Below are 144179 nucleotides of genomic sequence, written 5' to 3' on the forward strand. Positions count from 1 at the left end.
TTTATGTTAAGTCTTTACACCAGCATAAACAGCTCAAGATGATCACTCAGTCTTTTCAAAGAGAGAAACAACTCATGAGATGGAAGTATTATCAATAGGTTAATTTTTGGAAAAGTGCCACTCATCGAACCTCTGAGACCCAAAAACTAAAAAAACTCCCCTACAAATCAGACAAAAAATTCAACGAAATAATAAAAAGTAACTGCCCAGTGGAAAGAAAGATAATATATTATTATATCAGCATACTATTCAGTTACAATGAGAAATTCAAAGTTATGAAGCCAGTTGCAAAGATTTTGCAGAGAGTGGGTTAATTTTAAACACATGGGGAAAAAACAAACTTTGTCACAAAATATCCTGTGAGCTTGCAGCCTGGCACCAGCTCCTGCTGTGCACAGCAGGAATTTCCCCTGCAAACCAGAGCATGTACTCACAAGACACTAAGGAGGATCAGAATTTCTCCTGATCTCCCCTTGACAAATACGTATTACCTCTGGCTTTGTCAAGAGGATATAGATCCATCCTGAAATGGGATTGAAAAAAACATTTATAAGTAACAAGACAGACATGGATTCAGTATTAAAGATGCTAGTCCTGAGTTTTACTAGCAAAATAATTCACCCAAGCAATTTAAGTGAAGATAATCAAACATTCAAAGTTCCATAAAATCTGTTCTTCCTTCCTTTCTTCCTTCCTTGTGCAAAAGTTCTGCTGATACAGAGATTTTCTTTACAAATGTGGAAAAATGTACCATAGGTGTAATCACACCAGCAAAATACTTTTTTCCCCCCTTGAGAATCAGCAAAATCCATACTTGTATTTTCAGCTACTTCAGAGGGAGATAAAGCAATAGAGAATCCAAATCATGGCTAGAGTTGCAGTGAAAAAGTTGATAGATACTGCTGAAGGTAATTTTGTCAGGCAGTAAAACTCACAGGTCAGAATGAGAAATGTATGAAATGTATGTTTCTTCAGTGAGACCTGTGCTGCCAAAATCCCTCTAAGATCAGCTTTGGGGTCTTTGCAATCACTTATTCATGCTCAGAGTGGTGGTAGTGCTGTATTTCTTGCTGGTTCTAGATGTTTCTTTATATTATGTGCCTCTGTGATACTTTTTGGAGAAGTACAGAGAATTGGTTTGGGTTTGGCCAGAACTTTGGCTTTAAACTTCTTTCATACTGTTTTGCATGTACCTTCACAAAGAGGTAGATTTGGTGTGAAGTGTTTCTGTTCCTCCAGGTTTTCCTCTAGTATATCACAATGTAATGAAGACACTTCTGAGGTTGTAGTCAGAATCTCCTGCTAAAGCACCGTGTCCTGAAAGAAATCAGCAAAGAAAGGCTTACCTTGTCAGAAGAAGCTTCTCTGCTTTGGTTTATGTCACCTGTGCTGTCAATTATAGTGTCACTTCAGACAAGGCTCTCATGCACCTCAATATTCAGCAATGTATGTTGCTTGGACAGCAGTGTTGCTGTTTTTCTTTTCCACCTGCTACTATTGGACATCTGGATGCCAAATCTAAACCCACAGTAATAACTGAATGCCTTGGTGTCAATCTGTCTGTTCCTTTTTCAGGGATGTCCACCACAAGAAAGGTCTATCTTGGGACAACAGGGGAAGCAAATCCCCTTTTGTTTTCAAATTTTTGGCCTACTGTATTCTTTAGCATAATTGTGGGATCACCCAAAGACATGAATAAGTTTTACTTTTTCTTCTGAACTAAAAGCAGACCAATAACAAATCACCAAAGAGAATTGTGATGTATAGATCGTTGGACCTTTCAGTTCACCTACTGAAAAGATTGGGTCTGACATTAATTAATCAGGAGTGATTATTTCTGTTTAATATACCTCTACTTGAATATTTGTGTTTTTCTTTTTTTCTGTTCGAAACACTTGAAAAGAAAATTTGAAACTCCCATTGTTGGTTGCATGTGAGGCAAGATAATTGAACGGCTCATAAAAGAGCCACAAACCATGACCCTATATTCAGTTTGTCCCACTGGGTAAAGGTGCTCAGAGCTAACATTTTGATTCAGGCCCCATCTTTACTTTAAAGCTTCACTTGACTGCTTTAAACAGAAGACTGATTGCCTAGATGGATTTCCAGTGCTCCACAGCAGCAGTCTATTAACCTATTTAGATGGTATCTAAGGTAGTAATGAGATTAGAAAGGAGAAAGGAAACTGGGAGGGAGGGAAGTCAAGAAACTCAAAAGTGGGTTAAAATTTTGGTGCTTTTTATGAAAGCAACAGAAATAAGGGTCCTGCAAGTGAGTGTGTCCAAGCTGATATGAGGTAATCCTTCAAAGACAGTCATGTACAAGCTATAACCCTGAAAGAGGCTAATACCAAGATAACACTGAATTATTAGAAGATGTTATGCATTTCTCCCCAGTGGCATCTCCTCGAAGACTAACTGCAGCTCTTGGGAGCACTCTGTTTGCAATAAAACTAGTTTTTCTGAATTACAACTCTGTACTTTTCAAACTTTCACTAAGGACATTAAGTGCAAACTTGCTTCAGAAATTAAATTTTCATCAAACTCCCAATGTGACAGCCACTGGCCCAGGGCAGAGCCACCGTTCAGGACTTCAGACAATCAATTGCTACTTTCTCCAAGAGTAGGTTTTGTTTCAGAGGTATGCTGTCTTTGGATCCAGGCTTTACACCTTTAAAGCAGTAGTGAATTTTAATTAATTCCTAATTTATCTGTTGTCATCTTCACAACAGTAGGATCTGTTTCTCCCTCTCCTTGTATTGGACCTATCTTTGTGAGATCTAGATGTTGTTTGTAAGCAAATGAGATATTGTAAATCAGGTTTGAAAACTTGTAGTTGCTAATTTTCAAGGAATCCCTTCAAGTCAGCAGTTTGGGACCCTACTGGAAGCTGGGGATCAGAGGCTTTCCACAATAGGTCATTGTACCTATATTTTGCCACTGCTTTTCTTAAAACAAAGGCTAAACATTCTACAGCCCTGCAGCAGGAGGCAGTTTGTTCTTCATGGAAAACCACAGCCAATTAGCAGTTGTGAGCCCAAGCTATTGCCCATTAGAGCCATTCTTAGAGAAGATTGCATGTGTACACACATGGAAAATTCTTCTGATTCACTTGGGCTATACAAATCAGGGAATGGCCATACTGAGATAGAAATCAACCTTGTTTAAAAATCTGCCACGCAGCAAAAAGTCCAAGCAAGTGTTATGCTGTAAAAATATTTTTACAGAGGAGATGTTCTCAAAGATATCCTAAAAACAGAAAGTAGGTATCAACTGTGGACAAATGTGAAGTTTGAAGACTGGAAACAATCCAAGGAGTAACAGGGAAAACTTAAAACACTTTTTTTTTTTTTTTTTTTTTTTTTTTTTTAAGTATAAGCTTCTATTAAGGGGTAAATGATTTAAGGGAGGCCCTCGGACAGTATTATGAGCTTTGTTTATTTTGTCATGATTGAAGTACAGACTTTGAGACACCTAAAAGAGTAGGTTACACAATTACATTTGTAAATCCTCGCTGAATTGCCACATGCATGGCAGGAACTGTTTCTGACCATAGAAGGTATTATGTATACACATTAAAAGTAAGCATGGCATTCAAATTAAACTTCTTGATGAGGCCGGAGAAACAAAATTTTCAAGGTGTGAGAAATAGTCACCTCAGTTATCTGATGAAGAGTCATAAGGAAAGTAATCTAGCTGTCTAGGAAACAGAAGGATTTATCAAGTAGTTATCTGAAATATGTAAGTGGGTACTGCATTATTTAATTTGACATTTTAACATTTTAATCAGTCATTGAAACTAATATATTATAACCCTAGTTTCTTTCCAAAAGAAAATACCTTTCAGTTCTTGTGAGGAAAAAACACTGCTTAGGGAATTCCATTGCTTTCAAGGAAGATAATTCGGGAAATTAGAGAGATACTAACAGGCCTGTCAGATGTCCATGAAAAAAACTGTGGATATTTAAGGAAACAACTATGTTCTCTACACACTGCAGAAAACGACATCCTGTGTAAAAATCTTTATATGTCAATCTCCCCATCCCCCTTCCCTTTTTCCCCCCTCACAAAAGAGTGTGAAGATCCCCGGATAGTGACTGGAGGTATACTGACAATCCCCTTGGTTTCTCTGTTACACCTTCCACAGCAGTAGTGGCGGATCTCTGCAGGTACAGAAAAACACAGCATTAGAAGAAAAATCTCATTCAGTTTCTCAGGACTGTTAAAACATCCGGAAGAAGCTAACATCGCTAGATAGGTGCTACTAAAATTTTCTATTAAAAGAAGAAAAACCAACCCTGAAATCACACATTCAAGTCCAAAGAAATGTGGGAACTTTCTGTTCTGCTTCCATTCTGGAAAGCAGAGCACAACTAGCGTGGAAATAACCACAGATGTTTTCTGTTGGTAAGGCATTGGGAAAGTACAGTAATTTCACGAATACAAGCCGCACCAATTTGACCAAAATTTTGGTGGAAACCCGGAAGTGCGGCCAATATTCCGGGGCGGCTAATACATTAACAAAATTCTAAAAGCTGCCAACACGGAAGTGAGAGCCCGCGGCAGCCCCAAGCCAAGCTGGAGCCCGGCCGGCCCCGGCTGAGGTGGGAAAGCCTGGCAGAGGCGGGGCCAGCAGTGTGGGGGGCGGGCGGCAGAGCCTGAGCCAGCAGGGCGGGGCAGGGGGGCGGCAGAACCCGGGCCAGCAGGGCGGGGGAGCCCGGGAGAACTGGGGCTAGCAGTGCAGGGGAGCATGGCAGAAGCAGGAAGGCCGGCGGGTGGGGCTGCCTGGCAGCGGGGGAAGCCCAGCAGAATCGGGGCCAGCAGCGTGGGGGAGCCCGGCGGTGCGGGGGCCTGCAGTGCCGGCCAGGACGAGGAAACGCGGCGGCGGTGCAGACGGGAGGGGGCGGCCGGCGAGCCCGGCGGCGGCGGCGGCAGCCCTGCCGGCAGGGCTAGCAAACGCGGTGCGGGGTGGCCGGCGAGCCCAGTGGCGGCGGCGGCAGCCCACCGGCCGGGCGAGTGAACGCGGCGCGGGGCGGGCGGCGAGCCCGGTGGCGGCGGCGGCAGCCCGCCGGCCGGGCGAGCGAACGCGGCAGCGGGGCGGTGCTGATGGGAGAGGGAGGCCAGCGAGCCCGGCGGCGGCGGCAGCACCACCCGGCCAGCCCCGCCGAGCCGTGGCACTGAGCTGGGCCACCCGGCCCCGTCGGCAACCATGAGCGGGCCGAGCCTTCCTGGCCCCGCCCCGAGCCAGTAAATCCCGCTATGCCGCAATCCTGTTACTAATTGGCCAATTTGTGAAAGCTGCGCACGGATTCTCGCGACGAACGAAAGTGTGGCTAATATTCGGGGTGCGGCTTATCTATTGACAAAGACAGCAACATTGTCGAGGCACCGGAAGTGCGGCTTACAATCCGTGCGGCTTGTATTCGTGAAACTACTGTATTTTGAGAATCTCCTCTTCATCCTAACTTTACTTGAGAAGCTGAAATCAAAAGGAGGAATTCTTTCTGCAGTGAACATGCACATTTTCCCCTTCTGTTCAAAAACGTTTTTGAGCCATTGGAATGCATTTCTGGCGGGCACTTAGGAGCACAGGAAATTTGAAAGGAGCTGTGAATAGCTGTTAACAGTTGCATTCAGAAGAGAGAAGATAGTGGAAGATAGAAATGCTAGAGTAGCAGTTTGTTCCTTACCTAGTAGACAAAAGTCAGATTTTTGGGTTTCTATGTGGCTTTCTAAAATCATCTGTTCATAATCCTAGATTTTTCCCTATTTCGTTGTTATAGTAACACAGACCTTTGATTTAGCATTTTCCCCCTCAATTAATTAGACAGCTGTCCTGTAGTATGAGGTTTCCCCAAGATGCTTTTTTTGGCATGTTTGATGTCCTAGTAACAATGTTGATGTCAGCAGCCTTCTGCAACCTCGCAGCTTAGGATCCTGCTCAGTGAGAAAATGCACACTATATATCCGCTGTCTCAGCCCCTAAAGCTAATTTACTTGCCACAGTCATCCTGAAATACGTGCTATGCTATGCAGAGTCCTACAAACACACTTGTATGGAAAGGAAACATTTTCTTTTTCCATGGATAGCAGCACCACTGTCTCTGCTAAGCACAGAGAAAACAAAGTGCTTATTTTAAAAGGAACCTATAGGTGAACCAGTAGAAACAAAGACTTCTTTTGAAAATTTACATTATGTTTTTCATAATGTTTATACGTTTTCACTGCGACTATGTCAATCAGTCACAGCATCAGCTACAAAAGTGTTAAAACACTAAACCCCCCCAAAACCACAAACCAAACCAACTCCCCAAGGTACAAGTTTTTCATTTTTTAAGCAAAGTTTAACGACTTTGTTATAGATAATAACCGAATCAAGTCGAATTAAATAGCAAAACAGCAATTTTTATTTTTGTGACCGAAAATACGGTCCTGGGAAGCCACAAGCGAAAACACGACAGTGCTGAGCCCGGGGTCGACACTGGGTGGATACACACGCTGATCTGATCTCTACCACATCAGATCCCCCTGTGTTCACACCCTGCCATAGCAGAGAGTCCAGCTTTATACAGTTTTTCCTGGCCTGAGGCGAGAATTTCCTTTGTTTCTGCTGCAGATTCTCATATTTAGATTAAATCTTTTTTCTGGTGCTGCCCTGGACAAAGGTCCTTCCTGCGTGTTGATGAAGGCTGTGTTTGCTCTGCATTGATGTGTAATTTTCCTTGGGAGTGCTTACGGGAACCAGTGGAGGTGATCAGCTGTCTGATATGTGGTACTTAACAGGTCCTTTTCCAGTCCGTTGTGGAGATCGCCAGGCTAGGTCTTGTTGATATGCTAATTACGGCCCTTGTCTATTGCCCCGGGTGCTTGGTGTTTTAAGGTTCTTTTTACTTTATTTTATTTCATACAATCCTTTTATATAAACACGAATTATAACATATATCACAACTTCAACAACTTGCTTGTAAAGTTCTGTTAAAAACCGTGCTCCTCTCCTAAATCCTACCTTCACACATACATGTTCTTGTGTTTGATCACCTGAAAGTTATAAATAGTGAATTTCCTTCAACTGTATTGAAAAATGAAAGGAAAAAATATTTTAAAATAGAGAAATATTGGAAATGTCTCTTGTACAAGGATTACATTTCTTTTGGATATTTTTTATCCTGTCCTGGGCCACAGGCAGGATGATAAGATAACCTCTTGATGGCTTGCCTTCCCTTTTTTGTAGCTCTGTAATTGCTTGAAATTCTTGCAGCAGACACTGAGAAACAGGGTTGTCCTTCAGTATTGTATTTTCCCCAGGTTACTGCTTAACGCAGATTGAAGTGGGTGACAGGAGGAAATGGTTCTGTAACACCATGTTCAGTAAAAATTCACCTCTCTGCTGTGGTCAGGGAGCTGCATGAATTTATTGCCAGCAATGCTTTGGTGAGAATACAGGGAAAACTTGAGAGTCTTTTTCAAGTAAGAGTACACCTTAAAAAATGATTTTAAGTGAAGAAATGTTTCGTATCACCAAAGTTTTAAAATACGATAGTAAAAGGCTGTTTCCCTCACTCGTTAGTGGCTTTTGCCTATCAAGGCTCTTCTACTACAAAAATTTATCTTTTTCAGGCACAGCATGTATATTTAATTTCCCAAATTACTTTTCCCTTCTAAAAATATTTTATTCAAGTGGTTGGAAAATAGGTTGTTTGAAAACAGCAAGCTCTAGTTGGCTTCCAGCATGCAAAACTTTTAATAGCTTCAAGCAGAGGTTTGTGGACACATAGCAAGGTTACACGTTTGCAAATCTGGTAACTGGTAGTTCTCCTTTGTATTAAGTTTTCTAAAGTGAGAAAGCTTACTATCTGCAAAACTACTTTCCTACAAGAATGATCCCAGAAGATTTTGAGATATTGTGTTGTAATTATCTTAAGACAAATAATCTAAATTAATGGCCAGAAACATTAAGATAATTATGGAGGTCAATTAAAAAATTAGAAATTAGATAAAGATGGAGTGCTCAGTTTTTTTATTAACTAGTTGAAGAGTAAAGAAGTCTGTTCACAGTTAGCAAAAGACAAAAGAGGGGCAATTAGTGTGCATTATTCAGCCAAGAGTCCACCATTCCTATGGCAGAAAGTTGCTGCTGTGCATAATCTTTAATTATAGGGTGGTACAGGAACTTACTGTCTGTGAGACCAAGGAGAGGTAGCTAGTTCATACCTTTGAAAATATTTTTTCCAAAATGCAAAATTTGTGTCTTGGTGAGACTGTCCACTTCTGTGGATGACTTCTGCCATGCTCTTAATTTTAAAAACTGAGAAATAGACAATAACAGAAAAAAGAGAGGGGAAAATATTTTCAAATCTTCCTTGCACACTGAGTGGATAAGGCCTTACCAAACACCAGTCCCAGCTTCATTTTGTCACAGAACAGAAGCAGAACATGAATCCATGACACAAAAAGGAGCTCAGCAAAGGCAAGAAGGACAAGTCTAAGTTGCAGCATAGGTGAGAAAGGTGGACAAAATCCTCAAAAGTTGTATGTATGATAAAAAAATTAGCAAAAGTTCATGTAAACAAAATCTAATCCACTAGAAAACAGAGAAATCTTTCCTCTTCAGCTTCTAAAAATATAAGTCAAGAGCACTAACAGAGCTGTGAAGAGGATCTTGACCTTTCTAGCCTAGTAGGGAGGCTCTTTATTTGTCATCCTTCTGTATACTTTCAAAAGCAAGGAAGAAATAACAGCATATTCTGTTGTCAAGTCCCTCTAGCCGTTGCTTACCAACGCCTGTTTTCAAGAACAGCTCGCAGTGAGAACTCGAAGCAGCTTTCCAAGTTGTGTCCTGCAAGGTTTAAATGCTGCTACCTCTGCTTTCCTGCCTAGCAAGTTAGTCAATAAGCAATTGAAAGGCAATTATCACCTGTCTACATCCCACTCCCAGTATGGATATTTCCACCACAGCTCACCTGAGTGAACATATGTCACAGCAGATACAGGCTGCCAATGTTTCTGGCACATAATGCCCCAGTACTACACACATTTTGCACCAGGTGTCAGAGGCAGATGTGTTTTCACTGATAATCGTGGGACAAAGATATATTTATACCTACACAGACATAATTGCCCCAGGAACATTTTAGAAGCCAGCAGGTGGTGCATTGAGATTTTTGTGAATAAAAAAAACCATATCTGTAACACATTCAAGGAAATATATAATTAAAAACTGAAAACTGCAGCAATAAATTGAATGATTTATCATATTCAAAAGAGTCCTACTTATAGTAAGCCTAGGATGTCTAACAGCGTTGAGTCATGCAGTAGCAGACAACTTTAATCCGATTCCTTCCTTTCCAAACAGGAGCCCTGGCCAGTGCTTGAGCAGGAGCTGTAAGGAAGTGTTTAGCCTGTGCTTCATGAAATCACAGGATCTCTAGGTAGGCTTAAGGATCTATCAAGTCAATACAAAACAGAATACCTTGTATGCTAACCTTGCCTTGTATGCAGATGATGCCTGCCTCAAGGAAATTTGCACCTGTAAAGTTTAAATTTGAACAAATCATCAGGTGAATGTCAGGCAGGTGGCCAAGGCTCTTTAAGCCTAACACAAGTAATCGAAGATTTGTGGGCATTGTAAATTGCACATAAATTGCCATGTCAAAGGCCCCAGCCCTCTGGGAGAAATAGTTTGACGATATGGATTTATGCACTCATTTTGCAACACAAGGTCAAAACACAAGGTCAAGGCAGTAGAGAATAAAGGACTAGAAGCCATATCTCCATTACATTAAAGAAAAATCTCAAATGTGGTCTAATAAGCAGTCAATTCCACTACTGTTGAAATTAGTGGTGGGCTCTTGGGTCACTACTGCTTGTGCTTTGAGTACAATATCATCTGCAGCTACTTGGGATGGATCTAACAGGACTTGTGCAGTTTACTGAGTGCACAACACAATGGTTCTACTGCAGTCCCTGAAAAAAAAGCATCTTCTTTTTCTCATGTGCAAAGCTGGGAGAAAAATGTGTAATTATTTGCTAGGTAGCTTGGGGCAATGCCACATACAAGTATGTGTAATAACTAAATTTAACTCTGGGATACCAACATTCCTTGGATGCTTATGCATATAAGTGCACACACAGACACAGACCCACATACACATATGCACACATAGAGAAAGATTTATATATAAAAATACATATATACATATATGCATATAAAACAAAAAAATCTGTGGAAATGGAGGAGCAACGTGTCTTCCAAGCTGTACTAAGAACTATGTTAAAGTCATGGGCTCCCTTGCAATGCTTGCATAGTTTTTTCAATACTTTCTTTTTTTACTAGCTTTGGCTTCTTGATATTAAATTGAGCTGGCACTCTCGCAGGCCATTTTAAATTGATACTTGCAGAACAGCAAGGAGTGTGAAGCTGCCAATGAAGAGTCAATGAGGAGCCAGTGATAGCAGTTATCAGCTTCTCCACACAAATGTCCTGAGTTTTCCAGCTGTGTGAGCCTTTCCAAGTTTGATTAAAAAGGAATTAATTAAACACACACACACACACACACACATATATATATATATATATATATATATATATATATATATATATGTATGTATATGTGAACCGGTTTATGTGTGGTTGCAAGTTACAACCCTTCAGGCAGATTTACATTTGAATGTACCCTTTTTCCCAGGGGAGCTGTGATTTCAAGGAGCAGTGAAATTTTTTCATTGGACACGCTCATACAATTTTACAAGCGGTTTGCATCATTTCACTGTTGAGCCAGAGCTGGGAGAGGCCGTGCTTAACAGTGAAGCCAGTGAGTTGGTTATGACATTCTTCCTCTCATGCTGAAAATTCAGGAGGTTCCTGGTGTCTGAGTGAGGGAGAGTTTTCTTAACTCCCTTGGGATTAATTGCTATTGATGCTATGCAGATTAGATTTCTAGATTAGGGAGGGGGCGTCATGCCATTTAATATGGAATACATGAGCTTCTCCCATCCAGTGAGCTGCTCCTTGTCATTGGCAGGTCACCTTCTCACCCCTTCAGAGAGAAAACTCATTGAATAACAAAACAAAGTGTTGGTTCTTTGGTCTGTGACTTGGCTCATGTGATATCAGATTGGGAGTTTCTTGGTCAAAAGTAGGGGAAGTGGGAAAGGGATTTGGAAAAGAAGGAGTAGGAACTATGATTACAGTTGCTGTCAGTTTACCCTACTCATAAGACCCACTGAAATCAGCCCTGGAATAGAATTAGCTAAATATGTAAAGACAAAATTTGGAATAAAAAAACTCGGTAAATACACAACCTCTCCCATCTGCCATGTGATCAGAGTAGACAGTTCTTACAACCTCCATGTGAATGTGCTGGTACAAGAACTGGCCAGCAGGTCAACAGCATGTTTTTATTATGGATTGTATCTGTCAAGATGTATTGCCATTTTGCATCAGACTGGTTAGGCAACATAGGAGGGGTATGTGCTGAAGTAGTTGGAACTGCATATGTTAATTTATTAAACAATGTTTTTCTCTGCATGTTTTCTGTGTTCTTCAGGAAGAAAGGTGCCATGCATACATCAAACATGAGCAGTAACTTGCAGATCCTGCAAATCTATTTCTTCTTTCACCCATGTTTGTATTTGCAATTGCTGAGGTATAAATCAAAGCAAAAAAGCCTGTGTCAGTAAATGTACTGTGAGTTTTCCCCTCGTGTAGCTGAAAATACATTTAAATCCTCTGGGATGACATAGACATGGATTGTTAAATGATCCTGAGTTAGATACTGAAGTAACAGGACTCCAGAGGGAAAACTGAATATCCTGTCTTCCAAGAATGTCCCGAGCAATTATGACTTAAAACAAATGTTGCTATGACATTCTTTTCCACCTCCCATCCCAATGGCCCAACTGCTCTCCCCCTAATCCTCCCCCTCTCCCCTTATTTTAAACTGATTTCATATCCTGGTGAACTGAACATAAAAATTTGTTTTCACTGAAGAGGTAAATCACATGCTGTGATTTTTGAGGTTGTCCTCTATAGGGCCAGGACTTCTATTCTGGTGACCCTTTTGATGGATGCTGTCTGTATGGAACAGACACAAACAGGGAAATAGTAGCTCCTAAGGGATGCCTTGCATACACTGGTCAGAAATAATGTAGAGCAATGCAAAAGTCTAATGTATTAATTGACTGATTTTTAGTTGATGACCATTGCAGAGACAAGCACAGCACAGTAGGTACTTCTCACTGTATTGGAACTGTTTCAAGATACTATCATCCACACTTTAGCCAACCCTATCAATATTTATAGTCAACATTCACTATTAAAAAGATAAGATTTTAAATACCTATGTACAATCTCTTCACAGAAGACAAAAAGACCTTTGAGATCCCTGGAGCTTTTCTGAGGACCTTTAAGTCTCCTAGAATCTGCTCTGTAGCAGTACAGTCACTAGCTCTCTGATCATCAGTCCAAAAAACTTGTGCTCGGCTGTCTGAGAGGGAGACTTCAGTTTCCCAAGAGCTGAGCTAACTTGGCTTTGCCACAGTCCTGCTTGCCTAGAGCATGGCTGTGTGGGACTCCTCCCTTCTGCTACAGGTCTCCCCACTTGCTGAGGTCTGCCAGGTGTGGATTTCAGCCAGCAGAAATTAACTCTGCCAGAAGAGATGGGATGTTTTTCCTCTTATGCTTTAGCTCCCCAAACTTTCTGTATCTGGAACAATGCATGCACCAGTGCCAAAAAAAGAGAAGAGCAGATGGACTTATCCAAGGCAAAGAGAAAGCTAAAAGGAGGTCTAGTAGTTTTTTGGTCTGGCAGACTTTATCCCAGCTTCTTCTGCCTCCTGCTGGGGGCCTCGTATAGTCCTCCAAGAGATTAAAACCAATTCTAATCAGTCACAAAGTGTCTTTTCATCTTTTAAAAAGATATCATTTTGGTGCTCCTCCACTACATACTTATAATGCAGATCTCAAATATCTGAAATGCAATTTTGCAGTTAGCCTTATTAGATTGAATTTCAAACTATTTAAGCACAATACCTCGGAATCAATGGCAGTCAGAAAACAGCTTATCATCTCCCATTTTTTTTGGCATCCATTGCTTGTGGATACAAACAAAGTGGTGCTTAAATCCTTTTTTCTTCTTCAGTACAGAGAAACAGAGGTTTTAATTATTCTGTTTTTCACAGTGTGCATTTTACTCAGTTCATTTGGTCCTGGTATCCTGCATGTTTTGCAATTATTGCCGAAGCAAAAAATCTGACTGAGATATTCTTTATTCAGTTCCTGTGCTTTTGCAGGTCAAGGTTGTGCTAGCCTTCGCAAAACCAGCACAAACTGGCTGTGAGTAATTATGGCTAGAACATAGGGAGAGGGCTCCTCACCTCCAAACAAATGAGATTCAGGAGCCTCTTTTTCAATAGCACTGGAGGATTTTGATCAGCTGGTGAAAAACACTGTCTGACTGGTGCCTGCAGTAGTAAGAAACTTAGTTCAAAAGATCCTGAAGTTAAAAGGGTCTTCCCAAAAATTATTTTCACCACAGTGACTGTCTAGAAAATGCTGTTTCAGTAATACCTCTTCTTTTTAGGATATTTTGTTATACCCAGTGTAGTACTTAAGCATTTCATATGACTTTTGAATGTGTTAGAAACCTGTATCCTAGTATAAATGTGCATTTATCTGTTGTTGGAAATAGTTGAAAACATAACAAAACATTTCCATAAAAATTATCCACTGGGTCTCTGATTTTAACTATTATGAGAAATCATTACCAGTCCTACTGATGAGTTCATTGTACTAGGATCTGTTCCACCTCAGACATTCATCTATAAATCTGTAATACAATTATTCGAGCTGTGCTAAAGGTTAGGTTTATTAAAACTCCCTTTCCAAATCAAAATGATGGATTTGGGTCCTAATGGGATAGTTCATTTAAACAAATTAAACACCATTTAAACTGTTTTTAAAAAATCATTACATTCTACTTGGTTAATTATTTTAAAGTTATTGTTTAATCTGTATGAATTGCCCAGGCAGAATGAGGGTCCTTCATCCTTTCTTACAATTCATCTTCTGCTGTGATAAACTACTTAGTCTCCACTTATAATTACCTTGTGTAATTGCCACTGCCCCTTCTTGTAATATTTACTTGACAGACTGAAATCTAATATATATTTAATGATTGTAGCACCTTTAATATTTGCTGTTGTCAACAATACAAAGCTCAACTGCGTTAAGCTATGCTGGTAATGGATAATGCTGTCATTATTGTGCTGCTAGGAATGAATTGGTGTGATGTCTTTCTTCTGCAAAGGCTGGCAAGGTCTCCAAGTGTGCCTGCCATTTGAAGACTATGGCACACAAGACCTGATGGCGGGCCTGTGTGATCCCAGGAACAATTAACATACCTGTCTGGGCTGCTAGAACCAGTGTCAGTAGTCATCCCTGAACCAAAGCACCTGTCAAACCCGGACCTGGTTCTTCTGTAGGTGGCTGGTGAGAGTTCTGGAACAGGATGCCACATCCACCCTATGTACTATTCACAGAACTTCCCAGACCCTCAGGCTCTCAATGGCATGAGGATACATATCTTGTGGCTTTTGGCTGTGTGAAGATTTATGAGTTGTGGGGTCAGCAAACTTGAAGTCTTGTCCCTGTAGTATAGAGGTTCTTTTGTAAAGAGCCTGTACTCTGTTCCAGCTAAATATTTTATTCTGATAAGTAGCTCCATGAGTCATATGTAGAGGAGATGCCTGATTGTTTCTGGGCGAATTACCTTATCAATATTAATGTGCGCTAAGAATGTTCATAAAATTAAAACTTCCCCTTAACCACCTTCAATACTCCATTTTTTATCTTATTCTTTGTATTTATCTCCTTTTAAGTAAAAAACTTGTATTCTTTATAAATGAAAATCATTAACAACCCATCAGACTGGCACAATTAAGTTGTTTCTCTTCCTTTCAGGGCTCTTCCTGCAGTCTTTACAACTGCAGTGTTATAATGGTGTGTTTTGAGGCAGAACTTTCATTCAGTGCAATTTCTTTCAGCTCTTTTCACAGTATAGATAATGAAATAAATTACAGAGAGAAGCACTACAAAATTAACTTAACTCTGATGGCACAAGATCTGCAGTGACCACAAACTTTTTGTTACTACCCTAGACTGAGCTTTATTGCCCTAGTTTGAGCTAGCTTCTTATGTGTCACTTTGAAACTAGAAATTATCTTACTCATATGGGCTCCAAGCACAAGAAATTCACTTGAACTCTTTAAATACTTATTAGGTCAGTCCAGTGTGATCTAAATATAGTGTATATTCAGTAGCATGGCACTGAGTTGAGAAGTCCCTTAGAGATTTTTCCTGTGTTTATCTGAAAATTACTTCTCTGGAAAAACTTCATATTTACACTTCCTTTACTTGAAGTTTGCAGGTATGAACCAAAATTCCTTTTCCTCATGGCTCTGTCTTCCATTGTAAAGTTATGTCTTGGATTACAATACAGGGTGTGATACAAGGTATCTATTCTATCACCATCTGTTGAGGGTGGGGGCAGTGATGCTTATCTCCATGGGAAATGTTCTGCTAATGGGCCATCCATTGAAACCAGGCGGGGCATTGTTCTTTATCTTTTCACAACTCACCCTTCCTCCATGGAGGTATCTTCTGCTAATGGCCCATTGAGTCCCACTGATAAAATTACTTCATCCCATTGGAAGTTGCTCCAGTCAGGGGGAGGGGCCCAACATTTCTTACCAAAATAAAACAGAGGTTTTGGGGGACACCAAGGTAGCCCCCTTCTCCACTGGACTCCAGAGGGAAGCTGGATTTCTCCACATCACTGCTGGATGTCTGGAAGGAAACTGCACCTTCTACAGGAGCACTGCTTCAACTGAACCACATCTGTCACTACAAAAGGACTACAGCCACCATTTACAGTAATTTCACGATTAGAAGATGCACCATTTTTACTAAAATTTTGGTCTGAACTCGAAGTGCGGCTTATAATCAGGTGTGGCTTATATATGGACAAACAACAAAAAGTTACTGTTTTAGTTTGGAGGACAGGTGTCTGCTGAGAAAGGCAGGAGCTTCTCTTTGAAATGGAGAATGTAAACCCCCTCCCTCCAAATTATTATAATTTTGAAATCAAGGGGCTTTCAGGCAAAAATATGGGAATTAGGAATAACAGTTCTTTTCTAGGGAAATCAAAATAGAAATACAGTACTACAAAGAAACTCCAAACCCTGACAAAGTCAGAGTACAACCTGACACCCCGTCAGGCAGGGTGTTGGTAGCAGTCCCATTTAATGGTGGTTGCAGTCCTCTTGTAGTGACAGATGTGATTCAGTTGGAGCAGTGCTCCTGTAGAAGGTGCAGTTTCCCTCTGGAGGTCCAGTGGTGATGTGGAGAAAGCCAGTTTTCCTCTGGAGTCCAGTGGAGAAAGGGGCGACCTTAGTGTCCCAAAACCTCTGTTTTTTATTTTGGTAAGAAATGTTGGGCTCTTCCCCCTGGCTGGAGCATCTCCCAGTGGGATGCAGTAATTTTTTCAGTCCCACAATGGGACTCAATGGGACATTAGCAGAAAATGACTCCCTGGAGGAAGGATTGGTTTTGAAAAGATAAATAACAATGCCCCGCCTTGTTTCAATGGATGGCCCATTAGCAGAATATCTCCAATTGAGATAAGGATCACTGCCCTCACCCTCAACAGATGGTGATAGAATAGATATCTTTTATCACACCCTGTATTGTAACTTGCGGCTTATAATCAGGTGCGGCTTATGTATGGACAAAGAAGGAAAAGTTTCTGGTGCCCGGAAGTGCGGTTTATAATCAGTGTGGCTTATAATCCTGAAATTACTTTAATCAAACTGCTACCAAAGCCCTGCCTGATGGGGTGTCAGGTTGTACTCTGACTTTATCAGGGCTTGGGGTTTGTTTCTTTGTAGTATTGTATTTCTATTTTAATTTCCCTAGTGAAGAACTGTTATTCCTAATTCCCATATCTTTGCCTGAGAGCCGTTTGATTTCAAAATTATAATAATTTGGAGGGGGGCGTTTTACATTCTCCATTTCAAAGAGAGGCTTCTGCCTTTCTTAGCAGACACCTGTCTTCCAAACTAGGACAAGTTATGACAGGAATTTTGAAAAAGCTCAAAAATACTGTGCAGAAAGGGGTGAAATAGGTGGGTAGCAGCACATGAACGAGAAACAAGTTTTCAAAACTCTCAAGGCAAATTTTTTCTTTATGTCACCTGGGTTTCACCTTTATTGTAATTAACTCCCTTCTGGCTCATATGCCCTTCAAGAAGTGCCTCCTGAGTCAGCAAAACATTAAAACTACTTGGCACTTCTGCTGCCAACCCAAAACGCTATTGGCAAACATGCTTCAGAGACCCTTTATATTCTGCTTGTACCTCAAAACAGCTGGGGGAAGCAGGCAGTGGGCAATGTAAGGGCATTTGTTATCCTGGGAGGCAATCCTTGGTCATGAGTCAGAATCCCAAAATCTCTCTATCCCAGCCTTTTTCCCAGCCTCCTCTGATTAGCCATGTCTCAGAATGGTGACATGACATCAGAGTACACCTTCCCTGTAAAGACAGGAATGGACACCTGGAACTGCAGGTCAAATTTGTTTTCTGATGTCACAATTTTTCCTCGCTTGCTGGCATGACATCCTCATGAGTTCTCACTGATCTTTTGTTTCTTGCTATTAATGTTTAATTCTTTGGTTCCTCTTTTCCTATATTTAATCCAATTCAAGTTCATTCCCCACTGAAAAGGTCAGTCTTATTTTCTTTTTTTCTTTTTGTGTTGGCTTGTGACAGTTACATGAGATGGTGAAGGAATGCCTAAAAGGCATGTGGGCTACAAAACAAGAAAGGAAAAAAAGGGAAAAAGAGCAAAAAGAAAAAAGTAAATATGGTGTTGTTTATTGGTGAACCATTTAGTTTATTAGCAGCAGGTAATGAATTAAACCCAAAAACTTCTGGATTAGTAGACAGAGACAGCTTCTCCTCTCTGACTTTTTTATCTGTAGCTAGTGTGCCTACATCCAGGAAAATTACTGTCTGTAGCCTAGTAATAGACATGGGGACCCCTTTGAGCTGCATGCTGTGCGTGAATGGCTCTACGGTGGGACTGCTGGGATGCGGCAGTCATGCCAGAGGGTTACTCTGTGTTCTGGTAACATTCCTGCATGCACCTGCACTCTGTAAAATAGACTGCCAAAGCAGATCTATCTCTGAGGCTCCGTATGGCACACAGGAATAAAGAAAAAAGCAGGTATTTGTATTCATCTCTCCATAGCAGCAATATAGTTGAAGGCAGCATTCAATACTACAACTGCAAGGAAGTGGGTGTTCCTGTAATTTGGACAATAGATGGCACCTTTTGTTTCTTTCTTAAAAACACCATCTTCTGCTGCGGTTTCATAAAGCAGCAAGTCTGCAGGAGGAGGGTGACGATACTGTGTGTGCTGCTTCCCAGCCAGCTCAGAACAGGATCCTTTGTTTTCTTTGTTGTACCACAGCAGAAAGCAACAGGGCAAGAGCCATAAATCTGTGTTGATCCACGGTTTGCTGTGGCTTTCACAGGGTAGAAAGTTGCTTTATCCTGTCAAACAAATTATAGGAATAGGTTGCTGCACTGAGTTTGTGTGGCCAGGTTTTGGCAGTGGGGGGTGCTACACGGGTGGCTTCTGTGAGAAGCTGCTAAAAGCTTTCTCATGTCTGGCAGAGCCAAACCCTGGTAACCTCGAAGATGGACATGTCACTGGCTGAGGCTGGGCCAATCAGAAATGGTGGTAATGCCTCTGGGATAACAGATTTGAGATGAAAAAAGGTTATTGCACTGATGTAATTGTGGCAAGAGAAGAGCAGAGAGGAACAACTCTGCAGATATCAAGGTCAGTGGAGAAAAAGGGACAGGAGGTGCTCCTGGCAGGGGAGCTGAGATTCCCCTGCAGCCCCTGGTGCAGCAGCCCAGGGAGAGGCAGGTGTGCCCCTGAAGCCCGTGGAGGTCCATAGGGATGCAGAGATCCACCCATAGCCCATGGAGGAGCCCAGCGTCAGGACAGGTGGATGCCTGAGGCCCATGGAGGTGATGCCGTGGCAGGTCTGTCCTGGAGCAGACTCCTGGAAGGGACCTGCAGACTTACGGAAAGAGGAACCCAGACTGCAGCAGGTTTCCTAGTCGGAGTTGTAAACCCTGGAGGGACACACACCAGAGAAACCTCTCCTTGAAGGATTTAACCCATGGAAGAGTGACTCATGTTGGAGCAGTTTGTGGCCCATGGGATGGACTGAAATTGGAGAAGTTTGTGGAGAACTCTCTCCTGTGGTAGGGTCCCCACACAGGAACAGGGGAAGTGTGGAGTCCCAGCTCCCTCCACAGGGAAGGACAACTCTCCCTGAGCAGTGGGAGAAACAACTGTGATGAACTGACTGTAATCCCTGTTTTCATTTCCTTGTGCTGCAAGGGTGGAGGAGGTAGAGCTGGAAAGGAGGAGGGGTAAGGGAAAGGTGTTTTTAAGATTTATTTTACTTCTCATTATCTTGGCTCTGAATTTGTTACTAATAAGCTCACTTAATACACCCAGTTAATGCCTGTTTTGCCCATGACAGTATTGGTGAATGATCTCTCCCTGTCCTTACCTGAGCCCAGGAGTCTTTATTATATTTTCTCTCCCCTGTCCATTTGCAAAGGGGTGTGATACAGAAGCTTTGGTGTGAGCTTGGAATCCAGCCAGGATTAACCCGCTAGAGCTGCCTAGCTGCCTAGGGTGTTGCGTTTGGTAGCCCAGTGGCCTGTTTTCTCCTGAACTCCTGGAAGACAAAGATGACTATAAATGGAACTGAGTTTTCCTATATTTCCCCTCCTTCTTCCAGGTTTAATTGTCCCTGGAAAGCTGTAAGTTTTGTCCCTCAATAATGCCCTGTTACATCTTGATGAAGATATGCCCCTGCAAAAAGAGCTTATACTATATCAATGACTTGGTCTGGATGGAGGGATAGCTATGCTTGGCTCCCTTTAATGACACATCTAATGAGGCTGTCTCCTAAGGCTGGCTCCTACCAAAAAGCCTCCTGTTCTCAACAATTACTGGTCAATCAAATGTAACACACATCTAATTTCTGTTCATTCACACTAGAGGGCTCCTGGGGGGCTCTTGTGTCTTTAATTTGTTGCACAACTAAATGTAATGAGAGAGATCAATAGATGACATGCCCATTATTTAGTTCAGAAAATGTTTCTTAAATGAGGTGATTCAGTTCAAATCAGGTACAAGTGTAAGTAGCTCTAAAAGGAATCTGTGGTAGAGTAAAACTGTGCTTCCACTTACAAATGTGTGCATCATTCACAGAGGGCTGATCATCATACGCTAATTCTAATGTAAGTTCTGACAGGTTTTCGTCTTGGGAATCCTTGTAATCTTATTAACCTCCCTATCCTGAGAGGACCTCAATCAGTCCCAGCCTTGTTGAATACTCAAAGTGTATGGTGTCTTATACAAATCTGGATTTTAAGTGCTACATTTCTTCCTCACAGTGCCTGTGCAATTCTTCATAAACTCTTAAGACATTCATGGTTTGAATGTCCTTGCACATTTACTGGAGGTTGACTTACCTCTGGACAAACAGTCTTAATGAGCTGAAATTATTTTAAAGGCATTTAAGAAATTTTGGGGACAGATATACAGATGTCTTGTAGTTCTTTGAGAGCTGCTTATTCCCAGATCACCTGGGACTTGCAATTTTGAGGACTTCTGTATTAAGCCAACAGAGTCTCCAATGAAGACTCTAAAGAGCTGCGTTTGTTTTCAGAAGAGCTGTGCAATCTCAACAGAAAAAATACAAGATGATCTACAAGTCAAGCCTGCGGAAGCACCTGTGTGATGGCAGAGGCAAATCTGCACAAAAGAACTGACAGCACAGGTAGGACAGCACAGGTAGGACAGCACAATAGCGTGACTTAGAGCCCAGAATTATGAACAATGCCTGAGACTCAACTCATCATCCTAATGCTCCAGGCACATTTAAGAGCAGTCATCTCTGGGCTGCAGCTTTGTCAGGAGTTATAAATTGGATCTTTCTTTGGTGCATACTGAGATTGCATCAGAAAGGACTGACCCCTTAATACTGAAAGGTCACAGATACAAGAATCTGACCTGCTGAAGTGATTTCTAATGTGACTTGTGGATTCTGCAGTGTTATTACATTTACTCAGCAGCTCTGACAGCTCATGACTGAAAGCCATATGGATAATATGAAAACAAAGCAACAAGCAAAATGTTTTATTTTTGCTGAACAGTTTTGTTCAGTACATGATAAATTACTGTAGTAAGTTCTATTCTTTCTTCAGCCTGACTTTGTTCTAAGTCCTTGCATGGATTTTACTCTGTTGTGTATTTATGGGAGATATGTCCCTAAAAAAGCTGTTACTTATCAAGTGTTTCCTTCTAGTAGATATTTTAATTCCAGCTGTGGTAGAATCACTCTCTTGTCAGTCTTTTGGGTCTGAAGTGCTGTTGTGAAGGTGCCTTGTCTACACGAAATGCTGTTCCCAGTTCTACCCCATTCTAGATCTTGGTTGCAGCCTGTGTTACCCAGACCCTCACAATCAGAGTTTTCTACTGACCTTAATTTAATTGCATATTATTATCCTTAGAATGAACAATGAAATTAGATGAGAAAAACAAGCACAGATATGCTTATATGGCAATTATTTATAAGCAGATAATGTTCTAGTATCTTTGTTGCCTTTACTTTGTGAGATTTCTATAAAGAAGGGATTGAGTTAAGTAGAGAAGTTTTGCTACAGCTAATGCACAAGTGGAAAAAGATAATATCCCTTTCTTTGTTTGTTTATAGTCAATTCTCATTTACCTTAGTTGGATTATCAGAGTAGTGGATTTTGTCATGGGTAGAGGATCTGCTATCCTGGGATTCATAATCAGTGCTGTTTTGATTTCAGAGTGAATTCATCACTAGAAACATTACAGCTGCTGCCTCTGGAGCAGCTGGCTTCAGAATACAACAGCTTGGGCAGATTTGTAAGCTGATTCCAAGACTTGGATGTCAGGGGGTCCAGTGCTGGCTCCTTCTCTATTTCACAATAGCTCCAGTTTATGAGACTGATGAACTCCAGCAGCCAAAATGGACTAGGCCTCTTTATGAAATGACTGCTTTTGTACCACTTCCCAGGCAATGGCCCTCATCCAGGAGGATGATTCAGTAGACTGCAGTGTCATATGAGTACATAGATGCTGGTCAGCCTACTGGATCACCTGGATGAGGAGCAGCTCCTGTGGGAATGCTGAGGCAGGCACGTATTTGAGCCAAGATCAGTTTGGCACTGTCAGATGAATACTCCTGATGATGAACATTCCTGATGATGAACTGGGATGCAGGATGCAGTAGGCAAACACCTTTGAACAAACTAGCTTCTGTCACTCTAACATGCCTTAAATACATTCAAGCCTGCCAATGGGTTTTGTTGTTAGCAAGCAAGCCTTCTGTCTGTTCACTGGCCTGAGCAGTATGCTGTCTACTGCTCCCTTGATTGTGGTATTTTCATAGCATGCCAGCATTTATGTACTGACTTACGGTTTTCCTTTTCCTTAGTTTTTTTGTCAAGTACATTGAGATCCACAACTAAACAATATTACGTATTCTGTCTCTCATCATACTCTTTTTCTCCCTTCCCCTCCTTCTCTCTTCCCAGCCAGTCACTTTTTAACACTCCTCTAAATCTTTCATACCTTCCCTAAGTTGTTTTTCTATCCATAGTGCATTTTCTTTAATAAGATAGCCTCTTATTTTTTTTTAAATGTAAGTGATGCCTACTTCATCAGCTGATCTTTTTTCTCATTCCTTTTCCAGTAAACATCCCAAGCCTCTCCTTGTCATGGGTAAGCTATGATTGCAGTTGGAAGGTTAGCTGATCTATGAATCCTTGGCTAAGGCCAGGGAATTAACTGCAAGCTCAGCTTTCTGTTACTGGAACACATTTCAGTATTTTAACACTTAAAGAACACAAGACCTCTTACTTTCCTTTGCCAAAATCAGCACCTTTACAGCAAAGGATGGATCCTGAAAAAGTGAGGTGGAATTCACTATTGCCTTAATATAATTACTAATGAATTGTTATTTCATGTTGTCCTATTCTGAACAAAAATATAACAACATGTTTTCACAGGCAGCGTGCACAAAAGCAGAATTATGGACCATGCTTTTGAATATAAAAGGGTTGCACTTTCCCTGCTCCAAAGTATTGTCTCCCTCATTGTCTCCCTCACTAATTTTTTCAAAGTCTGATAATGTTCACGACTGCAGGAAATCCATATACCTATATGGCAAAAAACCATCCAAATTTTTGGGTAGTTGTAGCAGAAAATAAAAATGCATTAGAAAAATTGGATGTGGTGATCATTATTTATTACTGATGCTTATGGAGACTAAGATGACGGAATAGTGAGGATATGTGATGTGGGATCCTTCAGGCATGTCACCATACCTTGAAACACATTGCACTGAAAAAGGCCAAAGTGAATTCTGATACTACCTCCTTCAGTCAGACAAGACAAAATTGAATGTTTAAAGTCACAGCTCAGGACTTTCCCATTCCAATAAGGTGTGATTTCAGCAAGGACACTGAAAGCACAGCAATGTAAAACTAGTATCTGAAGCTTAAGCCAAGCCCAGCTGCAGTAATTAATGTTTATTGTTACTGACAGAGATGAGAAATAAGCAGAAATTGTTGAAAAACCATGTTTTTTAAAAAAACCTTAAAGATATGAAACAATTTTAATTGAAAAGCTGAATTTTAAAGGAAATTAAATTAAAAACAGTTTGTGAAAATATTGCTGGAGAAAAAATTTGTTTCTTGAAAATAGGCCTTCCTTCCTTCCTTCCTTCCTTCCTTCCTTCCTTCCTTCCTTCCTTCCTTCCTTCCTTCCTTCCTTCCTTCCTTCCTTCCTTCCTTCCTTCCTTCCTTCCTTCCTTCCTTCCTTCCTTCCTTCCTTCCTTCCTTCCTTCCTTCCTTCCTTCCTTCCTTCCTTCCTTCCTTCCTTCCTTCCTTCCTTCCTTCCTTCCTTCCTTCCTTCCTTCCTTCCTTCCTTCCTTCCTTCCTTCCTTCCTTCCTTCCTTCCTTCCTTCCTTCCTTCCTTCCTTCCTTCCTTCCTTCCTTCCTTCCTTCCTTCCTTCCTTCCTTCCTTCCTTCCTTCCTTCCTTCCTTCCTTCCTTCCTTCCTTCCTTCCTTCCTTCCTTCCTTCCTTCCTTCCTTCCCTCCTTCCCTCCCTCCCTCCCTCCCTCCCACTTGCACCCTTCCCTTGCACCCTTCCCTTGGACCCTTCCCTTTTGCCCACAGCCCTGGATCCCCCATCAGCCCCTTGATCTTATCAGCCCCTGCCTGGGCAATGCTGATTCTGCAGCAGGATTGTCTCTGGCTGCAAACAGCCCTGCCCTTCTGTTCCACCAACAAACAATAAGCAGGAATATTGCCGTCAGTGGCAAGCATTGTAAAAAAGGCAAGCCACCATCAGCAAGAAAAAGCAGAATTTGCTGTAAATCAACCAGTCATGCAAACTGCATGGTGATAGTCTGTGTACACATATGTGTATGTATTTCAGAATTGAATGGACGTGGGAAGGAAAAGGTAGCCTGTGCTAGAGGAGTTCATTTTTGTTTTGTTCTCCTTGCCCTTTTCCAACAAATATACATAAGCATGAGTAACATTAGCTCTGTCACACTTTCCTTGAAGCAAATGAGATGCTGTCCTAGCACTGTTGTTTCCATCCTGTGTTGAGTCATGCAGTGAAGACACTTTATCCTGCCTGTGTCGCTGCTGCAGGACCACAGATCATGTTATCACTTTACAAATATAGCATATTAGTATATCTGGAAGGCTAGTCACGCTGTGGGGTTCAAACAGATCTGGCTGGCCATGAGCTAGGCTATGCTATAAACAACCTCAGTGTCCCACATTGAATAACTGCAGAGCACGCTCAGGAGCTCTGGACACTTGTGTTCTTTAGCAGTAGGTAAGTGACAGATTTGCAGATTATTGTGTTTCTTCAGATGTGTGGGGTCAAGGTGGAAAATGGCAGGAAAAGTGAGAAGTACTTGTCACATTGCTGCTATTGTACTGGGGATCTTTAAAAACTAATGCACATGGGAAAAATAGGTGAAACAGAAAGCCTTTAGTTCAAGGCAGTATGTTTGGTGGATATCTTCAAAGACAGTGAGATTCACCCCATGCATAGTTCCTCTAAATTGATTTACACTTGTGACAAATCCAAACTTTATAATTTAGGAAACCTTTTAAGTTCCACTCTGTGACTCAGTTATAATAAACCATTGCTATTACATCTCAAGGACATATGCTGGTGTGAAAATGATTTTCAATAAAAAAAATGGTTTGAGAGGTCAGTAATTTATCTTTGTTGTCTGTCAAAATTTACAGTTGAATTTAAAATGAGTTATAGAACTTCAGTTACTGAAGGCTACTTACAGTTAATCTAACTGGCATAGGAAATACAGCCTGCTACATCTTTTGTGAACATAACCTGTCATTTAGAGTCAAATATTGTCATTATTGTTGTTGTTGCTACCACAAGTATTTATGTGCTATCATTGACTTGTTACTTTTTATAGGTTAAAAGGTACTGACCAGCTCTCTTCCTCTCAACAGCAGTTAACTGAGCACAGTTTCAAGTATGAGGGCTAGATGATAGTGCTTGTTAATCAGAGGTAGATCATATCAAAGAGTTTCATTCACTTTGCCCTCCTCAGAGAGAAGGTCAAAGTGGCGAACTATTCCAAAGGAAGGTGTCCAGATGTCAATGTCACCTGTGTTGCCTATCCATAGACATGGGAAAGTTTTGTGGGAAAGGCTAAAGACGCAGCTGTGGTGAGAGAACTGATAAAATACAGATGCCACCTCACGACTGTATGGTGGGGTGTGGGCCATTAGGGCTAAAATAACTTGACTACCGGAGTAGTTGAAAGCAGCATCATCTCTTGCATATCTAAATTAGCTACCATCTTAAATCACACAATTTAACATCTTTACAATTGGCTATGACTGTTTTACTCATTATACTACTAGTGATCTCACATCTAACACTGGAAATAGGACTGCTATAGGTCAGGAATAGGTTTTTGTTCTCCTTCTGCAGTAGAGGCAGGTGACAGGATTGAATTCTTTGATCAATACATATAAAATGGCCCCTGAGGAGCAAAAGAAAATGATAAATTTTGAGGGTCTTTAATTAGTGCCAGTTAGGACAGAGAATCTAAAATAACATTTGTGCTGTGGTCATTCACAGAGATAGCTTCAGTGGCTGTACCCTCTAAAGGTACATGAAAGATAAGCAATAGTAGCCTCAGTTTTCAGGAATTGTTCAGGAGCTTTAGGACAAACCAGAAGTCAATGAGACATGCTAAAAACCACAATGGACATGAAACAAGTTTGAGAAACCTGAGAGTGTAATGTTATGCTTAATTAAGATCATCTAATTGTATTTGAAAGCCTCAGTGTTTTGTTCAGTGACAATGAATGCAAATTTATTTGCCATAGGTCTGTGTATGAGAATTTAAGAGGGATCTCTAATCAGTTCTTAGAACATGCTTTTAGTTTCCCAGCACTCTGTTTTATGCTAAGACAATTGTTTACACCTGCTGACTACAGCTGCATTCGTGGATTCAACACCTTTACCAATACATAATACACTTCTGAGCTGTTTTTCCTTCGTTAAGAAACAATTTCAAAATACATGCCCATTTCAAATACATCATCCTCCTCTCAGTCTTAAAAGAATTAGACCTCTCCAGCAACACTCAGTGGAAAAAAAAAAAATGGATTTTTGTCAGAGACATCAGTCCAGTGTTTCATTAGCTTCACTGTCAGTGGAAGAATAATTAGTCAGCTCACTGAAGTGCTAGGGGAATACATCTGTAATAAATCCCCTTGCATATGTAACATCTATCATGCTTGATGGCAAACATATTAGTGTTACAAGAGTTGAGAAAGTATAAGGAATATTGTAATTCAGCTGCTAATTAATCCATAATTAAAGACCTAATTAATGAATAACCCTGTGAAAAACTGTCTAAAAATGAAGATGTGAAGACTGCAGTGATAAAGAGGACTCTTGTTTGTGAGACTGGTTAATTTACATTTAGAATAGGAACTGATTAATGAAAACTGTCAGTAAAGTATTAAGCTGCAGCAGTGGACAAAGAGAAATATGCATATAAAAATGTGTGGAAACCAAATTCACCCCTTGCATATCTGTTTTTAGTTTTATAGTGTTCACAGCTATTTTTACCTGAAAGATAATGAGTAGGTTAATAAAAAGATATATTTTCTCTTAGTTGTGTTGTCTAAACAATGCAAAAGTTATTTATTTGTGTATGAAAAAGGCTAACATCAGATTCTATTAAAAAATGTCTCTTTCATGAAATAGCTCAAGAAGAAAATGAAAAAAATACCTTAATTCATCAAAGCATTCATGATAAAGCTCTGTGATGCAGAAATACACTAATCTCTGAAATTAACTTCACTGAAAGTTGGACTAATTAATAGCTTGAAAGTGTCACTGTCTGTCTGTGTTTGTTTATGTAGGAGCCAGCTGGCTGAGACTGTACTCTTGAGAGAGCAGGAAGGAACGTTTCAAACTCCCAAAATATCTGGGCTCATGTCCAGGTGTCAGGACTGCCTCCTCCAGCCCTGGAGCAGCTTGTCTCCTTCCTCTTGTATTTATTCTGAGCTACATTTATTGGATCTTGGGGGATCCAGGCCTTCAGGGGGACCCCCACTGTGACCCATGGCATTGCACTGCTCAGGACCCAGCAGTCACACATGCATGCCTGCATAGGTTCTGTAACACAATCTATCTTGGATCCCAGACCTCAAACTCTCACTGTCAAATCTGCACTTTTAGTGAGACTAGTGACACATAAACCAACCAAATTAGCAGGAAGGATAATTCCCTGCTGATGTAGAACAATAAGAGGTTGTTGCTAGAAGAAAACCAGACAGGGAAGAGCAGCTTCCCTCTTTGCAGTCCTCTCCCACTCCTCAAGCGTCAGAGAAGCACTACCCCACTTACAAGCTGTGCTCAGTTAGCAAAATAGAGTTGTATGTGGTGAAAATTGCCACAATGTCTATTGCTCTTTCAATCACAGCATGTTTCTCTAATTTAATCTTTTCCTGATAACTTAAAAAATGTGTTTAGTTGTTATCCAAATGTCAGGTTTCCTCTGAATTATTTAAAGACTTGAGAGATAAATGACTTGATAATTCTGAAGCACAGTGTGAGTGAGCTTATTTCCTAAGAAATTATTTGCAGGATGGGTAGGAAATATTTCACTCACACTTCCCCCCATGCAATCCTGCCGGTAATATTCATTAGAGTGCAGCAGATCTCCCACAATGGTTATCTGAAAGAAAGAGTCCAAGTTTAGCAGATTGTTAAGCAAATTGAAGAGACCGAAACATTAATAATTTAATAACTCATGTAAAACAATGGAGGAAAGTATGCACAGTGCTGTTTTTTAGGGCAACCAGGTGCTACGTGAAATCAGGAGAGCTGTTAACAGAGGCTAATATCGGCTGTATCTGTAGTATCTAAACTAAGTTGGACTCTTTCAGACTCAAGAGAAGACACAGGTCTTGTTCTACAGAATACTGTGCACACACAAGCTGGCCAGCATTAGCACTGTGCCAGCTACATTCAGAGGACTTTAAACTCTGCCATAATAAAGCCAAAGTAATTTTGACTTATCACTGGCTGTATTCTACTCACTGCAGAGAAGACAGATAATGCTGGTAAACAGGGAGGAGCTGTAGAAGCTTTTAGTACAGTTAATCTTGGCAGAGCACAGAGCTATCATATCTAAGAATACCTCTCTTGTGCTCCACTACTTTTCTTTTCAAAGGAGAACTTGTCTGGTCTTTATATATATTTTTTCTTTGGTAGTTTGTCTTCTCAAGGTATCTATGCATTGATTGATATATCTCAGATGCTGAGATAACTGCTGAAAGGCCAGAAACTTTCAATGAAGTTGCTGATTTGAAAAGCACTTTTTCTCTGTGGAAGACTTTCCATCCAGAATTCAGCGCTGCTTTTATATATCCTTAAACTGTTTTTTGAAGATCTGGTAGTCTGTGGCACCTTGTGGTGCAAGTGCTGGTGACTGAAATGAAACTCCTTCAACATTAAACACCTGGAGCTGCCAAAAGGCATCCTAATTTTGAAACCTAGGTGCCTCCAGTGGTCCTCCATACTCAGGTTGGTGACACTTCCAGAGGTATTGGAATTCATCATTTTCCCCCTTTCTATTAAGCCAAGGGGGGAAAAAAAAAGAAAAAGAAAAAAAACAGTCATCAAACACCTGCTCAGGGTTCAGAGGTCAAGTGGAAACAAATACAAGTGGTCACGAGATCACTAGCTGCTATCAAAGATGGCTGTGGAAGGATCTGTGGTAGACCTTTAAAAAAGGGTTGGAGATTTCAGTAGCTGAAAGGAGCAGGGGTATTTTTAAGGCACAGCATACTAAACCGCTCCAGTTTTCATAAACAGTTGGCATCTGAAGTATGCATATATTTGTAAAAACAACATGAATAACAACAATAAAAAATAATAAAGATGACAAACTTTACAAGGTAGTTATCTTATTTTCCATCCTATATGTTTTCAATGTCTTGCTGAAGAGTTTCTGTTTTAGAGCTTCTGAGTACTCCTAGTATTTAAAAAAGAATGTCTGAAATAGATGTTGGACACCTGTTTTCCTACTTTTAGGTGAATTTACACAATAAAATTAAATAAATGATAATATAAATACTAAAATAAAAATAATTCATGCAGATATTTAAGCAGATGCTTTTACTAGCAATATATTTGGTATTAATATTATATTATTTAAATAAAAACATATGATGAGGATCATCCCTAAGATTATGGGGTTTTGCCAGCTAATCCTCCAAATGTCTAAGACTATCAATATTGCTATAGACATGAGCACTGTGTTTGATTTTAACAGACCTATTTATAGATATATTTAAATGAATAAAGTTTCTGCAAGATTAAGGAAAGGTGTTTTCTTCTTTGTAAGACCAGAAATTGCATACAAGTGCCTGTAAAGGCAGTTTTTCTGCTCTATATGTGTAGGAATAGCTCACAGGAATAGGGCACCCAAATCCAAATGCTGGCAACAAAAGAATGCTCTTATAGGGCATACAATTCCTTTCACCTGACCTGGCCCAGAGAAGTGGAAGATTATTAAATTCCCTTGATAAGAAGATGGGCCTCAGTGTTGAGAAGGGGCCTGCAATAGGAAGAGTCCAAGAGAGTTGCTTAGTAGGAGAGGGACTTGGTAATGTATTCTTAACAAAGCCACAGGATGCAGGAAAGATGAAATTGAGAATATTTTGCAGGCTATTGTAGCTTGAACTGAAAGTGCCATCGTTGGGGAGAGAAAGAATCTGTGGCTTATAATGTAGAAGAAAAATTCTAGTATACATGTTCCTGTGATTTCCTTACTGTTGAAAACAGGCACAAGGTTGACATAGCCTGCTGGTTCAGGAGGAGACTTTGTAAAGGCCATGGTGTTCAAAGTGACTTTTTATTCCCTCTCTTCCTAGAAAAACCGTAAAGAGCAGGAAGGAGTGAAGCCAAAGAAAATTTCTTTCCTTTCCCGCTAATACAAACTCTCATATTGGCTTGCAAAGTAATGCAATGCATATCTTAAAAAACCCACTATTTAAAAAATTAATTAATTAATTAATTAATTAATTATATTACCTAAAAAATGTTTCCTTAAATGTAATGTGTAGCTGCTTCTGAAGGGAAAATCTTAGAATAGCTAGAGGGAAAAAAAACAAAAACAGGGTACCCTGAATGGCCAGTTTTGTTTCTGAGCTAATCATTACAAAGAAGACAAGATCAGCTTGACTTCTCAGTATGCTGCCTTTTAAGGATATTAATTAAGGTCTGGCAGATAAGTTCTCGGGAGGTGAAAATAGCTAGGGATAAGATTATTTGCTTCTATAGGTACACACTAGAGAACTAGTTTCTCCATATATGATTATCTTGTGAATGACATTGCCTTCTTTTTGTGTTCCTGAATCCTTTTTCTCTGGGAAGCTCTGTACATTAATTATCATATATTACCGAATAGCCTTGTTTTGTCATGTATCTCACAAATAACTCAAAAGAATGATAAATTTTATAACCATACTTTATCTAAGAAAGGTGTGCTGATGATCTACAGCATAATTTAGATGACTTTAAGCGGTAAACTCAGTGTAGTTATGAAGTAGGGTCTTTCGAATGCAGGTCATGACTGCTTTTGTGGTCAGGACTTGTCCTTAATGAAAGCAAGGTTGCCAGTTTCTTGGGTAAGAAACAGTTTTTTGTTTTTCACTTACTGCCATGTGGGTGGGTCAGGTGATCCTCACAAGTGTGACAAAAGCCTGTCCTTAATGATCATCTGTAATTATGGAATGAGAAAGAAGCAATGCTGCGTTACAGAATGATGGGGAAGATAGAAGAGGAGGGGTGCTGCAGGATGTACAGACTTGGGTCAATGACGTATGACTGCTTTCAGCAGAGTAGTCGGACAAGGTGACCTTTAGAGACCTTTTTAACTTTGCTGTGCTTTCTGACAATGGACAAAATGATAATAGCCATTACTTGTGAATAACCTAATTATGGTAGGAATCATAGCTGTGTTCCTAGTTGAAGGGGAGAAGTTATAAAGAAGTTGTTGAGACTTTTCTCTCTCCAAATGTAGCAACTGCGAATAATAGATGATAGGTTTGAGTTTTTCTCTCCAGGCCTAATCTGATGTTTGGAAGAAAGAAACTACTGAACATGTATTTCTAGAAATCAAAATCATTCTTAGTAACTGCTTCTTCTGTCATAAATTCTTGCCATGCATGAGTAGGTATCCTGAAGAACCTACACTTAGTATTGGTTAAGCCTAACTCTAGCCAGTTTTTCTTTCTGGGTAATCATCAGGAAAATGGTGGTGTCTGAATTTTGGCTTATACACATTCTGTCATCATATGTATCATCTCCTTGATACTTCATGCCCATTTTTTAGACAAGGATATAGGATAAAGCAACTGCCCTGTGAAGATTGTTAGGTGACCTTTTCAGAGTTGTAGATGTCAAAAAGCATTTCACATTTGTCCATTTGTCCTGATGCATATTTCTAGAGCCTTAGTCATCCTGTAATCTGATCAGCATTTGTGGCTTTGTTCGTTCTGAAGAGATTAATTCTGAAGCATTATGATGGACAGCTCTCACCTCCCACCAAGTTCCTCCTCTGCTTGCTTTTACCATAGGGGAAAGCCCCACAATGCCTTGCAGTTTAGTGCAATATGTGGATAACATGAGCTCTTCCAACCTAGTGTTTAATAAATCAGTGTCTCAATAAAGAACGGATGACTTAACCTGTGAGACAGGAAGGTGAGAAAAAAGTCAAGGAAAAGGAGCACTTTCACAGTCTATTCAGACTCTGTGTTGATTAAGGCCATCTAGTTCCAACAGAGGTCAAGTGTCCAAGATGCAACTTTACTGTCTTGCAACAATTCAGCTTCTGCAATAGCCTTTCTACCAAAACACACTTCTATGAATTGGTCTATTAAAATGAATTAGACCCTGCAGAGTGACTGCTGGTCTGCAGTTACTGTGAGGGTTGAAGTCCTTGTCACTGGGTTTCTTTTGCCTGTAAGCAGAGGTGAACATTTTATTTTATGAGGTAAAGAGTTCCTGTAAATTAGTAGTGAATTTGTCTTAGAAGGACAAACCTTTCCTCAGAGAATAAGGTCACTATTTTAATTACATTGTTTTAATGGGGTTTTGACCCAGCCATTGTCAGCTGTTAGTTCCAGATAGGTTAGGAACTATTTTTGCCTCATTTTTAGTGCTAGAAAAGATAAACAAGTAATAGGGGCAGCTTTATGAACAACAAAGACAACATTTTATATAAACATTGTAAGATACAGAAGGATATGTAAAAAGAATGATACTGGTCTCTGACCAGTTTCTGAGCCAGGATTTGTTGGTATTTGAAAGGGCCTTTCATACTGAGGTGACTAATTAAGGTGAACCTTTGCTCTGGGTGTACCTATGCATAATTCTTTTTAGTCCATGCTGTGCATTTTCCAGAGGACATGAGAGTGTTTTCTTGGCTATAATAAATGATTCCTTTATGTGTTTTTTACTACAGAGAGATGTGTAGGTGAAAGGGGGTGAAAAAGAAAAGGGACAGTTGCAAAGTTACAAGGGAAAAATTACAGAGGGGACAATAATTTCCCCTTTGTCCTCAATATTATAACAAGATAATAAATAGCCCCAGCTGAAGGATGCAATGCTTGGAAAAAATGATCACAGTAGCATCTGTAGCTATCTGAGCACACTTGCACAATGATCACATCTGAGGAAAAAATCATAGATATGAGCTTGAAAACACACAGGAAAGGAAGGATTGCTCTTTAACCGGTAAGTAGATGGTCAAGCAGGGTTTTCTACTGGGTTTTTTTTTCCCCCTCTGAACTTATAAATAGTACAATTAATGTGTCCTGTAATAAAACCTCACACAAAGTTCAAATAACTGATTTTCCTCTGTTGGTAATCTAGCTACATTTCAGGAGAGCCTGTATACTGTGATGATTTACCCCCACCAGTGACTCTGAGCAAGAAAGTGTAGTTGCACCTTCTTTATCAAGGTTTGTTTGTGTACTTGCATTAGAGATTTACTACATGACTAATTTCCTGTGTTGGTACTGAACTACTGTAAGGAACACTGTCTTGTAAATCATGCTGCCTTTCACACCGAGAATCATAGAATGGCTTGGGTTAAATAGGACCTTAAAGATCATCCAGTTCCAGGAGAGGGATACCTTTCACTGGGCCAGGTTGCTCAGACCCTCATCCAGCCTAGTCTGTAGCATAGATAGGTAAATCACAGTTTCTCTGGGCAGCATGTTCCAGCATCTCACCACCCTCACAGTAAATAATATATTCAGAGTATCTATCTGAAAGGGATAAACTATCTCTTTCAGTTTGAGTTCAGTTGAAACCATCTCTTTCAGTTTCCTTCCTCCTTGTCTTATTGTTACATGCACTCTCCATCTTTCTCGTAGGCTCCCTTCAGGTGCTGGACAGTTACAATAACCCCAAAGCTTTCACTCCTCCAGGCTGAACAATCCCAATTCTCTTCTTGGAGATGAGGTTTTCCATCCTTCTAACCATCCTGGTGGTCCTTCTCTAGAATAGCTCCAACAGGTCCATATCTTTCCTGTGCTGAGGAATGTAGAGGAAGATGCAGCACTCCATGTTGGGTCCTCATGAGAGTGGAGTAGAAGGGAAGAATCCCCTCCCTCCCCTGCTGACCATTCCTTTGGATGCAGCCCAGGACACGTTTGACTTTCTGGGCTGGGAGTGCCCAGAGTGCTGGGTTATGTCCAGCCTCTCATCCACCAGCATCTCCAAGTCCTTCTGGGCAGGATCTGCTCTACCCCCAGCCTATGTTTTAAGGGGTTGTCCTGACTGGGCTACAGCACCTTGCCCTTGCTCTTCTTGCACTTGCACTTAATGCAGAAAGTTGCATTTGTGCCAGTTGGGAAGTGGGAGAATAAGTGGAAAATTCCCATAGGCCCACTTCTCGAGGGTATCCAGGTCCCTCTGGATGGCACCCCATCTTTCAGGTGTTTCAACAGCGCCACTCAGCTTGGTGTTCTCACAAATTTGCTGAGGGTGAACTTGATTCTTTTGTATATGTCATAAATGAAGATACTGACTGGTACTGGTGCCAATGCAGACTCCTGCAGGACACCACTGGTCACTGATATCCATCAGGACACCAAGCCATGGACCACTACAGTAATTTCACAATTATAATCCGCACCATTTTTACTAAAATATTGGTCCAAACCCAAAGTGCGACTTATAATCAGGTGCGGCTTATATATGGACAAAGAATGAGAAGTTGCTGTTTAATTTGGAGGACAGGTGTCTGCTGAGAAAGGCAGGAACTTCTCTTTGAAATGGAGAATGTAAAGCCCCTCCCTCCAAATTATTATAATTTTGAAATCAAGGGGCTTTCAGGCAAAGATATGGGAATTAGGAATAACAGTTCTTTCCTAGGGAAATTAAAATAGAAATACAGTACTACAAAGAAACAAACTCCAAACCCTGACAAAGTCAGAGTACAACCTGACACCCTGTCAGGCAGGGTGTTGGTAGCAGTCCCATTAAATGGTGGTTGCAGTCGGCCTGCAGTGACAGATGTGATTCAGTTGAAGCAGTGCTCCTGCAGAAGGTGCAGTTTCCCTCTGGAGGTCCAGTGGTGATGTGGAGAAATCCGGTTTTCCTCTGGAGTCCAGTGGAGAAAGGGGCTCCCTTAGTGTCCCAAAACCTCTGTTTTTATCTTGGTAAGAATGTTCCCCTGGCTGGAGCAGCATCCAAATGGGATGCAGTAATTTTATCAGTCCCACAGTGGGACTCAATGGGCCATTAGCGGAAAATTACTCTTAGAGGAAGGATGGGTTGTGAAAAGATAAAGAACAATGCTCCGCCTGGTTTCAATGGATGGCCCATTAGCAGAATATCTCCCATTGAGATAAGGATCACTGCCCTCACCCTCAACAGATGGTGATAGAATAGATACCTTTTATCACACTCTGCATTGTAACATGTGGCTTATAATCAGGTGTGGCTTATGTATGGACAAAGAAGGAAAAGTTGCCAACACCAGGAAGCGCAGCTTATAATCAGGTGTGGCTTATAATCGTGAAATTACTTACTGTCTGTATGTGACTGTCCAGCCAATACCTTATCCATCCAACAGTCCACATGTCAAATCCATGTCTCACCAAACTAGATAGACATTATATCTGTAGCCCTTCCCTTGTCCACTGTAGTCAATCCTTCATACAAGGCCACTGGGTTGGTCAGGCAGGACTTGCCCTTGGTGAAGCCCTGCTGGCTATCCAAAATATTCTTCCTGTTCTCTTTGTGCCTTAGCACACTTTGTAGGAAGATCTGTTCCAGAACTTTCCCAGGCACAGAAGGGAGGCTGACAGTTTGGTAATGCCCAAGGTCCTCCTTTCTAATCTTTTAAAAGATGGGTGCAGTGTTTCTCTTTTTCCACACACAAGGGACTTCCCTTGACTTCCATGACTCTCCAGATACCAGGGAGTTTGGCTTGTCAACTACCTCAGCCAATTGCCTCAGAACTCTGACATGCATTTCATCAGACCCCAAGAACTTACATATGTTCAGGTTCTTCAGATAGTCATGAACCTGGCCTTGTGGGAGGGAATTTTCTCTTCTAGTTCACATCCTGCAGTCCACCCAGTTAGGACAGGTGGGAAAAGAGACTGCCATTAAGGAATGAGTAACTAAGCTTTGTCCTTGTCCACTGCTACCAATTTTCCAGCATTTTATACCAGAGGAGTTACATATCCTTTGACTTTCCTTTTCTGGCGGACATCAGTTTTTAACTGCATGGAACCTGATATGCTGATACCAAGCCATTGACTGTTGGAATGTGTTTCTATATGTGTTGTGGATTAGGAATGATATTCCCCAATTTAGTGTTCCTACTCAAAACATGCCAGACAATGTGCTGTGCTCTCACTGCTTGCCTTCCCCTGTAGAAGGATTGAGAGAATAGTAAGTTCAAAAAGGTAAAGATCATAGGTTGTGATAAGAATGATTTAGTAGAAACAGCCATGAAATAAAAAAACAAACCGTAACGACCATACCAATAACAGGGTGCAGAAGTGGTGAATGATTCACATGTGATTGCTCATTATGACCTGGCATTATCTGACTGTGCACTCCAGTAAACTGAAAAAGGCAAGTGTGACTACCTCACCATGTGCTGAAGTGAATAACCCCAGGGTCCTGAACATGGCCCTTCCTGTTGACTGGCCAAAATAAGGACATGTTAGTTAGAGGAGACCATGATGTGTTCACAAAACCTTCCCCACGTCTCTGCCTTGGGCTAATTTTTTTGTGTGTTATGAGGCTGGTCATTGAAGACCTTTCACAGACAAGCACATACTTATGGAACACTGGAATTTCACAAATTCCATTGAAATAAGATAGCTTGAGGTCGTAAAGATCAATACACAACAACTCCAGATGAAGTGCTTTTGCATCATTTAAAAAGAATAAATTCTTCATGAGCATTCATTTTAATATTAGTCGCAGAAATTATTAAAAATGCAAAGCCTTGAAAGCTATTTTCATCAGTGTTACTTAATCAATCCAGTATTTTTTTGCAACTCTGTCGTTATCTTGAAAAGGAAAAGATGTAAGGAATACAAAAAATGCAATGTGTAGCTGTTACCATGGATTTTATGTAGAAGTCAATTTTGTGGCACATTGATTACTGTCAGCACAAAACCCTAGATAAATTGGGTAAGATGGAAAACATACTATGTTAATATTTCTTATGACTTCAGCTCTTTTCCCTAGACAATTTTAATGAAACATTGTAGTTTGGATCTTTACTATTCTTATTATTCCTTTTCTGAAGAGTTGGCCTGTTCTTGCAGGAGAAGCTTAATGTCAACAACATGGGGCATCAGGTGATAATATTTGACTTTTCTGTCATAAGAGGACTGTGGGAAACTCGAGTTAAGAAGAGCAAAGAGCGTCAGAGGAAGGAGAAGGAAAGATTAGAACAAAGTGCATTGGAGAGGTAAGAAATCTTTCATGTTGTTAATTTTAACCAAATCTGTTGTTATTATCCACTAACATCACCATACATGAAATATAATAAATAGAAATATATATAATAAATATTATGGATATACTAAATAATAATTTTTCATTATTAATGTTTTGTGGTTTGAGTTTGATTTCAATGACATCTTACTTCCTTCCCTCATATGCTAGTAAGGTAAATGCAGCACAAACAATACTTGTGTTTCATTAGTTTCTGCACTTTCCTGTGTAGATTGTGATATATTAATGATATATTTTATTTTTTACCAGAGACATAAATTGAAGAGAAAAATAACATATATATTTTACCTTTTGATTTCTCATATGCTGTATAAAAGTACGGATTTTTAATTGCAGAATTTGTGAACACATGCTCTTAATTTTAACTACTAAAAAATATTTTAAGTGTTTTTGTTGTGTTGACAGGAGAAAGGAGTTAAATAAGTGGACACATTCAATTGCTTCTGAATAGGTAATAGCAAAGAGAATAAGAATTGTTAGACTATTTTTTCTTGTTGGAGTGTTAAAGAAGGCCCTGATTATAATGTTTACTTTCCATGATAATATTATTGTTTTTATTATATTGAAGTTTTTTTAAACAGTATTTCACTTCCTATAAGATGTTGTTAAATATCACTTTCTATTTTAAAAATAAAATGCACAGGGTTAAACAGTGCCCTTGTTTAAGAAGATAATTGCATTGAACCTCTGTGTGGTGTTCCAGTGCTCTCAGGATACCCTCACTAGTAGATTCTCACTGCCAGTGCAGCTACATTGACAACAGAGCAGCTGGTCTAAGAGGAGACCAGGGCGATACAAATACTGGCTGTCCTTTCAGTGGGAATTTTCTTTTCAAAACAGCCACAGCAGCAGTCTTGGTTTTCCCCTCTCCACCAAAGCTTACATTACAAACTGCAATTCTAACCAAAAAAGAAGAAGAAAAAAAAAGAAACAAGAAGTTCACTCTTCAGATTGAATTCTCTAGCAAGGATAAGCTTTCTTTTTGTCTGAGCTGTGCCCTGGTTTCAGCTAGGATAGTTAGTTTTCTTCTCAGTGACTGGTACAGTGCTGTGTTTTGGATTTAGTATGAGAACAATGTTGATAATGCACGGTTGTTTGGGTTGTTGCTAAGTAGTGCTTATGCTAAGTCAAGGACTTTTCAGCCCCTCTGCTAGTGAGGGGCTGACAAAGGAACTGGCAGAGAGCACAGCCAGGACAGCTGACCTGAATGTGATATTCCATACCACAGAACTTTATTCTTGCTATATAAATTGTTGGAGTTGGCAGAGGTGAGTGATTGTTTCTCAGGCATCAACTAGGAGTGGGTCAGCAGGTTGTGAGCAGTTGTATTTGACATAATTTCTTTCTCTTGGGTTTTCTTTCCCTCTTCTCATTATTATTATTAGTATTATTATGTTTAACTTTGTTTCTATTATTAAGCTATCCTTAACTCAATGAAGAAGTGTTACAGTAATTTCACGACTATAAGGCACACCCTTTTGACTAAAATTTTCCCCTGAACCCGGCAGTGCGCCTTATAGTCCGGTGCGCCTTATCTGATGTGCAAAGTTCGGAAATTTGCAAACCCGGAAGTGAGAGCTGCGAGCCGCGGGGCGAGCCGGCAGGGCCACGGCTGCTGGGTGGAGGCGGGGCCACGGGGCTGCAGCTGCTGGGTGGAGGCGGGGCCGAAGGGCCGGGACTGCCGGGTGCCCACGGGGCCAGGAGTGCCGACTGCCTGCGGGGCCGGGGCTGTTGACTGGAGGCGGGGCCACGGGACCGGGACCGCTGGGTGGAGGCAAGGCTGGGGCTGCTGGGTGCCTTCGGGACCGGGGCTTCCGGGTGCCTGCAGGGCCGCGGGACTGGGGCCGCTGGGTGTCCGTGGGAGCGGGGCTTCCAGGTGCCTGCAGGACTGAGGCTACTGGGTGCCTGCCTGACCGGGGCTGCTGGGTGCCCGCGGGGCCACGGGACCGGGGCTTCCAGGTGCCTGGAGGACCGGGACTGCTGGTTGCCCGCAGGGCCATGGGACCGGGGCTGCTGGGTGCCCGCGGGGCCGCACACCGGGGCTGCTGGGTGCCCGCGGGGCCATGGCACTGGGGCTGCTAGGTGCCCGCGGGGCCATGGGACTGGGGCTGCTGGGTGCCCACGGGGCCGCACACCGGGGCTGCTGGGTGCCCGCGGGGCCATGGCACTGGGGCTGCTGGGTGCCCGCGGGGCCATGGGACTGGGGCTGCTGGGTGCCCGCAGGGCCGCACACCGGGGCTGCTGGGTGCCCGCGGGGCCATGGGACTGGGGCTACTGGGTGCCCGCGGGGCTGTGGGACCGGGGCTGCTGGGTGCCCGACGGGGCCATAGGACCGGGGCTGCTGGGTGCCTGCAGGACTGGGGTTGCTGGGAGCCTGCGGGACCGGGGCTACTGGGTGCCCACGGGGCCATAGGACCGGGGCTGCTGGGTGCCTGCAGGACTGGGGTTGCTGGGAGCCTGCGGGACCGGGGCTACTGGGTGCCCACGGGGCCCCGGCTTCCAGGTGCCTGGAGGACCGGGGCTGCTGGGTGCCCGCGGGGCCATGGGACCGAGGCTGCTGGGTGCCCGCGGGGCCGCACACCGGGGCTTCCAGGTGCCTGCAGGACCGGGGCTGCTGGGTGCCCGCGGGGCTGTAGGACAGGGGCTTCCAGGTGCCTGCGGGACCAGGGCTTCCAGGTGCCTGCGGGGCCATGGGACCGGGGCTGCTGGGTGCCCGCGGGGCTGCAAGGCCGGGGCTCCTGGCTGGAGGCGGGGTCGCGGCTGCTGGGTGCCCGCGGGGCCATGGGACCGGAGCTGCTGGGTGCCCGTGGGAGCGGGGCTTCCAGGTGCTTGCGGGGCCGCGGGACCGGGGCTGCTGGGTGCCTGCCCGACTGGGGCTGCTGGGTGCCCGCGGGGCCGTGGCTTCCAGGTTCCGGCAGCACCGGGGCTGCTGGGTGCCTGCGGGGCCGGGGCTGCTGGGTGCCTGCGGGGCCGGGGCTGCTGGGTGCCCGCGGGGCCGTGGCTTCCAGGTTCCGGCAGCACTGGGGCTGCTGGATGCCTGCGGGGCCGGGGCTGCTGGGTGCCCACGGGGCCGCGGCTTCCAGGTTCCGGCAGCACCGGGGCTGCTGGTGCCTGCGGGGCCGGGGCTGCTGGGTGCCCGCGGGGCCGCGGCTTCCAGGTGCCTGGAGGACCGGGGCTGCTGGGTGCCCGCGGGGCTGCGAGGCCGGGGCTCCTGGCTGGAGGCGGGGTCGGGGCTGCTGGGTGCCCGCGGGGCTGCGAGGCCGGGGCTCCTGGCTGGAGGCGGGGTCGGGGCTGCTGGGTGCCCGCGGGGCTGCGAGGCCGGGGCTCCTGGCTGGAGGCGGGGTCGCGGCTGCTGGGTGCCCGCGGGGCTGCGAGGCCGGGGCTCCTGGCTGGAGGCGGGGTCAGGGCTGCTGGGTGCCCGCGGGGCCATGGGACCGGCGCTGCTGGGTGCCCGTGGGACCAGGGCTTCCAGGTGCCTGTGGGGCCGCGGGACCGAGGCTGCTGGGTGCCTGCAGGACTGGGGCTACTGGGTGCCCGCGGGGCCGCGGGACCGGGGCTTCCAGGTGCCGGCAGCACCGGGGCTGCTGGGTGGAGGCAAGGCCGAGGCTTCCGGGTGCCCGCGGGACCGGGGCTGCTGGGTGCCTGTGGGGCTGCGGCCGCTGGGTGCCTGCAGGACCCGGGCCGCAGGATGTCTGTGGGGCTGCGAGGCCGGGGCTCCTGGCTGGAGGCGGGGTCGGGGCTGCTGGGTGCCCGCGGGGCTGCGGGACAGGGGCTTCCAGGTGCCTGTGGGACCGGGACTGCTGGGTGCCCGCGGGGCCACGGGATCGGGGCTGCTGGGTGCCTGCGGGGCCGCGGGACAGGGGCTGCTGGGTGCCTGCAGAACCGGGGCTTCCAGATGCCTGCAGGGCCACGGGGCCGAGGCTGCTGGGTGCCCGTGGGGCCGCGGGACCAGGGCTGCTGGGTGCCGGCAGCACCAGGGCTTCCAGGTGCCGGCGGGGCCACGGGACAGGGGCTGCTGGGTGGAGGCAAGGCTGGGGCTTCCTGGTGCCCGCGGGACTGGGGCTGCTGGGTGCCTGCGGGGCTGCGAGGTCGGGGCTCCTGGCTGGAGGTGGGGCCCCGGTGCCGCGGCAGCCGGATGGAGGCGGGGCCTCGTCCAGCAAACACGCGGGGGAAGCTGGGGGCGGAGCCTCGCTGCAAAAAAAAAAAGTGCGCCCTATATTCAGGTGCGCCTTATCTGAGCTACAAAGTTGCAAATTTTGCCGACTCCTGGGGGTGCGCCTTATAGTCCGGTGCGCCTTATGGTCGTGAAATTACTGTACTTTTTTTTTCTGATTCTCCCACTAATCCCACCAGGGGTTTGGGGAGCAAATGTCTGTGTAGTACTTGGTTGCCATCTGGGGTTAAGCCATGACAGCTGAGAGATGGATGTTTGCTGTTTCCCTTATGGTAGAAAACACAAGTGAAAGGATTTGAGATCAAACCTGATCAAACCTTATTTCTGTCCTAATGTGGACAACATGTCAGCTCCCTCTGACACTTTTTTTTGTTTTGTTTTTCTGTGGTGCAGAAGATAACTTTCAAGTTCACTAGTACAAAAGCAAACGATGCATGATAAATTTTCCTTGCAAGAGGGAAAGAGGGTAGCCTTATGTCTTCTGAGGTAGTTAATTTGAGCTCCCATGGCTTTTGTCAGTAGCATATGTTACAGTGACTTGCATTTTCCACGAAAACAGGCATTCTCCCTGTTTTTTTGTCTGTGTTTAATTGTTGTAGACACACTTCCATCTGAAGTAGAGCTTCTCTGCTTTTCCTGTGCATTCTCCATTAATGATGCCTAAATTCATTCTCTTATCTTCCTGCACTACTATAGGAAATTTAAGATACAATGCACAGAAATAAAAGTTCCGGTGCACTTGTGACATGTGCAAAGGATTTTTGTTATCTTCCCTTAAACTGCAATTTTCATATTGTACTTTGTATAGCTGTGTGTCTTCATGCACTCAGATTCCCTTCCAGTTAGTTCTACTTGTAGAGCTCCTGGAAAAAAAGGAGGAAATACTTTAGACTTTGTCTCCTGAATATGAGTGATCAGTATTGCACTCACTGAAACAAATGGCAAAATTCATGTTCATTCTTATGGTGCAGGCCTTACAGAATGGTCAAAGCTGATAGAATAATGGTCAGAGTAATAGGGACATTAGTAATAAGATGCCAAATTCAGTTAAAAGAAAATCCTCTTTGTTTTATGAGGTTTTAGATCCTAAATGTCAGCTCACAAGTTATTTCTTAAGTGCTTTTCAGTGCTCTCAAATGTTGGACCAAAAAAATTTGAGAAAACTTTGCTGGTTTTTAGCTTGAAAGGGCTTAAAATCGCATTCCTAATTAAGTAATAGAAATAATGTTTCGTGTATAAATACATTTCATTATTTTATGGAGTTCTGCATTGACTAAATTCAGGCATCAGGGATTAAAATTTTACTGTTGTCAGGTAGGTCCACTGAAATCAATGCAAGTTCATACTGTGCCATAGTAGGAAAGTGCTTTGGAAGCACTTTGATCCAAAATGATAATTCCCAGAAGACATTTAGAGGCAGCACCTTCCTAAAATGAGGATGGCATCCTGCATTTAAGATTCCAGATATTTACTTTGGGCAGAAGTCAGAGTGAATTCCTAAAGTAGGGTTGAAAAATAGAGTTTCTCTGCAAATACAATCATGCTGACTTTGGAATCTGGCTGTGGGGCTGCTTTGTTTGTTCTTTTTTTATTTTTTTTTTTTTTATTTTTTTTTTTTATTTTTAACAAAACCCAGTTTTTCTCAAAGAGATTGTAATTTGCTAATGCAAATTTGGGATCGTGTAGTTCCTTTATATGCTATATTATTATGTAAAATGACCTAATAATATACAGTGAAATGTAGTACATATTATTCGAGGACAAAGTTCCTGTTAACCTCCAGGGAACTTAGTTTGCCTTGGGGCAAAGTAATTTAGTTCGTGCAGCCACATTAGACTGTAACTTGTAAGACAATTTTTGACTGAAGATTTTCTTAAGAGGAAAATCTCACAAATGAATGAAAAGCTTCAACTGTGCATTAATGGTGAGGTCTTGTAAAGATTTGTTTACAAGGCAGATCTTTCAGCAACTGCCCAGTGAAAGCTGATTCTGGACAAACAATACTGGTCTTCTGAGGTACTGGTATTAGATAATTTCTTTTTGTGGATTTAATTCAGTCCTCTGTTTCCTCTGGTTTTGTGGGACTATGAAAGTATGGCAGTTTAAAGAACACATGTAAAACAGCAACTAAATATAAAAGAAAAAGCAGTGAAACAGTGTTGGATAGGCTTATTTTCATTTTATGTCATGTTATTGATCCTGTCAGACAAGCCCATTTGAAATCTCCCCTAGGATATGAACTGCAAAATATTACAAAAAGTGTGTACTGTCCTGATATTTCCTCTATGTTTATGAAAATGCATATTATGGAAAGAAGTTTGTGTTTATATCACTGTTATATATTTAATCTTCTAGATTCTGGTAGTGGTGAACAGTCTTTTATTGTTGCCCAAAATCCTGAATGCTGTCAGATGACCTCGATGACCTTTTTGCACTGAGATTTCTTTTCTACTTGTTTACTTGTTTTCTTTTCTCTCTCTCGATTTTTGTTTTTTTTTTTTTTTTTTGAGGGATTGCAACATGTTTGTCATTTGTATGAAAAGCAGGTAAAATAAATCTGAAGGCAAACAAATTAAGCATTCAAGTGAGGAAATGCCAGAGCTGTTTGTCCAGATTAGCTATTTAAATCATTGCTGTGAAATGGCACAGCCAATTTCCTCTGTCCACCAACAAACATGCAGCAAAAATAAAAGTTTGTTCAGCTACTCTTCTTCTCAAAGTCTTGCTAATTAAACATGCATGCATTATTAATGTTAAAAGTAAAAAGCAACAAGAAAACTACACTTTGCAGGCAGACTTATTTTCCTTGAGAGGTTACACGTTTGTTTAATAAAAAAAAAATTGTCTCTACCTCTCTGCCAAACTTCAGTGTTATAACTCTGTTTGTATCTGAACTAAGATTTTATTTGTTATGTTTATTCTCCTACTCAATACCCAATGCAGAACTTTTCCCAAGCTAGTCAAAAACTGAAGCTGGGAGTCCTTTTGCCCCAAACAAAAATTATAGTGAACAATTTTGGTTTAGATCTGCAGCACTAATAAATGTATTAAGTTATTTGCCTTTGTTTCATGCATCTAAAGTAATGCACAGAAGTGCATTGTAAGGTAAAAGCCAACATTCAGCCACAAGCCCATAAAATGCATGGAAGAGCCTGGCAGTGATACTGAAATTGAATCAATCCAATTGAATTTGAAGCAAATGTTACTCATCCATCAGGAATATTATTCTGGGCTGAGCTCCAGTTTTACTGTGACGCTCTTCTAAAAATTCCAGAGGATTATTTAATGATCCTGCATGGCTAGTGATTCTGATTTAAAAATTGCTCAGAGTTCTAAACTGGTGTCACCATGTAGTGTCCCAGTCAATTCTTTTGTCCTAGAGGACATATGCCATCTAACAAAACTTCCTTTCCTTACCTAGGAATCACAGCTTTTCCCCAATATGTTCTAATCAGACATTGAACAGAGAGTACCTGCTGAAGGAAGAGCAATTGAAAGAAATCCAGTTACTCCTCATTTGCGTTGATGGCTCTGAAATCCCTACAAATGCACACTTCTTTTCCAAGCTGGTTATTCCTTTGAAAGGTGCAATCACTGAGTTTATTGTAGAGTAACTCTTTGCATCAGGTTGATTAGATTCATAATTTTGTTGGAGAAAATATAATTTCAAATAGGGAACTCCCACATCCTTGAACAAAATAATAATAATAATAATAATAATAATAATAATAATAATAATAATAATAATAATAATAATAATAATAATAATAATAATAATAATAATAATAATAATAATTATTATTATTATTATTATTATTATTATTATTATTATTATTATTATTATTATTATTATTATTATTATTATTATTATTATTATTAATGCAGTGAATATTTTTTTCTGAAGGTATATTCCAGTAGTGAAGTAGTATTTGGGAAATGATTACCTGAGGAGGAATAAAGCATTAACCAAAACAAAAGTATTTGAATCTTCTATTTCCCTGATGGTCTTGTTTCATGACTATATTGTCCTGGAAGCTTACTGTAAAAAGGCAGTGTATTGGAAAATACCTTGCCAGAGTAAAATTCCTCTATACCACATACATCTGCCTTAGTGACAGGTGTGCTTTTGTGTTACAGATATATAAGTATGAAACTTGCCCTTTTTTTCTTCTTTTTTTTTTTGACAAACATAAGCAGCATGCAACCATACTTTTTTAAAATTAGTGGAACTATTTGAACGATTGAAGAGGAAATATTGTAGTAGTTAGCTGAGTTGTTGGAACCTTAGACCTCAGTTGGGCCCTTTATCTAGGAAAAATAATTTTTGTGTTCGTACTGAAGTCAAATTAGGGTTGACTTCACTATCTTAAATTTTCTTACTACAGAAAATAATTGTTGTTTCTTTAATCTGACTTCAACTGTTTGATCAAGGCCTAGATGAAGATGAAAATATTTTATTGTTAAATAGTATTAAAAAGATGTGAACTTCAGGAGAGCTGTGGTTTTGTAACTTATCTGTCATATGTGGATATGTGTTTCTGGAATATAAGGAGTCTTATTTTTCTTTTTGCCTCACTGGTTTAGGTACTTTTCTTTCAGAAATCTTTCCTGAAGATTCATGTAATAGCCTCCAGATATGGCAAACATGGTGGAAATTCTGACTAATTTGAGGATTGCCACCAAACGAAGACTTCAAAAGGTTTTTATTTTCATAATGATCCCTTAAAAAGTACTGTCATCTCAATTTTTTGGCAGCAACAGAGCAGAATGACAACCATGTAGTCAAGTAGATCCCTTTGGTTCGATCTCAACTGAACCTGCAAATTTACAGTTTTGTCATCTTTTCTTCATGATACACACTGTCTTGATATAAGTTGTAACTCCAGGCCAGTAAGGCTCATAATGATTAATCTGAGTAGTGTGTAACTTGAGGGTACAGCCAGGTGTTGTAAATTATTATACCCTTTGCCCCTGAGAAACATAATGTTTTCATTCTGAGATATACTGTACACAATTATGCACTTTTGTTGCTGCATTATTAATTCACCTTCCATCTGTTCTAAACGTGCTTGTACACAATACTTGCATTCTTTAAAAGCCTAACAGAGCACGTTACCATAACTTAATGTACGAATGAAGAGGAAATTTGACGCAGGATTTCCATATCTGTGTGCAATATACATGTTGCATTCCCTGGTAGGTTTAATTTTAACCCCTGTCTTTCTCCTGAGGTAAATATTTCAGTGACTGATTTGCTAAACAACCATTTTTGTTGTATGCATTTTATTTTGCTTAGCTAGCAATGACCTCCTGGGATTTGTGATTTGTACATGTGATCAGAAGACTGTCAGAGGGCAGTTTCTTTTTTCAGCTTTAATGTAACTCCCTTCTTACCATTTCTTACACTTCTTGTTTTGAGAGTGTAAAATTTTAGATCTGAGCCCTCTACTCTAGTGTTCTGGGGATCCACCTGACAGAGCCAGTGCTGATGATTAATAATGCACTTAGTTTTTATTGAGTTAGACTTTTTGACCTCTTCTTTCTGTTGTTTAAGTTTCTAACATTCTTAGAGTTTATATTGTGAGGAATGAGTCAGTAATTTTTTGGGCTTAAAGGAAGAGTAATGAATACAAAACCTCCCCATTTTGTAGGCAAGTTTTTTCAGTGCACTAATTTATGCACTGAGTGAAATATTTATTGCTGTGATAGAAAATGAAGGAATTCCACAGAAATGAGAGGGTAGTAATGCAGAATAAAGCTTCACAGAAGGGCAGAAAAGCTCTATGTGGAGGACTGGAGCAGTACAGCAGTGGCAAATTTTGGAATATTTTAGAAAAAAAGAATTCTAGGTGTTTGATCCTATGGTCCTTATGGCTCCTGCCTTTTAATTGCTCAGATAATTTTGTTCCCTTCCTTGAAATTCATTTAACACTTTCCCCACACCACTTTTCTTCCTAGCCATACAGAGCTGTTATAGCTATATAGCTGTACCCACTGGTACACAGGTTTTGGAACAAAATATGAGTAAGTGTTTTGGCACTGTTTATTTTTTCTTATAGTATATGAAAATATTTTTTGTAGCTTTTCCTAGCAATCTCTTGCTCTTGCAATATCCACATTCTGCTGAGTTGGCAGTTTCTGGGGTACAAATGACAGATTGAATAGTTAAGAGCAACACTAAAAATTGAATTGGCTCATGTGTAAAAGAATGTGAAAGGTTTTTGAACTATCATGCCTGCTGATATGGAAACTCTGTCAGATGAGCACTTCTAGACTGGAGCTGGTGGGGATACCCTTAGTTGAGCTGCTTAGTGAGATCAGGTGTTTGGATATCTCTCCCTCTCTAATAGAAAATTTAGAAATATTAGCTACAGCTTGTTGACTTATCACAATGTGGGCTAAGGGGCTGTATCTGCTTTAACCTATTTTCTTGTCTTTGTCATAGCAAATAAACTCAGACAAGGTTTGTGGAGATATTGTTCATAGTCGGTAGGCTCTGCCTTGACTGTGCTAACACCTTTTGTCCACACTAGGGACTCCCCGGGCTGAATGCTCTTCTGTCTGTCCAGTCTATTTTTTCTTAACTCACATATCAGAGCTCACTATGATTTAAACATTCCACAAAGCAGTAAACACTGAGAAAAACTGGGAGATTTATTTCAAATAGATTTTAGTATTCTTACACCTCCCCTATTGATAACTTCTAATATCAGGAATTATTCCAGATGTTGACTTGTGAAGGGCATGCTGATCTCTCTGATGAAAACTGAAGCCAAGAATGAATAACATTTCTGCACCTATGAATAACTTCTATAACTATTCCTTTATTGCTCTTTTCATATTTTGAGAAGTTATTGCTCCCATCATCTCTGTGAGGCTTCCTTCATCTGATATGATACAAATCCTTTTCCTACTCATTTGTATACCTGCAGTAATTTAATTTACTTTCTTTGGTGTCTATCAGAGCTCATGTTTCCTTCTCTCTCTTTTTTTTTTTTTAATTTGAAGATAAATACCATTTTCTACTTTTAAAAAAATTATGTAATTTTTGAAACAAGGGATAAAGAGATCCGTACTTTTAATTGGAATGTACTTAGTCTGAGTTTTTGCTATCTTCATATAGTCTGTCAACACTTTATCCAGTGAACTACCTTTTAATCATCCTCCCCGTTAATTCACCTCCTGAAATATTTGTAGAAGGTGTTTTTCTGTACTTTCCCTTTATAAGGATATCACTTAGGAAAACATTGCAGTCATTATTACAGAAGGGGTTTTCTGCAATTCTCTTACGTTCCATGTGTAGTGTGCTGTTCCTTGAAACTCTCTTCTGGTGGTCCCTCAGGCTTGTTCCTCTGATAAATGGTTACGTGTATTTTCCAAAAGTGTAGAAAGTGCCTGCGGTGTGCCCCTGTGCTCTGTCTTTGCCATTGCTGTGCTCTCTGCTTCCAAGTGTCTCTGAAATTCTCTGAGATTTCTCTAAATGCCACAATGTATACAACTGTCTCACTACTCTTCTATGTAGGCATGCAGTTTTGCTCTCTAGAAACTTATTTTGATAGCATTACATCAACTGTGACTTTTAATCTGTGCTACTGTATTTCCACAAGAGTACTCTGCAATGCAGTTTCGTATCTTGTAATGGGCATCCAAAAATTACAGTAATTCCACGACTACAAGGTGCACCCTTTTGATTAAAAGTTTGGTCCAAACCCGGAAGTGCGCCTTATAGTCTGGTGCACCTTATATAATATACAAAGTTGCAAAATTTGCCAATCCAGAAGTGTGAGCTGGGAGAGCTGGGGGGGGGAGCCGGCAGCACCGCAGCGCCGTGAAGCAGTTCGGGCTCCCAGCATCGCGACGCGGCATGGGCTCCTGGCGTGGCAGCGGGGCATGGGCACCTGGCACTACGGTGTGGCATGGGCGCCCGGCACCGCCGTGTGGCAGAATTGCCAGCAATGCAGGGTAGAATGGGCTTCCGGCAGGGCAGCATGGCACGGGTTCCTGGCACTGTGGCACAGCATGGGGTCCTGGCACAGTCGCACGGCAGAGTTGCCCGACACCACGGTGTGGCTCAGGCGCCCGTCACTGCAGTGCAGCATGGGCGCTTGGCACAGTGGTGGGGCAAGGGTGCCCGGCACTGTGGCGTGGCAGAGTTGCCCAGCAAAGCAGAATGTGCTTCCGGTATCCCGGTGTGGCTCAGGCTTCTGGAATCCCAGCATGGCACAGGCACCCGGCACTGCTGCGTGGCAGAATTGCCCATCAACACAGGGCGGAATGGGCTTCTGGCAGTGCAGCATGGCACGGGTTCCTGGCACCGTGGCACAGACTCCCAGCATCGTGGTGCGGCTCGGGTGCCCGGCACCGCTGTGTGGCTTGGGCGCCTGGCACCAGCGGCAGCCCCGAGTGGCATTGAACCCACTCGACCTCAAACCAAGCCAGTAAATTGCGATCGCACAAATCTGTTACTATTTTGTTACTTTTTTGCGTGTGGCATGGATCCTCGCTGCAAAAAAAAAGTGCGCCTTATAGGCCGTTGCGCCTTATATAATGTACAAAGTTGCGAAATTTCCCGACTCCTGTAGGTGCACCTTATAATCCGGTACACCTTATGGTCGTGAAATTACTGTATTTATTTCAACAAGATTTGGGACATGCTTTTTGTACCTAATTTTTAACTGGTTTCTTGTATGTGACTTAAAACCAGACATTCTGGTTTTAATCCTGACAGATCTGGGGGCCTTTTATGATGAAACCATGGCATTGATCAACAGGGAAAAAGCAATTGACATCATCTACCTGGACTTAATGCAAAGCATTCAGTGCTGTCTCACATGACATGTTTGACTCTAAATAGGGGGTCATGGATGTGATGGATGGACTGCCTAGTGGATAAAGACCTGGCCGGATGGCTGAATGCAGTTGTGTTACGGCCAGTAGATTAATGACCAAGTGGAAAACAGTGATGAGTGGTGTCCCTCAGGCGTCAGAAAGCGGCTGTGTGCTGGGCTGCATCAAAAGCAGGTCAAGGGAGGTGATTCTATCCCTCTGCTTTGCTCTTGTGAGACTCCACATCCAACTCTGGTGCCCACAATTTAAAAACAACATGGAACTGTTTGAACACGTCCAGAGGAGGCCATGAAGTTGATAAGAGGACTGGAGCATTCCCCTTATGAAAACAGGCTAAGGAAAGCCTGAGAAAGCTTGGGTGGTTCAGCCTGTAGAAGCGAAAGTTGCTTGGAGATCTCATAGCATCATTCCAGTATCTGAAAAAGGGCACTAAGGAAGCCAGAGAGAGTCTCTCTATGAGGAACTGTAGTGACAAGGGAGGATGGCTTCAAACTGAAAGAGAAGATATTAGGAAGAAATTAGATTAGATATTAGGAAGAAAATCTTTACTGTGAGGGTGATAAGGCACTGTAACAAGTTGCTCAGAGAAACTGTGGATGACCCATCCCTGGAAGGCTCATTTGTGGCTGAGGGGAGAAATTGAGCAACCTGGTCTACTGGAAGGTGTCTCTGCCCGTGGCAGTGGGATTGGAACTAGATGATCTTCAGCCTCTCTTCCAACCCAAATAATCCTATGAGTCTATGATTCTGTTTCATGTGACACTTTTTTTTACATCTTAGTATTGTAGAGAAGAATCTCATGATCAAGTGGTAATACATGTAAAGGTTTTTTACTTCCTATTTGAGCCTTATAAACTTGCATGTGTTTCTCTTTCTAGGACATGATGTGTTTACTTTCTCTAGAGGTACTTTATCGTGAGGTACTTGTGTCCTTCTTAAGCTCTCAGTTTTCTTTAATCCTTTAGATTCGGGTTTCTATCAGAGGATGGAGATGATGCAAATGAGTCTTATGTACCACAGGATATAGAATTCAAAGTGTGAGGTCAGATTCATGATACAAGGGGCTATGCAGAGTCTTATTTTGGTGTAACTAAGGCTTGCTTCTGTTAACAAATCAGTTCTTTAACTGACTAAGCTGAAATGAATCTCTCCTAACTAGAAGCATGAGCTTTTCAAAATGCTTAATTATGTCAAATTGAATTTGCACCTGAAGCTATATGAGAAAAAGCTTGCCTTGGAGGTGATGTAAAAGTTACACTGAAACTGAATCTGAAATCAGTTGGCATGTGATAACTTTGACCTTTATCTTTTAAGAAGATATTGGCATAAAAATTAAAATAAATCATTATACTTGAACAAGAAAGGGCAGGGAAAAAAGACACGTCTTACTATTTTTTCCTTAAGAAATGTTTTCATATATCACCAGGTATTTGACTCTGTTTATGCATATAATCTGTTCTGTGAGAATTTATTTCCTATCCTATCAAATTAATGGGCATTATTTTTGCTCTTTTCCATAACAGTTTGCTCAGTCTCCACTTTTCTGTTCTCTGGGTGTTACTATATAGTTTTATAGTCAGTGAATGAAATCCTGATCACTTGAAATCTCTACATGTGTCCAGAAAATCTTAGAGTATCTCTAGGAAATGCATATTTATATATATATGTGTAGCCAAGACCTTAGATGAATAATTATATTTTGTTAAGTTCTTCTGCAAACACAGATTAAGCTTTAGAATTTACCTGCCGTATTTTTTTCACCTGATTCACATAAACATTTTTTTGGCTCTATTTCAGGATAAAACAGGAATGGAATTTTATACTAGAGTGCCGTAAGAAAGGTATTCCTCAATCAAAATACCTCAAGAATGGCTCTGTAGACATCAATGAGAAGGACCTGGACACTCGTGAGAAGACTCCTCAGCTCAAGAGTCATGCCTTGACAGATGGAGTAAATAAGGAACAAAACAAATTTATTTTTCAGCTTTCTGGAGAGCAGTGGACGGTAAATATAATGGAAAATATGTTTCTGTTGGTGAAGAGTTCAGGTATCTTAGACTGCATCTTTTAATCCCTCCTTTTTTATGGCAAATGCATATGAAATTGATGCTTTTTCATAGTGTTAAAAGTGGCCAAAGTTTTTTCCCCTCAGCCTGAACTAGTGGTTTAGTTTTCAGGTATGTGTATTTTAAATTCTCTGCTGATATATGCAATTTATCCCTCTTAATAATTTTGGTATGGACAATAATATTGCAATTAGGTCTCTTTCTCTAAAATTCCCCAATGGGTGAAGAGAGATGAAAATAATATTTGTTGGCTTATTGCTGTCTTCTACTAATCAGAGATCTATATTCTTGGTCTAATGGTGTGATCACATTTCTCAAGCTCTGCTCAGCTTAAAACTGATAGCATCAATCCACAAGGTCCTTTTGAAAAAAAGCAATTTGACTTGCAGATATGTTTGATGTGAAATAGCAGTTTACAGATAAGATGTGAGTAAGTTCTGGACTGAAATTGAGCAAGTGGTGGGCTAGAAGTGGTCTGAAACTTTCTGAAGTTGTAAAAACTGTAATTGAAATATATTTTGAGAAACACTACTTTATTAATGGTAATGTGAAATTAAAAGTTATAATTTCATGTAGAGTTTTAATTCAAAAAATATTAGTCAAAACACTGATAAAAAAACTTGAATTATTTTTTGATTGACCTGAAGTGCAACTTTATCTTAGATTTGATCTTGAATCTGATGATATTTTATTTTTCAGTTTTCTTTTTTTTTCTTTTTCTTGCTTTATATTCCCTCTGAATAAACATACAATATTCGAAGTTTCTGGACTATATAAAACCCTGGTTGCTGGGGAGCTGTCACATCTCTTTATTCAAGAACTCAGGATTTTAAAAATGATGTTTAAGATGTGTAGTCAAAAACTACATACTTTTGAGTATTGTAAGCCTTAGTTAGAGGTACTTTAGAAAAAAAAAAAAGAGATTACAGCTCCTTAGACACTGATATAGTAGCAGCTGCAAATGTCCTTACGGCATCAGGGTGCAGAGAATTGCATAATTAAATTTTTCTGTTGCTTTTTATCTTTTGCCAAACCATTAAAATTTCGCTATGTCACCATAAGCTAGGCTTTACATTAGGAGGCAAAGTCAAACACACATTTTGTTCTGTTTTCCAGTATATGTAATACTAATTAAATGTTCTGAAAAATCCCATTTAAGAGAAATTGGTATACTGTTAAATGCATTATGGCACCCTGAGAGGTATCCACCGTGGTATTTTGATATTCTGGTCTTCTTTTATGACCAGGTGACCCACCTGGTGGATGCAGGAAAGGCTGTGGATGTTGTGTACCTGGATTTCAGCAAGGCCTTTGACACTGTCTCCCACAGCACATTTCTGGAAAAACTGGCAGTCCCTGGTTTGGACAGGAGCACTCTTTGCTGGGTTAGAGCCCATCTCTAGCACCTAGAGAACATGGTCTCTCCTTATCTCTGAGGATACCCTGCACAGCCAGAGTACTTGTGGATAGATATGGATGTCACCCAGCCGCAGGAGCTTGGGATAGCTTGGGTAAATATTTTGAAAATAATCTGGAACACACTTTTTTTGTAAAAAAGATCTTCTTCTGAGAACCTTAGTAAAGGTAACAATCAGAGCCGATCTCATATTTTGAATTCCTAACAGGAATTCTTTCCTTCAAGACCTCGTGCCCCTTTTTTCCCACTTCTCAAATATCATTGATATGATAATGCATTTTCATTATGTGGAGACCCACTGCTCCTTGTACTTGTAAAGTTAGGTGAGGTTGGTCTCTTTCAGGCAACAACTGACAGAACCAGAGGACACAGTCTAAAGCTGTGCCAAGGGAAATATAGGTTAGATATTAAAAAAAAAATGTTTTACAGAAAGAGTGATCAAGTACTGAAATTGTATTGGGAAGGCGGTAGAGTCACCATCCCTGGATGCGTTTTAAAAAAAGTTTGGATTTGGCACTCGGTGCCATGGTTTAGTTGAGGCGTTGGGCTGGGTTGGACTCAATGATCTTGAAAGTCTCTTCCAACCTTGTGATTCTGTGTGATCTTCTTATCAGATGCTAGTGTGTCCCTATCAAACATCCATCAAGTCTCATTGTTCAGCTCTGGCCCAGTTGAAGTGGGTTTCCTCTTTTAACAACAAACTGCGACAAAGTTCAGATGTCTGCAGACAAAGATACAATCACAGCCGATTTATTTAGAGATCAGAATTGAAATGTCACTTTCTAACACCTGACAGTTATCTTAAAATTGTGAAAACTTATTTGACGAAGTTCTGAAACGTGTATATCCACTTACTGCAGAAATAGTGTAAAGTTTTCATCTGTTATACAAATCATACCACATATTTTGCTTTATAAAATCTGAACTATCTGAACTAATGTTTCTGAACCAAAGATAGAATCAGATACTATAATCTTTTCCCCTATTACTTTCTCACAAAAAGAAAGTATTCACATTTAAGCAAAATGAATTTTTGGACTACAAAATCAGTGCTGCACAGTCTGGCAATTTGCACATGAATAAAATCTGTGGACATACGACAGTTTTCCATAAAGAGAAGTCTTTATGCTATGTAGCTGGGAGCTGTGGGTCAATTGTGGTTTAGTTTTTCTTATGTGTTTTGCACACACGAATACATCCATGAGTTGAAAGTTTTGGTGATTAAGCACTCAGGGACTTGGAGAAGTCAGAATTGGGATTACCTGTGCAGATTTATAGGCACATAACCAGCTGGATTTGCTGTTGACTGGCCACTTACCATTGGCAGCAGCAAACAGCACAGTCCTGTAAAGTATCCATTTGGGGATGAGCTGCTGAATCTTCTATCTTCCTTTTAGCTGATAAGTATTTCTATTATGTTTCCCCTTTTCTCTCATCAACGAGGCAGTAATATATCCTCCAGACAGTTGATAGCTAAATCTGAGTAGGTTGTTGGTGTGACTTAGAGGTTTAATTTTGAGAACAAGGCTTGCTTCTGAGCTGTACCATTTCTTTCTATGGATGCTAGGAATCTAAGTCTCACGGAGGAGTAATCCCCAGTATAGGGATGTGGCTTTAACATGTCCTTTTTATAGGTCTCAATGTCAGAGTGCCCAGGCTTTCTAGATGGTAAAACTGTAGCCTTGTTAGAAAGAAGCTTCTGCTTTGTGCTCCATATTCATGTAGCACCTACCTTACCAACTGGTTGTTGAGTAGGAGGTTAAAAAGTGGTCTTGTAAAACGCTCTGTGATGGAGTCATAGTATTGCTTGGGCTGGAAAAGACCCTTAAGTTCATGGAGACAAACCATTAACCCAGCAGTTGAGGGATGTAGTCAATGCTTTGGTCATGCTTCAGCAAAGGCACCATGAGCCCATCTCTAGCACCTAGAGAACATGGTCTCTCCTTATCTCTGAGGATACCCTGCACAGCCAGAGTACTTGTGGATAGATATGGATGTCACCCAGCCGCAGGAGCTTGGGATAGCTTGGGTAAATATTTTGAAAATAATCTGGAACACACTTTTTTTGTAAAAAAGATCTTCTTCTGAGAACCTTAGTAAAGGTAACAATCAGAGCCGATCTCATATTTTGAATTCCTAACAGGAATTCTTTCCTTCAAGACCTCATGCCCCTTTTTTCCCACTTCTCAAATATCATTGATATGATAATGCATTTTCATTATGTGGAGACCCACTGCTCCTTGTACTTGTAAAGTAATTATTTTAATACATCTGATAAACATAAAGCTCTTTGACAGCAACAAAATAGTGAGGGAAAAAAGGGTAATAATTTTGTGATAATTAACCGTTAACACTTTTTGGTATATTTCTGCTTTTAGTGTTTGTGACTATGGGCCTCCTTAAAGACGTGTAGTCCTGTGAAGAAGATGAATAGAGTGAGTGATTTATGGATTTAAAGCCAAGGAATTATGACACAGTGTTAAAGTAGACAAGGGAGCAGTGCAGTTTGTGCTTTTAACAAAGCTAGAGTGACAGTGGGATCAGTGAAAAGAGACTGCAAATAAGAAGAATCAAGTTCAAATCTTGTTTCTTTCTTAGAAGTAAGAATAACAGTCTTAAACATGACACTGGGTATGCCTTGAAAGAGATAAGTGCAGAAACGAAAACTATTTTGATGCCAGGAAAACAAAAGGAGACAATGTTAGATTGCAACAGTGAATGGCACACTACAGTCTTCTGTGTAATTCGCATGAAAGTAAAAAGCTCACACAAAAAATATTGGGTTAGACAAGTAAGCACAAAGTAGTAGCTAAAGAGACTAGAATTTAATTTTACAGTATATGAATTTTGAAAAAATTCTATTCTGTTTATGCAGATCTGTATTTCCTTGTAGATCAACAGCACTGGAAGTAGAATAGGCCTTTGTGTTTGAAGAGCAAATACTCAGCAAGTCCCTCTGAACCAGAAAGGCATTTTGTAACTTGAGTTCTGGTTTAGCCATGCCTAACCTTGTAGTTAGCTTCAGCCTGTGGGCAGTGGTTGATAACTACATTTATGAGATAGTCTTACCTTGGTCTGCCAAAGCTCCATCTGACTTGGACTGCTTGACAACACGCTTAAGGTTCAGGGCTCCTTGTCTCCCTTTTAAGATGAATATTTTAGGCTGGACATCAGGGAAAAGTTCTTCACAGAAAGAGTGTTTGGATATTGGAATGGGTTACCCAGGGAGCTGGTGCAATCACTGTTCCTGGAGGTGTTTAAGAAAAGAATGGATATGGCACTTGATGCCATAGTTTAACAAGGTGGTGTTAGGTCATAGGTTGGACTTGATGATATCAAACGCCTTTTCCAAGCTAGTTAATTCTGTGATTCTGTGATTTTCTGATTCTGTGGTTCTGTGACTCAAGTGCCTACCTCCCATGGGTGTGCATTTCTGCCAGCTGGGGACAGTAATGAATTAGTACTTACAGTTAGGAAAGAAAAGAAAAAATTTGATATTGTGAATGAAATCAGACAGGTTTTCTCTTCTTTTTCTCTTTTAATAAAAAAGAGGGAGAATCCAGTTATATTGCCCCAGAAGCGAGTCTCCTAAATCTTCCTGTATTTGTAAAACACTTGGGACTTTGAAAGCATGAGAACAGTGTGTTGTGACACAAGTAATTTCAGGTTCCCAAGGTATGTTTCAGAAAAATAAAATTATTTATTTCAGAGTTTTACTGGCAAGCACATTGTGATATATATATATATATATATATATGGATTATGGACCTTTGAATTGTGTGTTTGAATTGGTTGCCTACCGAAAAAAAAAGCAGAATTGATGCAACACTTGAAAACCTCTGTACACATAAACATGTATCTACTCAATTAAATTAGTTCTGCAGAGAAACAACCATTAGAACTAGAAACTGAGGCAAAGTAAGGCCATGAATATTCATATGAATTTTAAAATGAAATCACTTTAACTCTGTTTTTCCCCTCTGAGTGTTTACTTTCTACTGTTAATTAATGAATGTTTATTCTTTAGTGAATCAGTGAATTTTAAATGTTTTTCACAAAATATTCAGGATAAACAAATTTTTTAATGCTGTGATATCAATATTGGCAGAGGAAAGCTGATGATGCTCCTCAAATACAGAGTATTTCTTGGCTATGCTGCTTTACCTGAGTAGAGAATTTGGATGCATACCTACTTTAAAAAACTTTAATGTTAGATGTGCAAGTAAATGAGTGGTGGTGAAATTCTATAGAAGAAAAAAATTTCCATTTGTTATTGCCAACAGTTTCTCACAGTGATGTATTTATTTCCTACAAGGCATCAAGAAACATTGCTGCATTGAATGGACAGGGAAAATCTCTCTTTTGTGCTTATGTAAATTTCAGAGATATCCCCAGAGACTTCCCTCCAACAAAAAAAAAAAAAAAAAAAAAGAAATTCCTGACTCAGTCATGACCACTTTTACTATTAAAGGTGGTCCCACAACATGCTACATTTCATAGAATCACAGAATCAGTGAGGTTTGAAAAGACATTTAAGAACATTGAGTCCAGCCATTAACTAACATTATCATCTTTCTCTCAAGAAGCAACAAGTGAGGTTGGAAAATCATCTTGTTTTATTGACATGTCCACAACAAATCCCCACCTCCCTTCCCACCCCCCATTTCCTTGGGGATACGATGTCCCACCACAGATTTGTAAATGTTCATGGTTTAAAGCAATAAGGGTCCAAAAAACCTCACGAAGTTTCATCAGCAAATTACTGTTACAAATTGATATTAAATTCCTCTGCCCAAATGAAGGTGCAAATGGGACCAAATCCTGGTACAAGAACACTGGTTTTACTCTGTGTACCAACTTTTTAAGAGTATGGGTAAAAAAGTGTGAGATGGGGAGGAGGGAGAGAGAGCTAAGATTTAGAGGAGATAGTACAAGCAGAAAATTGCTACCAGGGAGTGCTTGTTTAAAGTATATGATGAAAATGCTGTTAAGCCTTTTCTTACAACACCCTTTTACTTAAATTTTGATCCAGTGGTCATAGTCTTTGATCATAGACTTCATCCATGGTGGTGATGTGAACATACCAAACAGGAGGAGAAAATAAGGATGAAGCAGAAGAGATAACGCAATAAATAATGTGCGAAACAATTGCTACGTCAATCCTTTAGAAAATAAATACAGTTAGCAACACAATTCCAAATTGCAGTATCTCTATAAGTTCTCATGACCAGAGTGTAGACATCAACCAGGAGCTGGGGCTCCAACCATTAAACCACTCATTTGGCTTCATGGATTGAAACAATTCTGCAGTTTAGCCAGATATTTCTTTCATCTTAGCTCATGCTTCCTTAATGGAAGTAGAGGCATAATGAATGGTAATATAACACTCTGAGTTGTATACAACTCATAATACATCATGTTCTTTTAAGTAATTGATTTTGTAAAGCCTTTTTTGATACTTGTTGGACTTGCAATTTTAGTTCTCCAGAGACGTATTTTGTCCAATTGCTTGATATATGCATTTACCCAGTGATGTGGTCTGATAACTATATAAGGTGTGTCTTAAATCTCAAAGCTAGTCCAAATGATACAAGACATCTCCTCATCTTGCAAATTCAGGTGCCATTATAGTCATCAAATATATTTAAGCAGACAGGGGGAACTAATTAATCTTTAACAGGTAGTGGGTGTGAGGGATTCTACAAATACTGACTGTTGGATATGGGTCCAGTGCATCGAGTAACTGGGCCCAATGTCAAACCATGGGGTGAAAAAGTCCCAAGTTAGGCCTGTGGGGTATGTGCTTGGGGGTGGTAACTACCTTCAGTGCTTTGTCAAAAGGTACCATACTGGGATTGAAGTGCAGAGATGACTGGCTATGGGCAGAGCTTCTCAGGTAGCCCTGCTCCTTTTTTATTTGTGGCACAGTTACTTGCTACAGTGAGTAGCAAGTAACTCCTCAGCAGGGACACAAACAGCATCTCCCTTCCCAGGAATTTTTTCTCTGAAGCAAGGCACTGAATTTTATCCTCTGGGATCTTTAACCCTACACCTTCAAGGTGCTCAATAAAGTAGTTTTGAATATTTCCCACTTTACCTGTGTCTGGACCCCCAATCAATACATTATCAATATATTGGTAGGTCCTTATCCCCTTGTCTACTGGAATTGTAGATAATTTTTGGGCTAGGGTAAAATGCGTTAGCATGGAGAAGTCCTAGTATCCAGTTTTTGCTGAAAAGTGTATTGTATTTCCTTCCATGTGAAAGCAAAACAATTCCAATGGTTCTCCTGAAATGGAAACATAAAGTACATGTCTTTCACATCGGTGGTAGCTAAACTTGGATGAGCTTCCTGTATTATGGTAATTAACTCAGCAACGATAGGCACTGCTGCTGCTAAAGGTGCAGTATTAGCATTTAATTTTCCATAATCCATGGAATGGTTAATCACCATTTTCTGTTTGGCTTTTTTTACTGGCTAAACACAATAGCTACAAGGAGAGTGAGTGGAAACAATTATCTCCTTTTCCCACAAGTCTAAATATCACATCAGAAATTCCTCCTTGACTCGACCGGAGGTACTTTTTATAGAGAGGTTTTCTTGCCCTGAAGGAAGGTTTCTTGATGTACAAATTTATCATCATGCACAGTCCATTTTTTCAGACATGACAGTCCTAGTGCTCTGTGAGGGGCATGGAAAGAATCTCCTCCTCAGCACTCCAAATTTTGTCTGTCCTGTCCTCTTTTTGGGACAGCTCTTCGTCTCTGTTATCTTCCGAGTCTTCCTCCCTCTTAGCCAAGGCCTCTGCCTCAGTTGCTGATGCTGACAGGCGTGCCCATGCTGCCAGTCCTACTTGCCTGCTGAGGACATGAGCTTCCATCTGGCTTGATGTGGAGGAACTGGGGGTGATCAGCAGGGCCTGGGTGCATTGCACCTTCCTGGCTCTCTCTGTCTGCTCCTCTGGATGGTGCTGTTGACCTCATATCCATCATTTCAGCCCACCCAGAGGGGCTCATTAAACAAGGTCGAAGTTGAGCCCATTTCTCTACTGCTTAGATGTTGACTACTGAGTGGGATACTCCATTGTTAAAGGCCCAGTACTCTGACCGTACCTGTTATGTGAGAGGCAAGGGAGACTTCTCTTTCCTAGCACTCCAGTTTTGGTTTTCATTGTGTTCCACTTGAAACAGCTCCTGGGGGTCACAGTGTCTCAAGCATTCTTTCTCCTCTACCAAGACCTTCTTGGCCTCTGGTACTTCCAGGACTGTCCCTGCTGCCCCTGCCCATTTCCTGCTGAGGGTGTGGACTTCCAGAGGGCTTGGCAAGGAGGCAGCAGCAGCAGCTCCCTGGCTCTCTGCCTATGCTGCTGTCACCTGCTTGATGAAGCTGCTGCCTTGGCCATCTCTTGAGCTTCAGTGGTGAGAGACACACAGCATTCCTCTGCCTGCAGTGCTGCCTATGGCTGCCTGTGGCCCACTTATGGGCAGGAGGAGAAAGCTGAAGGGGAGGAGGAGGAAGAAGAGTTGGTGGTCTCATGCCCCCAGTCCTTCACTTTGTGCCTCTTTGGCAGTGAGGCCAGTAAGGCATGCAGGGGAGATGCTATGTCCTGAGGAAAGGCTCTCCTGGGATTGGACACTCCAGGTCTTAGTGCTCCTCAAGCCACCTGAGGCTCAGGGCATGGACCTACATAACAGTGGTCTCTGGGCACCATGAGACCCCTGCATCACTAAGGGTCCAGAAATGTGCTGCTGCAATGGGCCACACCTAGTGCCCTTGTAACAGCAGGGTGGGATGTACAGGGCTGGCTGGGACAGGGTGGAAACAGCTGGAAGAGCCATACCTGGCATATGGCTTTCTCCACACAGAGGCTCCAGCTGACCTAAACCATCCCCTCCCACACAGCCTCAGTGCTTGTGGCCCTGCTGAGCTCAGCCCTGCCTGCCTCCAGCCGCTTAGGGTGCCACCAGCCTGGGCAGCCAGCAGCTGGGCAGTGATGTCAGGATGCCAGAATCAAATACTTATTGATAGAATTGCCTTGTTAAGGTTTAGGGCTTGCCACCCAGCAACCCTTTCTGTGTAGAACTGTAAATAAATCAAATAATGCTTGTGTGTGGGTCAGCCTTTTACACGCTGGGTGCAACACACGGTTGTTTTGGGACAACAGGGGGGACATGGGGATAGTGCCAGTGTTGTGCTGGGGTCCTGCAACAGGGAGTGTCTGGAACTAGCTTCAAATTTTTTTAAAAGAGTGGGAGATTTGGATCCAAAATTTTATTTTGGCCCATGACAGATTCAAGTATAGAACTGGAAAAGAAACCGAATTTAAACTTCTTAGAGCTTTGATCATAGTTTTAGTTCAGTCTCAGGTCTAGCAGGTGAATTCTTTCCAAATTTGAAATATTCTAATTAACAGTGGTTGTAGTTTGTTATTTTTCTCCTTTTCAAACTTTTCCTCTTCTAAAAGTCAAACAAGTTTGAGGTATTGTTTTGCTGTTAAAGGCGAAAGGCAGGCTATCCTCCAAGTGTCAGTCTTCATGCAGCAATTTATCAGCAGGCTGCCAGCTTTAGCATGGCAGCAGAAGATTACAAAAGAGCACAAGAGAATCACAGAGTAAAGCAAACATAAAGCTTGTGGAAGTTTCAGTTCCCATCCCTATCTAGTTTGTAATGAAGCAAAATATCACATCAGTTTATGTTTTAGCAACACAAATATAAATGCTTTTTAAAATGGAAAATACTGAAAAGGCACATAACAAAGAATTTGCATGCTTGCATTTGCAAATTATAAATATGATCATGTGATATAAAGAAATATTCACAAGAAAGAAAAGCAAGATGGTAGTTGGTAGAAGAATGGAATCTACTTCAATTCTTTTGCAGTCATGTCTAAATGTATTTCTGTTACTGCACAGGAATATCTTGGAGCTCTAAATTACAGTAGTTTCACGAATACAAGCCACACGGACTATAAGCCGCACCCCTGGTGCCTCGACAATGTTGCTGTCTTTGTCAATAGATAGGCCGCACCCCGAATATTAGCCGCACTTTCGTTCGTAGCGAGAATCCGTGCGCAGCTTTCACAAATTGGCCAATTAGTAACAGGATCGCGGCATAGCGGGATTTACTGGCTCGGGGCGGGGCCAGGAAGGCTCGGCCCATTCATGGTTGCCGACGGGGCCGGGTGGCCCAACTCAGCGCCACGGCTCGGCGGGGCTGGCCGGGTGGTGCGGCAGCCGCCGCCGGGCTCACTGGCCCCCCTCTCCCGTCAGCACCGCCTCGCTGCTGCGTTTACTCGCCCTGCCGGCGGGCCGGCCCCCGCCGCCGCTGCGAGGCACGCCGGCCGCCCTGCTGCTGCGTTTACTTGCCCTGCCGGCGGGCCGGCCCCCGCCGCTGCTGCGAGGCACGCCGGCCGCCCTGCTGCTGCGTTTACTCGCCCTGCCAGCGGGCGGCCGCCGCTGCGAGGCACGCCGGCCGCCCTGCTGCTGCGTTTACTCGCCCTGCTGACGGGCCGGCCCCCGCCGCCGCTGCCAGGCAAGCCGGCCGCCCCCTCCTGTCTGCACCACCGCCGCGTTTGCTCGCCCTGGCCGGCACTGTAGGCCCCCGCACCGCCGGGCACCCCCACGCTGCTGGCCCCAATTCTGCTGGGCTTCCCCCGCTGCCAGGCAGCCCCACCCGCCCGGCTTCCTGCTTCTGCCATGCTCCCCTGCACTGCTAGCCCCAGTTCTCCCGGGCTCCCCCGCCCTGCTGGCCCGGGCTCTGCCGCCCCCCCTGCCCCGCCCTGCTGACTCAGGCTCAGCCGCCCGCCCCCCGCACTGCTGGCCCCGCCTCTGCCAGGCTTTCCCACCTCTGCCGGGGCCGGCCGGGCTCCAGCTTGGCTTGGGGCTGCCGCGGGCTCTCACTTCCGTGTTGGCTGCTTTTAGAATTTTGTTAATGTATTAGCCACCCTCGAATATTAGCTGCACTTCCGGGTTTCCACCAAACTTTTGGTCAAATTGGTGTGGCTTGTATTCGTGAAATTACTGTAGTCTTAATGCAGACATAAAGATTTTTTTAAAAAATCTTTATGCATTAATAATAAACATTTTTTTTTTATTTTGGCTTAATTTTTCTAAAATGATGAATGAATTTGATCTTGACCTGGTAGAGAGCCTTGTGTACTGCACTGTTTTCAGTGTATGTAGGAGAATTTTGTGGAATACCCCCTTCAGTGTGGGAGAGCAGCATGGCTGTTGGCTTCAGAGGAGAAAGGGCTGTATTTGCCTCCAAAGAGCTGGAGATTGTGTATTGAGACAATAAAGTGCAAAAAACCAGTAGGTCAATAGAAAGGTAAAGACTGACCTGCAGTTAGACAGAGTGGAAAAGAGTGTCTCTTAATAAAGACATCTTTTTCCCTCCAATATTCATCTCTCTCTCTCATCATGGTTCTTCCCTACAGAAATGTCTATGACACTCCAACTAAATACTATCCCCTGTGTGCTGAGTTTTCCGTTCTTTACTGGTAGGAAAGACAATGCTAATTGAATTTCTGTTCTCTATTTTATTTTGCTGCTAAAAAATATGCATCACTGAAGATGAGAAATAGTAACTAATTCCACAAAGTTGGAGGGATTTCTCACTATGAGCCCTGAGGCATTTGAGGCATTTTAATTTTTAATTGTCATAAATGGACAAATATAGAAAATGGATCACAATGCAAGACACACACACACCTAATCAAAAAGTGAAATAAGAAATTCAGTATCAAATATGGAAGGGAAGGTAACAAGGCAAAACAAAAAAACAGGTTTTATGTCTACATGCGTGAATTTGAAAAGAACTGAAATGAGAGGCAGTAATGACCAAAAAATGTCTTCTGATTGTTGGCAGTCTGGTATATCTATAATTGGTGTTAGATGTTTTAATTTAATTGAGTTACGTAGCACTATTGCTAATCCAGAAGTTCAGCATTAATTAAAAAAAAAATTCAAATGAGTCATTCTTACAAATGTCTTGAGAGATCTTTGAAAACTAGAAGAAAAAAAAAGAAGAGGGCAATATCCTTGTTATAAAAACAGTAATTCCTACTGTATCATATTCTTCACATAAAGGAAACAAATCTGAAATTTATAAAAGAATCAAAGGCTGATATTTTCACATCTATTCTTATAGAGCAAAGTTAGCAGTAGAAACTCTTCCAGATTATTTATTCCATGTTTTACCAGTCCACAGTGTTATAAAACCTATGACAGACTGAAAAATTATGTGATGCTTAAGAAAGTGGAGGTTAAATGACATGACCTTCCACTTTTGGCATTGATTTTTGTCTGTTTCAAGTTCAAAGAATTTGGTGACATAATTCAAACAAAGACATGTACATCTGAGTACCAATTAATTAAAGCAATTTTGTAAGAATCAAAGGCTTTATAAATTTAAATTCATGTGTTGAAGACTTTTGATAAATAGAATAATCTGAAAATTGCAGTAATTTCACAATTATGAGCCGCACTATTTTGACTAAAATTTTGGTCCGACCCCAAAGTGTGGCTTATAATCAGATGCAGCTTATATATGGACAAAGAACAAAAAGTTGCTATTTTATTTTGGAGGACAAGTATCTTCTGAGAAAGGCAGGAACTTCTCTTTGAAATGGAGAATGTAAACCCCCTCCCTCCAAATTATTATAATTCTGAAATCAAGGGGCTTTCAGGCAAAAATATGGGAATTAGGAATAACAGCTCTTTACTGGGGAAATTAAAATAGAAATACAGTACTACAAAGAAACAAACTCCAAACCCTGACAAAGTCAGAGTACAACCTGACACCCCGTCAGGCAGGGTGTCGGTAGCAGTCCCATTTAATGGTGGCTGCATCCTCCTGCAGTGACAGATGTGATTCAGTTGAAGCAGTGCTCCTGCAGAAGGTGCAGTTTCCCTCTGGAGGTCCAGTGGTGATGTGGTGAAATCCAGTTTTCCTCTGGAGTCCAGTGGAGAAAGGGGCTCCCTTAGTGTCCCAAAACCTCTGTTTTTATTTTGGTAAGAAATGTTGGGCTCTTCCCCCTGGCTGGAGCAACTCCCAATGGGATGAAGTAATTTTATCAGTCCCACAGTGGGACTCAATGGGCCATTAGCAGAAAATGACTCTCTGGAGGAAGGATAGGTTGTGAAAAGATAAAGAGCAATGCCCTGCCTGATTTCAATGGATGGCCCATTAGCAGAATATCTGCCGTTGAGATAAGGATCACTGCCCCCACCCTCAACAGATGATGATAGAATAGATACCTTTTATCACACTCCGTATTGTAACTTGCGGCTTATAATTGGGTACGGCTTATGTATGGACAAAGAACGAAAAGTTGCTGGCACCCGGAAGTGCGGCTTATACTCAGTGTGGCTTATAATCGTGAAATTACTGTACTTAGAAATTAAAGGAACTTTCAAAATTCCTGGAAATTTGAAAATAAGGGATTCTGCATGACGAAATTAAAAATTACTTGCAAATATGGACTGATTTAAAAATCAATTTTTAAAAATGTTACAATATTTTTTTTCTAAGGATTTCTAAGGATTTCCTTTCCTCTAAATTTTTTTTAACATTGCTGCAACATCTTAGGAAGTTAAGCCAAGTAATATGTCTGTGTAGTATCTGAAATAGTTTCTGTTCCCTCTTGGAAAACAAGTTTTGAAATATTGGCAGGTAGTCAGAAAGAAATCACACCTTGTTTCTTTTTTTTAGCGAACTCTGTTTAGATATTCTCTATGCATTCTTCTGTTCTGTGCTGCATTTTACTGCATCTTGATGTGTGAACTAAAGCACTGAAATGTATTTTAAAGAAATCCTCCATCTGGAAAATGGAAATAATGTGTGAGACACCAAACAGATTGAGTTCTTTGGATAGGTTTCTGTTTTAGAGCAAATAATTGCATTAAGAGTTAAAAAAATGAATATGTGATGAAGACAGCTGCAACGCTCTTCAAAAGCAGACAGCTTCTGTAAGGCTTTGGCAAACTACTATTCTACATCAAGATAATAAAGGCAAAGTGCGTTTTTCTCCCTATTTGGAAAAAGAGTAAAAAAATTCTAACTTCCTGCTTTCTATTTACTTGTTCTTATTTCATTTACAGGAACTCCCAGATTCCCTGAAGGAACAGACCTATCTGAAAGAATGGCATGTGTACAATACATTGATACAAACCATTCCAGCCTACATTGCACTATTTAAAGATCTGAGAGTACTGGAATTGTCAAAAAATCAAATCAACCATCTTCCAGCAGAGATTGGTGAGTTGGTCCAAGATAGATATTTGTACTCATACCATTTAACTCTGTTGCAGGGTAATGAATATCCATGGGTATTCTTGTTAATTTACTGATAATTGTCTTGTTTACACTGAACAGTCCCCACTACATTTTTTATATCTCTTTGGCTTTAATTATACTTGCTAAATTGTATTGAGAATCATTAATATAGTATGGGAAAAAGCACATTTTTGTTATCTGATTATAAGGCAGTTATTGCTTGTATTCAAGTAGATGAGAGTTGTTTCTGGGAATAGGTGGTGTTTTATATTCCTTACAGATTAAGAAAACTAGAAGTATTAAGGAATTTTAAGCCTTGAACAAGATAAATTGAAACATAAGATTGTAGGGAAAAGGAACCAAAAACAGAGTCCTACAAAAAATATACATTTTAATTTTTTTAAGAGTTCAGTAATGATCTTAATTTATAATATATATATATATATATATATATATATATATATATATATATATATATATATCACAGAGTAATTGATTAATAGAAAAAATTTGGATTGGAAGGGACCTTAAAAGTCATCTAGTTCCAGCTCCACTGCTGTGGGCAGGGACACCTTTTATTAGAGCAGGTTGGTCAGAGCCCCTTCCAACCCAGCCTTGAATGCTTCCAGGGATGATGCTTCCACTGCTTTTCTGGGCAACCTGTGCCAGTGCCTCAACAACCTCACAGTGAAGAATTTCTTTGTAATATCTAATCTAAATCTACTCCTCCTGGTGTTATAAGTTTTAGAGAAACAGTTTCTTAATGCTTAAATACTTTGGCGCTTGACATTTAAGGCTGCATAACAATAATTTTAATGCTTGCCTCACCTATGTTTTTTGATCTTACAATAGAAAAGCTTGTTTAACAGATGGTATTGGTATTGAGAGGGATTTACTGCTCTTACAAGGAAAAATATAGCTGTAAGAGGTGGCATATTTGAAAGCTGAAGAAACTGGGCCCGTTGTGTCTCCAGTGCTGAGCTCTTACACCCAGGTGTACTAATACCTCTGCCTTTGATTTTAAATACAGTAGTCCTAAGCCTTCCCCATGAGTGCCATTCCTTGTGTACACTAAGAGGTAAGAGACTCTCTCTGAAAGAGAGACTAAAGACTTCAGTTTTTCTTTAGCTGAAAGACTCAAAGCTCCGCCTCCCTTGATATCCTAAGTTTAACTAAGAAAAATGGGAAGAGGGAGAGCAACCTGAAACACAGAAATCTGAGCTAGAACTTTCTACTGTGTTAGTATTCTATTAGTCAAGTGACACTCATGCTTTTGATTTATTTACTGACACTATATTTTAGAAAGAAAATTTTACATAGATGTCAAGATCTATTTTATAGTTTCAGCCTGGTATCTAAACACACTAACAGATCATAAACAAGACAGAAACAGGAGATAATGGACATAAAATGAACACTGAGAGTTTTATCAGGACTTTGACTGCAGAACTTTGATAGGTCAGTGAGTTTAATGGACAAACACGTTATAAGATCTAGTTTGGAAGAAAGGGGAAATAATATGAAAGAAAGGGGAAAGGCCTACTAGCTTCCTGACAGAGGCTACCCTAAACCATTAAACAGAGGATTTTAAGGGGTTGCTGCTTAACAAGTGTAGCAGGGAGAAGCAGAAAAAAATATTTATTCTCACTGTTAATGAAAATGATTCCTAAGAAAATAAAATCACTAATGCTATTAAAATCTGTTTCTACCATAAAGGCACACAGATCTCATAATCACAGAATTGTTAAGATTGGAAATGACCTCTTAAGATCACTGAGACCAACCATAAACCTGTCCCCATTGCGCTCATCTCTAAACCATGTCCCTAAGTGACACATGCACATTTAATTTTTAGCATTTTCAAAGATGATAATTTTACCTATTATTTGAGTGGCCTGTACCAATGCCTGGCAAACCTTTTAGTGAAGAATTTTTTCACCAGTATCCAATCTCGATGACCCCTTGTGCAACCTGAGGCAATTTACTCTCATTCTTTCACTTCTCCCAATTTTCTCACGGGAGAAGAGGTTGACTCTCACCTTGTTACCTTCCTTTTCAGGCAGTTGTAGAGAGTGATAAGGTTGCCCTCTTTTTCTCCAGGAACAACACCAACTCCCTGAGACACTCCTCATAAAATTTGTGCTCCAGACCTGTCCTCAGCTCTGTTGCCCTTCTCTGGACACTGCAGCACCTCAGGGACTGTTGTGGACTAGAAATGGTATTCCCCAATTTAGTGTTCCCACTGAAGCACGCCATACCATGTGGCACTCACCCATTTCTGTCTCCCTCTCCCCTCCCCTTTCAACAGTGTGGAGAGGAAAATTTGAGGCACAGAAGGTAAAGATTATAGATTGAGATAAGAACAATTTATTGGAAACAGCTAAAATACCATCTGCAGAGCAAAGCCACACTTACTTGACCAGAAGCGACCCTTTCCCCCACCCCTGAAAAACACTGAGGCAGTATAGAATAACCTCTGGATATTAGCAATGCCCCCTTCTGGCTGCTGCAAAATTTATCCCTGTCCTGGTAAAAACCAGCACGGAGCACAGGATTTGAGGTGTGTTCTCACCAATGCTAAGTACAGCAGGACAATAACTTCCCTGGTCTTGCTGGCCACATCATTTTTGATACAGGCCAGGATGTCTTTGGCCTTCTTGGGCACCTGAGCACAATGCTGGACCACATTTGACTGGCTTTCAACCAGCTCATCCAGTCCTTTTTTGCCAGGCAGCTTTTCTGCTCCTTTCCCCCAAGCCTGTAGTGCTATATGGAGCTATTGTGACCCAAGGACAGGACCTAGCTCTTTGTGTTATTGAACCTCATACAATTGCCCCTGGCCCATTGATCCAACTGGTCGAGATGACTCTGAACATCTTTCCTATCCTCTAGCAGATCAATCCTCCCACCCAACCGAGTGCTGTTTGCAAAGTGACTTAGGGTACACTCGACCTCCACCTCCTGATCAACAATAAAGACTCTAAAGAGGGCTTGCCCCAGCACTGAGCCCTGGGGAGCACCACTGGTCAGCAGGGGACGAGCAGATTGTTCTATTGGAGGATAATGTAAACCATTTTTGGGAAACAAGGAAGAAAGTCTCATTGTTTCTGGTAACAATCACTGTTCTTTCAATTGAATTAAAATGATGAGATTTCTACTCATGAGTAGCTTTTATGTTATTCCCATTTATTCACTTTCCCTCCAATACGTTTATTCCACTAGCTTATACCCATGATTTCTTGCTTTTTTGTTGCTGTTTTGTTTGTTTGTTTGTTTGGGTTTTTTGTGTGTGTGTGTAAATGTTTGCTTGGGAGGGCCAGAGAATGTTAGAAAGTACTTGTTGTAGGGCTTCCCTCAGACACGTTATTATAGCACTCACCATCCTCCTCTTACCAGGAAATTTTGTTAAGAAATTTTGCTTTTCAAGATTCATTAAATCTAAGCATTCCTCTGTGGAAACATAGATTTGAATATTAGTCACAGCATAACAAAATTAAGAAATCTTCTAAACCATAGATACTACTTATACACGATATATGTATAATATATAACAATATAGATATGTAATTTTTATATAATTCTACATTGTAATAATAATTCTAACCTATCCAGAGAATTAAGTGTTATCACTCATGTAGTCTAAAAAGAAATAATACAAAAAGCCACTCCAAGACTGTATACCTGAACTGTTCAGCATTTTTTTGCTAAAACTTTCTGATGTTTTTCAGTCTTACTGAATGCTGTGTGTTGATAGGCCACCTATTAATAAGGCAGTGGAACTACCCTTTTTGTATGGCTAAAATTAGAGGAGCTTTGTCTTCATTTGTGTAGTGTTCTCTTGTTTACGTGTAAGGGGATATGCTTTAAAATGGCTGTGCTTTTATTTTATTTTCTATATGTGCATGCAGAGACAGATATTAATGTGTATTGGAAATGTTAATTATTTTCATAAGACAATATTATGTAAGGTCTTGGATGTTTTGAAGTTTTTGAATACAACTTCTAAATGAAACCTTTCATATTTTAAGTATACTTATATATAAGTCAATTTATCTACTAAATTTTCATAATGAACATTAACAATGTGGATTTGATTTGGGAGCTCTATCTACGCAAAGAGTGAGGACTGAGTGTTAAATCAGAAGGTAAGGTGTCTGGAAAGGTTAAGTGCCAAAGTATTCATCATTTTGTCTTCTGCTTACGAAGCAGCAATAACTAGGCAAATATCACAGCTAAAATGTACTTGAGAGCAATGACAGGTAGTTGATGCTGGCAGTGACATGCATCTTGTTGAGTCTTTAATCTTCAGACAGAATTGAAATCAAGTTTAGATCAACAAATCATCCAACAGAGGATAACCTGGTGAGCCATATTATGACAACTTTTGATTCTCACGAGAGGAAAACGTATGAGAGAACATGAGGTGATAAGAATATTTAAAAAAAAAATATTGCTGCAGTAGAAGCTTCTGGACTTCTGGAATATTGATGCTCATATTCCTGTTTTACCGGATTTAGAAGATAATGTTCCACTCTGAATCAGAGCGAAGAAAGAGTTGAATCCATTATCAGATATTTCAAATCACACTTTTATAGTCACATATGTACATGAACAAGAACAAATTTGTAACAGAAGACAGCTAAGAATACTTTTGATTTTGTAGTTTCTGTGCAATAGGAAATAATTTAATGGAAATCATAAAACAAAAAAAGAAAAAAAACCTGCTGAATGGTAAGTGTCACTCTTAAAATAGTTTGTCTAAGAGTAACAGAGAAAGAGTCATAAATGAGGTGCAGCCAGGGGATTTTCTTTGTCTTCTGAGTGAGATTACAGCTCTGACTTTGACTGTGTGGCTGCAGTGCAATTGCTGTGTATAAAGTAGTGCATTAGTAATTGCTATAACTGAAGCTATCTGACAATATATTCTCATATTCACACTGGAAGTAGTGAGCTGAAGTTTCGTGTTCCCAAAGCCTTTGTGCTGGCATGGAACTGTAAGGTTATATTGGGATTTTTTTATCCATTATACTTCTCAAAGAGCTGTTACTAAAATATTTGTACTGTGTCCTCTCCTATCTTTGATTTTCCAAATATTTAGGATTCAAAATAACTGCTTATGCTTGAGACATACTTTATTAAGAAATCACAAGGAATTTTTGTATCTTTTATATTGGACAGTATAAAATTTCATTTGTGCATATCATTAATCCAATTTTGTAGAACTCAGAAGGGAAAATATCAGTAATAGAATTTTAAGTGACATCTCGATATCTAAAATAGTTTTTCCTATTAATAAGATTCCCCATGTGTTTTGTGAGTTTCCAAGAAAATAAGCATTTTCATCTTACATGCCTATTCTTAGGAACTGCAAACTCATCTATTATCTTTGTCATTTATTCAGTGTTATTTATCCAACAGCTCAGTCTTCTATGAAATGGAGAAAAATTTTGTTTATATTCTCCCCTTTGGAGAGGCAGTACTAAACACTGGTGTTACAAGTTGACTGTTTCTATGAGAATATTTTTGACTCAGCTTTCAATGCACCCCCTCTTCTCACACTTCCTGAGTGGATGGCACTGAGAGCAGGGACTCAGGGAGTTAAATCACTTGCACTTCAAGCAAAGGTCAGGTTCATGACCACCTGAGGAATCTGACTATCGGTGTGTCTATGGGAACAGATGAGGTGCATCCCAGAGGCTTGAGGGTACTGCCTGATGTAGCCGCTAAGCCACTCTGTGATGTTTGAAAAGTCATGGTGGTCAGGTAAAGTCCCAGCTGACTGAAAGATGGGAAACATTTTGCCCATTTTAGAAGAAGGTAAAAAGGAGAATCTTGGGAACTGCTAACCTGTCAGCATCATCTCTGTCCCTGGGAAAATAATGGAATAGAGCCTCCTGAAAGCTATGCTAAGGTTCACAGATATCAGGAGTGTAGTTTGAAAGAACAGCATGGCTTCATTAAGGAAAAAGTCCCTCCTGATCAACTTGTTGGCCTTCTACAGTGGAGTGACTTTATCCATGGACCAGAGAAGGGCTCTGATCTGTCTGGACTTTGATAAGGCCTTTGACATGGTCTACCACCACATCCTTCTCTCTAATGTGCAGAGGCATGGATGTGATATGTGCACTGATCAATGGATGAAGAACTGGCTAGATGGTCTCATTCAGGGTGTACTGGTCAAGAGCTCAGTGTCTGGATGGCTGTTTGTGAAAAGTAGTGGGCCTCAGGAGACTGCATGGGAAACCGTGCTAATAATTGTCTTCATCAGTGATTTAGGCAGTGGGTTTAAGTGCACACTCAAAGCAAATTTTCAGACAATAGCTAGCTAAGTGGTGTGGTTGACCTGTTTGAAGGTTAGGTTAACTTGTCTGTCATCCAGAGGGACCTGGACAAGCTCAGGAACTGGATTCATTTGAATATCGTAGGGTTTAACAAGACCAAGTGCAAGGTGCTGTGCTGGGGTTGAGGCACACTCTGGTAGCAGCCCAGTCTGGAAGACAAACAGATCAGATCAGCCCTGTGAGAAGGGCTTGTGGGTGCTGTGGGTGAGAGGCTGGACATGACCCAGCCATGGGCACTCCCAGCCCGGAAAGCCAAACGTGTCCTGGGCTGCATCCAAAGCAGCGTGGGCAGCAGGGGAGGGAGGGGATTCTGCCCCTCTGCTCTGCTCTGCTCTGCTCTGCTCTGTGAGAGCCAGCTGGAACCCTGCACCCAGCTCTGGGGTCCCTGCACAGGAAGGACATGGAACTGCTGGAGTGATATCAGAGGAAAGACACAAAGGTGATTAGAGGGATGGAAGGCCTCTCCTATGCTGGCAGGCTGAGAGAAATGGGCTTCTTCAGCCTGTAGGAAAGAAGCTCTGGGGAGACCTTTCTGTGGCCTTCCAGTACGTGAAGGAGGCCTATAAAAAACCTGGTTAGGAACTGTTTACAAGGTCATGTAGTAACAGGACAAAGGGTAATGGCCAAAAGCTTAAAGAGGGTGGGTTTAGTTTAGGTATTAGATATTCTTTCCTCTGAGGGTGATCAGGCAATTAAACAGGTTGCCCAGATAAGCTGTGGTGACACATCCCTGGAAGTGTTCAAGACCAGATTGGATGGAGCTTTGAGAACCTTGGTCTAGTGAAAGGTGACCTTGCCTATGACAGTGGGGCTGGAACTAGATGATCTTTAATGGCCCTTCCAACCCAGATCATTCCACAGTTCAATGATTCTATGCTTGCAGATTAATGTAAAAAGTTGTCTAGCATTTTACTCCAGTTTGCACAAGTGATTTGTATTGCATGGGATTCTTAGATAATAGAGGCAATCTCTAACCTCATCTGAATTTTGTCTCTGACACCTTGTTAGGACCACTAATGTAGGCATGTGAAAAAGGTGAATTTGTGAATGACAATTGTTAGAATGCTGCATTGCTTACAAGAAACTAGAGAATGCAATTACCAATTCAAATTTTTAAAAATTAATTAAAAATTTAAACTGTGAATAAATGTAACAACTATTACACTGGATCTCCCATCTAAAAAAAATCTTAATTGAGAAACTTTCAGGGATGCCACGGACTTAATTTTGGCTTTTACTGCCTCTCCATGGAAAACACAGAGATACTGGCTGTGTAATTTCAGAATTAACGTATTTTATAAAAAATGAAAATCCAGTGACATTAAGCATAGTTAAAAACGGTATTGTACAGCAATGATTTTACTATTACTACGAATTCAGAAGTCGTGCTTGAATATTATTTGAATGAATATGTAATGTGTGGGAGTCAAATCCTGCTCTACATTTGTGCAGTCATGGAACAGATGCCACCTCCTCACTGTCCCCCTGAAGCTGCCTCAATGGCTGAATTACATGCTCATTAAGGCTGATTATGTCTGGGCAACATACCCAAGACGGTGGAGAACTTCTGCTCTATGGAGACATAAATAAGAGAAATAAATAAGCCCTAAGATGCAGATTTCAGAGTTGTCAAAGTCCTACATATTGCCTTACCACCCTTCTTATTCCCCCTCCTCCAAATGGTATCCATGGTATTTGAAGGCTATTTTGGGATTCATCCCCCCACAATTTTGTGCTCCCTAATTAAAGACACAGGATTTGAGAAACTTTAGTTTTCTTGGATGTTTTTTATGGTCACACATTTGTGCTCTCTCTGTGACCAAGTTAGCCTAGCAGATCTCTGTAATCTGAATTACCATTCAAACAGCTCTTATAGCCTAACTCTATCCTTATCTACATTGTTAGTTGTAAAAAATTTTAAACAGTTATTGAGAAGAAGGAGTGGTGTTAAATGGAAACCAGGTTAAATAAAAATTTTATAAAGGAAAAGTAAGTTGTTCCCAACTCATTTGGTTTCTACCTTTTGAGAAGATGGTTGACCTTCAACTAGTAGATCTTTTCTACCTGGTATTCCATAATGTATTTGATAAAGAGAACTATGGAAAATGAATGTTTGACTCTAACAGAATGGACTTTGAATCCACAATTGTAAAAATGAACAAAAGACTTGTTAAACAGAGGCAAAAATGTGTTTATTTGGAAAGAGATGGTGGTGGTCATGAAGAAGGTTATTTGTGGATTTTCTCAAGGATCAGTCTTCACTTAGCATTTTTCAGAAACAGTGTTACTCAAATTTTCTGACACAGTTTGTCTGTGTGTTGTCACTGCAAAATGGGTGGAAATATGGTAAGGCTGATGAGCAGACAGACTTCTGAAAAAATACAGAGATTAAATTCACAGTTGCAGAGAGCTCAAGGTCATGTATTCAGTTTTCATGCAGCATGTCAGAGATCATTAAATGCAAAAACAGAAGAAATAAAATTCCAAATCTAACTGTCACAGGAGGACTATCCAGTAATTTCAGATGAGAACAGATGCAAAATAAGTCCATTAGGACCATTTAAGGAAGGGAATTTTTATTCTGTGAACAGAGACTAGAGAAAATGACTTATCCAGGCTAGTAAAATAAATTCTGAGATGTCTGTTACCTATGAAAACATCAGAAGTAAACACTAGAGAAGGAAAAAACCTATTTAAAGATGAACTAGACAAAAGAATGAATGGTTATAGAATTTCTACAAATAAATTTAGGCTAGCAATCTGAAGATCATTCCAAATAGAGGAAATTATGAAACTCAGTAACTTTTTATAACAGCATAACAGCAGCAGATGTAAAATATAGACTACTTTTCAAATGGAATGTGGAAAAGAAAAAAATGTGATTATGTGAAGTAGCCATGCTAGGATTTCATGCAGGAGATCCTGGTTAGCCTTATATAAGTCTTATTGCCCTAGAGGGCATGTTAATACTTGACTACTGCTCACTTGTCAGGTGGCATTACTTAATCCACTGAAGAGCCCAGAGGTGAAAAATAGCCCTATAGAACTCCAAGATATTGCTCCCTGCAGGCAGATCTTGGCAACCTTTATCCCATTCATCTATGTTGTCCTGAGTTTGTTATGAAAATAAAATTCAGTTGCATGACTCATGCTTTTTACCAGTAATTTTCATTGTCTTAGTCACAGCAATTACTGTAAATTGACTGTAGAATCTGTCGTGCCCTTCTGTGTGTTAAGCAGAGATTATATATCACAAGAAAAAAAGTGATGCATTTTTTACTTATTTTACTTATTTACTTATTTTCTCGTACCTGCAAACCACACTGGGAATATTGACACACATTAGGTGCTGTGAAGTCAGAGAAGCTGTGCTTGAGTCCATTGCACTTGTGATTTCTTTTTTCATAACTGGTTCTGCTCCATGTCTCTAATGTATCAGAGATGACCATCTCAACAGATTTAGAAAAGACAGTGACTAGCACTTTGGTAACACCAGATGTCTTGCCCTTGCCTAGTAGTCCATTAGTAATTCTCAAATTACAGTAATTTCACGAATACAAGCCGCAGCAATTTGACAAAAATTTTGGTGGAAACCCGGAAGTGCGGCTAATAGTCCGGGGCGGCTAATCTGTGAATAATTTTCTGACATTTACAACCCCAGATGTGCCAGCCAGGGCGCCGATCCAAGCACCTGCCAGTAAAAGCCAGCATTCCGCGATTGTTACAGTGTTACTGTGTTGCCGTGGCTCCCTGCAGGCAGCTTGGGGGGCGGGGAGAGAGGCGGGAGAGCTCTCTTCTTCCCTCCTCTGCCGCAGCCCAGGGGAGAGACGGGGGGGGGCCCCGCGCCACCATTGCTGCGGCTCGGAGAGGAGCGGGGGGGGGCCGCGCCATCATTGCCGCAGCTCGGGGAGGACGGGGGAAGGGGGGGCGCGCCGCCATTGCCGGGGCCCGGGGAGCCGACGGGGGCCCTGCGCCGTCATTGCTGCAGCCTGGGGAGCCGACGGGGGCCCTGCGCCGCCATTGCTGCGGCTCAGGGAGGACGGGGGGGGGTGCGCCGCCATTGCTGCGGCCTGGGGAGGAGGGGGGGTGCTCTGCCCCCGCCCTCCGCCGCCGTGGCGGGAGCAGGGGGTGCTCCGTGCCCGGCCGGTGCCGCGCCACGGGCGGGGCGCTCTCTCCGTGCCTGGCTGGCGCCGCGGTGGGAGCAGGGCCGGGGCAAGCGAACCCAGAGGCGGCGGCCAGCTCCGAGTGGCAGCGCCGGGCTGGGCCACCTGGCCCCGTCAGCAGCCCCTAGCGGGCCGAGCCTGCACAGCTTTAGTTGAGCCAGTAAACCCTCCACCATGCCGCGGTTCCGTTACTAATTGGCAACTTTGTTGCATGCGGGTCCTCGCTGTGAACGACAGAGCGGCTTATATTCAGGTGCGGCTTATTTATGGACAAAAACCGAAATATTTGCCAACACCCAGAGATGCGGCTTATACTCAGTGCGGCTTGTATTCGTGAATTTACTGTATTAATGGAAATGAGAGGTTTGGTTCCATTTCAATTTCAGTGACCAAAAAATTAGCAACTACATCTATTGTGGGTTAATGCTTATATACAGCTTGCTCAGTCCCCCGCAATTCAGTCTCCCACAGCTGGATGCGGAGAGAAGTGGAAAGGCAAAAGCCAGAAAACTCATGCATCAGGATAAAGACAGTTAAAAAAGAAGATGTAAACAAATCAGTGATGCAAAAGCACTCTCTCCCCACATGCAGTCCCTAAGCAATAGGGACCTTGGAAAACTCACTCCCATTCTACCCGTCTCCAACTTTTACTGCTGAATGTGATGTATACTGTAGCATATTCCTTTGGTCAGTTTGGATCTAGTGTCTCAGCCCTGCCCCATCTCAGCCTCTTGCCCACTCCTAGCTCTCCTTTAACAAGGGATTAATTGATTGAGGAAGTAAATTGTGATTTTCTGATTCTCTAGTTTTAAGGCATTTCTGTTTCAGGGATTATTTTGTTGCAATGAAGTGGTAAATTCATGGTTATCACCCTTAGCTTGTGATATAATACTTCATCTACCTTATGATACTAAAGCTGGTGAGGCTTCCTGATAAGCAGACTAAACTTCTATTATTTTTAGGTGCTTAAAAATATGGAAATAAGGTAGTTCACACGTTGACACAAACTAGTTTTATTACCCCAATAACCCTTACTAGATCGTAGCATACTGACAAACACTTCTGTTGTAGTCTTACAGAAGTATTTTCTTCTATTTTAAACCAGCAGCTTACAGTAAAGGAAAACAAGGTCACCATCGTAGATGGACAGCTGAATTTTGAAATATACCTCAGTTTGTGGCAGAGCTGAAACTGGAAGGAAGCTGGGTGGAAAAGCTTGTTTTTCTTTGTTGTAATCTGTAGAGATTAATATAACAGAGTTCTCACCATATATGCTATCACATGTGAGATGATTTGGGTGGTCCAGCCATCATTTGAAGACAATGTTGTGTCCAGGGGAAACTATGGGATTTATGTAAAATGCTGTGTGGTCTGGTGGCTAGGTGATTTGGCTAGTGTTGGCCATCAAGCTGCATATCACTGGCTCTGACACCAGCAATTTCTCAGTGCAAAAAGTGTAGGACTTTCTACTCCCTATGCTTCTTCTCTGTCCTTTTCTTTTCTGTCCTTCCTTCCTTTGGTGGAAGCACCAAATAGCCTCTGGTGAGGATTTCCACATATTGCAAAAGATGAGCAACTCTAAGCCAACCTTTGCTTTGGAAGAAGTTTAACTAAGTGTTAATGTCTTAACAATAAAATCAGTACTATGACATTGACTTGAGGATGCTTCGCACTCCACAGTGTATGTCAAACAAATCTAATGAAACACCAGATCCTTAAAAAAAAAAAAAAAAGAAAAAAATTACAAATATAAGACTGTTGTGATTTAGGAATGGTATCCCACAATTCAATACCTCCCTGAGACTCTTCAAAACATGCACCACTCCATCTTACTCCCTGGGCTTTCCTCTTCTCTCTCTCAGCAGTCTTGTCAGACGAGATCACTGCTCCATCTGGTTTCAACAGATGGTGATAGAGCACCTACTCTTGGTTACATTATGCATTGCAACCTAAGACAACTCTGTAGAGGAGATTGAGAGGAACAAAACACAAAGATTACACACTGAGAGAAGAAAAATTTACCAGAAACAGCAATAAGTTAATAAAATCTACAGTAACAACCACAATACTAATGACAGAAGTAACAAGAAAAGACATGATTCACGTAGAAAAAAACCCCCAATAATAGAAAATTAATAAATCAAATGGCTCTCCCTGCCATGGTTACTTGACCAAACCAGAACCCCTTCTTCCTGGAAGAAAGTCTCTTTCTTCCACTCATGACAATGGTGTGAGGTGGTATAGAATACCCTCTGGGTCCTGCTCATGCCCTTTATCAACTACTGGAAAAATTAGCCCCCTCCTGGCCAGACCTGTGACTCCGATTAATATAAGTTTTGTTTGCCGGATGTCTTGTCTTTCTTTAGAAATATCTACTACTATCTCTACTTTGAGAGCCTTTTGACAATGATACTGTTCTCTTCCAGTTTCCAACTGCTGAATTGCATCTGTGTTTCTTACTTCTACATTTCCTTCTGTATGCTGTATTCTGTCAGTGGGTAGAAGGGAATACTACAGGAAAATAAATGGAGAGGAATATTGTAGATGATAACAAGCTGAGTATATACAGTTGGTACAGGAAGGGATGCCACCCAGGACCAACTTGACAAGCTTGAGAGATGGGCTCACATGAACTTCATGGAAATCAACAACGAGAAGTATGAGATCCTACGCATGTGCTGGGGCAATTTCTAGTATCAGTGCACGGGGAGGGGGTGAATGGATTGAGAACAGGCCCACAGAGAAGAACTTGAGAATACTGGTGAATGAGAATTAGGTATGAGCTGGCAAGGTTTATTTGTAGCCCAGGAAGCCAACCATGTCTAGAGTTGCAGCAAAAGAAGCGTGACCAGTATGTTGAAGGAAGGGTGTCACTGTGTGACTCCTCCTGGAATACTTTATCCAGTCCTGGGGCTCCCAGAACAGGGAAGACATGAGCCTGCTGGAATGGCTTCAGTGAAGGGCTGTGAAGATTGTCAGAGGTCTAGAACACTTCTGTGAAGGAAAGCTGAGACAACTGGGAATGTTTAGACTGGAGAAGAGATGGTTCCACTGGCACCTTATTACCGCCTTTCAACATACAGAGCAGACTTACGAGAAAGGTATGGGGAGATTTTTATCAGTGCCTGTAGTGACAGGACAAGGGAGAATGGTTTTAAATGGAAAGAGAGTGGGTGTAGGAAATTTTTCATGATGAAGGTGATGTGACATTGGAACAGTGTGACTGGAGAAATTGTGCATGGCTCATCATGGGAAGTATTCATTCAGGTTGGACAGAGCTTTGTACTAGATGATTTTTGAAGGTTCCTTCCAAATGAAACTATTTGTGACTCTGCAGTACTGTGGATCTCTCATGTAATATATGGTCACGTAGAACAATACCAGGTTTTCCATAAAATGCTCTCTTTTTTATGTATTTGATTGTTCCTTTGCTAACACATCAGCTATTTGATATATTCAAATTTCTTCCAGTTTGATTATATCACAGAATAACTTGCATTTTTTTTCCAGGATATTGCATCTTAATTACACTTCTACCCTCCTTTTGCTGGCAATTATGTAATGTTATAATTTGAAGAAACAAAAAACTTTGTTACTAAATGTAGCGCAGAATATTATAATGGCCTTTAAATAAGTCAGTTGATATGATAAATCACAATAAAGTAAATCATGAAACATATGCATTATATAATCCACATCCATTATATAATCAAAAGTATGTAATGCAGGATACTAAAGACAATTCTTGATGCAATAAGTTTAGTAGGAGTGATTGTTCTCAATGAAGAGGTTGTATGAAAGTTGCTAAGATGTGTTTCAGTTGGCACGCAAATTTCCTACAGTGGCCAAACCAAAAGCTAACTTATCTAGTTTCAGTTGAGTTCAAGAGGTATCTCCTCATTGGAAGAAACAAGATATTTAAAAGTCCTTGTTGTCTCCTTTCAAACTCTCTCCAGAAACACTGCTGATTGAGGGGCATTATTGCCCCTCAAAATGTAAGTGATCACTGCAGATAATATTTATTAATCTTACTCATCATCACAATAAGGAGATTTTTCTTTGCTTAACTGAGTATTGCTTTCTTTATTTTCTTTTCTTTCTTTCTTTCTTTCTTTCTTTCTTTCTTTCTTTCTTTCTTTCTTTCTTTCTTTCTTTCTTTCTTTCTTTCTTTCTTTCTTTCTTTCTTTCAAGTACACTGATTTGGACTATCTTACCCTCACAGGCTGCTTAAAAAACCTCAAAGTGCTCAATGTGAGTTTCAATAATTTGAAGTCAGTTCCTCCAGAACTGGGTGATTGTGAGAATCTAGAAAAACTGGATTTGTCTGGAAACATGGAAATAACAGAGCTCCCATTTGAAGTAAGATAACAATCTATATTTGTTTCCATCTTTTTTTAATTGGCTTAGAAGGTATTTTATCACAGTGTTCAAATCTTTTCTTAACAGATCAAATCACATTTCTTGCAGTTTTTAACAATAATGTTTTGATAATAATATCATTGAAAATGCCTTAGGAGCACTTAAATAGGGCCAAGGTACATTGTTTTGGTTTTCAAGTGACGAAATTTTACTTGTATATATTCTGATATATGAAGGAGGGCAGGATCCTAAAGGGGATTTGGGTGTGGTAATAAGCAGAAGGCTGAAAAGAGCTGCTTCCTGTAAAAATTAAGTGCATCTTGATAGTGAAATTCACATACACACTTTGTTCCCCATGTCTGTTTTCCTTTAAAAACTGTATGGAGAGTTCTATAAACAGCACTGCATTTTGCTACGGGCGCAAATATCTCTCTAAAAAGGATATTACGTGTAAGGAATGGCATGAATGCATAATAAATTGAGAAAAGAACTCCCAGGCATGCACTGACAGTATTTTTTTTCTGTTGGCTGCATAACTGCTCTCTGCCACAGCTGCTCTGAGACTTATTGTCAGGGAGAAATAATATCATTGGCTGATACCTAACCACAATTTTAGCTGTCATCTGTATTTCTCAGGTTCTTAATATCCTGATTTCTAGGGAGTGAATAGAGGGGTCTTTAGGGAAAAGTGTCAGGCTCTTCTTTACTGATTCCTGCTTTTTCTCTAAACATCTGTTACTGGTGATTCACAGGCAATGTTGGAGTGGATTAAACTTATGTGAGATCTGATTTAGCCCCTGCTTATGTTCACTTTGGAGGAAAGTAATAGTAATTAATTTTCTCCCCTGACTTTTCATAGTAAAGTAGTTTATCTGAAAAGAATTGCTAAAATTTGTGTGAATGAAATGGAAACAAAGAGTGAACCTTCCCACTGTAAATGGATGTGGAAAAGAAATGCTAGCAGCAGAATAAGCAGTGCAGGTCTTCCTTCTCTTGCCTCCACTTCTTTGGATAGGAAAAGCAGTGAATGAAATAGATAGAATTTAACTAGTAAAAAGGAATCAAAATGGAATAGAAAAATCATATGTCCTGGATAGGCAAAATAATTAAATACTTAGACTAGTGAGTATATTCAAACATGTGGATGGAAAATTTACCCCCAGTTATTGCTGTTTTAAAATAAACTGAGTATTTTCCCAGTTGCTTACAGAGGTCTTGTGGTGCAAAGATTTACCCATGTTTATGCATTATGGGTACCCTTTGCATGTAAACTTGCCTGTGCATGTAAGTCTTTCCAGGGTTGAGCCTGAAAGACTGATATTTCTTTTGCAGAACTCAAAAATATTGTTTCCAAAGGTCTCCTCTTCAATAAGACTGAAAACCACAAAACTGAGTTAGGTTAGGGCCTAACGGTTCACTTAAAACCTATGGAAAAAAATGGAGTTGTGCAAATAACTTTATAGAACAGTGAAAACTGCAAGCAACATCATGTTAGTAGGGTACAAAAGGTCAAGAAGAAAAATACTGACCTTGTCTATTGTGTTTCTCTGAAGGCTGAAACTCAATTTATATTTGTAGTGATCTGGGAGGTGGGCTACACAAACTGTTATGATTTAGAATATCAACTCAGTTTCTCAGAATCAACATTTCAAGGGCAGCTTTGGAAGCTGAGCATACAATTAAAGAAACACTTTGGTTGAATGATGTGAAATGCTGAAAGTGTTTGGGCTTTGGCATACTATGGCTCATGTTATTCAGAGCTATTGCATCAGTATCCTTGCCAACACAATAGATGTCTAATATTTGTCTCAGACAAATAGTTGTAGTGATTAGCAGGTAACTATTTAATGAATTAAAATATTGAATTAGTCGAAACAGTCTAAAAAAGGAAAACAGAAAGACAGTGCAGGGCTAGCTTTGGATAATAGCCAAATGCCTACCTGCCAGATGACTTCATCTCCCTCTTCTGACATGGGGAGAAAGCAATTTGAGAAATCTCATGGTTCAAAATAAAAGACAGGGATATTGTTTCTCATTTACTTTTATAGGCAAAACATACTCTACTTTGGGAAGATTAATTTAATATTTTCAATATATATTTCAGTAGTAAGAAACAAAGATATTAAAACAAAATATTTCCTCCCCTCTCTCCCAAGGTCAACTTTATTTCAGATTCCATCCCTAGTAGTGCAGAGTGGCAACGGAAGTTACATCCAGTGCACAGTGGTTTATAGCTGCTTCATCCTCATACTTTTGTTCTCCCCTTGTATGGGGTCCTCATGGGTTGAACTTTTTCAGGAATATCCATCTGCAGCAGCATGAGTCTTCCATGTGCTGTAGTGTGGAGATCTACTCCACCATGCAGCACCTCTGCCTCCTACTGCTTTGACTCAATAGTCCCTCTCTTCTTTCTCACTCTTTTTTATTTTCCCCCTTTCTCTAGTGGATTTCTTTCCTCTTTCTTAAATCAGCTTTTAGAGTGGCACCACATACTTTGCTGAGGGGCATTGCTGTGTCCTGTGCTTGGTCCATTGGAGGCATCTGGAATTGTTGGCATTCATTTGGGGCAGCCTCTGGTGTCTTCCTGCAGAGTGTCTTCCCCTGAACTCCCCACACTACCAGCACCTTGTCATGGACAAGAAATACAAGTATTTATGACCACAAGTTAGATGATATCATTTATTGTCTAGTACGGTCATTGCTAACATCTATTAATCCAGTGAAATGTTCATAAGGTTGGTTGCATTTCTCTAGGAATTGGAGATTATAAACAAACAAATATGTGCAAATATGTTTTGGTAGGAGAATGGCTTCTATTTACAACATTAGGAAGAAAGAGAAAACTTGGCAACTAGTAGAAAAAATAACATAGAGTCTTGATAAAAATGTTTCCTGTTTATCTTCTGTTAGGATGATAAATTTTTATTTGACTTTCAAATCCTTAAAAGTTTCTTCTGGGAGGATTAAAAGAGTGTGTGAGAATGGCATCAGTATGCTTCTGTGTAAAACCAGCAAAAAGTAATAAAGGCCAACTGCAGCCTAGTAATTATTGAAGTATTATTATTAAAGTCTAATTTTGCCTTAGGTTTTTTTTTTTTCCATAGAGTAATGGCCAGAGAGACACCCCATCTGAAACCACAACATTATTCTTGTCTTAATGTGCCTCATGGAGTAGCTGGATCGGCCTATTAGGAACATGTATGTCCAAGTGCCTGGACTTTTTCAGTATTTCTATTTGGGTGAGCTTTGGAACTGTGCCTTGAGGGACGTGCCTTGTGCCACAGCATCAGGAGGAAAGCACATTTCTCACTTGTCTGTTCATTTCTAGCAGAAAGCTCTTTCTCTGTTTGTAAAGGCTACTTTCAGCACTCTATAATATATCTCACTAAATCTTAAAATGAGGTAATCCGATGCTACATGAAAAAAAAATTGAGGTTGTGTGCTCTTACCTTTTACTTTTTCAAAACTTAGGGTTTCATACCATTCTATATTATGTCTAAGGAAGAGCAATCTGTTTCAATGTCTAGTTATCAATTTTTAAAAATTTACTCTGTTGTTGGATGTCTAACATTTATAGATATTAAAAAGTTACATTTAAGATCAATATTTGATTAGTATCAATTGAAAGAAAAATTTGGCAGAGAAAGTTTATGGATCTGCAGGGGAGTTCAAATCTATATTAACCATGCTTGCAAAGTAATAATGTCTTGCTCTGAACATGATTGAAAATACTAATTGAAATAAAATGTAAATATATATATAAGAAAAGTCAACCTACATGACGTTATGTTTATGTAGTCAGCTTGTACCAGATACTTCTAGACCTCATTAGCCAAATTTAGCAGAGGAAGGTAAACTCTGAGGCTTGCCTGATACGACACATGTAAGATTCCTAGGACTTTGTTCTTCTAGCTAAGATGCTTGGAGAGGCATGCCCTGTACCTTATCCAGTCCCTCTCTTACCATAGTGTGATTACACTGGATACTATATATTAGTAGTTACAGGAGAAAGGAGATGGATGGATTTATTTCCAAATTTCTTGTATATTTTGTGTGCGAATTTAAGAACTAGTTTGAAACTGGTATTTGTATTTTAGCTGTTGGATAGAGCTTTGTTCACTATCATCATCATACAGGTTATGCAATAAATTTTATCCTTCCAGGAAAAAATTCTGTATTATAAATAATATATTTTCTGATAAAAGTTTGTAGAAAAACAGTACTGACCTTATTTCCAGGTGTGTTTTTTCAGAAAGCATTAATTGCTACAGTTATTTACTGAATCACACAATTAGAGTTTTCTGTGCATGATATTTCAAAGAGAGAGCTTTGTTGAGGATTTCTCTTTTTTTCTGCCAATAATGTTGCTGCAGCCAACAGTACCTATGTGACCCAAAGGAACTTCAATGAGAAGAGAGGGAATATGAAGGAGTTCTAATTTCCTCCATCCATACCATCTGGTGCTGCACATGCCGTCAATCACAGGACAGGCAAGTCATTCCACAGCACCAGGAACAAGACGGAAATGCTTGCAGTAGGTGTTCTCATACAGAAAACAAATTTAAAAGGTTTTTTTTTTCCAAAGTTGTAGTGCCTTGAACAGTGTTCAATACTACGTCTGAGCAGTCCCAGTAAGTGATCAGAATTTTTTCTGTATCATCTGGGTAGCACAAAGTGAAGGAATTAGAGACTGTTAAAGTATATGAATAATTTTTCAAGCAGAGTGAGTATCTATGAATGCCTAAATTTTCATGTCAATCCTGTAAAAACTAATCTTTGAAATTCAGAGAAATTAGAAGGTTATGCTTCATGGCTGCTTTAACACACTGTGATTTCAAAAGATCAAATTAAATCTTGTTTTGTATTTCTGATGCACAGTTTCAGCTACATCCTTATGTAAGCAAGCACAGACATGAAGATCTTTCAAAACCATAGAACCACAGAATAGTTTGGGCTGGAAAGGATCCGTAAAATTCATCTGGTGCAACCACCTGCCATGGGCAGGAACTTCTTTAGCTAGAACATGTTTCTCAAGGCCCCATCCAATCTGAATTAGGATGTTTCCAGGAATAGGATATCTACTGCCTCTCTGGGGAACATTCACCAGTGTTCCACCACCATCATTATTGAAAATGTTTTCCTTATATCGTCTAAATCTGAACTCTTTTAGTTTAAAAACATTACCCCTTGTCTTATCATGATATTAAAAACTGTCTCCATCTTTATTGGAAGCCCACTTTAAGAACTGAAAGGTCACAGTGAGGTTTCCTCTGAAACCTTTTCTTTTCTAGGTTTAACAACCCCTGCCCTCACAGAGCAGGTCTTCCATTACCCTGACAATTTCTGTTGCTCTCCTCTGGACTCACTCTGACATTTCCACACATCCTTCCTATGCTGGGACCCCAGAGCTGGATGCAGGGTTCCTGCTGGGGTCTCACAGAGCAGAGCAGAGGGGCAGAATCCCCTCGCTCCCCTGCTGCCCACACTGCCTTGGATGCAGCCCAGGACACGTTTGGCTTTCTGGGCTGGGAGTGCCCATGGCTGGGTCATGTCCAGCCTCTCACCCACAGCACCCCCAAGTCCTTCTCACAGGGCTGCTCTCCATCTGTTCATTCCACAGCCTAGGCTGGTACTGGCCCATGTGCAGCAACTTGCACTTGGTCTTATTAAATCTCATGATGCTTAAATGGACCCTAGTTCCTGAACCAGTCCAGGTCCCTCTGGACGACGTCATATTGCGTCACATCACATCACACTACCCAAGTCATTCAAAAAGATCAGCTCTCACTGCTTACATCATTGTTGAAGAAATTGAAGAGCACTGTTCTAATACAGACCCCTGAGGCACACCACTTCTCACCAACTTCCATCCAAATATGGAGACATTGACCAGTATGCCGGCGATAACGCCACTCAGCCAATTCCTCATTCACCGACCACTCCAGCCATTAAATCCCTGTCTGTCCACCACAGTATGAAATATGCTTTGGGGAACTGTGTTAAAGGCTTTACAGAAATTCATACAGATTATTACAGATAACTCTTTCCTTATCTGTTGATGGAGTCATTCCACTGTAGAACGCCACTAGGCTGAGCAGGCAGAACATTTCCTTGGGGAAGATCTGCTGGCTGTCCTGAATAACCTCCCAGCCTTCTGTGTACCTTAGCACACTGTACTGGGTTTGTGTGGCCAGGTTTTGGTAGTGTGAGCGCTATAGGGGTGAATCCTATCAGAAGCTGCTAGAAGCTTTCTCCAAGTCCAGGAGAGTCAGTGCCAAGGCTGGGCTGAGCAGAAATGGTGGTAATGCTTCTGTTATATTTAAGAATGAAATAGAAGTTAATATGCAGGTGTAGTTGTAACCAGAGAAGCGTGGGGTGAAGACATGTGAGAGGAACAACTCTGCAGACACCAAGGTCAGTGGAGAAGGAGGAGGAGGAGATGCTCCAGATGCCAGAGCTGAGGTTCTGCTGCAGCCCCTGATGCAGACTATGGTGAGCCAACTGTTCCCCAGAAGCCCATGGAGGTCCACAGGGATGCAGAGATACACTTATAGCTTCACCTTGGCCTTCCTCGCTCCATTCCTGTACAAATGGACTGTGTTCCCATAGTCTTCTCATATTACCTGTCCCTTCTTCTGCTATGCATTTTCTCTTTCCCTTTAGTTTGACCAGCAGGTCCCTACTTAGCCATTCCAGTCCCTTGTCATCCTTGCCTGATCATTTATGCCTGGGGATAAAAAGATCTTGCGCACTGTGGAAGGCATCCTTAAATATCTGCCAGCTCTGTTTTTCACCCTTGTCCCTGACATAAGTTTCCCAAGGGATTGCTATTGACTAAGCCCTTGAAGAGCTGGAAATTTGCTTTCCTAAAGCTCTGGGTCCTGACTTTACTCTTTGACTGACTCATATCCCTCAGGACTGTGAATTCCATCAGTGTATGATAACTGCAGCCTAGGCTGCTTCTAATATGTGTCACTGATTAGCTTACTTGCATTGATGACCTACACGTCCAGGAATGCATCCCCTCTGGAAAAGCTTTCTATGGTCACAGGGGTTATAACTGGTGCTATTTCTCTGCTTTGCTTACCTGAAAAATATAATTATAGACAGTTGTCTCTTAAATTGTTTCATAATGCTAACAGGTGTGACCCTAAAACCACCCCCTGACATGATTAGGGATTAATTAGCCACTAACATTAGTCACCTATGGTTTTCAAACACAACAGTATCCAGACAGACATGAATATCCTTTTATACATTAGTATGATTCCAATTGATATTTTAAAACTGAGCTTCAACAACTGGAAAACTTTCAGTCTCTTTTGTCCTTTTTGTTTGTCTGTCCAGTCCTCTTCATCAAAGCCACACATTTAGTAGGAAGAACAGAGGCACAAGCTCTATGTGTGTGTGGAGGCTTCAAATAAGTCCCCACTGGGCATTTTCATGTAACTTGTTGTCTTTGTGATCGGTGACTGACACATCTCAAAGCCATTCCCTGATAGGTGGGACACCAGCCATCTCTACAGAAATGTAAAATATTAGGTTGCTTTACCAGCACATTATTCTTCAAATCCATATGCTTCCAAACCTGTCTCATTTCATTGCTATTTGTATTTATTTTTTTAATGCATGTGACAATTATAAATAAAAATGCAATCAAATGTGCAGGAGATTAACTTCCCAGGGGTTTCACTATCCAATAAAGCACTGGAAGAACTCATCTGTAGGTCCTTCCTGTCTTATTATATGGGACTATAAAGAATCTGTTGAATCTTTCCTCCTGAAAGATTTTTCACAGGTTGCAAAGGAGCTACGTATCATGCTTGTTAAAAATGGAATTTTATTTGTGGGTGTTTTTTCAGGACCACAAAGCAGAGAGGACTGCTGTGATAATGGGATTAACTTGATACTGGGAAGCCAAACTCTGGTAGATTTTTAATTTTAAATCACTAGGAAGAGTCCAATTGACTGTTATTGGGCCAACATTTCTGTACATACTTTTTTCAGTTTCAGAAGTGGTCTTCCAATTTCTTGGCTTGGTTGCATCTCCATTAGACAGGATTTAATCTTATCCTTCTTTTTTCAGGGCTTATATTCCCTTTCAGTTTGCTTAAAGCTCATGGTAAGTTGTTTTCCCATGCAGTTGGTGAAAGTGTCAATCCATGCAATAGAACAGCTGTGTTATGGAACTGGTATAAGATGCAATATCAAACACTAGCAAGAGGGGTGTGAAACCCAGAAAAGCAGGTGCAAAGGTGTTAGGTGTCAGAAGAGATTCTCAGAGGCCTTACTGCTGCAGGAGTTCTCATAAATGTTTTAATAGTTGAGGGGCTAAAGAAGGACATGGATCTATGTTAGGAAATAAGATTATGCAGTTAGGCATGGGAAAATGTGTCAGTTGATCCCACTCTTGACACTGTGCTTCCAAAGCCTTCTAATTAATATAACATCATTTTAAAACCATGTCACTATCAGAATAAGTCAGCAGCTAATATTAACAGTCCACTTCACTGGAGATCTGACCCATGCTTACCTCCATGCTGTGGTGCCAATGACCTTTTCTTTACCTTTCACATCGGTTCAGTAAAAATAATATCACCTTTCACAGTCTAAAATGTTTTTGTAATAGGGAATGACAGACAAGTAGTTTTACAGCATAAGGGAAGATTTAACAATGAGCAAAGGGGCATAATGTGAACATTAAAGTATGGCTATATCATTACAAAAAGCATGAATATAACTGCAAAAGAATTCAGTGGTAGGAAAGAGTATTTGGTTCTGTTCCAGATCTGCTCTCTCTTTGAAACCAAAATAGGCTTTCAAAATTCTACTAATATATCCTCCATTCGTCTGTTAGATAATCTGAGGCAGATTTTATACAGCTACTGAATAGAAGCAGAGAGCAGAACAAATACATAGCACATCAGACTTGCATGTTTTGTCTTGCAGAAAAATGTCTTTGGTGCCAACATACATGAATTGATGAGAATCAAAACAGAGTTGAAGAGAGAGAAAAGTATGCCATTTATTTTTCCGTAAAGTGCAGATAATGAGAGGTATTATTTATTCCTTAAGAAGAATAAAGTTGGGAGCATAATTGAAATTAATGTGTTTAATTTATTACTGAATATATTTCTATCAGCTGATAACTAATTACAGGTTACATAATTGATCAACTCTTCACAGCTGTAAGAACACTTGGTAATGCTGACTGTAATTTTTATTCATCATCATTGATCAGTGGGAAAGATACAAAGATGGAGATAGCCTGATCAGTTGAAAGTAGACATAATCCCAGGATTTTTTAATCTCATCTAGAACGCAGGTAAAACCACTTCCTTACTAGTCCTGGACAAGAGAACATAGAATTATACCCAAGGTGAAGTGGAAAAGATGTTGAATTTGGGAGGGAATTAAAAAAAAGATATGTCCCAGTGGTTCATGCTTTACTTATTGAAAAGATGCAAGCTCACCAGCCTAGACTTCTGTCATTCTAAACTGCAATACAAAGCAGGATGAGTTCAGGTTAAGAATTAATGTCTGGAAAGTGCAGAATAAATACAAAAAAATGGAGACATTTCTTCACGTGCTATTTAGGCTATCCATCAAATTCATTATTTTGATTTGTCATAGAGCCATTCACTAGTGATAGGGTTTAGAAGGAGATGTTTAATCTTATGAATAATAAATGCAAATATAGACGTCATGGAAAGGTTAAAGCACAGCTTTGTACGAACAAGATTTCCAGGCTTCTCTTGCTTTAACTTTACAATATCAAGCTTCTTTTTTTTTTCTCTGTATCTGTTTTTAATTGACATGTGTTTTATTATATGCCCCATTGCCTACATAACTGTAGCCACATCAAACTGTTACTTTCTGGACTGCAAGGTGGTACTGGTAATCTTGATACAAAATTTGAGATCCCATGTGCCAGTTTACATGCGCACTGTGGATATTGGGTATATGTGTGACCAGTGCTTGCCTGTGTGAGTTTGTGCGAAGAATGCGTATGGCTATGTGACAGAACTTCCCCTGACTGTGTCTGGTTACATGATACACGATTATGTGGCTACATGACTGGGGGGTTTATGCACCATAGACTGCTGCTGAGGGCTAGCTGCTGCTGGCTGCTGGCTTCAGTCATGTCATATGCTGGCTGCCATGTAGTCTTGAGGCTGTTATTTCATTTCATCTTCAAATACAGTGTTGGTCAGTTGAAAGTTATGTCTGAAGGGTGTGGCAGTGGTAGCAGAGGGGCTACAAGTTTCTGGATCACATATGGGCATCAGCATTTCATAATTTGCTGTTCTTTTCTACCATTATGGTTTCCCTTTGAATACACTCCTTTCAGGGAAGAGAGATGTTTTAAGGAGAGGCCAGGCTACTTCAAATTGTCTTTATTATAGCTGAAATATTTTTCATTCTCAGATATAAAATGCTCTTTGAAATAGTGGTTTGAGGCAACAAAAGTGTTATTGAGATTAGAGGACCTAATGCAATGCTTCAGAACTGTAGAACGTTGGACTGCATTTTTCAAAAAAAGGGAAGAAATGAGGAGGTTCTAAAAACATACGTAATCTTAAATCTCAATTAATTTCATTGCCATAACTAAAGTTTTGATATACTTGTTATATTACATACCTGGAGTGCTCCTCAGCATCTCAAGACTAGAAATCAGGAAACCTGTGTTATACTTTCTATGCTGTACTTTTTTACCTTGGTAAGTGGCTTACTGTCACTGTGTTTCTGTTCACGTTTTCCCATTTGCTTGTAGTGACTATTAATGGTATTGAAATAACACAATAGAGAACTTATACCATATGTTTTTTAGAGCATTGCATCACAGATTTATTTGCACTTTTTTCGTGCTCTTGTAGTGATGATAACACTACAGTAATAAACCCTAAAGTACAAAAATTTAAACTTTTAGATGTTTTGACATTTGAAATCTCAATAAACAGCAGTACTCTACATTCTTGTAGAATGTAGAATATTCTACATTGGTGAGGCGTTTTTGCTGTATTCTGAGGTTGAAAAAATTTGAAATGTGCTTCTTTGGACTGTGGCATAAAAATAGAGGTTTTCATTATTTGTGTAAGTATCAGTTTCTTCAGAATTCTGCAAAGTTATTAAAAAGCATATTGTCATTGCAAATTCTAGAATCTAATTGTGTGGAGGTTTCATTTTATCCAGAGATGCAATGCATTTTGGTTATGTTGCACTTGTGAGGAACATTGCGAAGGAAAAATACATCATGAATTACCAAATTCTCACTCAATTGTTTTAACCTTTACAGTTTTTCCTAATCTTGATCTAGGTCTTCCAGAACCACTGTAAATCAAAAATTAAAAAACCAAAACCAAAACCAAAGTATTTCCATTCTGTTATTGTCTTTCATCTCCACTATAATTTACCTAGAGAAAAATTGCGAATTATGGTGTTTTGTGTGTAATGTTGTTTTGCTTAGTGGGAAGTAATTTGGGATTAATTACGGTCTATCACATCACATATATATCCCAACTATTTCTTCACTTTTTTGATCACTAATGCATAGTGAGCACAAGACTTTCACAAAGTTACTTTTTTTCATTTTTGCATCTTTTCCCAGGTTTCAATCAGTTTAAAAAATGTTCTTGCATTAGCTTGTGCTTCTCGGTATTAGGTTTTATTTGCAGTTGTGAAAATCTTGACAGCTTCAGATGCATGCTGTCAATAATAAGTGTTGCTACTATGTATTTTCTCAACACTCATACTTTTGTTATATTCATGTTTTTATATGCACAAAGCATTATATAGGTATTTGTAAAATGTCATGGCAACAGTAAATATTATCTAATATTGCACATGATGTACACAAATACGTCAAAGTTTTTTATTATTAAAAAATTACTGATGCTATATATGCCTCTAGCAGCAATATGTAGCTAAACAAAGATAAGTAGCTTGGATGCAATCTGAAGGGAATTGAGTAGTAAAACATCTTTTGTAAGCTACTTATATTGTTGCAGGGCATAGAAATAAAAGCATAAAATGTATCAGAACTTAGACTGTTTCAGTACCATGAAACCTAATTCTACACAATTTATCCTCTGAAGAGCTATGCTGGGACAGGCCAGATGACTGATTTTGTTAGCCATTTTTTCCTTGTTGTCTAAGAGACACAGGGCAGTATTTAGCAATCGAAGGAGCTTATGGAACATGTCTTCTGCTACATTTATGCCTATATCTTCCTGAGGTACTCTGAGCCAATGGAAGAGGTCTTGATATAATTTAGCAGCTTCCCAGATATACAAGAGCCTCTCGGCTACACTGAAGACTTGGCTAGATATATTCTATGCAGTCAGATGCTTCATTAGTGTATAATGCAAAAAAACCTAATCAGCCAATCAAATAACCAACGGAAAATCCCAAGGAAAAGATAATTTCCAGACTTTCCTGTAAAAAGCAGATGATGTTTGTAGGCTTGCTATGTTATCATCTTCACCAAATATTACGTGTCTGAGTGGAATTACAAGAGGGCTGCTCTCCAGAACCTGTGCCACGTCTCTGCAAATTTCACATTAGGGGAATTCTACCTCTAAAATGCATCTTGAATGTCCAGCTTCATTGCAAGCTTACTAAAGTATGCGTATTAATAGATATTCATTTTATATTTATCAGACACCTCATAAGAACAACATAAACACTGGATATCCTAAGGATACTTGGTGACAAATAGGATGGAGTACTGCAAAATAGCAATCAAGCACTAAGAACTGTAAGAATTCACAACCTCATGCTCTTAATTGCACCAGGTTCTTAGAAACTAGTCAAATTTTTATAGCTATCACTGTACACACAACATATGCGCCATACTTTAGCTTTCTTGTCCAAGTCAGGAAATGACCTCTTGCATATCTGATTGTTTTACTAATATTAGCTTTATTTTCAATTTGGTTTTTGCATGTTTGTGTCAGAGCAAGACATAAAAATTCCTAGAAATACTGTTATAAAATAGGGAGAACAGAATCCTTTGGGAAGAGATATAGTCAAAAATTTTCCTGTTAGGTCTGTCACTGCCTGAAAGAAAGTACATAAAGCCCATGTGTGTCTAGCAGCACTATAAGAAAGGAAGAAAGAGGAGGGAGAGAAAATTTGCTGTAATCCTGTCAAACCACACAAAACAGTGAACTGTTGTGTTAAACTGTGGACAGTGTGCTCAGTTGTAGGTTTGTGTACTATCAGTGTCATACGCATGTTGCCTGTGGAGTTAAAAGACAAACAATTTTTACAATGGATATTTTACAAGAATATACTGGACTACATATGGTGCAATTCCAGACCAGATATGTCACAGTGTGCAAAGAAGTTTTATGTCCATTGTGAATTTCACAAATCTGGGGATATTCTTCATGAAACTCTTGCTTAAAGAAGAGATGAAACCAGATCCAAGTTACAGGGTTCTTCTGCTGGTATACAATTATTCACAGCTACTGTAGTTCTCAGCACCACACCTGGCAGGAATATTGTGTATGGCTGATTTCTGGCTGACATTTCATTAAAATATTTTTTTCCAAACTTATCAGGCTATCTCTGCTTGATCTGGTGTAGAACACAGGTTGTTGTAGCTCCCAGACCCAGCTAAACTAACTATTATTAAACTAACTATTATTTCACCCAGCTAAGGTGAAATAATTTCATCATCAATCACCAAAATGGGGTGATTGCAACAAATTAGAACTATAGAACCACACTCTTACTTTTATTTCTATGATTTTTCACTCGATTTTCCTAATTATTTATTTTGCATCTGTCAGTATTGCATCATTACTTTTTTCTCTTCTGCTGATATTACAGTAATTTCACGAATACAAGCCGCACCATTTTGACTAAGATTTTACTCCCAAACCGGAAATGCGGTTAATACTCAGGAGCGGCTAATATATGAATAATTTTCTGACATTTACAACCTCAGAAGTGCCAGCCAGAGTACCGAGCCGAGCAGCGGCAAAGCTGGCATTTTGCGATTGTTACAAATAGTTACTCTGTTGCACCGCAGGTGCAGCCTGGCTCCCTGCAGGCAGCACAGGGGGCAGGGAGAGAGGAGGGAGGGCTCTCTCCTTCCCTCCTCTGCCGCAGCCCGGGGGAGAGACGGGGGGGCCCCGTGCCACCACTGCTGTGGCCCGGGAGGAAGGCAGGGGCCCCGCGCCGCCATTGCCGCGGCTCAGGGAGGCGGCGGGGTGCTCTGTCCCCACCCGCCGCCTCGGGGGCGGGGGTGGCTCCATCCCTGCCTGCCACCGCGGGACAGCGCCGGGCCATGGTGACCGAGCCCAGTGGCAGCGGTGGCTGGCCCCGAGTGGCCCCACCGAGTGGCAGCACCGGGCTCGGCCACGTGGCCCCGTCGGCAGCCCTGAGTGGGCCGAGCCTGCACAGTCCGAGCTGAGCCAGTAAACCCCGCCCTGCCGCCGTTCTGTTGCTAATTGGCAACTTTGTTGCACGCAGGTCCTCACTGCGAACAACAGAGCTGCTTATACTCAGGTGCGGCTTATTCATGGACAAAGGACGAAATATTTGCCCACACCCAGAGATGTGGCTTATACTCAGTGCTGCTTGTATTCGTGAAATTACTGTACCTCTTCAAACATCCCTTGATAACCTTTTCCTTTGAAGTGAATGGTCACTATTTTATCAATATTAAACAAAATAGCCAATGTATTGTAATTCTTTATTTGAACTGTCATCTTTATTTATAATATACTTTTTAAGGTGTTACAGAATAAAATTTCCGTATCTTTTGGGTGTTTTTCTCACACCCCATTTTGGAAAACAGTGATTTATTCTGGGTTTCAGAATAAGCTCAAGTGAGCATACTCAGTTTTTGAACCAGAAGGGTAACTTCATAGGGTGCATTGTGTTGTCATGGCAAACCAGAATTGTTGTACCTGCTTAAATCATAATTAAGATGGTACCATCTGAATAGTATTTCTTCAATTGCTATGTACCTTGAAGCAGGAATGAAAATATGTTTTTGGCTTTGTCTCTATTCTGTTGTGAATGTAAGCAATATTGATAATCTCTTGGTGAAGGAATAGAATATATCTTTAAACTGTCTTTTGATAGGTTCAGAACTAGAAAGAAAAAAACTATGTCTCCAAACATGCTGGATAGGTCAGTTAAGGTCCCTATGCTACTGACATTGCTATTCTTCCTCTTCTAATGGTTTTAATTGAAACATTTGAAGAGTACACACCCAAAGGGAGCTACTGGACCTATTTAAGTTGATGAAAAATCTGTGAGTTTTGGTAGAGCCTAGTTTTTCCTTCTGATGTGTGTCCTTAATGTACAAGTTTTGGAAATTTGAGTATGAGATGACTTAATTATGGCAAAGCTCAATAATATATGCAGACTATGTGTAGCTGCAGCATCAAAGCTATGAAAATTTAATGTAAGTAATCAACACACATTTATTTTTTGAGACAGAAGACTTGTTTTGGCTTTAGCCCAGGAAATCATTAATTGAGTACTTAATTTCATACATGTGACTCTTCTGTTGGCTTCAAAAAACTCCTATACTTAGACTTAAATGCACAATCCATATTCTTAGGATTTCAACTGTATGTCAACAGTCCTGCTCTTAGTGTTATGTGATTCTTCAATCATCTGTGAATGATCAATACCTGATACTTGTGTAACATTTTGGAACACTGCATGGGTTGCATATATTGGTGTATTTTGTGAATATTGAATAAAATTGATTTCCTCTTTTTTTTTTTTTTTTTTTTTTTTTTTTTTTGGTAGAGCTAATGAAAGATTTGTGCATACAAAAAAATCTAATAATAAGCAAAGTCCCTTTCCATGAACTTCTAATGCCAAGATTATCATAGCTGTATTCACTCTACTAGACACTAAACTTTAGTTATTTGGACGATGAAATGATGCACAGTGAAAGGGGATAATGTCAAACTTCCAAGTAAATGGTTTGGCATAAGGATTAGGGTGTCTGTTGGTGGATTAACTCTACAAAAGGTTTAAGATTTTAGCATTGAAAAATCAGAATGATGTAATCACGGTGAATGCTATCTTTCACTTACATTTCTTGAGTACAGCTTACCAAGATGCCACAATCCATTCAGTGAGAAATGTTTCTGCCCTGATGAAGATACAAACAACACCATATGCTGAAGGGAAAAATACAGATTTTATTTAACAGTCAATGTGAGGTACAAAGAAAGAAATAGAAAAGACAGAGTGGGGAGAAAGATATAAAGAAGAATATACTTGCAACCAGTGAATCCAGTAGCATCCCGTTGGTCTTTAATCACCCTGGGCTTCCTGGTGGTGGTGTTCCTAAGGTCTTTCAAAACTCTTCACTATTTATACATTTTAGCAAACAAAGGAATTAATGCTCATTGGCTACACTGTTCTCTTATTCTATTAGTCGCATGATTATATCACTTCTAATGATTGTTGAGTCCACATCCTTAGTTCTCTTCTTTTGAGTCGAGTTGGTGGGCTGTGAGTTGGTGCTCATGATCTTCCCCTGCAGGAATTACCTTACACCCATATGGAGATGATTTCAGCGCAGTTGCAGAGTTGGCTTTCCTTAAGCCCCCATAAATTATGCATTCTTTGTGGTCATTATCAGTGATAGATTCTTTTCCCCAAGCTTTGTTAACCTTCCCCATAAGACAGCACTCAGACAATGGCACCACCTTCATCTTATCTTAAGCTCCTGATGTGGTGGCTTAATTTACTGTCCAAGTTCTAGGTATCCACAGAGGCCTTTTCAGAGGGGTTTCAGTGATTGTGGATGCTATCCCTGCCATAGTTTGGGGTGAATTTTGTTTGGCTGGTGATAAGCGTATGAATAGCAACTTCTTTACACAGTTTACCACAATGTGAATTTTTTTCAGGATGCATTGGTATCCAGATCTCACCTCCACCAGCCTGGAGTTAGTGCCATCCTGTCGCTCCATGCTTATGGACATGCTTATGTCTCTCATCTCATGGCAAAGTCCATCTCCTTAACCCTGGCCTTAACAGCGTTTGAGACAGACAACTGTGCTGTTTAAGGCATTGCACTCGATACAGCCAAATGAAGTGCTGTTTGATTTCTTGTATTTTTAGGCTTCAGAGGGTTTTATCACAAAATACATGGAATTAGTACTCTTTCAAAGCCATTGGATTGGTTGTTGAATGCCTTTGCCTTATCAAGTTTAAGAATCCAGCTTAGCAATCTGATGGTGAACTGGGCTATAAATGTACAACTATATCTTCATGAAAGGTGTCTTCTCCCTCTCAAGATTCTTGTACTAGGTTTCTTTAATTGATGCTTTTATCCATGAATGTCAGTGAGATTATGGAGGAGGTTACAGGTCAATGAGAGAAAAGATAGGCACTTGGTTTGAAGTCATGATATCTAAGCGGACAACTATGCAGTTTGCTCCTAGGGTGTTTCTTTTTCATATATATCCTGCTGTGTTCAGCAGTTAATAACGAATGTCAATCTATGGGAAATCGTATATGTGATAGCCTATACTACTGAAGTGGTACAAGTTTTCTCTGACTTCACTTCTGAAATTTCTGGACAAAAGTGCATTTGTAATGCATGGATAGTCATTTCTAGGGTAATCCTTTGCATGTCTTACCATGTATTGACTCTGATGGGTTTCAGTTTCTGTTATTTACACATCACTGAAAAATACATTTTAACACAATGTTACAGGTTGATGCTAAGCAATAGGCAATTCATGGTAAATAAGCATGCAACCTTACGCCCAAATCCCTTTCACAGCAAAAATAACAGAAGGAAAAAAAAACCCACACCCATTAATAAAATTATAGTTCAGTCCAAGACATATTGCCCTTTTCTTTCAACTGAAGGTTTAACTACCAGGGAGAAAAAGAAGAAGTGGGCCTCTAAAATGTTATCTGGATTAATTCTATGAACAAAATTATGAAGATAAGTTAAATGGTGCAGTTTGTCAAAGAAAAATGACAAGAATGATTAAACATAAGTACCGCAATAAGTCTGTTCAGGTAGCCAGACTATTAAATATGGCTATTTTTTTTTTTAAATGGAACTTGCATAAAACCTATATAAGATTGATTCAAAGTTGTGTCGTAAAGAAAAATAGTAAAAACCAACATCAAGGAAAAATGAATGATAACTTAAAAATTATATGGGAGCTATGCTTGTTTGAAAATGAAATGTTGCAAAATGTGCAAAAATCCATCAGTCCTTTAAGAAGAAATAAAATACAGAGTGTTTTCCTTGGAAAATATAATACACAGCTGCCATAATTTCTAGCACATCATCTATCACAGGCATTTTTTTGGTAACATATCATGAAGATTTTAAATTAAAAACTCCATTAGGTTTCAACATAGTCTAGAAAATGGACAACTTTGTTAAATATTACCCTGAAAGTACCAAGGTACTGAGGGCTTGCAGCATTCGTAATATAACCATGGCTCCAAATGTTTTGTGTCATGCTGAACCAAAATTTGTATTGATAGAGTAGATGGCTTTATGTTTTGTTTGTACATTTTTATAGGAAGACAAACTTCTGAAAATGTTTATTTTAATGTAACCAAGTATTAAATTATTAAACCAATCTATATACCATACTATTTGAAAAAAGGAAGAAACAGCTATATTTCTTAAAAAGGTAATACTGCTACATTAGATTACTTGTGATATTTAATTCAATAAAGCAGTTTATGGGAAGAGTAGCCGCCATCTAATCTTAGTGTTGTTTCAGTGTGACAGGTGAATGCATGCAAAAGCCAAGCATTTAGGAATTTGAGTGAACAGTAAATAAGGTATATTTAACATACATCTGCTATTCTGTATTTAGAGGTTAGGTCTTTTCTTCTTTGGGGATGGTTTGAGAATATTTTGGGTGGTGTTTAAGCCTGTGGGATATAATTTCAATTTTTGTAAAATTTTTGGGAAGAGAATTTGTTGACATACACGTATCAGCACTTTTAGCAAGTTATTCTGAGTTTAGAGAAACTTTAAATGTTTGCTTGGGATTTGAAATTGTGATGATAATTTGAAACCACAAAGTTATTGCAGTATAAAGATAGTACCAGTTATTCTCTATACAGTTTTGTTGCTGCAATCTAGAAGAGTGGCTGTGCTTTTGTTGTTCGAAGAGAGATTCTGTTTTTCCCCAAAAAAGATACAGTATCTGGAAAATTTACAGAATATGACTGAAAGTTCATTGCTTTTATTCAGTCCTGAAAATGACAAAATGGTTGGAAAGTAAAAAGTGTCACAATAAAATGTGTTTGCCTGCTCTGAATCTGTAGTAGTATATATCCATGGTGATGACTCACCAGGACTGTTTTAAGACAGTGGGGGGAGATTTGAAATTATGTTTTGACTTCAGGAACTCTGAACCTCTACTATGGTTTTGAAAGATAAACTTCATTGTGCAGTAATTTGTAAGAGGATAGCTTCAGTAAATCTCTCTGAAAATATTTCTCAAGATATGACATTTTGCAACTTATGAAGTAATAACTAGAAAAAACGTAACAGCAAGAAAATAAAACCCACAAAACCCCAAACCAAACAGGAAACCTACATCTCACAAAAAAACCCCCACAAAAAACAAACAGAAAAAACCAAAACCCAAATCCAAAAAACCTAAAAACCTCACAAAAAACCACCATCAAAAAGTCTCTAAAGAAACTAGCTCTGTCACAATTCTGTGCTGTGAATGTGAGGATTTTAAATAGCAAGGGTTAAATAAAGATGAATGTCTGGCAGTATTGAAATAAAAAGGAGCTTGGATAGATAATTTAAAAAAACCCAAAACTCCAGGTCTTACTAATTAAAAAATAATTCTCAGGGATTGAGAATGTATTTTATTACTTTATAATTTTCTCATATGTTGTCCTTGGCATGTGTTCTGCTCACCTTGGAAGTGGAGCATGTGTTTGGTTTGAGGGTTTTTCCTATATTTTAAGGTACCTTCAGGCAAAGGCCAAGGAAATTTTTTGCAACTTTTTTTCTGTATCATGGTCTGTAGAACTTGATAGAGATGATGACTCATGGTTAGCATCTCAGAAATAAAATTTTGATTCTAAAATACTTTTTTCATTAACATTTATACTCTTTTGACATTCACTTTAGCTAACTGCATGGTTTTTTTACAATTGTACTTAATCTTCATTGCATTTAGTATTACTTAAAAATAGAATTCCCTCAAAAATTATTCCAATAAAAATATCTAGTGTACTTTACTATAGATTTACTTTGCAGTATGGAAGATATGTTTTGAAAAAATATTGGACCAAATTATCTGTTGGCTTAAATTGATAGTTTCATTTCCTTATTGTGTCCTAGTATTACACTCTCAGGGACAGTAGAATTATAGTGAAGAGAATCTTTGTAATTTTAATAGAGGTTATCAGATCTCTGATTTTGAGAATGGTAACCTGGTATCTATTAGCTATAAAAATTGTCTTTTGTTACCTCAGAACCAACTAATTTTCTGGTTCCAGATTTGTCATTTAAATGTGTAGGATTTTAAAGAATAAAAATTTCATTCAATCCCCTGATGCTGTTAGAAAAGTGATGAACAATTTGGGAGGTAGGTATTTCTGAATTACTTTTTTTATAAAATGATGACTAAAAGACAAGGCTGGCAAAGTGGCTGAGTAAAAAAATTATGAATTCTTATATTTCAAAGGGCTTTTAGAGGAATAAAAATTGTTGATGAATGAAATGTCTTCTTGTATTTGCAAAAAGTAACTAAAATAAAGCACCACTTCTTTTTAGCTAAGTAACCTGAAACAACTCACATTTATGGATGTGTCAGCAAACAAGTTCCATTCTATTCCAATTTGTGTACTCCGGATGTCTAATTTGCAGTGTTTGGACATCAGCAGCAACAGCCTCAAAGATCTCCCAGAAGACATAGACAGGTACTTTATGTTTTAATTAAATGACAGATATAGGAACTCTTAAATGAATTTAGAAAGTAATAAGCTTCCAAGGGATGCTGTTGATGGAAAATCACATTTGGATATGTATCAGGTATTTTTGCATGCAAATATTTTGTTATTATTGATGGACTGGGTCTGAGAACAAGAACTAATGTTACTAGCTCATTTATGGTAGTCAGTTAACAAAACATATTTTCTGCTACTTTCATAATAATTTGTTATTATATTTAGACATATTTTTTGGGAGGTTCACTAGATAAACTCTGCCCCAGTTCTAGCAAAGGGGACTCACCATATCGAATTGGCAGCATTAACTCTGATGGGGAGGAGGAAAAGGTGAACTAAAGCATATTTAAGTTACTCAAAGAGTCTGAAAAACTTTGTGAATAAAGAAGAAAAATATTGGTAAGACTCAAAAACCCCATTGAAAATTTTCCCCTTCTACTCTGAAGTATATATGAATATATGCACATATACTCACTCTCCCAGTTTAGACAACCACTTTGAATTAGTTTTTTAAAAAAATAATGCTGATCCTTAATGGGACTTGCTAGCCTGAGAAAGCACTTTTCTTATCCCTGAGCTTATCTATTCACTCTAGAGTGCTGCGGCAACTTGGTTTACAGAACTTTATCTAGTCTTCTGTGAAAAATTCCGAACATATTAATTAAATTTTATTTAAAAAATACTCAGAATTATTTATTTATCTGGCAATAGGAATCTCTGAGGCAGAAAAAACTTTGCAGGAAACCCATTCACTCCTAACTTTGGCAAGGCCTATTTTGCTGGGCAAAAAGACTTTTCTGGAACATCGTATAATCACAGATTATTCTGACAGCAGCTCTGTTCTTAACTTGTGTTAGTAATTCATAACAAACAACATAAACTTGTCATTTTTTTTTCTGGGGATCTGACCAGAGATTTAACTAACTTCAAAGAGTTTCTAAAAGGGTATTCTTTTAGGAAGGATATCCTCTCAACTTAAAAAACTTTTTTCCCTGTAACCTATATTCCTTTATCATCAAATTATTCCCTTTCTGCATTTAATCATCTCCATTTACTGAGTTGCTGGATTTAATGCTAGAATATCACAATCAGACTCCAAAAAATAAGGTTTTCTTGGTTTCACTTTGGGCTCATGTGCATACAGAGGACTAAAAAATGTCAGTTCAGTAAACTTATACTCTCATTCAGACTTATTATTTCAATGCCTGTGGTGTCAAGGAACCTCAGTGAATTAACATTGTCTGTAATACTGTTACAATAGTCTGTGACTAATAAAGATAAGCTGATAGTAAACTGAAGCCTTACTTAATATTTGTGCCTGAATTCAAACAAACCACATGGGCCTGATAAATGTAGCCTTCCAACAGTGTTTTAGGAATGGATCCTTCCAGTCAAATAAGACAAATTTGTTTCATCAATTTGCTATGCTTTTTGTCTTGCACCTAATAAATGCAAAACACGAATTTCTATTGCATTAGAAAAAGCCAGGAGAAATAAAAGTTTCTCCACAAAACACTCTCATTAAATTGATTTCATTGGGACAACTTGCAAGAGCCTTTTGATGAGGAGCTGGTCTTTCTCTTGCTCCCCACAGTATTAATTACTAGTGAAAAGCAATAGATGGAGATGTACTGCCTACCACAGACAAACCTAATTCATAGAAGCCAGCATATGGGCAAAGGTGTGAGCTGGCGGCCTCTGTTTTTCATTAGTTGCAGGATGCACATGGTGAGGCTTTATACCCTGTTCTGTCAACATTTTCTGCATGAAAGCACAGTAAATTTTGTAACCTTTTATCTTGAGCATGCTTCTGATTACTTGTCAGATATATGCTATTAGTACTGTAATGCTGAAATAGTACTGGAGATTTCCATTAAAGCTGATGAAATTTTGTGAAAGTAGTGTTTGGGTGACTTTTTCAGAAGACAAAGTTGTTGCATAAAATTGTTCCTATTATAGACAAGATTAAGTCAGTATTACTATTTTGGATAGATGTTCCTGTTTGAAATAAATATTTTACATCACCTCTACCTTTGACATCTTTACAGGTTGGATGAATTGCAGACACTTCTCCTACAGAAAAACAAGTTGACTTATCTTCCACGAGCTCTTGTCAATATGCCAAAGCTGAGTTTGCTAGTTGTCAGTGGTGATGACCTGGTTGAGATACCCACAGCCCTCTGTGAGTCAACTACAGGTTTAAAGTAAGTAAAAGTGAGAGATAAAGGAACATATTCTTAAGAAGATAATGTATAAGATATACCCAGGAGAAATCCTTTCACTAGCATCAGTTTCTACGAATTCTGACCTGATTTATATCAGAGTGGTAAAGGAGGCAAAAAGATTGGCAGTTACAAAGGATCTGCAGTTTCATGATTTTAATAATGATTTTCATAATTACCAGTTACCCACATTGTGCATCTATATGTCTAAACTGCTATTTCTGGGTAGACTGGGTCTACATAGTAGCTCCAACTCTGGAGTTGCAAAACCATGCTTCAGAGTGGGACCAGTAGCCTGGAAGCTGATACGCTCAGTGCTGACAAAAGCATCTTACTGGAAGAGAGAGGGATGGCTAGTAAAATGTTAAGTAAGGTCACATGAGTTTAGTAGTTCTTTGCTGTGAAATACCACCTTACTGCTGCATGCAGGGATAAGACTAAAAGATCTTTTCACCTGCAATTGCAGAGATACTGCATTTCTGCAGGCAACGTCCACATTTTTGATTATGGAACCATTTCCGACTCTGTACTGGGTCTGGCTCAGACTGGAGTTAGCTGTGAATAGAATTACTTTTCCTCTTTTAGAGCTATTCCTTGCACTAGTAGATAGAAAGTGCTGATAACACATTTAGCAATTGCTGAACAGCGATGGCACAGCATCAAGGCTGTTTCTCCAGCCCTCCCTTAAGAAAGCACTGTAGGCCGAGGGTGAGCTGGAGGTTGGGAGGGGGACACAGCCAGAACGGTTGACCCCAATGGTCCAAAGGGACATTTCATACCATGTTGTGACATGTTCGCATATAAAGTTAAAAGAAAGGAGATGGGTGGTGGATCATGTGTTAATTGAAGTTTTTGCCACCCAAAGAAACCAACTACATATACTGAGTCTCTGCTTCTCACTAAGTGGCTAGACTTTACCTGTTGACAAGTAATTTTTTTGCTTTGCTTTGCTCTGCTTTTCTTCTGTGCATAGGTTTTACTTTTCTCATTAAACTTATCTACAATTTTTTTCATCTACTATTCTCCCTTGTCTAGTTGAGGAGAGAGGCAGAGAGAGGTGCTTGGTGGGCACCTGGGCCAAACAAGTCAGCTGATCACAAACTCACAGCAATGCATCAGATTTTTAGAAGGATATGTGATTTGTTGGAATATTTGTTCTTCTGAAAGTAACAAATTTCAAATTTTTTTTCTCATTCTTGGAGTGAAAATCAGAGATTTTCAGAATACTACGCACTTATTTGCATATTATATAAGTTGTTTATGTAACCACATAGTTTTTTACCTACAAAGTATAGCTTTATGAAATTTGCAATTACTAAGTAATTCATGCCCTATCATGTTTTGTAAAAGACAAGTAATGTAATAACCAAAAAATGGAGGCATATATTGTCAGCTTAATGATTCTGGCAAAATGTCAGATTGCTAGGCAATATTGTTAGGATGGACTTTATATTGCTCTTTAACAAATAGGGAAATTACAGTGCAGTTGGCCAAAAGTTCTGTAATAAAGGCCTATACCTGTTATGGCAAAGAATGATTTATGTAGATGGATGGAAAAAAGATAAATTGCATCATTTTTATATGGAACGTGGATTATAGAGAAAGTTCTATTTGAAATCTGTATTTCTAATAATAGATGTATCCTATGCATTGCGCCACAATGCAAAATTGAGCTGATGGTCTTCACATTTCTGCTTCTGGCTCTGGTAGCAATTTCTAAAATGTCATTCATGGTGGCCAGAGTTGTTCGGGTGCCTGTACATATATCTGTGTGTTAATCTCTCTCTAGATTCGTAAGTCTCAAGGACAGTCCGGTTGAAACAATTGTATGTGAAGACACTGAAGAAATTGTAGAAAATGAACGTGAACGCGAGCAAGTTGAGAAAGAGTTTATGAAAGCATACATTGAAGACTTAAGGGAAAGGGGTATGTGTAAATGTGCACTGAGCTCCCTGCTGTCTTGGATATAAATGCAGGCATACATTGTGAGCATTCATTTTTAAGAGGACATGCAACATACCCTTAAACTCTAGTTGTCATTTATGGTTTAAATACAACTAACAGTGAAATGCGAAATCTGCTTTATTAAAAGTTTGGACCCTAATTAAGAACCTTGGTATTGAAAAAATGTATAAAAAATTAATTGTGTTTATATGTGCCTGAACCTTAATTTATTGATGATGTAAAATAATATTCTCATTCTCTAGATTTACTTCTCTTGGGGTTAGTATTAGTGATTGTGAATTCCTGAAGAAGTGCTTCTTCTCCTAAAAAAGAAGCACACTGTATATATGAAAGCCTCATTGCATTGGCAGAATATTCTTTGACAATATTATCTGCTTCAAGGTACTATGTATTTAACCACTGTACAATTGCAGTAAAATACCTGCTTTTATCTTTATGACATAGCACCTGAAACTTTACATTTTACTTCATGCTGCTATTCTGTCTTATATTTATCATCATTGGGAAATTCTCACTCTCTTGAGCCTGCTTTAATAAGATTTGTTAGGAAAAAGGGGAAAGTTTCCTGTGAGACAGAATAGCTCATAGGCTCATTTTAAGTCCTTTATAGTTTGTGTGTAGAAAGGACTTTTTGTGGAATGAATCTTACAGATTGCCACTCCTTGCACTGAATTTAAGTGGTTTATATAGTGGGCCTACAAAACCTGTTAAAAGAGAAATATAAATAAAGGCCACGGGGTGTGGCCTCCCAATACTTTTCATGTTCTCATGCTGGACTTCTGTTTGTTAACACCTATCAGCTGTGCATACAATGAGCATGAGCCAGCTTTATGATCTTTCGGGGCAAAGCAGCTCAGAGACACAATTTTCTTCCTTCCTAGACAGAACGTACCTCCCTGCTTTTTATGAAGAGTTTGGATCATGAATCACTTTTGTATTTCCTGCTTCTGAACTTTTGTGCTGTAGATAATGCCAATACCTGCTTTTGAAAAAGAGACTGTAGAAGGAATATCTTCTATAAAATATGAGCTAGCAGAATTTCTGAAGGATAGCACAGAGATCATTTGCAGAGTGCCTTTGAAACAAGACCAAACCAAGCTGTTTCTAGCTAAGGATCCCATTTATTTGTGCTGGATTACATAGCTAAAGTCTGAGATTTATTTCATTTTTCTCTTTTTGCAGAGTCTACTCCTTCCTACACTACAAAAGTAATGCTCAGTCTTCAGCTCTGAAGATTAAAAATCTCTGTATCTCTACTGAACATCTGAATAACTCTCTTTTTATCAACCTGAATAGTAAACACATGAAAATACAGATGGCCAGAATGACATCAAAATCATATTGAATTATTTATTTGTTTCTGTAGTCTTTTCAAGTAACTACAAGGAGCAGTAGAACCTTCATAAGATGCTGTTTCATATTTTTAGTCAACAAGTTTATTTTCAAGTTCACAGGAAGAGCCACTAAATTGCATGTAGACCTGCTGAAAGTAAATATTCACTGTAATTAAGTATACACAGGCACAGCTGAAGAATGAAGACATTGTATGATGTAATTGAAACAGTGAAACACAAAATGTGCTCTTAGGAAGAGATTTGATTTTATAAAAGGGGATCGACTGATTTAGAAAATGAATGTGATCTGTTGTTTTCTTAAGACCAAACACACCTTTAGGTATTTACAATATTCAAATGAGAAGACACCCATAGTTTGCATTTGCATTCTGCTCTGCAAGAAAATTGTCCTTGGAATTTTCAGTTTAGAGAAGTTTCAACAGCTTTACATATAGAAACAGTAGCAGCTCTCCTTTGTTTTTTCAAGCATATTTTAAGCTTTTATCTCTTTGCAAATTCAAGTACCAATGTGATTGAAGCAATCTTATAGTATAATAGCATACTGAATAAGATTTAAGGCACTAAGCAGTGCCAGCTAATGCTATCAGCAAAATGATGATACAGGTCTTATATGAATGGTTTCAGATCACAGGATTTTGTGGACATTTGTTGGAATTTTCCGAGTTGTGTAAGAAAGAGTTTGCTGGTAAAACATTATTTTACTTGTTATTTAATAATCTGTTTATATATAATTATTTAAGTGTATATGGAGTAGAGTTTCAGAAACCTAGTTTTACATGTATTTTTTGTTTAATAAAGCAATCTTTTTAATCTAAAAGACTTGAGACTTTGAGAATTGAGACTCAAATTAGGCTCAAATTATAGAATTTAAATGGTCCTAAACTTATGAGTGCAGTTAGGTGAGGCAATATTTACATCTTTGTTTTTTGTTATGGATGAGCTACTTTCAATTTTATGCAGTAGAATGTCACTTAAGCAGCCATATTTAAAAAGTAATGAAGAATATGCTCCTTGGGCTTCCATATAGAAAAATAAATTTAATTGTTTTCTTTTCTTTTTAGCATTCTATAATTCAAACTTTTAAAAGGAAAATAAATAAATAAATAATAAGTGTGTTATTTATTCCACTTACATTTTTCTGCAGTTATATTACTATCAAAATGAAACTCACTCAAATTGGTCTCTAGGTGTTAATGCAGATTTTAAGCAAGTTCTGATCTAAGGGGAAGTTTAAAAAAATAAGAAAAATTGACCTTGATCTGAAGCAGAACAATTGAAGAAAATTTTTTTGTTATTATGAAGATATTGAAATAGGAAAAAATACTGTCAAAGAGGTTTAGAAAAATTAGGCTATGTGAAACTATCCTACCATAGTTTCTGTTATTGAAATTATAAATTTAGTTGATTAAGTATTGATATGAATATAATAAACTTCTGTAAGACATCTGTTCTGATATTGCTTGAAATTCTATTTCTACAATTCTGTCATAGTCTAATGTGATCCACAGAAAACTATAGGAACAGAAATCACAAAAGCTGTGTTTATAGACTGTAGCTGTAACTACAAAAATCTAGAGATGCAAAACAAAAGTGCCAGTGCAAATTCTACTATCAGCAGTATTGAATATAGACAGAAAGTACATTAATAGAGAAATCGTATTAGTCCTTAGCATTGCTTCTAATTTTACTCAAAAGATTTTTGCTGTTCACAGATAAGAGTGCTACAGATAATTTGGGGATAGAAGCAAAAAATTAGCATAAATAAAATCCATGCATTTTTAAGTTCATTGAATAGCATTGTTCACAAGTCAATTTACTTGCCAATATTTATAAAAGCAAGATCACTGTCTAGAAGAAGGATTTTTTAATGCAACAGGCAAACATAAGGCAGAAGACTAAAACTTGAATTCATGTATCTGAATTAAAAACAAAAGGTCGGTTTCTCTGTAAAAGTAACCATGGGATGACTTATAAAACATGAATTCTTAATCATCAGTAATCTTTCAGTTAAGGTAAACACTTTCCTAAAAGAAATCTGTAACAATTAAGTCATGGAAAATGCAAGGTCAGTAGTATACAGGAGGTCCAAATAGTGTTCTCTAACTTGACTTCTGACATCTGTCAATCCAATTTTCATGGAAACACAAATTTATTCAATTATAAGGGACATACAAAGATCATCTATCCCAATCCCTCTCTCAAAGACAGGGACATCTTTCATTAGATGAGGTTTTTTAAAGCCCAATCCAAGCTGACCGCAAATATTTCCCACGATGGGGCACCCACAACATCCAGTGACTCACCAGTCTTGTCATAAAGAATTTCTTCCTTAGATCCAATTTAAAAGTAAATCTACCCTATTTCAATTTCTTACTGAAACTTACCCTTTGTCCTGTCTCTAAAAATCCTATTAAAAGCGTCTTTCTGCAACATTCTCTTAAGTCTATTTGTATTGAATAGCTCCTATAAGATTTCTTTTCTCCAGCCTGAACTCTATCAGTCTTTCCTTGGAGGAGAGGGGTTTCAGTGATTTTTGTGGCCCTCCTCTGGATCTGCTCTAGCAGGGCTCTATCTTTCTTGTGCTAAGAGTGATGCAATACTTCAGGTAGAGTCACAGGAGAGCAGAGCAGAGACTCTCCTCCCTCGACCTGCTAGCCTTGCTCCTTTTGTTGCAGCATAGGGCTGGTTTTCTGGGCTGCAAGAACACATAACTAGCTCATGGGTTCTATTTTATATTCATTATTATCTCCAAGTCCTCCACAGGCCTGAGAGCTTTTAATCCTAGCTCTTGTAGAACATTACTTCCTCAAATGTTATCCAGAGATAAGACTTTTTTTGTCACCATTGTTAACAGAATATTTTAAGTATCTTTGTTTAAGGGGAAGATGTACAATTGTCTCCATTACACCTAAGACATGCAGTAGGTAATGCCAGCTGCCAGCTGTTACTGAAATACCTAATTTCACTATAATTCCATTTGAGTCATACTTCTATGTCCTTTACAGGAAATTATACTTCTATGTCCTTTACATATTTCTCATATGATGTTAAATATAACTTTATTAGAATCCTCCAGTGTAATAAAAAATATGTATATCAAAAGGCACCTAATTTTGAATTAGATCTAATTGTATTGCTTTTCTACCACACCTATTTTGCTAACAATTATAATTAAAAATATTATCTCTCACTAGAAAACAACACTACCAAAGAGAAAGAATTCTGTTATTGGCATGTTTGATACTTTTTCAATTTTTGAAAGTGAAGAATTTTATGAATGACAGCAATTTGGTTTAGAATGGCAATTTATGTTACTTAAAAGCTTCTGATGTCAGATACTTAGATACCTTAAGGAAAATAATGTGTTTTTTCTTCTGTACTGCATTTTCTACAACTGCTAAACACTACACCTACAAGAACTCAATACCTTGTTCTACTTCACAAGTTGCTGCTATTTCAAAGCAGCAAGACTGGGGAATTGAAATGTGTCTTCTAGAATACTCATGCATTCAGTGTGCAAAAGTAAATCAGAAAATCACATTTCATTTTGTTCCTTTTCCTTATTCTGCATTGTGACCTTGTTTCTAAGGATAGCATATTATAAACCAGGAAGACAAACTTATAAGGATAGCAAATAACCTCATATTTAATTAGTGAATGCCTAGGAATAACAGCGTCTTGCATCAGATATTGGCTTAATTTACAGTTAACACTGTACAATATATTTTTTTTCCCCTTTGAGCATTTATGAAACATCAGAACTGATTTACTGTGTTTACTTTCTGCAAAGAATGTACCAAGCAAAATTAAAAATGGAATGGCCATCTCTTGATGATAGGTTTATAGGCTCTAGGTCCTGGTTTGTGGACGATTTCATGGAATCATAGAATGACCTGGGTTGGAAAAGACCTTGTAGATCACCTAGCTTCACCTCCCCTGGCCATGGATAGTGACAAATTCCACTTGACCTGGTTGCTCAAAGCCCTGTCCAACCTGCCACTGAACACTTTTGGGAATCCACAGCTTCTCTGTTCTGGTGACTCATCATGCTCTGAGTAAAGAATTTCTTCTAATGTTTAATTTAAATCAAATATAAATTTTAAAATGGCTCCCCATTTGACCTAAAACTATCAGATTGAAAAAAAAAAAAAAAAAAAAAAAAAAAAAGGGTAACTCTCCCTCTTTTTTAAAGTCCTGTTAAGGTAGTGCAAGTCTGCTGTAAGATCTCACCAAAATCTTCTGCTCTCGGTGCACAACTCCATCTGTCTCAGCCTGTCTTCATAGAGGACAAACCCTCTGCTTGTGTTTATGGCCCTCCCAACAGATGCCCATCTTTGTTGCTCTCAAGACCCCAGAGCTGGATGCAGCACTCCATGTGGGGTCTCACAAGGACTGGGCAGAGGGAGAAAATCACCTCCTGCAGCATGTAGGACATACTGCTTTTGATGCTGCTCGGGACACCGCTGGTTTTTCAAGGCTGTGAGTTCACATTATTTACTCATGTCCAGGATTTCATTCACAGCAACTCCCAAGTGCCTCATCAGGACTGCTCTCAATGACTTCTCCATCTGTGTTCATGTCTGGGATTGCCGTGATCCGGGTACATCACCTTGCACTTGGCCCTGTTGAATCTCCTGAGGTTCTCATGGGCACGCTTCTCAAGATTGTCCAGGTCCTCTTGGATGGTATCTCATTCTTTAGGTGTGTCAACAGTACTGCTCAATTTTCTTTGGTCTGCAAACTTGCTGAGGAAAAACTTGACCTCACTGTCTGTGTAAATGAGACATATTGAAGAGCACTGGTCCCAACACAGAGCACTGAGGATCATCACTTGTCCTCAGCTCCACCTGCACATTGACTTCAATTCCCTGGATGTGTCTGGCCGACCAACTCCTTAAAAACCAAACAGTCCACCTTTCAAATCCCAGTCCAATTTGAAGACAATTTGTCTTCATTTTAGAGACACAGATGCCGTGTGGAACAATGTCAGAGGCCATAGAGAAGTCTAGATAGATGATATTGGTCAGTCTGTGCTTGCAACTGTTGCAGTCACTCCACCACACAAGGCCACAGTTTGGTCAGGCAAAATTTGTGCTTAGTGTTGTGGTTATAGGAAAAAAGGAGTATAGTTTCTAGGACTGCTTAATTCCATACCATTCACATTCTTTCGGCCTTGGTTCATCTGCGGCCAGAAGCAGAAGGGTTATCACCTTTAGTTGGGCTTGAGGTAGAGGGTGTGGAGTTTTCCAGATCAGCCCAGTGCATCCAAACCCTCTCTGCTAATGGAAATCCCTGTGCTGTCTGCCTCTGATCACTTCCTATCTTTTATGTGCCCTAAAACATTTTCTAGGAGGATCTGCTGCATGATCTTCCCAGGCACAGAAGTGAGACTCCCCAGTCTGCTGTTCTCTGTCTTCTTTTCTTCCCTTTCTAAAAATCAGTGATGTTTCCTTTTGTTCAAGCATTGGAGACTTCATCTGCTCACTATGACTCTTCAAATGTGACGGAGAAGTGCTTGGCAACATCACCACTCAGGACCCTGGAACCATGTCATCAGGTCCTGTACACATGAGGTTATTCAGCTTCATCAAGTGTTCTCAAGCTTGCTCTTCATTGACAGTGGAAGTGAGCTCACTCACTCAGGAACTTGAGAGACATGAGATGTCTGGTGGTTGGTGAAGACTGAAGCAAAGAGATTTTTGAGTATTCCATCCTTCTCCATATCTGTTTATACTAGATTACTCTTCTCATCTAGCAGAGATGGGAGTATACTCTCCTTGGAATTTATTTTCTGACCTACGTACATATACCCCCTTCTGGGCTGGAAATCTCTCTTCACCTTTTGGGAGAATCCTTCCCTAACTCCTTGGTGATGATTTGCTGGTATTTTTTGCTGCTTCCCTGTTCCTCTCTGACACTTGGAAATATACCCCTTTCCCATCCCAAGTACGATTTAAAAGCTCTGCCAGGAAGTCCAGCCCTTTTCCTTCCCAGAACATGCTCACCTCACCTAGTCAGCTGAGGCCCATTTACTGTCAACTGTTTCTCAGGGATGCACCCTAGGTCACAGAAGCCAAAAGCCCGAGCCTGGCACCAGTCATGCAGTCAACCATTCTCTTGGTCCATTTATCTTCTTTATGGGTTCCCAGTCTCCAGATAGGAGTATAGAGGAGAACACTGCTCATGGTTCTGATCCCTTCAACACCTTTCTGAAGGATGTGAAGTCCCTTTTGATACTTTGCAAACTCCTTGTTGCAGCCTAATTCTGTGTGGAAGAGTAGGAGTGCATGGTAGTCCTCTGGTTTTACCAGGTGTGACAGTCTCTTTGTGGCATTGCGAATGTGAGCCTCCAGTAGACAGCAAACCTCTCTAGAGAGGTCCAGATGGCAAATGGGCACTTCAGCAACTCTCAGTAAGAAGTCAACAATTGCTAACAACATTCATGCTTTTCTGGTGTGACTTCTTCTGCGCAGATTAGCTCCTGCTCCATAATGAACAGGAGGAGGTTGGAAAATAAGGGGTTTTCCCCTGATTTTGAGACCTCATTTGAACTGGTCCTAACAAATAGAACTGCAACTCAGCATAACTCTGGTTCTGTACTTCTAGAGTAACTACTAGTTCAGGAAGAGTCTTCTCTCTTTTCAATAGCTGAATCTGCTGCTTGGGCTGATTCCAGCTGTGACTACATTCTTGACTACAGCTTGCTCTCTTCTTCACTTCACTGGTCCATTAACAGCCATAGTATTGCTGAGTGTAAATAGGCGATTTGCATGGTGTTTTCATTATCTGATGACTGTCATTAATAAGAAAGGATCATTATTGTCTCTTACTGCTCCCTGGAATTTTCTGCTTTCTTGTTACCAACTGCAAGAGAACTACTCAAGGTTCAGCAAAATCTTAATATACTAAGACGCTTTTTATATCTAAAATGAAATTTTATGTGAAGTACAGTAATTTCACGAATACAAGCCGCACCAATTTGACCAAAATTTTGGTGGAAACCCGGAAGTGCGGCTAATATTCCGGGGCGGCTAATCTATTAACAAAATTCTAAAAGCTGCCAACACGGAAGTGAGAGCCCGCGGCAGCCCCAAGCCAAGCTGGAGCCCGGCCGGCCCCGGCTGAGGTGGGAAAGCCTGGCAGAGGCGGGGCCAGCAGTGTCGGGGGCGGGCGGCAGAGCCTGAGCCAGCAGGGCGGGGGAGCCCGGGAGAACTGGGGCTAGCAGCGCAGGGGAGCATGGCAGAAGCAGGAAGGCCGGCGGGTGGGGCTGCCTGGCAGCGGGGGAAGCCCAGCATAATCGGGGCCAGCAGCGTGGGGGAGCCCGGCGGTGCGGGGGCCTGCAGTGCCGGCCAGGGCGAGGAAACGCGGCGGCGGTGCAGACGGGAGGGGGCGGCCGGCGAGCCTGGTGGCGGCGGCGGCAGCCCTGCCGGCGGGGCGAGCGAAAGCGGCGCTCGCGAAAGCGCCGCCGCGAGCCGCGAACCGCGAGCCGCGAACCGCGAGCCGCGAGCCGCGAGCCGCGAGCCGCGAAAGCGCCGCCGCGAACCGCGAGCCGCGAGCCGCGAACCGCGAGCCGCGAGCCGCGAGCCGCGAACCGCGAGCCGCGAGCCGCGAGCCGCGAACCGCGAACCGCGAGCCGCGAGCCGCGAGCCGCGAGCCGCGAGCCGCGAACCGCGAGCCGCGAGCCACGAACCGCGAGCCGCGAGCCGCGAGCCGCGAACCGCGAACCGCGAACCGCGAGCCGCGAGCCGCGAAAGCGCCGCCGCGAACCGCGAGCCGCGAACCGCGAGCCGCGAACCGCGAGCCGCGAGCCGCGAGCCGCGAACCGCGAGCCGCGAGCCGCGAACCGCGAGCCGCGAACCGCGAGCCGCGAGCCGCGAAAGCGCCGCCGCGAACCGCGAGCCGCGAGCCGCGAGCCGCGAACCGCGAGCCGCGAGCCGCGAACCGCGAGCCGCGAGCCGCGAGCCGCGAACCGCGAGCCGCGAGCCGCGAACCGCGAGCCGCGAGCCGCGAACCGCGAGCCGCGAGCCGCGAGCCGCGAACCGCGAACCGCGAGCCGCGAGCCGCGAGCCGCGAAAGCGCCGCCGCGAACCGCGAGCCGCGAACCGCGAGCCGCGAACCGCGAGCCGCGAACCGCGAGCCGCGAGCCGCGAACCGCGAGCCGCGAGCCGCGAACCGCGAGCCGCGAACCGCGAGCCGCGAGCCGCGAAAGCGCCGCCGCGAACCGCGAGCCGCGAACCGCGAGCCGCGAGCCGCGAAAGCGCCGCCGCGAACCGCGAGCCGCGAACCGCGAGCCGCGAAAGCGCCGCCGCGAACCGCGAGCCGCGAGCCGCGAGCCGCGAGCCGCGAGCCGCGAGCCGCGAAAGCGCCGCCGCGAACCGCGAGCCGCGAACTGCGAGCCGCGAACCGCGAGCCGCGAACCGCGAGCCGCGAAAGCGCCGCCGCGAGCCGCGAGCCGCGAACCGCGAGCCGCGAGCCGCGAGCCGCGAGCCGCGAAAGCGCCGCCGCGAACCGCGAGCCGCGAGCCGCGAAAGCGCCGCCGCGAGCCGCGAAAGCGCCGCGGGGCGGGCGCGGCGCGGGGCGGGCGCGGCGCTCGCGAGGCGCGGCGCGGGGCGAGCGAAAGCGGCAGCGGGGCGGACGGCGAGCCCGGCAGCGGCAGCCCTGCCAGCCGGGCGAGCGAACGCGGCAGCGGGGCGGTGCTGACGGGAGAGGGGGGCCAGCGAGCCCGGCGGCGGCGGCAGCACCACCCGGCCAGCCCCGCCGAGCCGTGGCGCTGAGCTGGGCCACCCGGCCCCGTCGGCAACCATGAGCGGGCCGAGCCTGCCTGGCCCCGCCCCGAGCCAGTAAAGCCCGCTATGCCGCGATCCTCTTACTAATTGGCCAATTTGTGAAAGCTGCGCACGGATTCTCGCGACGAACGAAAGTGCGGCTAATATTCGGGGTGCGGCTTATCTATTGACAAAGACAGCAACATTGTCGAGGCACCGGGGGTGCGGCTTATAATCCGTGCGGCTTGTATTCGTGAAACTACTGTATATTGCCTTGGCTATGTTCAGAGTTTCTATTCTTCGTTAGTCTTTTCCTAAAATCAACAGTAATATTTATAAAGTACAGTAATTTCACGATTATAAGCCACACTGAGTATAAGCCACACTTTCGGGTGCCAGCAGCTTTACATTCCTTGTCCATACATAAAATGCACCTGATTATAAGCCGCACATTACAATACAGAGTGTGATAAAAGGTATCTATTCTGGTGGGGGAAGTGATCCTTATCTCAACGGCAGATATTCTGCTAATGGGCCATCCATTGAAACCAGGTGGGGCATTGTTCTTTATCTTTTCACAACCCATCCTTCCTCCAGTGAGTCATTTTCTGCTAATGGCCCATTGAGTCCCACTGTGGGACTGATAAAATTGCTTCATCCCATTGGAAGTTGCTCCAGCCAGGGGGAAGAGCCCATTTCTTACCAAGATAAAAACAGAGGTTTTGGGACACTAAGGGAGCCTCTTTCTCCACTGGACTCCAGAGGAAAACTGAATTTCTCCACATCACCACTGGACCTCCAGAGGGAAACTGCACCTTCTACAGGAGCACTGCTCCAACTGAATCACATCTGTCACTGCAGGCCGACTGCAACCACCATTTAATGGGACTGCTCCCAACACCCTGCCTGATGGGGTGTCAGGTTGTACTCTGACTTTGTCAGGGTTTGGAGTTTGTTTCTTTGTAGTACTGTATTTCTATTTTAATTTCCCTAGTAAAGAGTTGTTATTCCTAATTCCCATATCTTTGCCTGAAAGCCCCTTGATTTCAAAATTCTAATAATTTGGAGGGAGGGGGTTTACATTCTCCATTTCAAAGAGAAGTTCCTGCCTTTCTCAGCAGACACCTGTCCTCCAAACTAAAACAGCAACTTTTCATTCTTTGTCCGTATATAAGCTGCACCTGATTATAAGTTGCACTTTGGGTTCGGACCAAAATTTTGTTCAAAATGGTGTGGCTTATAATCATGAAATTACTGTAATTAAATTAGCTGCCAAATCCTGGTGAATAGATCTATAAAGAAAAATATCAACTTAGAGAACTGAAAATACATTTTAGTCTATAGAAGAGCAATATTTGAGTTCAAATTTAAGTATACAACATTGCATTTTCTTTTTCATTGGTTACATAGATTCAGACAATTTGAAGCACAGGCAGCCTTTGAGCCTGTGTATTGTGTAATGACAAAATAATACATTTGCAAAAACCAATTTGTTATACTGTAGGGCTCTAAGTTGATAAAATATTATTCAGTGTTTTGTTTTTATCCTGTGTTTGCTGATTTCAAAACTGTAATGATCTGTCACTAGTGGTAACTATACAACTTTCTGTCAAGATAAATATTTGAAAATAAGTTGATCCCAAGCTTGTGGTGCTGCCCTGGCCCCAGATAAGTAGGGCAGGTGATTTGTTTGCTCTGAAGGCATTAAGAGAAGGTCTGTTCAGTGGTCACATATTGGCAACTTCAGGAACCCCTACTGACACACTTGATGCAACCAAGCAACTAAAGGAGATAAAGCTTTTAATTAAAAAAAAAAAAAAAAAAAAAAAAAAAAAGGAAATATGGTTTTGTTTTTAGATTTTAAATAGGTCCATATTGCCAGATTTACTTTCTCTATATCTAAGAAAGCTGTCTGTCAAAGAACATGTTGACATAATATGGTACCTGTGATTCAGGAATGAAAGTTTAAAGAAAGCAACAGTATTTTAATTGCATGGAAATGAAATTGCATTGATCTTTGTCGACACCTTGATATGGATAACAAATATATATCTGCTTCAATAATTATGCCCTAAATCTGTTAGAAGGCCTAGCTAAGGAAAGTTTCTACTTAGAAGATGTCACACTGTTCCTTTTCCCCTTAGTTTAAGATGTATTTTATTAAGTCAAAATACTCAGAGATTTCAGTTTCAGAGTAATGAAGAAAAGACTTCCCTCCCATTCCCTGCTCTGGGGGTCCTGGTAGACGCCAGGTTGCACATCAGTCAGTGATGTACCCTTGCTGCAAGAAGGCGAGGACTAACAGTATCCTGGGCCACATAGAGGAGTCTTGCCAACAGCTGATGGAAGTGATCGTTCACATTTCCTCAGCACTGGTGAGGTCATGTGGTCTGTGCACACTGATTTTGTGCCCAGGTCTGGGCTTCCTGCTACTGATGTATTGGCATGCTGAAAAAGTCCAATGAAAGGCCACGAAAATTATTAAGGGACTGGAGCATCTCTCCTATGATATTCCAGAACAGCTGAGACTGTTCTGCCTGGAAAAGAGAAGGTTCAGAGTGACCTTATCAATATATGTAAGTACCTAAAGGGTGGATGCAAAGAATATAGAATCAGGTTGTCCTCAGTGATACCCAGCGACAGGACAAGACCCAATGGGCATAAATTGAAATGCAGGAAGTATTTAATGAAAATCAGAAAATGCATTTTTACTATGATTGTTACTGAGCACTGGCACAGATTTCCATGGAGGTGGTAGCCTTCATTCTTCAAGAATAAAAAAACCCCAACCCAGCCCAAACCAAAAAATGCAGACCACAGCCAAACCAAAGATTTCTGGGTATAGTTCAGGAGCATGTACTCTAGATGACTGCTCCTGAGCATGGGGTGTTAGACAAGGTGACTCCTAGAGATCCCTTCCATCTTTCACAGTTCTGTGACTCAGGGACAGGATTGGGTATCCTGAAACCAGTTTTGCTTCATGTGGCTAATTTCAGTTGTAATGTTTCAGCACTACAGAAAGTTTATTTGCATGGCCTGATGTGCAGGTTCATTATGGCAGATTTATTGGAAGGGTGTTATCTGCTGTGTTGTCGAATCTGAGATGTGCAATATAAAACCTAACTGAATATTTCTATAATGCAGTAATGCTCAGAAGAGAGAAAATGAAATAATATCTTAAGTCATGGGTGAATATTGTCTGACATTCATCAGCATTTGTGGATATTTCAAGCAACTTCAGTAAATGGAGAAATTTGGTTTGTGCTGCTCTAGAGCTGCTACACTGTCTCATGGAACAAATATCACTACAGTGTGCATCAGAGGTTTGTATTAACAGATACGAATATTGTGAAGAAATTCAGCAGATGTTTGCAATGGCACCATTTTGCAGACTTGTGGGAAGTTTTCTGTATTGCATATCACTTCCTGCTATATGGTGAGAATCACAGAATTACAAGAGTTGAAAGGGACCTGTGGAATTCATCCAGTCCAATCCCACTGCCAAGCCAACAGTCACCTAGGGCAGGTTACATAGGAACACATCCAGGTGGCTTTTGAATGTCTGCCAAGTGGGAGACTCCATGGCCTCCTCATGCAGCCTGTTCCAGTGCCCTGCCAGCCTCAATGTAAAGAAATACTTCCTCATGCTGATGTGGGACTTGTGTACTTAGTTTATGGCCAGGGATCTTCATCCTGTTGCTGGGCGTCACTGCAAAGAGTCTGGCACCATTCTCCTGACACCCACCTTTGAGTTATTTCTATGTGCTAATGAGACTCCCTCTTTTTTTGGCTCCAGACTAAACAGGCCCAGCTCCTGCAGTCTCTCCTCATAAGAGACACACTCCAGACCCCAAATTATCTTTGTGACCCTCTGCTGGACCCTCTCGAGTAGCTCCTTGTCTCTCTTTTACTGAGGAGCCCAGAACTGGATACCACTCCAGATTTGGCCTCAGCAGGGCCAAGTAGAGGGACAGCATCATTACACTAACCCTTCTGGCCATGTTTTTCCTGATACCATTGACCTTCTTGGGCACAAGGGCACCGATGGCTCATGGACAGCTTGTGATACACAAGAGTTCCCTCTTTGCAGAGCTGCTCTGTTTGTCCATACCCTCAGTCTGTGCTGACACTTGGAGTTCTTCCTCCCAGGTGCAGGAGGAGCTGCCCTTAAAGAAGACCTGTATAGCCTGTTAGTAGGATTTTCTGTTAAAAGTATGATCTCGGGACTACATGTGATTTGCTATTAACCTAGAATTTTAGAAATGGCAGACTAAATGCTGTGTCCTGTGTTTTACTGTACTCACTTTTTTGTCTTTAGCACTACAAGGACGGTAGTACCAAAGTTTACAGTCAAGGTGGGCACTTCTTCACTAAGTAAACAATTGAATTTGTGTCCTCAGATGCTACGGTTTTGTTAGAGATGTTTTGCTTTTGATGTTGAAAAAAAAAACGTGAAGGAAAAGCAGCTTCTTTTCTGTATCTAAAATAAAATCAGAAATACAAGTAGCTCTGAAAAGTTCAGGTCAATAAATAAAATAGTTTTAAATATACAATACCAAACGAAGGTGAGAAGAGTTTCAGATGAAATCTCTGAAGTCACTAGTAAGGTATCTTGGTCAGAGTTTGACAGTCATTTATTTTTGTAGTGTTATGTCAGCATAACACTATTCCTATTGCTTTTGGCTCCCTTGGGGAACTCATGTGGATTAAATTTTTTGTGTGTTTTAATTCTGATAAATTCTCAGTCTGTTTTATAGTTTCTACTATCACAAAGGGGTTTAGAAAAGCATTTCCTCTGAAATAAATGTTCAACAAACTACAGCCTTGCCTCATTAGCAACCAGCTTGTGAGGAAGTTGTAGGTTATCTGTTGTAGGTTATCCAGTTGTTGGCTTCTGACATTTTCTGATCTATTTAAAATCAATGTAGCAGATACACATGGGAAGTGCCACTGTGAACTATCAGAATAACAATTGCAAGTGGCACCTCTGCAATATTGGAATAGGAGAGAACTCTGGAAAACAAAATGTCAGCCATGTTCATGATACTTAAGTATTGCATTTTACATGCAATCTTCCGGGAATTGTAGTCCATTCCTCATGCTCTGTGCAGTTACTAATTTCAACAGTTTTCATATCTGGCCGATGGTTTCAATTTCCTTCCTCAAAAGCTCCCAATGAATTCTTTATGATCTATTTCTACTTTTTATTTGAAAACCATACAGATATAAAAATATGAGAAAGAAAGAATGAAACCCCAAAGTAAACTAAACACTGACTGAGAAATCACTGATCATTTTTTTAAGGCCTTCCAGTTTTGTGGCATTTTTCTCCTATTTAATTTTCTAAATTTCTAGGAGGAGGCAATATAAGGTATTTTCAGGATGTGAATGGAGGGAAAGGCTGGAGGCTTTAGGAAAGACCAAGTCCAAAAGGGTTTACAGAACAGATTTCTCTAGGTGTTTCTGAATTAATAAATAGCCTTCTATTGTTTGACAAGCATGATTGGAGACTTGAGAGTTTTGGGAAGATTTTAGTTTTTATGGCTACATCTGGATCTGAAGCTTCAAAGTTTCCACTTGTTTTTTGGTTAATTATTGTTTTAGGCTGTAAATGTTAGAGAGAAAATAGTTGCATGGTACATGAGAGAGGAGTTTTGGAAGATATCAGAAATGTACATGTTCAGCTAGGAATACCTTTTAATTTCAAAATATATTGTGACTTCCATGCACTCTGTTAATGTTGCAATATATAAACAGGTCTATTCTCACAAGTCTGGAGGGTTTTCAGACTGTGCTAGAATATCTCAAGAAACTTTTTAATTTCAAAGGTACTGGAATTAGTGTGTGGATTATGCACTTCTTCCTCCCTATAATTGCTTTGGCTATGTTGTCAATTTAGAAATTGATTCTCTCCAGATTCATGTCTTATGTAGGTCATCTAAAATGTGAGCACCATTTTAATCTAAACTGCAAATAGGGGTAGTTTTAATGCAAACTAAATCAAACAATAATAAGGTTAATTCTTATCAAACATCTTTATCAGGCATAATTTTTTCTTTTACCTTTTCATCGTGTCTCACCCTTCATTTCACCATTAAATTTTTATTACGTATTTATTACACAACTTTAAAACACATTTGCATTTAAGAACCTACACTTTGTCTTCATTCTGACCAAAAGGAGCATTCCGGAAGCCTGTGTCCAGATACAGCAACAACTGTGGCAAAGAACAATGTACAGACAGTAATCAGACTTTAGCTTTTTCTGCCTACTCCTGCAGGTAAAATTTCAGCATTTGTTGGCAAAAAGCAAGGACTGGCTAACTATCAGAAATCCTGTACTACAGGGACAGTAGAGGTTGTAGGATTTTTTTTTGATTTTGAGAGGGATGGTAAAAAATGCAGCATTTCACTGTCACAGAGATTGTCTCCTTCATGTAAAAAAGATCATATGCTGTCTACTCTAGTCTTTGTAGTTCTATGTTCAGTGTGAAATACTTCTATTAACTTGTCTTTTACCAGTGGTCTGTGAAAAAAAGTATTCCTCCAAGCTTGTATAAGCTTGGCTTTCTGAAGTTTCAGAAAGATTTTTAGCCCAGATGCTCTAGCTGCTCCTCATTTATGTCACCTCAATTTACAAATTAGCCAGCTGTCTTTCAAAATATCTATATATTAAGAGGTATTAGACTGTGGGAAGCAGGAAGGTAATTTTTCTGAATCTCCATGGGCCTCTGTTTGTGGGAATGAAATTTTCATTTTCATTTTAGAGAGGCTGTACTTGTACATAGAAAACATAGCAATTACACCTGTTGGTAGAAATTGGCATGGATTAGTGTTGTTCTTCTATCTTTCATAATGTGAGTAAGAAATTTGCTATTGTAGGCATGTCACACATATAGATGCAGAGTGAGCAGTCTAAAGGTAAGTGCAAGGCCATTTCCAAGTCAGCCAGATGCAAACTGCTCCTAGTTTGCAGGGGACATGGGGGACCACAGAGGCTGTCTGTAAGGGCAGATAGTGAGACAAGTGGTGTATCTGGATGATTTTTGTGGTGACAAGTGAGCTACCTACTCATATATCTGCTGCTTGACAGCAGAGTGCTGAGGAAATGGCAGCTAAGTGCAGGGGAGACTTGCTTCTGGCCTGGTTGAGATGCTTAATGTGACATATTTTTGGCACCACAAGTGGTATGAACAAAGAAGCGGTTTGAGTAGCTGGAGCTGACAGGTACTGTCAAATATGGGAGACAGGTAGTAGCCTCCAGCCCCTTGTCCCCACTGTGACACTATACCTTGATCTTATTCTAACCCTGGGGGAATCTGGCTAACTGTTCCCACACAAATCCTCACATTCACAAAGCACAGCTCCCACCCATCCAGTAATCTTAAATTTTCTTACTTTTTACTTGCTTACAGTTTATTGTTGTGGTTCTGCAAGATGCACTAATAGTAGTGCAAGCTGGGGAGAGCACCTTGGTTCATTGGCATTTCTTGTCCTTTCCTTGCCTGGCTGGAGAAAAGATGCTTGGACAGAATTGGCATGCAGCTGCAGAAAGTGGCTTGTCCAGCACAAATGCTAAAAGGGTGGCTGTTTACTTTATCCTTGGGATTGGTGTTATGGCCCAGAGACACAAATTTATTTGTTACACATTTCTGTTATTCCCATTTCACAATCACTTTAGAGAGACTTTGATCAAATTATTAGGAATCACGTTTCATAAGTACACTTTAGAATACAAAGATTTTGCTCCCCAGTTTTAGGGCTACTGAAGATTACTGTAATATCTAGTACTTTAATATAAAGCCTTTCCACACATTAGATTTAGGAAGGTTTATTAAAAGGGAAGTTCAGGCATTGGAGTGATTGATTCCATATAATTCATGCCTTGGAAATCACTGGCATTTTGCCAAGGGAAAAGTGTTTCCAAAATCTGCTTTTACTTTTGATGTCACAGTTTAATTTTCAGGAAATTACATACACTCAATATATACATTAATTTCTTTTGCAGTACCAAGCCTTAGGCTGGACACTTGCCTGCATTTTAGTGTCTGTCCAGAGCAATTTAGTTTAAGAAAATAGCATTTATTTTATGTTCACATTAGTTTTCTTTTTAATCAGTTGTTTGAGTAGAACTGTTGAAGGGAGAAGACTACCGCAGTGAATGCACTGTAGCAATGAAATTGATAGAAAGGCATTATTTGGCACAATGAATAAGTTTAAGGTATCTAGATAAAACTTCCAATAGTGTGGAAAAGACCATCCAGTGCACTGAAGGTCCTTCTTCTATTTCTGGAATCCTTATATAAAATGACAAAATAAAGTGTAAACATGAATTCACAATATCATCATCATTATATTGCATACAACTTTTTGAATAGTACTGGAGCTGCACAAATGTTTCACTTTGCCTTCAGCTTGCATTTTTCCTACAACTGTCTCCTCCATTTCTATGGGGTAATGTCTTTAAAATCATAAGCTGTAAATATCCTGTAGATTCTATGTACATTAATTTCACGATTATAAGCCGCACTGAGTATAAGCCGCACTTCTGGGTGCCAGCAACTTTTCGTTCTTTGTCCATACATGAACCACACCTGATTATAAGCTGCACGTTACAATACAGAGTGTGATAAAAGGTATCTATTCTATCACCACCTGTTGAGGGTGGGGACAGTGATCTTTATCTCAACGGCAGATATTCTGCTAATGGGCCATCCATTGAAACCAGGCGGGGCATTGTTCTTTATCTTTTCACAACCCATCCTTCCTCCAGTGAGTCATTTTCTGCTAATGGCCCATTGAGTCCCACTGTGGGACTGATAAAATTGCTTCATCCCATTGGAAGTTGCTCCAGCTAGGGGAAAGAGCCCAACATTTCTTACAAAGATAAAAACAGAGGTTTTGGGACACTAAGGGAGCCTCTTTCTCCACTGGACTCCAGAGGAAAACTGGATTTCTCCACATCACCACTGGACCTCCAGAGGGAAACTGCACCTTCTACAGGATCACTGCTTCAATTGAATCACATCTGTCACTGCAGGAGGATGCAACCACCATTTAATGGGACTGCTACCAACCCTCTGCCTGACGGAGTGTCAGGTTGTACTCTGACTTTGTCAGGGTTTGGAGTTTGTTTCTTTGTAGTACTGTATTTCTATTTTAATTTCCCTAGTAAAGAACTGTTATTCCTAATTCCCATAATTTTGCCTGAAAGCCCCTTGATTTCAAAATTACAATAATTTGGAGGGAGGGTGTTTACATTCTCCAGTTCAAAGAGAAGTTCCTGCCTTTCTCAGCAGACACCTGTCCTCCAAACTAAAACAGCAACTTTTCATTCTTTGTCCATATATAATCCGCACCTGATTGTAAGCCGCACTTTGGGTTCGGACCAAAATTTTGTTCAAAATGGTGCGGCTTCTAATAGTGAAATTACTTGTAGTGGCTTGTAGTGGCTGTAACTCGTAATGTAAGTACTCTTTGTAAGTGACTGATTTCTAGCCAAATTATCTTACAGACTCCACTGTCCCACAGATGGGCATCTCACTTCTTAGTTGTTCTTTCATTCTGTAGTGTCTCTGTCTCACTGAAGCCAGGTTTTTTTTAGAATACTTGAAGCACCATTCTTAATAACTTCTCTGAGCTTTGTGAAACTTGCTAATTCAGCTTGAAAGCTGAGATTCGTTTTCAGAAAAGTAAGCAATCCCCTACCCTCTCTCCCTTCCGCACCAATTACATGGAGAGATTTGCGGGAATTATCATGTGATAGGAAAAAGACAGAGGAGTACTGTGTGATTATTACCACAGCTTGAATGTCATATATGATGTAGCATGACTTATGTAATGGATGCATAAATTTCACAAAGTTATTTTATTTTTTTTCTTAACAATTAAAAAAATTACATTAATATTTCCTTATTTTCAACCATGCAGACCGTGTATATTTTCTTTCTTTTTTTCTCCCCTAAGTTTGCAGATACCTCCAGAGCATTTTTAGTTCTTTTAGAAAACTACTGTTTTCTTGCCATTCGATGTTGAAAATCTAGTTCTATTTCATAAAAGATGTTATAATCTGATATTACTAATATGTTTGGGGAAAAATTCTGAAGATTTCAAAAGAAAGTAGCCGTAGAATTTAGATCCCCTTTTAGTGTTAATTTCCGGTGTGACGCTTGGTGTCCTATGCAGAGCCAGGACTTGTACTCAATGATTCTGATGTGTTCCTTGCAACTCAGTGTGTTATATGGTTCTATGAAGATGAAACATAATTCTGAAGAAAATATAAATTAAGAATCTTTATTTTGTGTGTCATCAGAGACAAACATAATTGCTTCTTTTGTCTCATTGAATTATCCTTATATTTTCAAAATGATCAAACACACTTTTCCACAAGGAAATACAAAGGGGAAGGGGGAAGAAATGTAAAAAAAAAAAAAATCAAGATTTTCCAGTGAATAAGTTAATCAGAGAAGGTAAGGAGTGGAGAGGCAACATTAAAGTGAATGGACAGTGCAAAAAATCATGTAAAGTCACAGAGTGAGTGTAGTGGGTTGCCCCAGCAAACATCCACCTAGCTCTTCACTCACATTTGAAGAATGTGGACAAAGTAGAATGGAAGTGAGAAGAGTGATAGATAAAGGCAGCGACATTTTAATAAGAAAAGTAAAACTGCATGGAAAGTAAAATTGTGAGTGTCTGCCACTTCCCAGATTTTGCTCCCTGGGAAGCAGGACAAAAGCATAATGTTTCTTTGGGAAGACAAAGATCAGAACCAAAAGTTCCTTCCTTCCTCCTCTCCCTGAACTTTCATTGCTGAACAAGAAGTCATATGGTAGGACATAATGCATTGGCCACACCTAGTCAGCCCTTTTGGCTACATGCCCTCAGTCTGCTCACAGGGGAAGAGGGGAGAAAGACTCAGTGCTCTGCAAGCATGCACAGTTCAGCAATAAACAAAACACACGTGTGCTACCAGCAGTGTTCTAGCCATGCACGCAGAGCATAGCACACAAAGGGCCACTGTGTAGAAAGTGTTTCATCCTGGCCAAATCCAGTACAATGATAAATACAAGTATCAGTTAGAAACATTAATTTTATGATTTCATTAAATTTCAGAGTGAATTTGGTTAGTCAGTTGAATATTAGAATTTTTTTTTCCTTTTGAACAGAAAAATATAAAGGACATACAGTGAAGTTCCACTTCTCAGAAATTAGAAATTAATGAGTTTTTTACAGAAATTAATTTTGGAGCAAGAGAATCAAGTGTTTTGTTAAGATCAGTGTCATTATTTAGCTGAGAGTTGTCACCAGAAAGGAAATGTAAATTGGTTGCTAAACTGTGGATTTCTAATTCACTTTATAACACCACCTGTTTGAGTAATGTAAGCTTGTTTAAGCACAGTAAACCTCAACCACACATCTTGCTTGTCTTTAAAAATTTAGCCAGGAGGAGCAACCAGGAAGTAAAATCTAGCTTGCCCTTTTAATTAAAAAACTTACAAGGTGTAATTTAAAATCCCCTTTTAGTGTTAATTTCCAGTACTTTCACTGTCTTTGCCATATGTTACTGTCAAGGTCTTGATTGCTACTACTTTTGGAGCTGTAGAGGTTTTTTCTTTACATTTGTCCAGCAGCCTGATAAATATTGCTGTATTTATTAAGAAGGTGTGCAAAACCTACAGCAATATGAAAAGCAAGACAAGAAAAATATCTACTTTTTATCTACTGTAGCTTTTAATTAGCATAGAAGCTAAGTCATGTTTTTATGTTGCCATTGTTAGTTCGAATATCAGAAATAGTGTGTCAAGCATGACCGGGCAGGAATCCTTTTCCTCTCTGGCACTAGTGTACCTTGAATCCTGTATTCAACTTTTGACTCTTCACTACAAGAAAGACTTTGAAGTGCTGAAGCAAGTTTGGAGAAGGTCATCAAAGCTGGGGGAGGGTAGGGAACACAAATTCTATGAGTGTTGCCAAAATACAGCAGAAAAAACAAACTCCCTAAGATTATAATATTCATATTCATGAGCAGGGCATTCCTCATTGTGACACCAGATACACAGGGGATAACTCCACCTGTTTTACATGCTGAGTATGGAAAAAGGTCCTGTTTGCATGCTATATATTACATATATATGTTTTCCCAGAAGAAACATACACATGATGATAATTTCCCCAAAGCCATTAACATATATTCCCTTCCTTCAGCACACAGGTTCTTCTGTCTTGGGAGTGCTGCTGGTGATCTCTGGTGATCAACCGCCTCACAGCTGGGTGACCACATGATGAACTGGCATTATTTTTCCACATTAGGAGTGAAGTTAACGTATTTGGTCTAGTTCATTATTTTGTAAGTCCTTAGATCAATGAAGTGTAGTTTCTTATTTTTCTCCTTGATTAATGTTTATCATAACTTTTGATTGTACAGTTCCATAGCCTAATGATTTTGTAAAATTATCATTGCATTTGCCCACTAGGGGCAAGCAATTCTTCACCTGGAAACATGAGGAGCAGTTGAAGGAGCTGGGATTGTTGAGCCTGGAGAAAAGAAGGGTCAAAAAGGACCTTACAGCTTTCTAGAGGCACCTGAAAGGAGGTTGTAGCCAGGATGGGAGTCCGCCTCTTCTCCCAAGTAATAAGTGACAAAAGGAGAAGGAGTAGCTTCAAATTGCACCAGAGAGCATTTAGGTTTCATTTTAGGAAAAATTTTATTCACTGAAATAGTGTTCAAACATTAGAACAGAATGTCCAGGGTACTGGAGGAATCATTGTCCCTGGAAGTGCTCAAAAGGCGTATGGGTCTGGTGGTCAGGGATATGGTTTAATGACAAAAACAAAGGAGTTAGTTAAACAGTTGAACTCAACAGTCTTAGAGGTCTTTTCCAACCTTAACCTTAACAATTCCATGATTTTAATATATGAACTACAGGTTTCCAGGGTCACTGAATGTGCAGCTAAGGAGGAGAGGGTTTTTTTGGACTCAGCTCTGGATTATATTTTGCTTTCAAACCATCTTGAATGAAAGAAAAACAAGTGCCTCTGTTTTATATGAGCTTTCAGATGAGTGGAAATAGATTTAATTTACAGCTTCTGCTAAAATAAACAATAGCTTCTGTTAAATCTACTGCAGAAACATTAAACTAGTAAGATTATGTAGTATAAACATGAGGTGGAAAACACCAGTATTAGACCAGTGGGAAGTCACTGAATATCACAGGCATTAAAATATCTTTCTTGTATTTAAATTCTTCTGTTTGTTTAAAAAAACCCAAACAAAACTGCTTCAATTTGAAAAGAGAAAATTTCTTCCTTTCAAAATCAGTACTGATATAAAGCCTAAGTCATGTGTTGTATGGCACACAGTTTTAAGGTGTTACTTAGAGTCATTCCTTTGTTTTATATTTGTTATATTTTCTGAGTCTGCCTTAGAGAAGTATTTTGATAGAGCAGATTTTTATTTTAACCAGTAGTTAATAATTATGAAGTATATATTTCATATCGACAAATGGGAATATACAGACATTTTGGTTGAATTTTTTAAACAAGTATTATTTCTGTGATGTTTTTGTGCTGTGTTTTTCTAACTGCTTGTAAAATAACAATTCAAAGTGAAACTGGACAGAGGAAAACAAAGATTTTCAAGAAAATTTCTTGTAACCCAATAGGTAGGAAATAAACTACAGACAGTGAAAAACCCAATATGAACCCGATACTGCATTCACTAGTGATCTGATAATGTTATTTCAGTTGCCTTTAGAAATATTTCAGTTACCTAAACAGAAATCATCCTGTGGGTTTATTTAGGCTTTTGTAAAACAAACGAACAATCAAGCAAACAGGTGAATTAAAGGACAGACCTCTTTTGACTGTGTGGAAGAAATTTCAACAGAAAATACCAAATGCTAAAGGTAAGGACAAAGCTATTTTTCTGAAACTGGGAATCCCTACATCTTCTGTGATATAATGTATGAGGTACCACTAAAGGTTAATAGTCATCTTTCACTCAGGGTAATCTGTCTCTGTTGTTCCAGTTCCCTGTCCCAGCGAACAAATACAGACTATCCGTGTATTTTTGTAATCTGGTTTCTATCTTGAGTCTAGCACACTTTCTTTTTGCTACATGGTTTAACAAACGTCTGTAACATCTGACAAGTTTATGTGACTTCATTAATTCCCTTTTCTTGATTGACACTCAGTGGATTGATGGCATTGATTCCAGCATGAGCAAAAACAGAGAGGAGAAAACAAAATTTGGCAGGAAGATAAATTATTTAGAAAGTAGGATAGTTACATTGAAAAACCACAGTGAACTTCTTGCTTAAAGAAAAGGCAAATCTGAAAATCACAAATGGGAATCGAGGTCAAAACTTTCAGGGACTGAAGAGATACACAGAAAATTATATAATCTTTTAGTAGTGAGCTGAAAATCAGCTCATACTCTCTTGTGAGACCTCTAACAAAGTCTTTAGTCTTTTTAGTGATGGTGGGACAAGCATGACAGGTTTGTTTTTTTTCTATTACAGGCTTTTTTTTTAACTACTTCATCTTAATGAAATTTTTAAAAAAGGGTAAATATATCATTTAATTTTCAGACATTCTTTTTATGCATTTGTGAAACCTTAAATCAAACTGGAGGAAGATTACACCAGAAAACATTATTTAATCCCATTTTTGGGCAAAAACGTTTTGCACAAGCATCTGCCACTAAGTCTGTGGGTGCTGGTGTGTAGCACAAGCTTGTGAGACTGCTGCTCCACTTGCACTTTGTACTGGTAGGGAATTGACCAGGTCTTCATAACATTGGAGAAAACCCTGATTCCAAACAACATTCATTCTGCTGAGGGAAGGGGGAAGAGGGGAGGAGAGGTGAGGGTGGGAAGAGTTGTAATTCTGTAAGAACTTTTATCTTGGTTCCATGTCTTTATCTTGATTGCACAGCACTCTGACTTATTCTACCATTGCTCTGTTTCTAGCTATTGAAATTGATGTAGCTCCATTTCAGTCAGTGAAGCTGTGTAGGGTTTTAGCAGCTGAGGATTTGTACTTTATTCTGGTCCATAGAATGAGATTTTTCATAGGTTTTATATTTCTGTAGACTCATGCTTAATATGCTGCATCTATTGCCTTGAAATTACTCCATATTTTTGGTTTAAATACAGTGATATTGAGATATTTCCTCTCAAGTACCTTAATGCTGTGCCACCAGTGACCCATAATTGTATGTTTATTTCTCAATTATGTAAATCTCTGAACTCTGACTGAGAAAGGTTTAATTTGAATAATTATTAGACTGTTATTTCTGGGTAACCACGAAGTGCCTATCAGATATTTTCATGTTAACTTGCTGTAGACATTGGACTGTCATTCCTCTAGAGGACATAACTTTTTGTTTCTATGCCTACTATGTCTTTCTTTGCCTCAGAAAATTAAATGCAACTTATCTTCAAGAAGAAATCACTATTTCAGAAGAGGTAGAAGAAATAAAGATTTGACAGTAACCTAATCAATGAAGACTGACTGGGTGATGAATTAGTGTGTCCTTCTCTATAAGCCCTACCTTTCCTTTCTCTTTCCTTCAACCCTCTGATCTAGAGGATCATGTTGTGCATTTGAAGAATGCAGCTGGTTTGTATATCAAAAGTCTCAAGCAAAAAATCTCAAACCAAACCAAGAAAACAGAAGTAATTAGAATAAAAGGAACTGGTTTCAAGTCATGTTTAGGGAAAAGTTTTTGCATGTATAGAGTTAGAATTAAATTACCGATAAGAAAAAGAATTCTCTGAAACCAACAAACTGCAAGTTGGATGCTAGCTATCTATGAATTGTAATAAAATCTTTTTATGGAAGCTGAAATCTTCAATTTTGATGTGATTAGAAATGTCTTTCACATTATGAAAATTCCTGGAAAAATCTGCTTTGAAAAGGCTATGTGAATGGCTTATTCTTTTCCCTAATCCATCAAAATGTGGTTAAACTGGTAGTTTTTTGTTGCCCATCTAACACCGATTAAAAACAATTTGTGATAACTTGTCATTTTTTCCTTTAGAGGGAATAGTGTCTTGTTTACTTTTTATTAAAAAGTGAAATTAGGTGAATTTTAAATCACTAAAAACCGTGTTTAAAAGATAAAGATTATCAGCTGTTTCCAGAACCTGTATTACCTACAGCTTAAAGAAATTACTGAGAATGTATATCAAGAAAGAAAATATTTTAATGCTCAGGCCTAATGTGACACAGTAGTCACCTAACCGTACTGAGGAATGTCTGTTAATGATATTCATAAATTTTGTAGTATCATTTCACAACATTCTAATTGACAAGAAACTTAGGTCTTTTTGTTGAGAAATGGACTGCCTATGTATGCAAAATAGACTGAAAAATTTTATACTAGTACTGATGTTCCAAATAATAAAAAATATTAAATTGATCTGTGGTAGAATTACAGAATTTTTGCTAATCAGTCAGCTACAATCAAAAAAAATTTTGATGTCAGACTCTCACTAACAGCTCTTTTGAATAATTTGTGCCTCAATCATAGAAACCACAACATTCAATTCAATCCTGTGTGACCCAAAATTTGTAGTTCTTTCCTACTGTGTTGGGGTCTTGAGTTTATGAAGCTTAAAAATCTGGTGTTGTTGCAATTGCATCTTGCACCCCCTCTATTGGGAGAAGTTTATTGCATGCACCAGGAAACTGTTCTGTGTGATCAATGTCACCCCTTGCTAAACCTTTGGCCATGTTACAGTCATAAACATATTTCCTGAAGTACTGTCAGGTACTAATTTTTTCATTGTATTCTTAAGGGACCATATTTTTGCCTTTTATTTCATTCAATTTTTCAAAATTTGGTGACATTATATACCATCAACAGCAGGAGAAGATTTCCATTGCAGTGAAATGAACAGGATGTTATTGCTGTTGTTACGCATGCCATATGTACAATCATTCCACTCAGTTTAAATTTTAATTGAGCAGAGAGAGAGACTTGTTTGCAATTAGTAAGATGATTTTTTTTCTCCCTACTTTTTCCACTTTCAAAAGGCTAACCAGACATGCAAGAGAACAGTTTACATTTATTCTGAAGCTGACACAAAAGAAATTTTCCTGCTTTAATTATCACTTTTTCAGTGGAATTCATCCATAACATAAATTAGTTACTCTGTAGGTGCCCCTTTTATAGAAAAAATTACATATTTTTAAAATGGTAAAAAAGAAATTAAAGAAAGAAATTTATGCTTTTGAGCATTAAATACAATCAGAAGTTAATCCACATTGTTTTGTTTGGATTTTTGTTGGTGTTTTGTTTGTTTGCTTGTTTGTTTTCCTCCTGTTCTTCAAAGTCTTCTGTGCAATTTTCTTTTTTGTGTGTCACCAGCTCCTAATTTCTCTGTCAATGTGATGGTGACACTGGGGCATTATCAGTGTGATGATTTCCCTTATTGTATGCAGGATTCTCTTTGTACTTGTTTTGCATTCATCCAAGTGTGCTTGTGAATTCTGATGTCAGAGAGAGCTACCACCTAAAACACAGCACTTCAATTTATGGAGATTAAAACATTAATTCATATTCAAAGTCAGGTAAATAAAAATTGGTTTTAACATATTCTTTGCTTTAAGCAGTGGCCTTCAGGTGCTAAGCATGGAACCTTATATCTTCCAGGGAAGATATACAGGTAATAAGTTTGTCAATTGCTTCAAAGTGACACATTGTATAGTCCCTGTTTATGCTCTACTTAGGAGGTCTAACACACGTACAAAAAATTATGGTGTAAATATAGTTACAAAGCCATGGAGCTGAAGTATCTCATGTTTCTTTCTGGCACAGTGGCTGAAAGTAAGATGCATTTTTATAAGGTTTCCACTGAACCAGACAAATCTTAATGGGTTAGGAAATAATTCAAGTTAAGACAGTGTAACACAGAGACTTAACAAAGTTCATTTTTTGCACAAAGAAGACCAAAATATCTTATGTATAATTGCCTTCCCAGCTCATATTCTGAATGCTTTTGAATGCAGTGATCAAGGAGAATTTTTTTTTTTGCTGTTGATTCTAACATATAAGTTCTTATTTCTCTGCTATCTCTTGCTGCGTGTTCATTTAGTAGGAATATCAGAAGGTTAAACAAGAAGTATTTATTCTCAGAAGAAAAAATTTAACTCATGACATGAAAAGAAAGAACTACTGAAGCAACATAGGATACATATTAATGCCTTGGAACAAGAAGTGAAAGATAAAGAGCAAGTGATCTTAAAATCCACAGATGACTATGAAATTGCTCAAGAGGACCAGGCTGCAGATAATTTCAAAAGCATGTGGTAGTAACTTGCTTTCTCAAAAATCTTCAAACTAAATGATGAACTTCTGAGTCCTGAATCTTGGTAAAATACTCACTGCTGAAGGGAAACTGGCTTTGAAAAGTTATGGTATCTAAATACTTGTTTAGTTTTTCAGGACTTCTGTCGAAATCTGGGTGTTCTCTGAAGTCTCTGGAAGTGTTCAAGGCCAGGTTGGATGGGGCTTTGAGCAACCTGGCCTAGTGGAAGGTGTACCTGCCCATGATAGGAAATTAGAACCAAATAATCTTTAATGTTCTTTCCAACTCAAACCAGTCTGTGATCCTATAAGTGTAGAATTCTTGTACAGACCTACAAACCTGTATGTGACATGGCTTTGTTCACAATTAAGTACAAAACACTTAATTTGGTGCTATAGCTAGCTTGTTGTGTAGTAACAGATCAACCAACCAACCAACCAAATAATCAATGAAACTAACAAACAACAAACCAGAAAAATAATAAAAATAAAAATAAAAAAATAATAATAAATATATAGAAGAACAAATAGAGAATATAAGAATATCCTTTCTATTTCTGCACCATGACAGCTGTGAGAATCTAGAGCAATCATTTCAAACAGAGATAATTTTATTTGTCATCTCATACTAGCTGTTGGACCTTATTGTAGGTTTCAGTATGTGTTCAGTGATTCCTAGAATTTTATTCAAATGGATTAAAAAAAAAAACCAAAAAGACCCCAGCCTCCCAGTCTGATGTACATTGTGTTATCATAGTTGTATGTATGTTCTATCCAAACACTCTTGATTACTGTTGGCTTTTTATAAGTAAGTTTTTTAGACCATAACCACAGTTATGGTTATTTTCAAGTAGACAAGGTCAGCTTGGCTATTCATATCTCCTCAAACAATGCCTTAATTCATGATCTTGTTATGCCCTTCTCTTTTCACAAAACACAGAAAGTACAATGTATTTTCAGTCAGAAATTGACTAAACAGTTGAGAAACTACTTACATTTTTAGCATAGCTGGAGTCAATTTTCATTTAATTTTTGCTTTAATAATTTCCTGCATCAATAAGCAAACTAAAGAAAATTAAATGTTATGGGTACAAGGGATATTTGAAGTGCCCTGTGATGGCAATACTCCTAATTATACAGCAGCGCAGTCTAGTCTTGTGAGTACTTGTGCTCTGTGATGCTGAACTGTGAAACAGGAAAAATTCAGTATGCACACAGTTACAAAGCTAGGATATGCTTTGGGTACTAATGAAAACTAAGCAAACTCTCAAGCACTTTGTGTGTGGGTGGGTTGCAGTGCAGACTGTAGAATAAACAAGAGCTAGTGAAGCTAGGCTGGATTCTGGAATCAGTCCTTTCCCAGTCTGGTTTAACTTCACAGGCTGGTTTACCCTGCTTATCACATGAAGGTCTGTGCAAGATGTTTCTGGTGCAAATTCACTTGTTTAGATACAACTTATGTACCCGTACCACACACTCATCTCAGCTTGAGACTGGCTTCACAAGGTTTATTACCGCCTTAGTGCACAGCCATGATACGCTCTTGGAGCATTTTAAAAATGCAACTATGTTTTATTTTTTCAGTTTAGAAGATTCTACAGGGTTGTTAAAGGCTTTTTTCGAACTTAAAGGAAATTTTTAAAACAGGTAATTTTCCTTTGGACAGATCAAGACTGAGTATTTGAAGCATTTGAAACATTTTTTCAAAGGACATTAAAAAAAAAATTACCTATCTTTGTCTTCACTCTGTTGTCTTCACAGCAGTTGCCACCTCAGAATTGGAATTTGCCCTTATCTTTTTTTTTATCCTTAAGAACTGGAGAACAAATGACAAGGATTTCCAGAAAGGTGACAATTCTTCATAAACATCTGAGCAAGCGAGTATCTCAGCACAGAAAATTTAACATGCTGTCTCTCCTCCATGTTTTATCACTTTCAAATCAGCAGGAAAAAAGAGACCAATTCTATCTAGCATGCTTCAAATGCTAATAAAACAGGAGGAAAAAAGTAAGTAAAATTGTTGATGGAGAGACATTAAATGAAATTTGTGATTATGTGATGCCTCCCAAATTATACCAACACAGTAGGGGATTTTATGACTCCAAATGATTGCTGTTTTGAAGGGAAAGGCTGTTTTTTGGGATTCCTAAGGTGTATAGCAGATGGTACTGAACTGAAGCTGTGGATGATATTCACAGCAGAACAAAAAAGTCTTAAGATGGAATTGACAGGTTGTAAAAAAGTGAAAATGCACCACAATATCTCAGTATTATTATGTGAAGTATTATGAAAAGCTAGATTAGAATGGCATGTTGATGTACATTTATTAACTAAGTGTTTCATTTATTTTGAGCCCATCTGGAATATGTCTTCTAATAAGTAGGTAAAAACAGTGTGATTACTGTGTTTAATAATTACAGGACTGGCTATTCTTAATCTTTCCACCCTACTTATGAGATGTGAATAAAACCTTCATGGATATTAAAATCAATGTTTTTGTATTTAGGTGATTTCATTTTCATTTTGGTGTGATACTAAATTAAAGAATTAAAGAAAAAGTACAGGTAAAGAAAAAGTTTTTCGTTTATGTTTGTTTTGATCTCTAGCAACTAAAGAAATAATACAGGGAATAAAAAAAAATTATAGGGAATAAACAACAGCCAGATCACGTTCAGCGATGCTAGTTGTACAGAGTAAGTTGTCTGATAGCTATATATGCAACATTCTGATCTGTTTTGAAGATAACAGGATAGTCTGAAACTTAATTTCCATAGGCTTTTCTTCACCAGCTGCTGCTAATACGCTGTTAATTCACTTTAAAAGTAATAAAGCAAAGATTTTTTTTTTAAATATAAATGTTTGATTTGTAATAAACAGCTTTGATAGAATTTGTTTTACCTAATTTCTTGACAGTAATTCCAGGAAAAAAACCTCTTGTCTATGAGGACCTAAACTTACGGACATTCTAGCACTGAAAAAGACAATGGTATATTTTCAGGACCCACAAAATGACTACACCTCTGAAGCCAAGGAAGTTGACCAGTTTCCTACAGGAATTCTAGGAACTGTATCAATTAGACATACTTTTTAAAAACTTAAACGAGCAATATTTAATTTCTGTTCTTCCCCTCTCCATCCCTCCTGTCTCATACAATGCCCTTCTTACAATTGGTCAGATTCTCCATTGATGAAACTATAGTATAATAGATGAGTTTGGGCGTTCCTTAAGTGAGATTCATGACTGTTGAAATGTCTTCAGAGAAAATTCTAGATAAAACTATGCTCTTCTGATGAGAGGTAAAGCTAAAAATTATCTTTTATCTGTATTTTTCAAAGTTGTCAAGAATTCCCACTGCTAGACACTAGGCTGCAGGGCACATATAGGGGTTAAGAAATTTTGCAGAAAGTATTCTAAGATACTACTGGAATTAAGAGTGAATCTAGGAATATTTTTATAGGTCATGTATATATTTATGAGATGAGTATGAAGATCAGCCAACGTGCACCTAGAGAGTGCAGATGTGAAAGATTCTGTTTGTATAGAAGATTTTCTACCACCAGTGAAATCTTTCAGGAAACTACAAGACTACAGACTTTAATTTCCCTGTAGATATGTTTTGAAAGATTATTATAGGTAGAATTATAGAATAATTGCCTCCTACAATATGTGTGCCACTCTGCCTTGTTGAAGAGGAAGAAGAGGAAAGTCTAGATCTTTAGTTTCTTTCTTTTTCTTAATATGTCCTCCCCTTCCAACCCACCCCCCTCCAAAAAAAAAATAAAATAAAAAAAGGTAAAAGTAGGCTGTCTTAGAGACCTTTGTTTTCTGTGGCAGGCTGAGTTTATTTGGTACCTTGTGTTGAACACTGCTCAGTAGGAAGATGACCAGCTGCTGCTCTTTCACATAGCACAAGTACCATGTGGTGCCTTCACAGCTGAGAGAGCAGGTCCCGCCAGGCCTGAAAGAATGAAAAGAAATAGATTTTCTTAAGGATTCAGAGGAGTTTTGTGAGCTTGAAGATCTAGATAAAATGTTCTTGTCCTTGGGGCAAAACCACGGTATGCTGCACAAGACCACACTTACACTTGGAATGTTTTCCTCTAAACTGGTACATTTTATATTGGAGAGAAGAGGAAAACAAAGAGAAGCACCCTAAAGAAAGGGTGCCCAGGCATCCTGTGGGCAACCTCCTGACCTCCAGGCCTTGAACTGGATCAGCAACTTCCAGAGCCACCCAACACTCCTCCAGATCCTGCAGTCCTGCGTCCATCATGAGCTGAAGATCTTTGCCACGGTGATATTTGTGCTGCCCATGGCTGTGTGATGGTGCACCAGAGGCTGCTGTCTGCTGGGCTGACAGGGCACCTGTGCCACCAGATGCAAGGGAGCAGCCTGCACATGTCCCGGGCTCCACTACCTTCTGAGGAGAGTCTCAGTCCCATTCCAGCCTCCTTCAGCTGTGCTGCAAGCCCAGTGCCAGTGAGCTCCCACTGCCTCCTCCACGGCCACTGGAGGTGGTCTCAGTTAACTGAGATAACCAGAAACCCCCACTTTGCCATCCCTGCAGAGCACAAAGAGACTCAGAAGAAAGTAGGGCAGATGGTGCTTAGGCCCTCCACTTTCAGCTGGGGCACTGAAAGCTGTACTGAGGGCCAGAGGAGGACAAATAGCCCCTGCATCTCTCAGCTAATAAGAGGTTCGATCACCTTGGAGGGAGTCTTGGGAGCTGATCAAACCAGGACTGAAACATCAGCTGGGGAAGGCACCAGCCCTCAAGGGCTCCCAGCTCTCCAGATCAAACTATTCAAATAAAATAAATGCATGAAAACTGAGGAAAAGTCTCAGTGTTATGAACAGCACATGAGGTGCCCTCATGGTTTTTGCTTTTCTTGATGGTAGGTGGGGATGTCTGGAGAGGTGTCCTTCTATATGTGCCAGGTTGTTCCAGACTCTTTTTCTGCTCCACCTGAAGGCTAGTGCTGGCCTTTTCCAGGCCCCTTTCTGTAGTTGGTTACAGGGCCAATATTTCCAGCTGGGGATCTCCAGGTCCAGTTTGTGCCCCACAGTTCATCACCTCAAGGCCACTCATGAGCTCTTCAAAGCCAGTCTCTGCCCCCACATCCTGGTTCTCGGCTCTCCTACCAGCCTGAGCTGCTGGGTGTAGCAGCACTATGGCTGTGACAAATTCCCTCCCCCTGCCTGGAGTCACAACTTGGTGCTGCTCTCTGTGTCACCCAGGGGCATACCCTGCCAAGACAGGAGCCCCATGAAGTTTGAAGTCCTGCCCCTGGGGAGGGACAAAGCCAGGCACCAGCACATGCATCAGGCTGCCTGGTTGGTAAGTGGCCAGAAAAAGGCGACCATGCTGCTTGCCCTCATGTTTTGATCCAGTTATAAGAATTGCCTGTGCCTGAGTTAAGGTACAAACAATATGTTGATGCCCTGTGCCTGTCAATCTCTCTAAAAGAGGCATTTAGGCAATGTTGTTCATAACAGACTACCTTCTGGTCCACCCTGAAGTGGTCAGGCAGTTGAACCAGATGATCACTGTCGATTCCTAGATTCTATTCTATTCTATTCTATTCTATTCTATTCTATTCTATTCTATTCTATTCTATTCTATTCTATTCTATTCTATTCTATTCACATTTGATTTCACATAGGAAGGTTTTAGAGGAATTTGTGGAAGGGTGTTGAGTCAGGAAGTTTACAGGAATCTTGAATTCCCTTTGAGGTTTTATAAAACCTCATCAAACCCAAGCATCTGCATTCAGTGATTCAGTGTGCACATGGATGTGAGAGATGGTATTCACAAGATATACATACAGTCCCCTCTTGCTGGTATATATTAAAATGAAAAATTAAAATTAAAATACACATAAGCACACAATCCCACATGCTCAAGTATATATTTACTTTCACAAATGAGATCTATTCAAGCTTTGAAGTTTTTTGACTGCAACTGCAAAGCATATAGCTTACATAGTAAATAAATTTCTGATTTAATATTTCACAAAACCTTGTAAATGGTTAAAACTCTATCTTATCCAGCTGTTCAACCTGATGTATTATATTTCATATAAAAAAATCAAAGCTGTCACATCCAATTTAGAAAAGGCTGGCAAGAGTAACGTTCCTATTTACAGCTCCATAAAGTGAACCAACAGCTAACTCTTCATAATACCAAACTTATCAGACTAGCTTTGTGTACAGAGGCTTTGCTGACTAATTATATTGTAGTTGGCACATTTGATAATGAAAGGCTGAATTCTCAAAAGTGATTGAGAGCAAGAATGAAGAGACTGGCTGGGAAGGGGCATTTTCATTCTCTTCTCCATCACCCTGAAGTCTGCAAAAAGATTTTATTGGCAAATTTGATGCAAAAATACCTGTCATTTACCTGATATCTGGACATGATGCAAAGCCACTGGGGATTCTCTCTGTACATACTTACTATGCATCTAATTGGGTGACCCAAAGTTAAACAGTAATGTTCTGCAATAGCTGTCTAGAGCAAATGTCAAGCTGATTCACAAGTGGGTTGTGTCTGTAGCAGCTGTTTCTCTTCTGAATCTCAACCTTTTTGTCCTGCATGTTAAAAATATGTTGTGGAAAAGGTAGTCTCTTGCCTAAAGAATTTGGAATTGAGTTTCTGTCAGTAACAAATATTAACTATAAGCAAAATGTACCCATTAAATTAAATGAGATTTATTACACAGTTTTATCACAGAAGTAGTTCGGTGCAGCTGAGTTAAAAGTGCCATTCTTTTAATATCCTAACTGGCATTGAGATCAATGTCAGGAGGGTACAGAATTCTCTTTCTTAACCTGCTACAGGGCAGCACTTCTTTGCACAAAACTAAATCAAATGGATTGGCTAGGTCCTCTTTTTTTTATTCCCAGGATTTTACAGTAGTCTTTGAATTGGGACGGTACTTTTGGAAACACTGGGCTCAAATACTTATTGCTAAGTAGAAAGTGCTGCAATTAACATCACAGATTGAGTTCCTAATGCTAAAATTTGTGTAGAAGGGAGAAAAGCCACTTCATTCTGAAATATGATGACAAAATCACCTGTTGTGACTTTTGTTAAAGCAAACACATGCTTATGTGCATTAACCTAATGCAAACACAGATGTGTGTTTGCAGCTTGAAGTATATCTGCTATCTTGAGAAATGCTGTTAGGAAGGGTGTGTTTGTCAGTCTCCAAGGTTTTACTCTTTCCTAATAAAGGAGATCATCTCCTAGTAAAGTAACAGAGCAGATCCTCTGGAGTTGTGGAATCTATCTCCTAAAGTCAAATATTCCCGAGTTTGGGCAAGATTTTCAGGCTTGTGTTTCTGAACACAGGGGAGAAATCATTTCTGGAAGGTCCTCTATGTCTTTAACATTTAATCTCCTAGAAGGATATTTTTGAAACCATCATCTTCAGGAGTCAGTGAGTTAGTGACTCCAATACTGGAATAGACTTGTTTGTTTCTACTTTATTTGTTTGTTTTTGTTTTGTCAGTTTTGTTTTATTTTTAGTGTTTTTTCCTCTGAATTTGTTGCAAATTTGTTTATGACACTATAATTGGCTCTATCCAAAGTTTGAATGCATTACACTTCAGCCAAAATATTAGTTTTGGTTTTGATATACTCTATTATATACATCTTGTTTGTTCCAGCTACTTGAATTATTACAAACCATTCAAATTCTTTGAATTTCTTTTACCTGATAAATCTCATGTTACCTATCCCAGGTGTGATTCCTCCTGTTCAGTTTTAAATTGTTTGAAGCCTTCCTGGGCTGCAGATAGTCATCAATATATTGTCTGCTTTAGAAACCATTTAAATCTCTAAATCTGCAAGATTTTCAAAATAGCAACTACTTTTTTTGATACCAAGAGTTATATCCTTTGTGGGAAGGGGTAAAAATAACACAAGTGCCTTCTAACGCACAGTCTTGGAATTGTGGATGTCACAGCTTGTTTCAGCAAACATGGTGTTCTGGTTAATGTCTTTTGCTGGTTAGGCAAGTTATTTAATTGAACCTGTTCCTTCCAGTAAAAGGAAAGAATGCATGAAGAGATCTTTTCTGAGAATATTAATAAGATAGAAACATAAAATACATAAGGAACAGACTTATTCTTCTGTCTTTCTTTTCTTAAAATTAAAAAAAAAATATTTTTGAAGGGTTTGCTAGGTTTCTCTTTAGCAACTTG

The 144179-nt window shown here is 40.2% G+C and overlaps 1 protein-coding gene across 1 annotated transcript; it reads left to right on the top strand.

The window, feature by feature from the left end:
- The first annotated feature begins 37596 nt into the window (after nucleotides 1-37596).
- On the top strand, nucleotides 37597-109571 carry LRRC2 (leucine rich repeat containing 2). Its single transcript, XM_033085922.1, has 8 exons — nucleotides 37597-37721; nucleotides 52587-52794; nucleotides 67374-67530; nucleotides 82275-82411; nucleotides 103182-103327; nucleotides 105403-105558; nucleotides 107366-107502; nucleotides 108724-109571. Exons 1-8 carry the CDS (start codon nucleotides 37597-37599, stop codon nucleotides 108771-108773), a joined length of 1116 nt encoding a protein of 371 aa, XP_032941813.1. The 3' UTR covers nucleotides 108774-109571.
- The last annotated feature ends 34608 nt before the right edge of the window (nucleotides 109572-144179 follow it).

This window comes from Catharus ustulatus, chromosome Z (genome assembly GCF_009819885.2).
Source record: "Catharus ustulatus isolate bCatUst1 chromosome Z, bCatUst1.pri.v2, whole genome shotgun sequence".
Lineage (NCBI taxonomy): Eukaryota > Metazoa > Chordata > Aves > Passeriformes > Turdidae > Catharus > Catharus ustulatus.

Coding starts and splice junctions, on each gene's coding strand:
- LRRC2 (XM_033085922.1), top strand. CDS start 37,597: ATGGGGCATCAGGTGATAATATTTGACTTTTCTGTCATAAGAGGACTG. Junction 103,328..105,402: donor CTCCCAGAAGACATAGACAG/GTACTTTATGTT, acceptor ACATCTTTACAG/GTTGGATGAATTGCAGACAC. Junction 107,503..108,723: donor TGAAGACTTAAGGGAAAGGG/GTATGTGTAAAT, acceptor CTCTTTTTGCAG/AGTCTACTCCTTCCTACACT.